Raw genomic sequence first — 144179 nt, 5'->3', positions numbered from 1 at the left:
CAATAATAAAATGGTAATATACAAATCACTTTCACCTTTCACTTTTCTGTTTGCTGATGGCACAGAGTCCACAAAAGGTCCTAAAATAAACTTTTCAAACGTTAAAACCATTGTATGCCATTTTCTAATTTGACCTAAGATAGCCACTTTACAATTCTGGAAACTCTTGAATCCACATGAAAAAGCATGAGAGGGCATGAAAATGCAGAGCTAGTTGCTTACCACAGCAGAATGCCTTCCAGAAAAACGTGAGCAAATTCATAACAGCTTCGTAGAATAATATATCTTGCTCATTTTTCATTTCTGTTTTCTCATTTTCCTAATGCTCCTTTTTAAAAATTAAAGTTGCTCATTGTCAACGTCTACTGCATGGTGATCCATTCCTTTTGTTTGGCCTTGATCTATAATCTAAATATTGTTTGCTGTCTTATGGCTGTTTGAGATGCAGGAAGCTTTCAGACAACATTAATATATTCACTTTCAATTTTATTTTTTTAAATGTTTCATAGGTGATCCATGTTGACATCAGCAATACTTAGAATATTTTTAATACTGAAAAAGATAAATTATTTAATAATGCTAGTACTCCTATCAAGAACCTACAGTCAACAAATTAAAAACAGAAATGCAAAAAAAAAAGGAAACATGGAAGCATAATAGATTAAGGTTATATATATGATACCAACTACACAATCAGCCTGAAGTCAGGAGAAAGATTGGAAAGTTGTACTTCACAGAGTACAGAAAATATCTAAAGGTATTCTTTACCTGTAGGACTTTCCAGGTACAAAACACATTCACCATATACTGCTTCCCCCACACCCCATATCAATAATTTCTTTAATGGTGGCTAATGGCATGAGTACATATCAACTGCATTTCTTTCCTGGACAGTGTACCCTTTCCCACCCTCGCACAATCATTTATCTCTCTCTTCCTCTTCCCTCTCCTTCCCAGTACTGTCCTTTTCCCCTCCCCTCCCTTTTCCCTTCTGTCACTCAATTCCTCTTACTTCTCTATCTCCCTTACTTCTCTTAATTCCCCTTAATTCCCCTTACTTCTTAATTCCCCTTACTTCCCCTTACTCTTAATTCCCCTTACTTCTCTATCGCCCCTTTCCTCTCTCTTTCTTCTCCAATTCACATGTTAAATGTTATTTCTCTAAATTACTATGTTAATTAACATTTCAAAGTTACTATGCATATTTATCTTCCTAATTTATTATTTATCATTTAGTTACATTGTTACAATGTAAAATAAGCAGCTCCTGCCTTATTTCTGTTCAGTTACATGTAAACCGATGTGATATCGCGATCAAATGTCGGTATATAAAAACAAACAAATAAATAAATAAAAATAAAATCTCACCCAACTCTTTCTCATTGGCTCACACTTCCTTCACCCTTACTCACTCCCATTCACTCTTCCCTCTGCATCTCATCTTAACCCTCCCCTTCACATTCTACCCTTAATTTACCCCTTCCCCTCTCCCTCCCTCTCACTTATTCCATCCTCCCCATCCTCTTCATGTTTTCCATTAATCCTTCTATATCCTTTACCATCCCTCTCTATCTCCTGACCCTCACCCATGTCATTCAGTGCTGCTCTCTATAATCCTGGCTTGATGGGTATAAAAGATTAAGCCTTGGTTGCATTTGGAGGCAGGGTAGCTGAGGCAATGGCTATCTTTGGCTTCCCATGGCCATACCAAGATGAAGAGTGCACAATTTGTCTTTGGATTGCAAGGATTAGAGAGCCCCTCCCCAGGGCTGGCTCTAGGCTAATTGATGCCCTGTGCAAAAATTGAAATTAGCGCCCCCTCCTAACCAACAAAAACACCAGCTCTAGAGCAAATGGCGCCTGGGTGAAAATTGTTGATGGTGCCCCTCCCCCCCCCCCCCCCCAATTGATCCTTGCTCCAAGAAGGCAAAGGGCAAGGAAGACAGACTGGAGGTGTGTATGTGGGAGGGGGGAAGAAGGGCAGACACCCACTTTCCTCAGATTAACATTGATTAGCAGCAATGGATACACTCCAAAACAAATTTCAAATTTTGTCTAAATAATCAAGAAGGAGAGCACAGCCCTAGACTATGTATATTTTAGCCTGATATTAACTTTATCTGGCAATTTGGCTGTAACCCGCAAAGGCCAATATACAAAAAATATACAGGGTTTTCATCACAGGAAATTACAATCATGAACAATATAACAACAACCTGTGTGTGTATTTATTCTATGAACATTTATTTAAACAAATTGTATCCAAAAATTCATTTAAAATGTATAATACATACAAAACAGTATGAATTATTCATATAGACTCACACACTCTCCACATTCATACCAATACACATTTATCACATATAAATTACACATCAAAAATATCAAAAATATCAAAAAAATATCAAAAGACATTTTGTTAAACACTCCCCCTTCAATTTTTTGTTGTATTATATATATATGTATCATCCACAGTGGTACCCTCCTTTCAATTTCTCTTCATTTCTTCTTGTTCTGTTTCATTGTAAATACTTCACATTTTCCTCTTCCCTTGGCTGTAAGACATTACAAGAAAAACTTCCAAGGGCTCTATATGCAATAAAGAAAGCCCTAACCGGTTTTAGCCACCGGGTAAAATTTATTTTATAAATCATTTGACAGCATTGCGTCAACAATTTTAGAAAATGGATACAAGATCTTATTCAGATGATATTTAATACCTCATAGATACACAAAATATACCCACAGGTGTCAGTTAACAATTGGAGACAAATACAGAATAAAGAGACCATAACTCATAAATCGAAATATGCAGACAAAAATCTGAATTGGAAATAGCAATAGTGAAGTCATGTTGGGAAACTAACAGGGAATTGTTGAACAGAAGATCGGTATGGACATGAAGAGGTTGTGAGGAGAATAACTAGTAAGTGGTTATGATAGGTTAGAATAATGATATTATAATGCATTAGAGAAGGGTATCATTAATGATTTTTGTATATTATAGGTATAGAGGGTGACATTCAGATATTTGTGAATAGTGGAGATTGCTGTTTTGGAATTTGCCTGTGTAGAAGAAACTGATCAAGGGATTTGAAGGGAATGCTGCAGGAATACATCCTCTGATGAAGCCTGAACGGGGCGAAACAAGGGTCTTTGTTGGGAAGTGGGAAAGTTGATTGGTGGGAAGTGGAAAAGTTGATTGGGATTTTAGGTGATGATTTTAGATATGTATGATGTGTGGATGGTATGATTTATGAATGGGTGAGTATGCATGGATGTGTGGTAATGATTGTTTATGTGGGAATATGATGATATTATGATTACGATGATGTAAAGTTCTGGAATGTACCCTTAACATGTGCATAAGCATTAACCCTGAATGTATATAGTTTAAATAAATATGTGTATATGTATACAATCTGGTTGGTTAAGTGTTATGATATCAAGGTGTTTGGTGGATTCTTAGGGGCAACAGTGATAGTGTCTCCCACGGGAAGGAGCCCCGTAGGGAACTGTAGCACCAGGCTAGACTCTGATGCACAAACACAGAGAATATATATTTATTATGCAGCTTGAATGGTTCACCAGAGGTGGCAGTAGAGAGTGGATAAGATAACAACATCTGTGATCCTCGGCAGAGGAGACCCATCCCACAATGGTGGTATAAGGCCCCGATGCAGATATCCAGTGAGGCACTGTAGGAGAGACAAACTGGCAGATGTTAGAACACACTCCCTTGTAGCTGAGTAGATAGAGTTCCCAATGAGCAGTAGAGAGAGGATAGGTAGCAACAGTCTGTGATCCTCGGCAGTGGAGACCTGTTCCACAATGGTGGTGTAGGGCCTGATGTAGATGAACAGACTGGGAGAAGTTGTACTCACTCTCTGTAGCTGATGGGTAGTGTTCCAACAGGTAGAAGAAATGGTAGCAGGCACCAGGATAGTCACACAAGCCCTCGAGGAGCGAGTACCTGGATACAGGATAGGCACCTGGAAATAAGCAAAGGGCCCCCGAGGAGCGGGTACCCAAGTTAGTAGAACCCCGGAGGGTGTAGATAGCTTCCAGCAGCAGCAGAAGCAGGCAGAGCAGCTTCAGACCAAAACGAATCCAATCCGTTGCTAACTCGGCGAGAGTCAGCAAATGGGCAACTTTTTGTAGTCAGAAGCAGTGACGTCACTCGAGGGGGACGCCCCCGAGGTTCACCCCAACACTGCTACAAAACGTGAGGTATGTGCTCGCACGTGCCCTAGGAGGCCTCAGGTCAACATGGTGGGATGCCGTGCCAAAGCTGCTCCAGGGACGCCGGAGGGTGCGGCAAGGAGATGCTACGGACGCCATTCTCCCGAGGCTGGTGGAAAAGGCTGAAATAGAGGTGAGGCATGTTGGGCGAAGCCGTCTGAGACCGACAGATGCAACATTAAGTTATATATGATAAATAAAAATATGGTGTTTTGAATTTGTTGAATTTGATGTATAAGATATGTGTATGATTAGAGTGATGCTGCCCCTATGTGTATATGCTGTATACTATGATCTGTAGGGGAATGTGATATACTCTCTGAGTTTTGTTTGTATTAACCATCTGCTTATCAGTTGACAGGTAATTTGAAATATTTTAACTCAGGTGGTTCTTTACTTATAAGCACTTAGGGGCTATTTCTGGGCTACTTTTTCTTTTATTGGAACCTCTCTATTGGGATGCTCTGTGGTTTTGATAGGAGCAAGACAGGTTGGCCCTGGGGAGAGTTCCCTTTCTTTTGCACAGGAAAGGGCTCCCTAGAATGGGTTCGCCCCCTAGAGTGGGGTAGTTCCGTTGGCATCTAGTGAGCTCTCGCTGGTCTTTTAAAATCTGGTGGACGTAGCAGATGTACAAATGAGAATTTTGAGTATCCTGTGAAGATACCTCCCTCTGAACCATGCACTGCTGAGCTACTATTGGCTTTCCCCATGTTCTAGTTTAAAAGCTGTTCTCTCTCTTTTTTGAAGGTTAGCACCAGGGGGTCAGTGGTAGAAACAAATTTCCTGTTTTCTCTATATTTTCTGTTGCTACATCTTTGAGTGGTAGTTGGGGACCCCAAGCCTTCTAGTAACCTCTCCGGAAACCATCACTTATGGGTGTTATTTTGTAAAATGATGTTTAATTTCACTGTTTGCAAGATTACTTAGTATCTTTCCTTTACTGATTGCCTTATAACAGTGAATGCATTCTGCAAAATGCTGGTCCTTCCTAACTCTAAAATGCTTCCACAGCTTTGATGTCTTGTGGGTTCTCCTTTCCTTCTCTGGATCCATGGTTGTTGCTGCTGGAGCTGGGGTTGAGGGAGGACCAGGAAGAAAAAGGGCCAGGGTTATATCACACACTTCACTATTTGCTCATTCTGAGGGCCTGGCAGTATCACTTTCTGCATCCTGCAGTTGCTCATTAGAGAATAGCATACTAGTAATTAGACTTTCAAACCCTCCTGAGCTTCTAGAAGTTCTATATTCTCTGAGAATCCCTCATATGGATTATCTGAATCAGTATTTTTTGCAACTGTCTGCTTCAGATACTGCTCAAGAAAAATTGAGGTGTGGAGTGTAGTGGAATTCTATGCTACTTTTGGGTGTTCCACTCCTAGTGCCCATAACCCTCCACTGCTGATGATACAATCCACTGACTCTGCCTTCTTATGCCCCTCCACCATAGGAACATTAATGAAATTGGGAGTGGTCAGCAGATGCTCTTCCAGCTTGAGCTTCTTTTTGCCTGCCCTTATCTGTGGCTTTCCTCTGTTCAAAAAAAATCTCTCTTTGTCCTTGGGTGAAGGAGTACTTCTATTTTCACTGCTATCATCAATAGTGCTAGTGCTAATTAGAGATGTGAATCGTGTGCCCGATCGTCTTAACGATCGGGTTCGGCTAGAGGGGGGAAAAAATCTGATCATGGGTGATGTGGGTGATGTGAATCGGAATTGGTTCCGATTCACATTGTTATTTCTTTTGTAGTGAGGTCCGACCCTTTAAAATTAACCCCTTACCTTCCCCCACCCTCCCGAACCCCCCCCCCAAAAAAACTTTTTACGATTACCTGGTGGTCCAGTGGGGGCGCGGGGACCAATCTCCTGCTCTCGGGCCATCGGCGCTATTTTGGCTGCCACTCAAAAATGGCACCGATGGCCCGATAAAAAAAAACCCCACCCGACCCTTTAAAAACGACCCCTTAGCTTCCCCCACCCTCCCGAGCCCCCCAAAACATACCTGGTGGTCTAGTGGTGGTCCCGGGAGCGATCTCTCGTTCTCAGGCCGTCGGCTGCCACTCATAAAGATGGCGCCGATGGCCCTTTGCCCTTACCATATGACAGGGTATCCGTGCCATTGGCCGGCTCCTGTCACATGGTAGGAGCACTGGATGGCCGGCGCCATCTTTACGATGGCAGCGGCCATCTTTAAATATGGCGGCGGCCATCTTTACGAAGGCGCCGGCCATCTTTAAAGATGGCGCCGGCCAGCCAGTGCTCCTACCATGTGACAGGGGCCGGCCAATGGCACGGATACCCTGTCATGTGGTAAGGGCAAAGGGCCATCGGCGCCATCTTTATGAGTGGCAGCCGACGGCCTGAGAATGGGAGATCGCTCCCGGGACCACCACTAGACCACCAGGTATGTTTTGGGGGGGATCGGGAGGGTGGGGGAAGCTAAGGGGTCATTTTTAAAGGGTCGGGTGGGTTTTTTTTTTATCGGGCCATCGGCTCCATTTTTGAGTGGCAGCCAAATGGCGCCGATGGACTGAGAGCGGGAGATCGGTCCCCGCGCCCCCACTGGACCACCAGGTACTCGTAAAACGTTTAGGGGGGGTTCGGGAGGGTGGGGGAAGGTAAGGGATTCATTTTATAGGGTCGGGGTGGGTTTAGGGGTTTTTTTGGTGTGCTGGTTTTCCCTGCCCTCCCCCCTCCTCCGATTTACGATTTTTCATGATAAATCGGGGGAATTTCTATTGAATCGCGACTCTTAACGATTTTTGATGATTTAAAATATATCTGACGATTGTTTTAAATCGTCAAAAACCGATTCACATCCCTAGTGCTAATCCTATGCCTCTTCAAGGAAAAGCCTTCCCTCTTTCTTTGCCATTGTTGTTTCTACTAGTGCTACCACCCCTCTACCTTTTGCTCCCTGTGGCATGAAGAAACCTGATACCATCACAGTCACAGTGGCTAGGGATTTTTACTGTTACAATAAGGGGCGGATTTTCAGAGCCCTGCTCGCGTAAATCCTCCCAAAACCGGGCGGATTTACGCGAGCAGGGCCCTGCGCTCCGGGAAGCCTATTTTACATAGGCCTACCGGCGCACGCAGAGCCCCGGGACTCGCGTAAGTCCCGGGATTTTCGGAGGGGGCGTGTCGGGGGGCGTGTCGTGGGGCGGGCCCGAACCGCGCAGCGTTTTCGGGGCATGTCGGGAGCGTTCCGGGGGCGTGGCTACGGCCCGGGGCGGCCCGGGGGCGTGGCTGCGCCCTCCGGACCCGCCCTCAGGTCGCGTCCCGGCGCGCAGGAGGCCCGCTGACGCGCGGGGATTTACGCCTCCCTCCGGGAGACGTAAATCCCCCGACAAAGGTAAGGGGGGGGTTTAGACAGGGCCGGGCGGGTGGGTTAGGTAGGGGAAGGGAGGGGAAGGTGAGGGGAGGGCAAAGGAAAGTTCCCTCCGAGGCCGCTCCGATTTCGGAGCGGCCTCGGAGGGAACGGGGGTAGGCTGCGCGGCTCGGCGCGCGCCGGCTATACGAAATCGATAGCCTTGCGCGCGCCGATCCAGGATTTTAGCGGATACGCGCGGCTCCGCGCGTATCTACTAAAATCCAGCGTACTTTTGTTTGCGCCTGGAGCGCAAACAAAAGTAGGCTATTCGCGCTCGTTTTAAAATCTGCCCCTAAGTGCATTGTTATACTGTGTACAACATTGCACCAGTACTACTGTGGAGGCTGGAGACACACAGACAATAGAACAGATAACAAACACACATTCTCTTTTTTAAGAGAACATGCCACACGTTATCTACTTTCTGATAATGACTATGAAAACTTCCTTTTGTCAGGGACAACTGGCGCTTGAACCCACAACACTGAATTTTGTAAGCTAAGAACCTGCAACTGAGCTACAGAGGATGCTGCTAGCCCTTGAGAAAGCCTGAGAATAGATATTCTCTATATCTACGAGAGGTAGACATGCCCTTGCACCTCTCCTTTAGGCCAGCATTGGGTGTAACCTAAATTGTAGGGATGTGCAGAAGGAAAACATTTGTTTCGATTCGGTTTTCATTTCGATGGGACCCAAATTCATTGCATTATTTCCCAACATCTCCCTATCAAACCCTCCATCGCAAACAACCCTGCCTACAACACCCTTCCATCACTGTACCATGCCAGAAACCTCGGGGTTCAGATCGACCAGCAATTGAACCTCAAGAAACACATCAACACAATCCTCAAGGAGGGATTTTACAAACTCAATGTCATAAAAAAACTAAAACCCTTACTGCACCCCGGTGACTTCCGCACCGTCATCCAAGCCACACTCTCTTCTAAATTGGACTATTGCAATTCCCTCTTCCTTGGCCTACCCTACTCCTCCATAAAACCCCTCCAGATGCTGCAAAATGCAGTAGCCAGAAACATCTCCAATGCACGTAAATATGACCATATCACCCCTATCCTCAAGGACCTTCATTGGCTCCCGGTATCATCCCGCATACTCTTCAAGGCCCTTACCATTACCCACAAAGCCAGCTTCACACACAATTCAGACTGGCTTGATGATCCTCTCCGTCCCTCATGCTCTAATCGCCCCACTAGAATCTCCAACAAAGGGACCCTCCATGTGCCATCCCTAAAGAAGGCACACCTCTCATCCACGAGAGAGCGGGCATTTTCCATTGCCGGCCCTACGCACTGGAGCGCACTCCCATCCAACCTCAGGCTAGAATCATGCCCCCTGAAATTCAGATCCCAACTAAAGACTTGGTTATTCAAACAAACTTACCCTCCGAACAATTAAGAGCTCCCATGCCCAATCGCGCCCCATGCTCCACAGTTTTCACCCTATCCTTGTACATAGTTATGTTTCTTAATTTTAACTTAATTTAATTTAATCAATTGCATTTTCTAATTGTTTTAATTGCTTATTTGCATTGCATTTGTTTTTCCCATGTTGCCTTATGTGCCCGTTTTTTGCTCCTTCCATACTTTCTATTGGTTCTATGTACCCCCTTCTCCCCTTCCCTGTTCAATGTATTTTCCATTCTTTTGTTCCACTGTAAACCGATATGATGTTTCATATCGGTTTACAGTTTCGACTAAGTGCATTGTTATACTGTGTACAACATTGCACCAGTACTACTGTGGAGGCTGGAGACACACAGACAATAGAACAGATAACAAACACACATTCTCTTTTTTAAGAGAACATGCCACACGTTATCTACTTTCTGATAATGACTATGAAAACTTCCTTTTGTCAGGGACAACTGGCGCTTGAACCCACAACACTGAATTTTGTAAGCTAAGAACCTGCAACTGAGCTACAGAGGATGCTGCTAGCCCTTGAGAAAGCCTGAGAATAGATATTCTCTATATCTACGAGAGGTAGACATGCCCTTGCACCTCTCCTTTAGGCCAGCATTGGGTGTAACCTAAATTGTAGGGATGTGCAGAAGGAAAACATTTGTTTCGATTCGGTTTTCATTTCGATGGGACCCAAATTCATTGCATTATTTCCCAACATCTCCCTATCAAACCCTCCATCGCAAACAACCCTGCCTACAACACCCTTCCATCACTGTACCATGCCAGAAACCTCGGGGTTCAGATAGTAATATCGGTATAAAATGTTTCTTAAATAAATAAATAAATTGCATTAGTTTCAAAGGTGGAAAAACCAATTTGTTGATTAGTTTTATTCATTTTCCATTTTCCCATTAAAGTCAATGGGGGAAGCATTTGCAGCCTATTTTTGGCTGCAGAATTGGGGTTTTCTTACCATTTCTGATGAAACTTCTGGGGAGTAATCATCAGAATGAGAAAAGAGCTCCAAGGTACTTAGACTGTGGCAAAGTGGCACCAAAGTGGCATGAGTAGCCTAAGGCACTATAAAGGGACAAAGGGGTACTAGGAGTGGCAAGAGTGCTTTAACAGAGGTGCAAAGCAGCAGCAAGAGTGTCAAAAACACACCACAGCTTCAAAAGAGAGCACTGATAACAGTTGCATGAACCCTCAAAGGCAGCACAACAGGCAAAGTGGCAAGACAAGTGGCATCAACATCCTACAGCACAATGAAGGGGGACCATAGCAAGCAGAGTGTCAGAAAAAAACACAAGGCGCCGATAAAGGGACAAAGCAGCAGAAAGACTAACACCAATACACTGAGGAACCATGATAGTGGCAAGAACACCACAAGGAGTACAGTGAGTCGCTTGGTGTATGGCAGCAAGGCAGAGTGGCAAAATGTTGATAGGGCAAGACAGACTGGCAGAGCAGAGGTTGTCTGGTCCCTGTGGTTTTGATAGGGGCAAGACAGGCTGGCAGAGCTGAGGTAATCAGGTCTCTGTCGTTTTGATAGGAGCAAGACATGCTGGCCCTGGGGAGATTTCCCTTTCCTTTGCATAGGAAAGGGCTCCCTAGAATGGGTTCGCCCCTAGAGTGGTGTAGTTCTGTTGGCATCTAGTGAGCTCTCGCTGGTCTTTTAAAATCTGGTGGATGTAGCAGATATACAAATGAGAATTTTGAAGGCCGAGGCAGAGGAGGTTTCCATGTGAACAACCGATCAACATGGGTCAATGGGTGTTAAGAGATAGGGCTCCCCAGAATGGGTTGTTGGCCCCTAGAGTGGAGCATGAGCCTTCAAGCGTAGTGAGTCCTCGTGGAGGAGGTTTCCATGTGAACAGCGGCTCTGGTTCAACATGGGTCAATGGGTACTAAGAGATAGGCTGGCTACACTTGGGGAGAATTCCCTTTCCTTTGCGCAGGAAAGGGCTCCCTGTAATGGGTTGGCCCCTAGAGAGGAGCATGAGCATTCAAGCGTGGCGAGTCGACATGGAGGAGGTTTCCATGTAAACAGTGGTTCAACATGGGTCAGAGGGTGCAAAGAGATAGGCTGGCTACACCCGGGGAGAGTCCCTTTCTTTTGTGCAGGAAAGGGCTCCCTGAAATGGGTTGGCCCCTAGAGTGGAGCACGAGCCTTCAAGCATGTTGGGTCGATGTGGAGGAGGTTTCCATGTGAGTCAACATGCATCAACGGGTGCTAAGAGATAGGCTGGCTACACCCGGGGAGAGTTTCCTTTCCTTTGTGCAGGAAAGGGCTCCCTAGAATGGGTTGGTCCCTAGAGTGTGGTGGTTCCATTGGCGTCTAGTGAATACCCAGAAGCTATTAACTGTAGTTAGGCACTTCAGCTTATGACAAAGGAACTTGAAGAGCTCTCAGAAATAAGAGAACTGCTACTCGAGTCCAAATCTACAATATCAACCTATGTTGATTTTGTATCCTTACAATGTCTTTGTAAACTATGGGAACACAGAGGATGAACTAGAGTTCAACTACCACCAGTTTTCTATAGCACTAGAAACATTAATGTTGGCACCTAAGAAACATCTAGGGAAAATGGCCCATATTATGAAGGTCATGAAAACTATTGAACATATGAAATATTCAAGCTCCAAGCTGGACAGACAGGCACAGCATTAGAAGTCAGGTCCTTGTAGGGACATAAGGCCTGGACGGACAGGCACAGTGTTAGAGGTCAAGCCCTTGTAGGGATGTAAGGCCTGAATGGACAGGCACAGCGTTAGAGGTCAGGCCCTTGTATGGACGGAAGGCCTGGATGGACAGGCACAGCGTTAGAAGTCAAGCCCTTGTAGGGAGGTAAGGCCTGGACAGACAGGCACAGCTTTTGAGGTCAGGCCCTTGTAGGGATGTAAGGCCTGGACAGACAGGCACAGCATTAGAGGTCAAGCCCTTGTAGGGACGTAATGCTTGGATGGATAGGCACAGCGTTTGAGGTCAGGCCCTTGTAGGGACATAAGGCCTGGATGGACAGGCACAACGTTAGAGGTCAAGACCTTCTAGGGATGTAAGGTCTGAATGGACAGGCACAGCATCTGAGATCAAGCCCTTGTAAATACCCAGACGCTATTAACTGTACTTATGCACTTCAATTGATGATAAAGGAACTTGAAGAGCACTCAGAAATTAGAAAACCGCTACTCAAGTCCAAATCTACAATGTCATCCTATGTTGACTTTGTAATGTATACAGTGCTTCTGTAAACTATGGGAACACAGAGGATGAACTAAAGTGCAACTACCACCAGTTTTCTATAGTACTAGAAACATTAATGTTGGCAGCTAATAAAGATTTAGGGAAAATGGCCCATATCATGAAGGTCATGAAAACTATTGAGCATATGAAATATGCAAGCTCCAAACATCTTAAGTCAGCTTTTTATGTTCTTACATTCCAAATGTTGCAAAACAAGAAAAAGAATATTCTGGAAATAAGTAATGCACAAATAAATGAAACTGAAATTAGAAATTCTAGAACTAAACTCAGACAGGCACAACGTTTGAGGTCAGGCCCTTGTAGTGATGTAAGGGCTGGACAGACAGGAACAGCATTTGAGGTCAGGCCCTTGTAGGGACATATGGCCTGGACAGTGGACAGACTGGCACAGCGTTTCAGGTCAGGTACATGTGCTGATATTATTTGGAGCTTAGGAGGCAGTTGGAGCTGCTGCAAAGCTTTCAATTGCTTTTACTCATCTTGCCATTCACAGGGAAAATTTGGAAACCCAAGCAAAGGCATGTTTATTTTCTAAAACACTAACATTTCCATCAACTCTGGTGCCAGCCTTGAGTGGTGAGGGCTCATGATATCCCCTGTCATTGAAAATACATGTTCACTGGGCACACTGGTTGGTGGACATGACAGATATCGCTGAGCCACTTTGGCTACATGTGGCCAGACAATGGACTTGTGTGCCCAATATGCCAGTGGATCTGTCTGCATGTCCTCTGTGGGCTCTGAGAGATACCGTGTCACTGACATTTGTGCTGGAAGGGCTGAGAGTCCTTCATGCCAGCTGATTTCTCTCTAGCCCATTCCAGAACAGATGTTTTTTTATGGGCAACATGGCTTTGGCATACTGAAGTGGAGGAGGAAGTACTAGCTGTCGCTGACAGACTGTTGCTCCTGCTTGGGCTAGCACTACTCTCTGAAGTACCCGCTGTTTCCTCCTCTGCTTCATGCCTAATCTGTCTCTGCCTATGGCACTCCTGTTCACAGACTTTTACTAACAGCAGGTCCTTCACAAATATGAGACAAGCGGACTGTAAGGTGAATTTCCCTTTCAGATGGGAATCACAGACTGTGGCGAGCATGTATGTGTGGTCTTCTGTTAAAGGTCTTAATCTCTCTTGCACGTGCTTCTGCAAAAAGTCCAGACAATGCAGCACCTCTGCTGTCATTCCCTCTTCCTGTTTAAAGCCCTCCAAATTTTCCTCCAGAAAATTAACTATAGGGATGATGTCAGCCAAGGTGGCACTTCTGGAACTCAGCTCCTCTGTGGCATCCTTGAAGGGCTGCAGGATTTTTACCAGCTGACTCATGACTAAGCAATCATGATGCCTAGGGAACTCTGCATACCTATGTCCATTGCCGCAGAAAGTTATTAAAGGGGTGTCTGTTGCTTTACTAACCTCTGCAGCATCATATAGGAGGAATTCCAGTGGGTGCCAATGTCTTGAATGGGACGCTTGTGAGGCATCTCCAAATCAGTCTGCTTTTGCCAGAGAACTTGCCCCGCCTTCACACTTCTGTGGAAGTGTGCTGCTATGTTCCAGCACTTGTGTATTACCATATGCAGGTATTCATTCTCTTGATGATTGGACTCCAACCCCAGAGCTGACTTCACTACCAGGTGCAGAGTGCAAACATCGGATGTTCTGAAAGCCCCCATCGCATATTGCCTTTACCATGTTTGCGTCATTGTCTGTGACAAAGAACCCTACCTAAATATTCCTTTCTCACTGGTGTAGCTGCCAGCCTGCTAGCATCTGTCTTATGCATGCTAGAATATTGGCTGAGGTATGGGCCTCGTTGTCTGGTGGGTGTGCAGTAAAGCCCATCTCCACCCTGATACTTGTTCACTAATAGAGCTGCTGCCTGCCCCTGCCTCAGCCAGGTCCCACCAGTGTGCTGTCAGGGAGAGGTAAGAGTGTACAGCATTCATGGAGATCCAGATATTGCAGGTGAAATGCACACACAGCAGTGCTTGGATGTGACTGCAACACTGGTTGTACAGGCTGGGGATGACCTTTCTGCTAAATGTGGTTCTGGAGGGGACTTTGTAATTTGGAACTAAGACCTTCAGCAAATGCTTGAAACCCACATTCTCCACTATCTGCAAGGGCTGGTCATGAAGGGCAATCATTTCCCCAATGCTTCTGGTTACAACTTTTGAGGCTGCCTGCCTCCTTCCCCGGGATAGCGTTACCGAACACCACCCCATTTCCTCCATGGTGGGTTGTCGCTTCTGACACTTGGCAGGGGGCTGCTGGCCTGCCACCTGACTGCTAGAAGGGCTGAGGATGGTACTGCCACCATCTCCAGATGGCAGAACTGTTGGGTGTTGCTTCTGCATATGATGCATCATGCCAAAATTAGTTAGATGTCCCATTTGCTTGCCTCTGCTAATAGCCCTGGCACAATAATTACACTGAGCAAAACACGGCTCCTCCGTCACTTTAAAGTGGCTCCAGATCACAGATTTCTTTCGTGATCCCTTCTCTATAGCCTTTGGGGTGGATGCTGGCACTGGAGCTGAAATAGTGGATGCACCCTGAGAAGCAATGCCAGGGGCATCAGTCACACTCTGTGCCTGTGCTGACTGCTCTTCCTCCTCCTCATCATCAGTTTCATCTCTCCCCTGCAGCACTGAAGTGGAGGCTAAGACAGAACTAACTAATCCTCCTAAACCTTCTTCAGCTATTATTTCTTCCATTTCTGATGATGAGAATCCCACATAAGATGATTCTTCATTGGAATCAGAAGCAAACATTGCCTGTGCTACATTTTCAATACTAAGTTGAGTCTGCTGTCACACTGCTGCTTTTGGGTCTCATCTTTTGTCTTGCCTGACTCAGCCTCGCCTTCCCTCGCCTCCAAAACTACAGGGTCAGAAACAGGTGGTGGCGATGCATCATCTTTAAATATCATTTTTTTCCGGATGGAACTGTCTGCCCCTCCAGAGATTTTAGATTGGAACAGGTCCCTTTTTAACTTTAATGGGTGACTGGTACTGCCTTTTGAAGTGCCTCCTCTGCCAGTGCCTCCTCTACCAGCCCCAATCTCTCGACCATGTCTAGCTTTCCCTGACATCATGGATTTAATGTCACTGCCTACTAGGGATTTCAATTAAAAGAATTATTTCCAAAATAGGCCTACTGGGGATTTGGCTTCAAAGAGCACCACTGTCCCAATATATGTGAGTCTGAAAAACTGCCCACAGATGCAGTGCCTTGATGTACACTACAACTGGGACATTCAGGTACTATAGATATTTCCCTATCCCCACAGGGCTGACTTTTCTCAGTAGAGTAAGGTAAACAGTGGAGTGCCTCAGGGATCTATACTTGGATCAGTTATTTTTAATATATTTATAAATGATCTGAAAAGGGGAACGACCCAGACCAAAGTTCAATGCTGGAGCCTGGGTCGGAATCTGGGTCCTGACTATTGCACCTCAGTTTCAGCCAGGGCCTGGACCCAAGCCCTATGCCCAGGCCCTATGCCATGGCCGAGCCTTGGTCCCAACGCTGAGGCCTTGGCCTAAACCTAGGCCTGATATTGAGGCCTAGCCTGGATGCTTAGTCACAATGCCAAGGCCTCAGCCTAGGCCAAGGCCCAAGCCAAGGCCTGACACCATGGCCCAGCCCAGAGGCCAGGTCTTGACCCTGACCCAAGCTTGAAGCCATGGCCAGCCTAGAAACCAGGTTCCAATGCCAAGTTCTCAACCCAGACCCAGACCCAGGCCCAATGCTGGGGCCTGACTTAGATTCTAGGTCCCAACATCTGGGCCCATAGTAAGGAGGCCAGGTCCTGATGCCAGAAGTTTGGCCTGGACCCAGGCTCAATGCTGGAGCCTAGCATGAAGGTAGGATCCCGATGCTTTGGCCTCAGCCTTAGGGTCAGGCCCAGGCCTGAAGCCCAGGACTCACAGCTCTGATGATGGTGTTCATAAACTGACGTTGTCTGCTGGGGTCATGCCAGAGTTAATTAACTCAAGTGCATTCACTCCAGCAGATGTCACCAATTTTGATGCACAGAATTGTCTAGAATTGCATCTCAATCGATAAGACCCCAGTCAAAGAAAAAGAAACAAAATCATATCAGTGTACAGGATCCCAAAAGTAGAAAAGAGAAGAAACAAAAGTCTCCATTGAGGCCTAAGTTCTTACAAATAAATTAACAAACTAAGGACAGTGATAAATATCTTCCTCTAGGAAGGGTAACAAAAATTTCATGAAGTAAAATGGTGGACAGAGTTTATATATCAGAGGAACTCACCAACATCCATATTCAGTCACTGTCTGGATAGCAGAGTTAGCTGGATAAGCTTATCTGGCTAATTTTGGAGTTATATTCAAAAGTGCAGCTGCATTATTGAATATATCCAGCTATCTTAAAGTTAGCCTGCTAACTTTATCCTGCTAACTTTGAGACAAATCTTTGGCCCGACAAGATTTAGCCATCTAAGGGATGAATTATAAAAGCACTAGCCGATAAGCCCGTAACAATGGGCTACATTAAAAAAAAATTTTCGGTCCATTTCCTTCCCCCTCATTCTCCCTCCCCCTCCCTCTCCCACCTCCCCCTCACCCTAATTCTCTCGCCCCTCCCCCTCCCCCTCATTCTCCCTTCTACCCCATTCCCCCTCCCCCTCATTCTCCTCTCCCCCTCATTAGCCAGCCCACCTAGCCTACTAATTCGCCAAGTACCCCTCACTCTCACTTACACCTCACCTTTCCCCCCTCCCAGAATTATTCCCTTGTCCCATTCCCCTAATTCTCCTTACACTTATATTCTCCATTTCAACACTCCCACTCACTTCTCATTCTCCCACTCACAAGCCCCCCTCCCCCATCATTCTCCTTCAACCTCTCCCTTACACTTCCCCCTCCCCCATTTTTTTTTCTCCCTCCCACCTCTATTCTCCACTCCCACTCCTTTCACCTCACTCTCTCCCTCCCTCACCACTCCCCTCAGTCACTCCCCTCTCTCAATCCCCTCCTCTCCCAGCTCATTCACAACCCCTTCGGATGGCGTGCGTGCCGCCGCTGCTACGGGTCCTCGCCGCCACCGCCACCGCTGCTATGGGTCCTCACTGCTGCTGCCGCTGCTACGAATGCTCCCAGCACCATTTTTGTCAACAGGCAAACTCTGGCGACATGCCCGCACATGTGCGGTAGAGCTGCTCTCTACTGCATTTGCGGGCCGTCGGTCTGAGCCCATTTATAAGGTAGATTGCCCATGTTAAAAGGCCTATATACATGAGTATATTGGCTGCACTTGATAAACACATATTTTAAAAGCTTCAAGTTATGAGCATAAATGCACATGCATGAGTAAAAATAAAAGGGGCAGAGTTGGGTGTGTGTTGGGACATTCTGGGGGAGGGACAAAATTTGCATGCGTAAATCCCTATTTTAAATCCAGTGGCCATAGCATGCGGTCAGCTGTTAGCCATGCATGTCTACTTCTGCTGTTGATCAAGTGTAAGTTAGCCAGCTAGAATCTAGTTGGATAAGTACCCAAATCTTCATTTAGTTGAATAACTTCTGAGTTATCCGACTAAATGCTTCTGAATATGGACCTCACTATTTGTCTCCCATATAGAGGAGCTAACCACCCACAAATATGTACTATGTCCTCCCAAACATTAATTAGTTTAGACTGAACTGGTAGAGAACCAGGAGGTCTCTAAATTTATTTTGTTTTTCTTAGAATCCACATTTCCAACATGTGTTTAACATGGATTAAAATCAACAATCATAATAATACAAATATTATAAAACAAACATTTAAATCAAAAGAAAAATTACAGTATAAAATTATTTTTAAAAAACCAATATAACAGTTTTACATAATTTATCTACTTAAATGCTTCATTAAAACAAAACTTAAAATAATCTTTCTTAATCTATTTTCTTTAGCTCTGAGAAACAGCTTCAGAAGTATAACCTCTGTCTGGAATCCAACAGAAAAATGACTCTTTAAAAAATGGTGATCGCTCAAAGTTACAATTTGCTTTTGATTTCAAATTTAAAAATGATGAACTCATTGCCAATACATGGAGGTACCAGCTGATATAGGATGGTAAATAAAATGATTGACCTTGATGTCTCCTGCTCCTTCTTTTTCCTGTTCCACTCTAGCTCCATTTGGTCTAGCTTCAGTGGCTTGCCTTGAGTAGAAAAAAAGACCCTATACTTTTACTTGCCCATAGTCTTGAATGAGATCCAAAATAATGCAAACAAAAGTGTTCATTATTTTTGTAGCACTGTCCATTCATTTAAATGAAAAAGGCCTGTTTCATTTTGGATTACCCATTCATTTTAAACGAATACACTATCATATCCTAGTTTCTCTGCTCTCTTCAAGGGTATAAATATTTAGGTCCTTAAGTATCATCTCACAGGGCTTTTGATGTATACCCTGCACCATTTTGGTTGCCCTTTTCTGTATATGTCTGTATGGAGATATAGTCTTCAGGAATCAAACACATTATATTCTAGGTAAAGTATCACCAATGACCTTTGCAGAGTAATTATCACCTCCTTTTTTGTATAGTAGTTTTAATGCCTTTCCCAGTAGCTCTGTATAAAATTTCAAAGCAACACTGCTCAAAGGCAACAAAGTTTCAGCAGAAGTGTTAGAACTTGTTTAAATGAAAGTCAACTATAGCACCCTGTTAATAAAAAGCTTTAGAGAGAATACTTAATTGCCTCACTTAGAGATGTAATCACTCTGTAGCAGGAACTTTTGTTTCATTTAAATTATGTAAATCATTTTTAAAGGATGGGAACCCTGTCTTTTACCCTCTAGCTCTCTTGTGTTCGTGTTTAAATTTATGCAAAGCTAATATAAAAATCTCACATTTACCCTTTAATAAGCAAATCATTCCACCAACAAAACAATCTTGTAATATAACTCTCTTTGTCCATTTTACTGCTTTAGAAATGGCAATAATGGATTGCAGATGAAATTTTTCTATAGCGCTTAAAGAAGTGAGCATTCATGAACACTGTTATTTGTAGTTGCTGTATAGTGTATAATGCTGTGTAAGAAATAAAAATCATAAACCCATGCAGGCTTATGTCCCATCTCAGCAAGCTGAGAAGTCCATGGCGGACGCCTTCCTGTTTTCCTGGTGTTGCCTTGTCTTTGAGAGTCTATTATATTAATTGCTGCCTATTAACAAAGAAAAACACATTACTGAGGTATTAGGCTATGGGAATTCTTTGTCACCTTTTGGGGTTTAATTGACGCTATTCTTAGCAACTTCAATTAAGATATGAAATTAGTTGCATGTCAAATGATGTATGCGAAGATTACAAACTAGATGCTGGTAAAATGCTGTTAAGGTCTATTCAGTCTAAAGAGTATATCTTCCAAAAAAAAAAAAAAAGTGTAGCATTTTTCATTACCTTTCATGCATCAAAATATAAGTACTTGAAGTACTGAGAAGAACTACATCATTAATCTTGTGAGTTTGTTTTGTGGTTTTACATATAAAATAAAGAGATTTGCACATATCAAGCTAGCAGAACATAGTGGATGATCTGATTTGAACAATACTGCTACTGCACCTTTACTGTTTGAATGGCAATAACTCTCCAAGCAATAGAAACAATAAATCACAGAAGAATTTCATTATTCAAAATACAAAAACAGCAAGCAAATCTTTCAAGTCTCCTTAATTGGCTTGTGTGTATCCCAGAAAACATAGGAGCTATTTCTAAAAATTGCATCTTAAATTCTCAGCCATAAAATGATCCTGATAGGGACTAAAATAAGATGAAACCTACATCAAATTTAATACCTCTTTTGATGTTTTGTTCTTAAAGAAATAAATAGCTTATGAAATCAGACGCTGTACATATATCACATGTTATAAAGTAGGTGTGCCCCCTACTGATTATAACCACCTGATAAGCTAAATGAGCACAGAATCAAACATATTACATATTAAATGGACTACATCAACTGAACAAGATAAATCTGATGTAGCAAATGCATTAGGGCCCAGACTAATGTTTTAACTAGTAAACCTGTGTCAGCTTTTAAAGGGATAGCACTCCTGAGCATCAATCTGAAAGACATCTGCCATGTGACTGGGATAAATCATAGTCAGAATCAGGGGCGGATTGGCCTATCGGGGGATTGGGCATCCCCCGGTGGGCCGGTCGTGCTAGTCACATGGTCTGCCGAGCCCAGCTGTGACAGAGCCACGCTCGGCAGACCACGTGGTACCTACTGGGCCGGCCTGGGTGGTGAATCCCCGGGCCAGTGTTCATCGGGAATCCGTTGCTGGTCAGAATATATCTCTTAGTTCCTGGATCAGAAGCATAGACTGAGGCACACATCCTGGGCCCCTGATCTCCCATGATTCATTGGTAAGGATCACAATTGACTGGACCCCACTGAACTGTGAGATATCAGTATCTGGGTCGGGGATGCTGTGGCTGGTCAGGTGCATGAATGTGCATGTTTCTTCCCCCAAACCTTGCAGTTCTGATCAGCAGGAGGAGGAGACCGGTTATACATTGCTGCCACCAAGATTAAACTCTTTCTCCGTACCACACAGTGTCCCATAATATAGTGTGGCCAAAGCTTGCAGTCCAGATCAGTGGTGGGAGGTAAGGGTGTTAAAAGAGAACCAGATAGGACTGGTGCTTCCATTAAGCAAACTAGGCAGATGCCTAAAGTGCCAAAATTTTGAGGGCAGCAAAATCCTATCAGTGTGAAGCATAGGGGAGTGCTGTGATAGATCTAATACTATTAAAGAAGGGAGCACTGTGCTGGAGCCACTGCTGCCTGTAGGAAGGAGCATTGTATTAGAGCCACCACCAATAGGTAAGTTGGGGAGATTTACCTACAGTACTAAATACCCTTGTACTGGCCCTGGAGCCAGAGATACTCTGTCCTTACTAGGATTTCAGGAATCTGTTCTGGCTTGATTCTCTTCTTACCTATCCCACTGCTCTTTTGGTGTATGTTCTGGTGAATCCTCCTCCACTTTTATCTCAATATCAATTGGTGTGCCTCAGAGCTCTGTCTTGAGAACTCTTCTACCTGTTCGTCTGATGCTCTGATCTCCTCTCATGGCTTTCAGTACCATCTTTAGGCTGATATTTCCCAAGTCTGTCTCTATACCAAAAATTTCACCAGTAATACAATCCCAAATCTCTGCCTGCTTGTCTGATATTGCTGCCTGGATAATCCACCACCACTACTTTAAACTTAACATGGATAAGACAGAACTTATCTTCCTCACCTTCCTCCCCTTTTCTCTTTTTCTGTGGATAACACCGTTAACCTCCCATTCTCAATAGACAAGCAGAAAGGTTAGTCACACTTGTGGGTGATTTCAACTGATGGTGCTGAGAACAGAAGTGCATAGCTCTGAAGTAAAACTTTTGTTCTCTACTGAGCATGTGTGGTGTGCTGTACATATCCAGTGGTCATGTGATATTCACTCAGTCTTTTTTCTTCCACGAGCCAAATAGGATGGATGCTGTGGTATTTTGATTACTTTGTCATAAAATTCACTCAAAAAATATAGATGTTTCACTTTTATCCTGTCTGGTTTTTTCAGCTAACTTTCTCTGCAGTGTCCTTTGTGTTGCACCAGGAGGTGGACCCTTGGTCTAGTGCAGGATTGGTAGGCTCCCTGGTCAGACCCAGAGAGCACCTGCCACCAGGAGGTGGAGCACAAGAGGAGACAGAGGCTAGCTGGAGCTGTATTTATTATTTATTTATTTATTTATCTATTTATTTATTTATTGCATTTCTATACTGATATTAGTGGGGACATCATATCGGTTTACATCAAACAACATAACATATAGGATGGAAAATACATAAAACAAGGAGGTGGGGAGGGAGAGATAGGAACTATAAGAACGTAGCTTGAAATACATAGGAATAAGGCTAATCTGAGACATGAGATAGCTAAGATGTTAACATTGAATAAGATATTTGTAAACAATATATTTGTAAAACAATAAACTATGTACAGGGTTTAGGTGTGTTAGAATAGTTCGGAAGTTTCAGGGGGTTTGTATGGAGGGTTCGGGTTTGGTTGCATGGTTCAGGTGCTTGCATGAAGGAAAAGTAGGGTGTTATTGTTGATAGGCTTGTTTGAAAAGCCAGGTTTTTAAGTTGGCTCTGAATTTAGCGGTACATGTCTCAAGTCTGAGATAGGGGGGGTAAGGAATTCCAGAGCGTGGGTCCAGCAATAGATAGGGCTCGTTCCCTTGTGGAGGACAGGTGTGTTTTTTTTAGGGAGGGAACGTGGAGTGTTCCATTATTGGTGGCTCTGGTGGGTTTGTTAGATCGTACAGGGGAGAATGGTTCAACGAGCCAGTTTGAGTTGTGTGTGTGTATAGCTTTGTGGGTAAATGTTAGAGTTTTGTATACAATGCGAGAGGGGATTGGGAGCCAGTGCAAATTCTTGAGGAGGGGCGTAATATGATCATATTTCCGGGCATTAGAGATGGTTCTTACTACTGCATTTTGCAGCATCTGGAGGGGTTTTATTGTTGAGTAGGGGAGGCCAAGGAAGAGGGAGTTGCAGTAGTCCATTTTTGTTGAGAGTGTGGCTTGAATGACGGTGCGGAAATCGCTGGCATGAAGTAAGGGTTTCAGTTTCTTCATGACATTAAGTTTGAAGAAACCTTCCTTGAGGATCAGATTGATATATTTATTTGTTTATTTATTTATTTATTTATTTAAAGGCTTTTATATACCGGAGTTCATGTACTAGTACATACCACTTCGGTTTACACAGAACCAATATTGGAAAATTACATCAAAAAAGTGGGTATAAAATAACAAGGCTAACTTTGTAGGAACTTAGAACTTGAGGTAAAGGAGAGAACAGGACCAAGTGGTAACAGATCAATGTAAATAGCTAAATAATAAATACAAATTCTTACAATGAATACAAATGCTTACAGATTACAGTCTTCAAAATCTAAGTTTACATCTTCAGAATAATGTTTAAATCTACAAGAACTAACAGTTACATCTTCAAGGTTTGTAGACTTCAAAGCTGAGGTTACATCTGACTTAAAAGGTATTGGTGTAGCATGCTGTAAATTTAACGATTGGGAATATGAGACCAAGAAATACAATTAAGAGTTGCGGCATCAGACATCTGGTTAACGTGATTATGAAATGCGTGAATGAGTCTAGTTCTGGGACGTGGCTCTGAGCGAAAACTTTAAGTGAAGGCTTTTGTAAAGAGCCAGGTTTTGAGTTTCTTTTTGAATGTTCGAGTACAGGTTTCAAGACGAATGTCCGTGGGGAGGGCATTCCAATGGAGGGGGCTGGCAGTCGAGAATGCACGTTTCTTGAGTGAGGACTTGGCTGAAGGTACGTGTAAGGTGCCTAAGTAACTGGTTCTGATTGGTCTTGATGATGCATGTGGACGAAGTGGACAGCTTAGATCAAGCGATGTTTGGGAATGGATGGTCTTGTGTGTTATAGTTAGCACTTTGAAAATGATTCTGGATCTGATAGGGAGCCAGTGTAAGTTTTTTAGTATGGGTGTTATGTGTTCACCTCTGCTGGTGTTAGTAAGAATCCTGGCAGCGGAGATCTGCAACATTTGTAGAGGTTTGGTGGTGAAGGCTGGAAGACCTATAAGCAGAGAGTTGCAGTAATCGATTTTAGAAAATAGAATTGTTTGGAGGACTGTTCTAAAGTTCTGAAAATGTAGGAGAGGTTTCAACTTTTTCAGAATGTGTAGTTTGTAATAGCATTCTTTCGTTGTGTTCTTGACAAATTCTTTGAGGTTCAGCCTATTGTCTAAGGTAACCCCAAGGTCTCTTACTTGAGTGGAATTGATCATTGGAGGTGTGGTTAGGTTGTTGGTAGGCTGAAGGTTCTCATCTGGAGTGATCAGCAAAAGTTCCGTTTTTGACGTATTAAGTACTAGGTTAAGGCTAGAGAGGAGTGAGTTTATGGACTGTAGACAATTGTTCCAGAAGTTGATGGTGCTGGAGATGGAGTCAGTGATTGGCAGCAGAATCTGGACATCATCTGCGTATATGAAGTGTGTGACCTTAAGACTTGAGAGTAGGTGACATAAGGGGAGAAGATAGATGTTTAAAAGGGTAGGGGAGAGGGAGGATCCTTGAGGAACTCCGAAAGTGGACTTGACCAGGAGGGAATCCTTGTTGCTGATTCTGACCTTGAATGTCCTATTATGAAGGAAAGATATGTTTTTTTAGGTTCAGTTGTTGATCTTTCTGAACCCCTAGATTTCGTGCATCAGGCTGCCTATTTAAGGTACCATAAGCGGGATCATTTGGGGGGTGAGTGTTGGGAGATGAGGAGTAGTTCGGTTTTTGAGGTATTTAGGGCAAGGTGAAGGTCGGAGAGCAGGGCATTGATGGAAGCAAGACAATTTCTCCAATGGTCCAATGCTTTTGTAAGGGTATCTTGAATGGGTATGATGATTTGTACATCATCAGCGTATAAGAAAAATTTGAGGCCAAGGTTGGATAGGTGTTGGCAGAGGGGGGTAAGGTAAATGTTAAATAGTGTGGAGGAGAGGGAGGATCCCTGGGGGACTCCCTGGGAGAGCGCGTGGTTGATGGATTCTGCGTTGCCTATTTTTACTGAGAAATGTCTATTGGTGAGATATGATGTGAACCAGTGGAGTGTTGTGCCTGTGAGGCCTATATGTGTTAGGTGGGTGAGGAGTTGCTTATGGCTTATGGTGTCAAAGGCCACTAGCAAACCTAGGTACCCCCGGGTTGAGCCCTTGGGTACCCAGGCCGCCTGGTCTTAGGTGGGCCTCGCAGGATCTCCTTGATAAGAAGTTCAGAGGTGTGCCCATCACGATCAAGGGTGCATAGTCGATACTCAAGCCGGAAGTCCTGGGTGCCTGAGAAGGCCAGAAGAGAGTCTCTAAATGTATAGCAAGGACCAAGGCCAGATTCAAGGAATCGTGGTCAACCAATGCAAGAGAGAGCCAGTAATCAGTCCTTGGATAGTCAGGCAAATCAGAGGTCAGTTACCAGTAGTCAGTCCGTGGGTAGTCAGCCAAAGCAGAGGTCAAGTTCCAGGAGGCAGTCAGACGTGGTCGAGTTCAGCAGAGGTCAGTTCCAGGTAGCATGCAGATGTGGTCGGTAATCAGGCAGAAGGTCAGAGGGTCCGGAACCCTCGCTGAACGACCTCCTGCAGTCGATCTCCTGCCGGCGCCATTTTCCATACGGAAAACGATTCGCGGCAGGAAATTGCTCCCGGACCCCCGCTGGACCCCCAGGAACTTTTGGCCAGCTTGGGGAGGCCTCCTGTCCCCCACAAGACTTGCCAAAAGTCCAGCGGGGGTCCGGAACGACCTCCTGCGTCGAATTGTTTTGGTCTATGGCCGCCGCCATTTTGCGACGGCCATTTTGCAAAATGGCGCCGGCTGAAGACTACACGATTCAGCGTGCCGATTTTCCTGCTCTCCCCCTTCCCCCGATTTAGCTACGGACCGCCGCTACGGAGGTAATTTAAGGCATTTGGGGGGGGTTCGGGAGTGTGGGGGATTTAATTTAAAGGGTCGGGGTGGGTTTTAGGGGGTTTTAGTGTGCCGTGTTTTAGTGTGCCGCTGGACCCCCAGGTAATTTAAGGCATTTGGGGGGGGGGGTTCGGGAGGGTGGGGGATTTAATTTAAAGGGTCAGGGGTGGGTTTTAGGGTGTTTAGTGTGCCGGTTTTCCTGCCCTCCCCCTTCCCCCGATTTATGATTTTTTGACGATAAATCGGGGGAATTGGTATTGTATCGTGGCCCTAACGATTTTTGACGATTTAAAATATATCGGACGATATTTTAAATCGTCAAAAAACGATTCACATCCCTAATGGGCATGGCCTCGCCATTTTGGAAATGCACTTGGTACACGCTCGGCCCGGCCACGCACATATCACCCTGTTTTGGCGCATGCCAGGTTTTGAAAATGTACTCGAAAGTCAATTACAATATTGACCTGACCCTGAATTGAATATTATATGCTTACATTTATCATTGACTACTCCTATGAATCTGCAGTTGTAACTTTTCAGCTTTATTGCAACTCCATTGATAAAGAGGCTGAATTGTTTGTTACACTGTTGTATGTTAACTACCTGTTAGGGAGTTGTGAGTTTTGAATCACTGATCTTGCAGGAGGTGGACTTGAGCTCTGTGGGAGAGCTAGTTTGCTAGTGAGAAATTGGGGAAGATGTAGTGCAGTTGCTTTCCCAGGTATTATGGACTGGAATATGTCCAGTCAGGCTCTCATTGGTTAGAAGGTAACCCACCCTATTCACCCAGCTGTTCTTAAATGTCTCATAGGCCCTTATTGCTGATGGGTTTGCATCAGGTTGCGCAATCTCATAGGCCCTTATTATTTAGGTTTGCATCAGGCTTCGCTGAGGCTTTTGTGACCTGAACTGGGTTTCTCTTCTCAGTTTACCTGGTAAGGGGATACTGCATCTGTACTACTCTGTTTGATTCCCTGAAAACTGTAAGTCAGGAAGCACATGTTTTGGTCTTTCATTGATTTTCTGCATTAAAGAACATTAGTGGAAGTACAGCTAATGTATGTTTTGTTAGACTCGGACAGATTTTGCCAGCCCATTTGGAGAAACCTAACGGCCTAAGATTTATTTTTTTCTGGCAGGAGCTGCAAGTTTTTTTTTGTAGATACCCATAGAGAGGGCAAATGTTTAGTCAGTTAGAACTCTGTGGAGCTAGGAGTTTCTTTTCCCTTTCTGTTTTTCTTTCTTTTTTTTTTTTTATGCAGCCAGTCATAATGCTGCTAGAGAGTGGACCACACCCTTAATCAACTGATCTGGAAAACACAGCTCTGGTGCTGTGTAAGGAGGAGACTTTAAAGGCAGTCTTTAATTTTCCTCTTTCTAATTATGACTACAGCAGAGCAGTTTCAATAATTAATGCAAGAAGTATGTACCTCCCAGATACAGGTCAAAGAACTGCTGCAGATGAACCAGTAGTTAAAAGGAGTCTGTTCACAGTCTGATCAGCAACACCAAGAACTGTAGCAGATTAAGCAGCGGTATGAACAACAGTATCAGATCCTTTGCATGGAATACCAAGAACTGCAGCAGAATAACCAACATATAGAAATTATTATATCTAGAACTGGCCCAGCTTCTAACTTGCTGCCCCAGAGTGATTTGAGGGAAATAGGGGTGCTATTGAAGTTTTCTGCACCGATGTGACTTACATTGTTAACTTTACCCAGTGGTCTTTTCTGATGATGCAAAGAAACTGTGTTGGGTAGTGACACTGCTTACAGGGGATGCTCTGAAATGGGACACCAATTGATGGACTAACAACCAAAACCAACATGGGACATGCTTCCTTAAGAGTTTAAGAGAATGTTTTTGACCCCCATCAGAAACATACAGCTGAGAGGGGGTTTCTACAGCTGCATCAAAGAGCAGGTCCGGTCCTATACTATGCTGTCCACTTCCGCAGCTACAAGCAGATGTTGGTTGGAGTGAAGAACTCTTATGGCACCAATTTCATCTTGGGTTAACAGAAGAGATTAAGGGTGAGTTGGCTTGGATTGAACTTCCCTCTTCCTTAGAAGACTTAATCAACACCTGTATTCAAATTGACACCCAGCTAGGGGAGTGGAAACGAGAAAAACAAGGAATTCTGGGCTGGCCATTAGGGATGTGAATCGTTTTTTGACGATTTAAAATATCGTCCGATATATTTTAAATCGTCAAAAATCGTTAGGGTCACGATACAATACCAATTCCCCCGATTTATCGTCAAAAAATCGTAAATCGGGGGAAGGGGGAGGGCAGGAAAACCGGCACACTAAACACCCTAAAACCCACCCCCGACCCTTTAAATTAAGTTCCCCACCCTCCCGAACCCCCCCCCCCCCAAATGCCTTAAATTACCTGGGGGTCCAGCGGCACACTAAAACACGGCACACTAAAACCCCCTAAAACCCACCCCGACCCTTTAAATTAAATCCCCCACCCTCCCGAACCCCCCCCCCAAATGCCTTAAATTACCTCCGTAGGCGGTCCGTAGCTAAATCGGGGGAAGGGGGAGAGCAGGAAAACCGGCACGCTGAATCGTGTAGTCTTCAGCCGGCGCCATTTTGAAAAATGGCTGCCGCAAAATGGCGGCAGCCATAGACCAAAACGATTCGACGCAAGAGGTCGTTCTGGACCCCCGCTGGACTTTTGGCAAGTCTTGTGGGGGTCAGGAGGCCCCCCCAAGCTGGCCAAAAGTTCCTGGGGGTCCAGCGGGGGTCCGGGAGCGATTTCCTGCCGCGAATCGTTTTCCGCTGAACGACCTCCTGCAGTCGATCTCCTGCCGGCGCCATTTTCCGTACGGAAATCGCTCCCGGACCCCCGCTGGACCCCCAGGAACTTTTGGCCAGCTTGGGGGGGCCTCCTGACCCCCACAAGACTTGCCAAAAGTCCAGCGGGGGTCCGGAACGACCTCCTGCGTCGAATCGTTTTGGTCTATGGCCGCCGCCATTTTGCGGTGGCCATTTTGCAAAATGGTGCCGGCTGAAGACTACACGATTCAGCGTGCCGGTTTTCCTGCTCTCCCCCTTCCCCCGATTTAGCTACGGACCGCCGCTACGGAGGTAATTTAAGGCATTTGGGGGGGGTTCGGGAGGGTGGGGGATTTAATTTAAAGGGTCGGGGTGGGTTTTAGGGGGTTTTAGTGTGCCGTGTTTTAGTGTGCCGCTGGACCACCAGGTAATTTAAGGCATTTGGGGGGGGGGGGGTTCGAGAGGGTGGGGGATTTAATTTAAAGGGTCGGGGGTGGGTTTTAGGGGGTTTTAGTGTGCCGGCTCACGATTTTAACGATTTTCACGATACTTTACACACCCAAACGGCAACAATATGATTCCCTCCCCCTCCCAGCCGAAATCGATCGTTAAGACGATCGAGGACATGATTCACATCTCTACTGGCCATGTCTTCTCTCAAGGAATCCTTCTGCAGTTGTCAAAGAACATGATGCCCCAGAACCAAGACAGGTTTGCACGACTCCCTTGCATACCTCAGCCCCTGAGGATGAAAACCACAACCTCACCCCTGCTGTCTGTGATGCGGAGGCTTTGGACATGTTATGGCTCAGTGTCCCCACTAGGAGAATGCCTGAGTAACTGGGGATATATAGAATCAAATATACCCTAGCAACAACGGGGCCAGGGATAGAGTAGAGCAAATCACTGGTGCAGTTCTTGTCCAGGTTACACAGACTAGGGAAAAAGATCGCCTTCAGAAGATCGAGTTAATGAAGCATACTTGAAAGGCTTGTGTTTGAGAAATGGGGACAGTAGTGGTGCCTTTGATTTCATAATTGGATCAATTGGATTCTGTTCTCTCTGTCATAGCCAATTTGGGCAAAACAGTCCAATATATGCAAAACACCTTGTGAGTGGTGACCCAGGTCCTTCAAGGGAGGCTATAATCAGGACAGAAGGAGACTGAACAGAAGCTGGAGTACTCACAGATGATCTTCAGAGCCCAGTGTTCATAGGAGGGGCATTCACAAAACCAATGAATCTGCAGAGCCTATCACTATTAGGAGTGGCTTTCATGAAATGAAGAAAGAAAGAAGAAGAAGAAAGAAAAATCACTGGCAAAAGGCAAGTCATGCTGGAGGGAAATCACCGGCACCAAAGAAGCGGGCTCCATGTATTGAGTCACTATGAGATTCTTCTAATAACCAGTCCCTCAGCAACGAAGAACTGAGGTACATAGAGATGGCATCAGAAGAAGTGCTGAGTCTATTCCGCCACATGCCAACTATGCTAGACAGATAGAGGGACCACCTTCACATCCCAATGGGATGATAAATGATTAAGACTGACTTGAACAAAATGCAAAAAAAGAATTCTTGCTTCTTTTTTTTTTCTTTTCAACCAAAGTGTATGAATGGTGTATGCCTCTTGGAATGGGAAGGCTGCAGATAGTAAAGAGGCTAACATGGTAAAGAGCAGAGATGCTGTAGGAACCAAGAGTGGCCCATAGGGGCCCTAAGGTCCCCCTTTGTGTACTGTGGGTCCCCACAGGTGGGGAGTCTCTGAGAGAAATAGAGCAAGAAAACAAACCATGGAAACCAAAAGTGGTGTGAATAATCTGAAATATATGTATTGTGAGAATGTATGTAAATATGTATATATATATACTGGAGTAACAAATGTATATATACATATGCAAAATATATTGTGCTAAGAGCAATTTTGCCAACAAGAAATATCAGACCCTAATGTTCACTTATAAGAATGAGCACATGTAATATACACACACAATAGAGAATGAGAGAGAAAAACAGCAGGAATAATAATACAAGCAGGTGCTAATCGCAAATCACTTCCTTCAGTAAGCGTCCTCTGACTTTCTGAGCTGTGAAAGCAAACCAGCAATTCTCAGGACGACAAAAGACAGGCTGGGGGCTTCTCTGTCATGCAGCTCTGATCGGGGGTGGAGAGCTGCCAGGAGTTTACCTGCACCCTCCTCAGTCCTTAAATAGCCCTTGATTCAGCAAGTGATGTAAAAACTTGTTTTTCAGGTTTAAACAGTAAACTGCACGGTAACCCCTGTCCAGTGGCAACACATTTCAGAGAAGAAGATGACCAGTAATCAGGGCTGGTGCAAGGGTATTAGGCACCCTAGCTGAACCTCCTGCCTTGCACCCTCCCTCTCAGTCCAGCTCCGACCTCATTCACTCAGACAGGCCCCCTTCTCTTACACACTTAGGTTCCTTGTCTCATTCACACACACACACAGCCTCCCTCCCTCTCTAACACCATTGCTCACTTGTACACACACAATCCCTCTCACTCACACCCAAACAGAGGCACTCCTCATGGCCCACTGAGACTCTGCTTCTCTCGGCCATGAGCAGGATGGATGCTGCTTGCAGCCCATCAAGTCTCTAGTCTTCTCAGCTGTGAGTGGGATGGGCTCCGCTTGCAGCCCCATATGGCTGCTCTTTGCTGCCCCCCCAGGCCACTGCCTAGTTCACCTATTGGGACACACCGGCCCTGCCAGTAATGGAGTCTTTGTTGTTGTTTTAGCCACACTTCCAGAAATTACCATGCTTGCTTTATACATGTGCTCAGTGCCACTGCCTAGGTCTCTATCATTGACAACCTGTGTGTTAGAAAGTGCTTCATGTAAATGCTCCCTTAATACACTTTGGGAGGGGGAGCATGGTGAAGTGCATTGTAGGTTTTGAACTGCTGACCCTCAAGGTGGTAGACTGAAGCTCTGTGGGGAGAGCTATTTTTCCTGTGAGGAATTGGGGAAGCTGTGTTGTTCTAACTTTCTAAAGTAATGTGGGCTGGGCTATGACCATCTAGGTTCTCATTGGTTAGAGGGTAACCCACCCTATTTACCCAGTGTGAAGGGTAGCGATTTGTGAGCCCTATGTGCTGTGGTATAGTTGACACAGCCTCGCAGGTGTACCCGCAAAGCCTGTGCCCGCAGATAGCAAAAGTGCCCTGTAGCGGGACAGTCTGGAGCTTAACCAGTGCCGGTGCAAGGGTCTGCAGCCGATCTAGGTGGCGATGACGAAATGGCATCAAGTGATCTCTCTCTTTATCTCCTCCTGCACCAACCCAAACCCCACAGATCACACACCATGAACCTCAAAAGCTCCATTCACACATCACAACCTTTCCCAGCCTCTCCATCTTCTTTCGCTGCTTTCAAAAATGCCACCCTCATGTCTGACTACAGCACTCTCCCCACTTCCAGTACCCTAGGCGGCTGCCTAGTCTACCTAATGTTCCCACTGGCCCTGAGCCTCACGTATACCAGCTGCCTCCCCCGCAGGTTGAACCCTTGGTTTCTGGTGGCCGGCAGGACTTAGGTGGGTCCCTAGGGTGGTGAAGCAAGTTAGAGTGCAAAGATACACCGGGGTCAGGGCAAGCAGCTGATAAGAATGGCGAGGTCCAGGTGGCAGGCAATCATGGTCAGGTCCAAGCAAGAGATCAGGTTCATGTGGCAGGCAATCATGGTCAGGTCCAAGCAAGAGATCAGGTTCATGTGGCAGGCAATCGTGGTCAGGTCCAAGCAAGAGATCAGGTTCATGTGGCAGGCAATCGTGGTCAGGTCCAAGCAAGAGATCAGGTTCATGTGGCAGGCAATCGTGGTCAGGTCCAAGCAAGAGATCAGGTTCATGTGGCAGGCAATCGTGGTCAGGTCCAAGCAAGAGATCAGGTTCATGTGGCAGGCAATCGTGGTCAGGTCCAAGCAAGAGATCAGGTTCATGTGGCAGGCAATCATGGTCAGGTCCAATCAAGAGATCAGGTTCATGTGGCAGGCAATCATGGCCAGGTCCAAGCAAGAGATCAGGTTCATGTGGCAGGCAATCATGGCCAGGTCGAAGCAAGAGATCAGGTTCATGTGGCAGGCAATCATGGCCAGGTCCAAGCAAGAGATCAGGTTCATGTGGCTGGCAATCATGGTCAGGTCCAAGCAAGAGATCAGGTTCATGTGGCAGGCAATCATGGTCAGATCCAAGCAAGAGATCAGGTTCATGTGGCAGGCAATCATGGTCAGGTCCAAGCAAGAGATCAGGTTCATGTGGCAGGCAATCATGGTCAGATCCAATCAAGAGATCAGGTTCATGTGGCAGGCAATCATGGTCAGGTCCAAGCAAGAGATCAGGTTCATGTGGCAGGCAATCATGGTCAGATCCAAGCAAGAGATCAGGTTCATGTGGCAGGCAATCATGGTCAGGTCCAAGCAAGAGATCAGGTTCATGTGGCAGGCAATCATGGTCAGATCCAAGCAAGAGATCAGGTTCATGTGGCAGGCAATCATGGTCAGGTCCAAGCAAGAGATCAGGTTCATGTGGCAGGCAATCATGGTCAGATCCAAGCAAGAGATCAGGTTCATGTGGCAGGCAATCATGGTCAGGTCCAAGCAAGAGATCAGGTTCATGTGGCAGGCAATCATGGCCAGGTCCAAGCAAGAGATCAGGTTCATGTGGCAGGCAATCATGGTCAGGTCCAAGCAAGAGATCAGGTTAATGTGGCAGGCAATCGTGGTCAGATCCAAGCAAGAGATCAGGTTCATGTGGCAGGCAATCGTGGTCAGGTCCAAGCAAGAGATCAGGTTCATGTGGCAGGCAATCGTGGTCAGGTCCAAGCAAGAGATCAGGTTCATGTGGCAGGCAATCGTGGCCAGGTCCAATCAAGAGATCAGGTTCATGTGGCAGGCAATCATGGTCAGGTCCAAGCAAGAGATCAGGTTCATGTGGCAGGCAATCGTGGTCAGGTCCAAGCAAGAGATCAGGTTCATGTGGCAGGCAATCGTGGTCAGGTCCAAGCAAGAGATCAGGTTCATGTGGCAGGCAATCGTGGTCAGGTCCAAGCAAGAGATCAGGTTCATGTGGCAGGCAATCGTGGTCAGGTCCAAGCAAGAGATCAGGTTCATGTGGCAGGCAATCGTGGTCAGGTCCAATCAAGAGATCAGGTTCATGTGGCAGGCAATCATGGTCAGGTCCAAGCAAGAGATCAGGTTCATGTGGCAGGCAATCATGGTCAGGTCCAAGCAAGAGATCAGGTTCATGTGGCAGGCAATCATGGTCAGGTCCAAGCAAGAGATCAGGTTCATGTGGCAGGCAATCATGGTCAGGTCCAATCAAGAGATCAGGTTCATGTGGCAGGCAATCATGGCCAGGTCCAAGCAAGAGATCAGGTTCATGTGGCAGGCAATCATGGCCAGGTCCAAGCAAGAGATCAGGTTCATGTGGCAGGCAATCATGGTCAGGTCCAAGCAAGAGATCAGGTTCATGTGGCAGGCAATCATGGTCAGATCCAAGCAAGAGATCAGGTTCATGTGGCAGGCAATCATGGTCAGGTCCAAGCAAGAGATCAGGTTCATGTGGCAGGCAATCATGGTCAGGTCCAAGCAAGAGATCAGGTTCATGTGGCAGGCAATCATGGTCAGATCCAAGCAAGAGATCAGGTTCATGTGGCAGGCAATCATGGCCAGGTCCAAGCAAGAGATCAGGTTCATGTGGCAGGCAATCATGGTCAGGTCCAAGCAAGAGATCAGGTTCATGTGGCAGGCAATCATGGTCAGGTCCAAGCAAGAGATCAGGTTCATGTGGCAGGCAATCGTAGTCAGATCCAAGCAAGAGATCAGGTTCATGTGGCAGGCAATCATGGTCAGGTCCAAGCAAGAGATCAGGTTCATGTGGCAGGCAATCATGGTCAGGTCCAAGCAAGAGATCAGGTTCATGTGGCAGGCAATCATGGCCAGGTCCAATCAAGAGATCAGGTTCATGTGGCAGGCAATCATGGTCAGGTCCAAGCAAGAGATCAGGTTCATGTGGCAGGCAATCGTGGTCAGGTCCAAGCAATAGATCAGGTTCATGTGGCAGGCAATCATGGTCAGGTCCAAGCAAGAGATCAGGTTCATGTGGCAGGCAATCATGGTCAGGTCCAATCAAGAGATCAGGTTCATGTGGCAGGCAATCATGGTCAGGTCCAAGCAAGAGATCAGGTTCATGTGGCAGGCAATCATGGTCAGGTCCAAGCAAGAGATCAGGTTCATGTGGCAGGCAATCATGGTCAGGTCCAAGCAAGAGATCAGGTTCATGTGGCAGGCAATCGTAGTCAGATCCAAGCAAAGGGTCAAGATCCAGACAGTCAGGCCAAGGGTGGATGTAGACACCCAGAAAACACTGAACAAGATGGATGGAACAAGGCAAGGCTGGACGAATATGGCAGGACAAGGAAGACCGTAGAAAACAAGGCTGGGCAAGGCAAGGCTGGATTCAGGAACGCAGAACAACAGGAACCATGAACTCCCATGCAACATGCACTGCTATGGCAGGAAATCCATTGCTGAGGCATCTGAGGGGCATCTGCAACAGCTTTAAATACTGGCGGCGGCTGACATCATTACTGGGCACCAGAGTCAAGATTCCCGGCATGTGCAGGTGCACGCCATGCACGCATGCCTAGAGGGAGTCAGTCGAAGCAGGACGATGGCGGGGCCTGGAAGTGAAGAGCGGTGTTCCTGCCTCATGTAGGATCTGGTGATGTTTGGGGTAAATGAGGCAGCTTGCGGGAAGGATCCGCGAGTCATGCTTCGTAACAGTTTTTAATTTATTTTCTTCATTAAAAACATTTACTGGAAGTGCAGATAATGTGCATTTTGTTAGACCCTGACATTACCTACCTCACAATAAAGTAAGCTCCTGGGAAACAGCCTGGCGTGGAAATGAAGGTGTTTGGAAATAGAAGTGTGGACAGGTATTTTTAGCTTTTTTTTCATTATATCATGTTGACATCATGGCTCAAATATAAACAGTGTGGTTTTTCTGCTTTTTTCTATAAGGTACCAACATCGTCCAACTGACTTTGCATAAGGGATAACGAGACCCATGTATAGGGAAACGAGACAGCTAATGCAGTCTGTGACTTGGAGCAAGACAGACTCAAAACACCACATTAAACATCCATTTTTGCTCTATTTGCCTCTATTCAGTCTTCCAGGCAGGCTTTGCTTCAGCTCTGAATAGTTAATATTTTTATTCACTAATCTCCTGAAATAGCTCTTCACCTCAGCCTCCTGCCTAGCTGTAAAATGGGTGAATTATTAGGTTATTTTTCTCAGAAAATATTTACACCACAGTATAATAACTGTTAGATTTTCAGCTGGCATTTGCTGGCCACTGTTTTGTTGTGTCTGAATATCAACTCTTATACCCTAGAAACTAATAACCTGATGGTCTGAAACAATGACATGTCAGCTCCTCACTTAATTGAATATAGATATGTCCTGATGTTCAGTGGAAAGTCATTATTATTTTACATATTAATGGATCCCTGGGCCGACATGGATGTGGGACTGGGCAAATCTAATTTCAGCCATTGACAAAGAGGGCCCCAGCTGTGTTTAGGAATTGGACATCAATGTAAATAGAAGTTGGTCATTTCTAGCCAGGAGTTTAGCTTAAGAAAAGCAAGGGTATTATTTTTGGAACAGAAATAGCTTTTTTTTTTTTTCATTAGATGTATATGCAAATACAAACTTTTATAGTTGAGAAGTAGAATTGTAAAGCATGTACAATACTATATATTATGTTAGTATTTGGTTGTAAAAATTAATTTCCTACCAACAGAACTTTTATTTTATTACAGCAGTACGGTATTACTCATCGGGGCAAGTTCAAACCTACTTAGCTACTGCATTCTATACTTACAGATGTTTCTTGGCAACAGGAAAGCTCAGTTAACGAGTGACTCGGTGGTAGTGCTGCACATTGCCATACAGAAGAACTGGGTTTGATTCTAAGGCCGAGCTCCTGGTCTCTAGCCTGGTTGGGACTGAGAATGCTGCAGAGGCAGTCTCACTCGCTGGTGAAACTTGCTGACCAGGCTTAGGGTCCCTGATAACGAGGCTCTGGAGGGAGCTAAGGTTTGTAACCTCTGGTTAAGGACTATCACTGGGATGGCTGGGCTGATTTGGGAGGGATGTCTAAAATTAAGGAAAATATTCCTGGGTAGTTGAAAATAAAGACTTAAAGGTGAATTTTAAAAGCCCAGTGCACACATCAATTAGGAGATACATGAAGAAGTCAGGCTTACGCGACGACCGCATTTTAAAAAGCACCCATATACACGCGTAAATGCCATGGCGTGCACATCTCAAACATTTCCAAAAAGGGGCGAGGTGTGGGCGTTTTGGGACCTGGACAACAGATGTGTGTGTAAATACTTATGCGCCCCAGTGCGTGCCAGGATCCCCTGCCATGTAACTTTACTTCTGCTATGGATGATGTGTAAGTCATAAAATAAATAAAAGGATTGAGCCATTTCTGAGGGGTCTGAAAGCTCTAGGGTAACTGGGGCTTAGAGGACCTAGCTGTTAACTGGGTGAGCTGGAGGACAAACTGGTAAACTGGGAAAGCTGTGGGCATGTGCCCCTTTTAAAATCCCCCGACTTACTCAGTAGAAGAGGGATTTGCGTGCCCATGTGTGCGCTCACATACAATTTGGCCCACATGTGCACACGGTCAGTCTGTTTTATTACATGCTCACATATATTTATGCAAGTTAAAAAAGAACTGTGTCCCTAGGCACAGGCTGAGACACACTTGCCAATGTGCGCCCGCAGTCCTGTTTGAAAGTTACCGTCCCTGGGTACCATGGCCCAATGGAAATGCAGAGCCATGCATTTGTAGTGCAGAAATCCAAAGGAGCTATACATGATGAGAGGTAAGAGACTGATGTGCATGAACCAGGAGAGAGATCTCAGGGTGATAGCATCTGATGATCTGAAAGCAATGAAGGTAGTGCTTTGGGCCAGAGGGATGCTGGGCTGTATAGAGACGGGCAAAGCCAGCAGGAAAAAGGTAGGTGATAAATCTCCTGTACTGGTCATTACTGAGGCTTCATCTTGATTGATCTTCAGAGTAGCACTGCCACTAAAAAGATGTCTGTTTCATTAGTGGCACACTGCATAGAGAGTGGACATGCTTTCAAGGTCTTTATTTGGTGGTTGTTTTTTTATCAGGTTTATTCATCATGGACAGGAGAGAATATTGCTTGTTCAACAGAGAAGGAACTGTGATGGGTTTTCAGATTGTGAACCATCCAGCAACACAGACTGAATTTTGATATTTATTTATTTAAGAAATTTTTTATACCGGCGTTAGTGGGGACATCACACCAGTTCACATATTAACGAAAGATCGGAAATTACATCATAACAGGAGAAAGTAACTTTGGGGGGGGGGGGGGAACATTAGTGAAGCAAGGAAAGATAGCGAACAAACTGATAAAAAAAACATTAGATAGCAAGTATTTACAAAAATTTACAGTATTGGTGACCTTGTATACATCTGTAATCTCATAAGAGGAATGGGAAGCCATTTTATAATTTTGGTGTGAGCTGTGATGTCATTCCCTCTTTTTGGTGACTATGTGGGAGAATTTCCCCTTCCTATCAGATGGAGAAAGAGTCATTTCAGTGATTGGTTCCCTAAGAATATGTGTACCTCCACCTTAATTTATTCATTGAAAAAATTATGAATTGAAAACATTTTGGAAGGGGAAAGATTTATTTTGGTCATTTGAGAAGCTGATTGATGAATAGTATCATGTGATTCTTAGCTGTAGTCATTTAAACTCTAGGTTAACTTTAAAAGACATGGACGCCCACCAATATACATGTGCGTAATGCTACTCGCAGATCTACCTCAGTATTTTATAACCCAGGTGAATCATATATGCGCAGGTTACAAAATGCATATAATTCTTCCCTGCAACATTCACGCATATGTAAAATATATGCATGAATAGATATTCAAGTTAGCTGGATAAGTTCTAACTTACTCAGCTAAGTGGCAAAGCTTTGCCACCACTTAGCCAGATAAGTCTTAAAAGCGCCACTTATCTGGATAGGTAAGATAGTCAGATAAGTTACAAATAGTGCTACTTATACGGTTAAGTAGCTCTATTTGAGACCTATTCAGCTATCTTATTTTGCTGGATAAGTATCACTATTTGAGATTTATCTGGCTGTCTTACCCCAGATGCATCAAGCTGTGATGTTTTATTGCAGGAAAGGTCTCACTAATGCAGGGTTCCTGCATTTTATTTTTTGGGGGGTGGGGCTTGAATGTAGGGCTTTTGGTGGAGTGAGGGAAGGGGGTATAGGTATTGCCTTTGGGGGCTGGGGGTGGGTGGTATTGGTCTTCACTTTGGGGGGGAACAGGGGTATAGGTCTTGCCTTCAGGGGGGCTAGGGTGGGGTATAGGTCTTGACTTTGGTGGGGCCGGGGGAGGATATTGGTATCAGGGACTGGGGCCACATTTTATTGTGTGCTTTGGGGAGGGGGAAAAGGGGCCAGGGCCATTGCCACGCAGTTCTTTTTTAACTTTTTTGCATTTTGGGGGTATGAGGGCCACCTTGGCTCGTGGCTTCGAGCTGAGACGGGGGTCAGCCCTGACCCCACTCAACCTCCCCGTTTGGCCACAAGTTCTTTTAAAATTTTTCTGCCTCTTTAAATGTATGGCAGGAGCCTTGGGACCTGCATTGGGGTCCTGGACCTCTCGCCGCACATCTAACACATTTCAAATATTTGTAGATATTTTATTGTGGTTAACCACCATCTCAGTCGGCTGCAATAAAATAGCTATATAAAATTGACCAGTAATGACCTTCTTTGCTTCCCTTTGCATTATTCATGCATGCATATCACATGCAAAGAAGGTCATTATAATAGGGGGAAAGTATATGGGCGGGAAGAGGCAAAATATCACATATAACGTGCAATATAACATGCGATAGAGCTCTAATGCAGCTTGATGAATCACCCGGTTAGACAGATAAATAAGACTTTGGAGACTTATCCAGCTAAGAGGCATTGAAATGCTGAATGCATTTTTTTTTCTTTCTATTTTCAAAATATAAGCGTGGAGAGTTTACATGCAAAATGTAAGTAGCACTTAAACCAAGTAAATTGCTTTCTATGTGTTTTAAATCCACAAATTTTCCAACATATGTGCATGACTGAAATTGCCAATTTTACCAATTAATCCACCAGTTTGCCCAGTCCTTCTCCAGGTCATTGAGACCCTCTTGGTTCTTCAATATGAACTCCCCCCAGTTCACTCAGATCTCCTACCAAGTCAGTACTTTACAATAAAGACATTTAATATAATTTATGCCAGATAATGAGCAGGTGTAAATGTATGTGAATAAGATGCCAAGTCTACATGTGTAAGTCTCTTATAAAATAGCAACTTACATGCGTAAATGTTGGCTTTGATCCGGAATACCCCTAGACTGCCCTTCTTTATATGTGTATGTTTACATATGAACCCATATTTATGTGTGTATATTTAAGGAAGATAATATAGCATAAATGCGAGTATATTCTCTTTACACATGTATATGCTCACTTTTATGATTCAAAAGTGAATTTTAAAGATGATACATGTGCCAAAACTAGGCGCACAAGTACTGATATATGAAAATGCTGAATGGTTAAATGCAGTAATAAGATTACACACATGGCAGAGAAATTTAAGATCTGCCAATAAAGGCCTTCTATCTATTCAATCATTGGTATCAGCAAAGTTAACATCTGTAAGGGAAAGAGCTCTGTCATTGGCTGGACCAATAATTTGGAATAGCCTGCCAATAGAATTAAGATTAGAAACCAATGTGGTTCAATTTAAGAAAAAATCAAAACATGGTTATACAAGCAAGCCTTTGGTACAGATAAAACTGAGATATGATAAGTACTTTCAGTAATAATGTGGAGCTAGCACGCAGCATAGTTTTTGAGACTGCTAATGACATGAATGTTTAGATGAATGATTTAAATTTTTGATTTTAAATTATAAATTTTGTTTAATTTTAAGAAAGAAAGATTGATGTTTTTGACTATTGTATTGTCTGTTATCTGTTAGATAATTACAAACATTGTAAACCGTTATGATGGTTGTATCCAAATAGTGGTATATAAAAGCTTTTAGATAAATAAATAAATAAATAAAAGGGGGAAAAGGGGCAGAATATAGTTAGGGCATGGGCGTTCTAGGATGGGGCTAAGAGAGATTTGCGTATGTAGTGTAGGAAATGTGGTGCTCATCCGATACATTTCAGCACAAATTTACTTCTGCTATTGTTGAGGTGTAAGTTTGAATAAAAGTATATATAGCCACATATGAACAACTTGAAGGGTCTGGTAACTTGGGGGGAGTACAGTCTAAAGAACTGAATAAATTTCAGCCTACCTGGAGGATGTAATAGAGCAAATTGACAAACTAAAGAGTAGCAAATCACCTGGACCAGATGGAATACATCTCAGAGTACTGAAAGAACTGAAAATGAAATTGCAGACCTGCTATTAGTAATTTGTAAACTAGCATTACAATTGTCTATGGTACCTGAAGACTGGAAGGTTGCCAATGTAATACCAGATTTTAAAAAGGGAATCAAGGGTGATATAGGAAACTACTGTTCAGTGAGTCTGATATCCTCCGAGGCAAAATGGTAGAAACTATCATAAAGAACAAAATTGCTGAACAAATAGATAGGCATAGTTTAATGGGACAAAGCCAATGTGGAATGAGCCAAGGGAAGTCTTGCCTCACCAATCTGCTACATTTTTTTGAGGATGTAAATAAACGTGGATAAAGGTGAGCCAGTTGATATAGTATATCTGGATTTCCAGAAAGCATCTGACAAAGTCCTTTATGCAAGACTTATTAGAAAATTAAAAAGTCATAGCATAGAGGCAGTGTCCTATCGTAGATTAAGAATTGGTTAAAAGATAGGAAAAATAGAGTAAGGTTAAATGGTAAATTTTCCCAATGGAGAAAGGAGAATAGTGGAATGCCCCAGAGATCTGTTCTGGGATGACTGCTTTTTAATATATTTATAAATGACCTGGAAATAGGAACAACAAGTGAGGTAGTCAAATTTTCTGATGCCACAAAATTATTCAAAGTTGTTAAATCATGAGGATTGTGAGAAATTGCAAGAAGATCTTGCAAAACTGGGAGACTGGGATGGCAAATGAAATTTAATGTGGACTAGGGCAAAGTGATGCACTTAGGAAAGAGTAACCCAAATTATAATTACATAATGCAAGGTTCCACATTAGGAGTCACCATTCAGAAAAAGGATCTAGGATTCATCATTGATAATACATTGAAATCTTCTGCTAAGTGTGCAGCAGCAACTACAAAAACAAATAGAAAGCTAGGGATTATTAGAAAAGGAATGGAGATTAAAACAGAGAATATTATAAACCTTCTGTACCACTCCACAGTGCAACCTCAACTTGAATATTGTGTGGAGTTCTGATTACCACATCTCAAAAAAAATATAGCAGAATTAGAAAAAGTACAGAGAAAAGCGACCAAAATGATAAAGGGGTTGGAATGAGTCTCCTATGAGGAAAGTCTAAAGAGGTTAGGACTCTTCAGCTTGGAGAAGAGATAGCTGAGGGGAGATATAATAGAGGTCTATAAAATAATGAGTGGAATGCAATGAGCAAGAGGTGTGCACATTGTTAAAAAATACTATCCAAGAAGCACAGTACAGATGTATTCCACATATTAAGAAAGGTGGATTGAAGGCAAAATGATTACCGGCATGGTTAAAAGGTGAGGTGAAAGAGGCTATTTTAGCCAAAAGATCTTCATTCAAAAATTGGAAGAAGGATCCAACAGAAGAAAATAGGATAAAGAATAAGCATTGGCAAGTTAAATGTAAGACATTGATAAGACAAGCTAAGAAAGAATTTGAAAAGAAGTTGGCCGTAGAGGCAAAAATCACAGTAAAAACTTTTTAAAATATATCCAGAGCGGAAAGCCTGTGAGTTTTGGATTCATGTACCCTTGAGCCGGCTGGGACAGATGATGACGCACCGTGGGAAGACCCACAGTGGATGTCGAAGCCGGGAGGTGGCACAGGGCAGGAGACCAGAGGAATCTTCACCAATGGAAGCCCGATTTCCACCCAGGAGGAGCCAGTGAGGACCCGGACTGCTTGGACTTACGTGCGGTCTCCTGTGGGCCGGTGTCTGAAGAGGAGTTGCAGAGTATTGAAGAGAGGAGAAGCTGAAACCAGGAGGCCAACTGGAACTTCGCCACTGGAAGCTGCGGTCCCCCCAGGAGGAGCCCGGGAGGACCCGAGCCGCTTGGACTTAGGCGAGGCCTCCTGGATGTGGAGGATGCAGGACACCGAGAGCAAGTAGAAGTCACGGACCAGGGACTAAAGCTGAAGACAGAAGCCAATGGACAAGCCAAAGTCAGAAGCCAGAGGAAGAGCCAAAGTCAGACACCAGTGGACGAACCAAAGTCAGAAGCCAGTGGACAAGCCGAAGTCAGAAGCTGAAGTCAGGAACCAGGAACAGCAACTAGCAACCTGTGAAACAGAGAGAACCAAAATTGCAAGGCCACAAGTGGATCCAGATGCAGGGTTTAAATACCCTGAGAGCATCTGACGTCACTCCAGGCTGTGCTGTTCCTTCCTGCGCTGGCCCCTTTAAATGTAGAGCCCCTGCGTGCACGTGCGTCTAGGGGGCGGGGCCAGCTACAGAGCATCGGCGGCGTCTCCCTCGAGGAGGGAGCGCCACGGGCCGAATCCAGGGAGGCCTGTACAGGCCACAAGGACGCCGCAGTGGCCCGGACCGTCCCCGAGGTAGGTGGCGGGACCGGGGCATGGCCCAGGACCGCAACAGTGAGGGAGTCTGTTGGACTGTTAGATGATTGAGGGGTTAAAGGGGCACTTAGAGAAGATAAAGCCATCATGGAAAGATTAAATGATTTCTTTCCTTCTGTGTTTATTGAAGAGGATGTTGGGCAGCTACCCGTTCCAGAGAAGGTTTTCATGGGTAATGATTCAGATGGATTGAACCAAATCACGGTAAACCTAGAAGATGTGGTAGGCCTGATTGACAAACTGAAGAGTAGTAAACCACATGGACCAGATGGTATACACCCCATGGTTCTGAAGGAACCAAAAAAGGAAATTTCAGATCTATTAGTAAAAAGTTGAAACCTATCATTAAAATCATCCATTGAACCTAAAGACTGGAGGGTGGCTAATGTAACCCCAATATTTAAAAAGGGCTCCAGGGATGATCCAGGAAACCACAAACCAGTTAGCTTGACTTTAGTGCCAGGAAAAATAGTGGAAAGTGTTCTAAAGATCAAAATCACAGAACATATAAAAAGACATGGTTTAATGGAACAAAGGCACACAGCATGGCTTTACCCAAGGCAAGTCTTGCCTCACAAATCTTCACTTTTTTTGAAGGGGTTAATAAACATGTACATAAAGGTGAACCAGTAGATGTAGTATATTTGGATTTTCAGAAGGATTTGACAAAGTTCCTCATGAGAGGCTTCCAGGAAAAGTAAAATGTTATGAGATAGGTGGTGATGCCCTTTCATGGATTACAAACTGGTTAAAAGACAGGAAACAGAGAGTAGGATTAAATGAACAATTTTCTCAGTGGAGGGGGTGGGCAGTGGAGTGCCTCAGGGATCTGTACTGGGACCTGTGCTTTTCAATATATTTATAAATGATCTGGAAAGGAATACGATGAGTGAGGTAATCAAATTTGCAGATGATACAAAATTATTCAGAGTAATTAAATCACAAACGGATTGTGATAAATTGCAGGAGGACCTTGTGAGACTGGAAAATTGGGCATCCAAATGTCAGATGAAATGTAATGTGGATAAGTACAAGGTGCTGCATATAAGGAAAAATAACCCATGCTATAGTTACACAATGTTAGGTCCCATATTAGGAGCTACCACTCAGGAAAGAGATCTAAGCGTCATGGTGGATAATACATTGAAATCGTCGGCTCAGTGTGCTGCAGCAGTCAAAAAAGCAAACAGAATGCTGGGAATTCTTAGAAAGGGAATGGTGAATAAAATGGAAAATGTCATAATGCCTCTGTATCGCTCCATAGTGAGACTGCACCTTGAATACTGTGTACAATTCTGGTCGCCGCATCTCAAAAAAGATATAGTTGCGATGGAGAAGGTACAGAGAAGGGCGACCAAAATGATAAAGAGGATGGAACATCTCCCCTATGAGGAAAGGCTGAAGAGGTTAGGACTGTTCAGCTTGGAGAAGAGACAGCTGAGGGGGGATATGATAGAGGTGTTTAAAATCATGAGAGGCCTAGAACGGGTAAATGTGAATCGGTTATTTACTCTTTTGGATAATAGAAGGACTATGGGGCACTCTATGAAGTTAGCTTGTAGCACATTTAAAACTAATCAGAGAAAGTTCATTTTCACTCAACACGCAATTAAACTCTGGAATTTGTTGCCAGAGGATGTGGTTAGTGCAGTTAGAGTAGCTGGGCTTAAAAAAGGTTTGGATAAGTTCTTGGTGGAGAAGTCCATTACCTGCTATTAATTAAGTTGACTTAGAAAATAGCCACTGCTATTACTAGCATCAGTAGTATGGGATAGATTTAGTTTTTGGGTACTTGCCAGGTACTTGTAGCCTGGATTGGCCACTTTTGGAAACTGGATGTTGGGCTTGATGTTGCGCATCCCAGCCGTTTGCACAGACAATTCCTAGGTCATCAAGACCTCCCTGGTACATAAGAACATAAGGCTTGCCGTACTGAGTTTGACCAAGGTTCATCAACCCCAGTATCCTGATTCCATTCTGCTTACCTCGCGACCGGGCCTGCTCACCTCGCGCGTCCCTCCACAAGCTCCAGGCACACCTCCCTCACTGCTGCAGCCAGCTCACGGCATCCTCTGCTCTGTCCCCGCTCACCTCCATCCTCGCAGGCCTCACAGTGGTGCTCCCGTCGGGGCTCCGCGTCCTTGGCATCCTCAGCCCCAGCCCTAGGTGTGCGCGCGGCCCGCACTCCCTCTTTTAAAGGGCCCAGGGCGAGAAACATGGGCCGGATGCCTCCCGATGACGTCACCTGAACCCAGTACTTAAGACGAGGCCCTTCCCACAGTTCCTCGCCTTGGCAAACGGGTCGTCTCTTATGAGAAGCTAGTTGCCGTCCAGTGTTCCTGCATTTCTGTGTTCCTGTACTTTGTTCCAGTGTTCCTGCGTCTGTGTTCCCGTGGTCTCTCCTGTGTTCCAGCATCTGTTCTTGATTCCTTCTCCGCTTCCCAGGTTGTACCTTCTCTGACTGAGTCACAGTACTGACCTCGGCCTGTCTCTGACCACGCTTGGACTGACTTCTGGTATTGACGTCTGCTCGCCATTGACCACGTTTGGACCGCTGCCTGGAACTGACCTCTGCTCGCCACTGACCAAGTTTGGACTGCTGCCTAGAACTGACCTCTGCTCGCCACTGACCACATCTGGACTGATACCTGGAACTGACCCTTGCTTTGGCTGACCACCCTCAGATGGATACCCTGGCTTTGACCCTTGCACTTCACTGGCAGCAGGCACCCTCTGGGACCTCCCTGAGAGCCGTACCAATCCTGCGCCAGGCCAAGGGTCCACCTCCAGCGCAACACTTGATGGACCCTAGGTCTGACTTAGAATGGCATGCTCTTTTGTTCTTATGAGTAAACGGTAATCAGTTGTTTACTCTTTAAAAAAGTATAAGGACTAGGGGACACACAATGAAGTTACTAGATGATATACTTAAAACTAATAAGAGAAAATATTTTTTTTACCTAACACATAATTAAGCTCTGGAATTCTTTGCCAGAGGATTTGGTGAAAGCTGTTAGTGTAGCTGCATTTTAAAATGGTTTGGATAACTTCCTGGAGGAAAAGACCAAAAATAATTATTAAGGTGCAGTTGCAGAAATCCACTGCTTAATATATCTCTGGGATAAGCAGCATGGAATCAAGATACTGGGCTTGAACCTTGGTCAAACTCAGTATGGCAAGTCTTATGTTCTTATGTACCAGGGAGGTCTTGATGACCTAGGAATTGTCTGGGCAAACTGATGGTCGAATTGGTTAAACTGGTCATTTCCTTCATGCATGTATGTTATAAAATTTACTCACTTATGTGTGCAAATGCTGATAAATCCCTGCTGTACATGAAAATGCTTAATATTAGGAGCACACTTACATGCGTGAAGCTTATTTTATAATATGTGCATGTACTTGCATGCAAGATATAAGATTTTAGCATATGTATCTGCGTCCCCATATTCACATATATATGGATGCCCTTATGCTCGTTTTAAAGTTATTGTCCCTGTGCTTTGAAAATTCACGTATATATCTTTGCAGTATGGAGGACTGTACAGCATTGAAAGAGTAGAACCCCCAAAGCAGGCAAAATATTTGCTGAAATGTAACTGTGTCGAGTGTGGGAATTTTTGGTAGGATTTTGAGCTGCAGTATCTCAAAAAGGATAAATGATGTGTTAGATTTAAAAAAAAAAAAAAAAGAAGAAGAAAAGGATATTATAATGGTGATTTTGTTGCTCAAGCAATTTTCAAAAAATAAAATGGTGTGCTCGGCTATGATTACAAAATAGCAGTTTTCTATGAAAAGGTATTTAAATCCTGAAAGATAAACTATCCTGCAATTAATGAATGCCTGCCTCCATTTTTTAATTTATTCATATTGCATTCAATACAGCTTGTGCGTTTCTGTCACTTATATGTATTTTGAATCCACAGTATCATTACTTAAAATGATTCAGGACATCATCTGATACATCCACCTATGAACAAACTTTCAGATTTGTGGGCTGGGTTATTGACTGTGATCCATTATATTGATTTATTGGCTCATCATAAGTGGGGAGGTGAACTAGAGGAAGAGAACTAATAACTAGCTTGGCAGATCATGCTTGAAGAACAAGAACATTGCAGTAGTACAGAGTGATGATGTCATGAGGAGGAGAGTGATTTATCACATTACCTGGAGCTAGCATTAGAAATGAAACAGGCACTGTGCAAATGAAACTGGATGACTCTCTGTTAACAGGGTAGATGCTTCCAGCAGCCAGAGTATAACTATCTTCTTGGGAGTGACCTGATATATATATAAGATATACAGTGCTGCCTACTAATAACAAAGAAACTTACAGTTTCTGATACTGGCAGTCCTTCACATGGGTCCAGAGAAAGTAACAGATTTCCAGTGACCACAGTATCCTGTGCCGACTTTTAATGGACAAAAATGCAAGTGAGCCTTGTACAAAGGACATATCACCTTCTGAACAGTCTCTGCATTCCATTACTACTATTCTTACATGAAGTGGGGGAAAAAAGACATCCAGTGCTTTTCAATTCATTGTGAGGTCCATATTGAAAAGGATTTGTCTGGATAAGTTGGGACTTAGCTGGACAAATCCAGGAAGTTTATATTTCCTGCTGGCCAAAATGTCCCCAAGTTATCTGGCTAGAGTAATTAGCCAGATAAGATTTGTCCACATAACTTACCGTAGGTGTACTCAGGGATGGTAACTTTCAAAGCGGCACACATTGTGCATGAGTTCATCTGCCCAGGCATGCAGCCATTTTATAATATGCACGCATGTTATATAAAATAGTCTGGCCGCACATACATGTGTGTTCAAATTTAAGTGGGCATGGGCCTGTGCGTGCATATGCTACTTTTACCACATAAGTGGTGGGATTTTAAAAGGGAAGTATGCTGGCACCATTGCCCATTTTAGCAGTTCACTCAGTTAAGGGATAGGACTTCCAAGCACCCTAATTTAGTAGCCTTCCTTCCCCCCGCCCCCCCCCCCCCCCCCCCCCCATCAGCCCTGACCTTTAAAACCCCATTGATCTGCCTAGATTTTTTTTTTGTTTTATTACTTACAATTCATCCATAGCAAAAGTAAATTTAGTGGCAGGGGACCCTGGCATGCCCTTCAGCGCGTAAGTATTTACCTGCTATTTTCATTGTGAAATCCAGGAATTCCCATGCCTTTCCCAGACAATGCCAATGCCCTGCCCCTTTTTTGAGAAAGTCTTTTTGTGCATGTAGCGGGAGATAGGCACGTTCGTGGGCGCCTTTTAAAATCTGCACAGTGTGCACCAGCCCGACTTGGGCGTGAATCTTCAGGTTTTGGCAAGCATTGAGTTTTTAAAATTCACCTTATGCTGTAAAAGCTTTTAAAATTATTTTTCCCATATATAATGAACAAGAAGTTTTTTTTTAATCTTCTTTTAAAATACAATGGGGCAGATCTTAAAACATACGCGTGGGTGTAGATTTGTTCACGCAACCCGCCGCGAACAAATCTACGCACAAGGGGGTGCACACATGTGCACCTTGCGCGCGCCGAGCCCAAGGGGAGCCCCGATGGCTTTCCCCGTTCCCTTCAAGGCCGCTCCGAAATCGGAGCGGCCTTGAAGGGAACTTTTTTTCTGGCCCCTGCCCAGCTTCCCCTCCCTTCCCCTATCTAACCCACCCCCCATCCCTAACTAAATCCCCCCCCCACCTTTGTTGAAAAAGTTACGCCTGCCCAAGGCAGGCGAAACTTGCGCACACCAGCTGGCTGCTGGCGCGCCATTACCCGGACCGGGGGCTGCTTCGGAGGCCTCAGCCACGTCCCCGGAATGCCCCCGGGCCGGCATCACCCCCACGGCCCCGCCCCAGAACACCCCTGAATGCCGCGCTGCCCTCGACACACCCCCCAATTTGCCCCCGACACGCCCACCCCAAGCAAAGCCCCGGGACTTACGCGCATCCCGGGGCTTTGCGCGCGCCGGCGGCCTATGCAACATAGGTACTCCGGCACAGGGCTTTTAAAATTTACCCCTATAATTGCTCCGAGGCTCCTGAAACATTCTGATCTGGTAAAGCACATAGGCAGAAAAACATCCCAACTATCTTATTTATTGAATTCTTCACTGTTGCAATTGTCTAGTTACTAGTACATGAAAGTATCAGAATCTCCTCAATCTTCAACCTACAGATATTTAATGTTTCTTTTATTAATCTTATTATCTTGCTTCAGCTGCTTATCTTCTGTATTCAGACTAGGATGAATGGAATAATGTTCTGCACCAAGAAGAGATGACATACTCACTCAGAGCTTCCCTTATCCAGCTAATGATGCAATCACCTTTTGATCCACACTCTTTTATTCACATTGGGTGGCCCAACCAATGCTACTGACAGACTGTCAAACAATTCAAGGATAATTCATAGTCTTAAATGGGAGCTGTTTACATGGAAATAAATAGTTTCTTAAACAGCTAAGTTTAATTCTGTAAAACTAAACTCTCTTGGAATTATTCTCCTGTACACTGTCTGTAAAGCAAAATTAAGTTAAAGTAATGTCATATCAAGGACCAGCATTAGCAGACAATGTTCAGAGTCCTGTTTTACTGGCTTTAAACATAGCCATATATTGTTTTCCCCCTCTCTTCCTTCCTTGCCCCTCTACACATGAGCATCTGGAGTGGGCATTTGATAAATTGATATACCTGTATTGTTGCACGGTCCAGCCACGTTGGCACTGTGGCCGGACCTGCTCCCCTCGTGTGGCCCTCCATGAGCGCTGGCCTTGCCGCCACCGCTAGCTCCCAGCGTCTGCGGCATCCTGTGGCTTCTCCCGGGTTTTCAAGGCCCTCTACCTCTCCCGGCTCCTCACGCCGAGGCTCGGCGTCCACGCTGGTGTTGAATCCACCCCTAAGTGCTTGTGCGCGGAACTCCCAGCCATTTAAAGGGCCAAGCGCGGGAAACCTCTACAAGGCGCACCATGATGACATCACCTGAGCCCTATATAAAAGGGCTCAGATGATGTTCCAGTGTTCTCTTGTTCCAGTGTCTCGTTGTTCCAACGTCTCCTTGTTCCAGCCTCCCTTCGTGTTCCTGTATCCTTCTCAGGTAGTACCTCTTCAGACTGATCTTTGGTACTTACCTCTGCCTGCCTAACCATTCTCCGGTCTGCCGCCTGGAACTAACCACTGCCTGTCTGACCACTCTCTTGTCTGCCGCCTGGAACCAACCCTCGCTTGCCTTGACTACGCTCAGATTGACTCTGGTATTGACCCCTGCTTTGCTTGAGTACTCTTGGACTGATAGTCTAGCTCTGACCCTTGCGCTTCACTCGGACACTCTCTTCTGGCCTACCGTGACCATCGGACCAACCTGCTGGGGAAACTAACCGCGGCTCCCTCCTGACTAGATCCGCAGGCACTGCCTGTTTCACCCGGTGGACCTTCTTGAACTGCTACCTCTCTGAGGTCTCCGGAGCTTCCAGTCCGTATCTAGCCCATCCACTCTGCATCAGCCGCGCACCCTTGCTCGTGGTGGACACACCCCTCTGCTACCTCTCTGGGAGATCATCTGAGGCCTACCTAAGTACAGGCGGTCCAGGTACCCAAGGGATCAACCTGCAGAAACCCCGGACTGTTATTGGTGACGCTCCAGTTAGCCTCTTTCTCCTCATGTGGTGGCAGGCACTCTCTGGGTCTGACCAGAGGGCCGGACCAATCCTGCACTAGGCCAAGGGTCCACTTCCACCACAACAAGTTGCCAAGGCCATGGACACCCTAGTCTGGTCACTCGTGTCTGAGAAGAACAACAGATCATGGAAGCGTTGGCTTCCTCCGTGGAAAAGCTAGGATCACAATTGTAGGAATCTATCATGGCCAATCCAGGGGCTCTTGCCCACACCTTGCCCTCACAGGCACCGCTGGCCCTCCCAGCTCCACCCTGTTTTAATGGGGATCCGAGCCTTTGTAGTGGCTTCATAAATCAATATTATATGCAGTTCTCGCTGCAACCCTCGCTGTTTCCTGATGAGGCAACAAAAATCACATTCATCCTCTTACGCCTTGAGGGGAAGGCCCTGTCATGGGCTTCCCCACTCTGGGAGTGTTCTGATGCCATCCTTCACCAGCTCCCTCAGTTCATCTCCGTCTTCCGATGTACCTTCGAGGACCCAGGCTGACTGGCGGTCGCTGGCCACCACCTACTCCACCTCCGTCAAGGCTCTCACTTGCTCGCTGAATATACAGTGGAGTTCAGAACACTAACTACTGAGTTAGGCTGGCAAGAAGACTGCCTGCATGCACTCTACCTCGAGGGACTATCTCCTGTCCTTAAGGATGAACTGGCCATCTGCGAGATCCCCGTATCTTTAGAAGACCTGATCTCCCTGGTCGGTAAAATTGACTAGCGCCTTCGACAATGACATCAGGAGGTAAGGGTCTTACGACCTCCTGCCCTACGATCACCCCATTCAGTGAGTCCTTAGTTGAAGACCTTACCAGTGGCTCCTCAGCCTCCCTAGGAGCCCATGCAAATCAATCAAGGCCACCTGACTCCACAGGAACATCGATGCAAGAAAGCAGGCATTTGCTTATATTATGGCTCCCCCAGAAACTCCAAAGCCTGAGCCCGGCGGGGGTCCCGAGCTTGGGCGCTACAGTCTCTGGCCCTCAATTATTTCTTCCTTTCTCCCTCCTTAGGGAGTCTCGTACATTGGCTACCACCACCCTCGTGGACACTTGGGAGAGTGGAAATTTTATTATGGAAGATATTGTCAAGCTTCTCCAGATTCCGGTCCAACCACTAAAGGTACCACTCTGCATTGCCTCAATCCAGAGAGAGCATCTTCCCAGCTGTATCACTCACTGTACCATGACCATTCGCCTCATGGTTGGGACCCTCCATGACGAGGAGATCTCCCTCTTGATTTTGAAACGATCCACACACCCCATGGTCCTTGGACTTCCCTGGCTTCAGCTACATGCATCCCACTTTGACTGGCAATCCCTGCAACTAGCTCAGTGGGACCCTTGATGTCAAACCCACTATTTACAGCAAGTGTCTCCATCTGTGACCATTCCAAACTCTACAACCCTTCTTGGGTTACCTGCCCCATACTCAGAATTCAAAGATGTGTTTTCCAAACAAAATGCTGATATCCTGCCTCCACTCCGAGAGTTTAACTGTCCCATAGAAATTCTACCTGGAACATGCCCCCCAAGGGCAGAACCTATCTCCTTTCACTCCCTGAAACCCAAGCGATGTCAACATACATCAAGGAAAATTTGGCTATAGGATTCATAAGGCCCTCTAATTCCCTGGCAGGAGCTGGGTTCTTCTTCATAAAGAAGAAGGATGGCAGTTTAAGACCATGCATAGACTACAGAGGCTTGAACGTAGTAATTCATAAGGACCGTTACCCACTACCACTTATAAGTGAACTATTTGATCGCTTACAGGGTGCACAAATCTTTACGAAATTGGATCTCCGAGAGGCGTATAACCTAGTACAGATTCAACCGGAAAATATCTGGAAAACCACCTTCAGCACAAGAGATGGTCACTACTAGTATGTACTAATGCCCTTTGAACTTGCAACGCCCCTGCAGTCTTTCAGCGATTAATGAATGAGATCTTCCAGGACCTTTTGTACTTGTTTGTCATAGTATATTTGGACAAGATACTAATATTTTCCAAAGACCTGAGCTCTCATTGTTCCCACGTTCAAACAGTCCTCCAACGCCTCAGAGACCATCATCTATATGCAAAATTAGAGAAGTGCATTTTTTAACAACCCAGTCTGCCATTCTTAGGCTACATCATCTCCAATCGTGGATTCACCATGGACCCCGACAATCTCCAGGGTATTCAAGATTGGCCTCAACCAGTGGGTCTCTACACCCTACAAAGATTCCTTGGATTCACAAATTATTACTGAAACTTCATCGCTAATTACTCCACGTTGGCCACTCCACTCACTGCCATGACTAGGAAAGGATATAACCTTCAAGTGTGGAGCCCCCAAGGCCCAGTCAGCATTCCATGCCTTAAAAGAAGCCTTTTGTACCAGCCCATGCCTACATCATCCAGATCCTAACTGCTCTTTCATCATCGAAGTCGACGCATCTGCCATTGGAGCAGGAGTAGTCTTGAGTCAATACTCCACTAAGAGAACTCTAGTACCATGCTCCTTCTAGTCACATAAATTCTCCTCCACAGAACAAAATTATACGATAGGAGATTGTGAACTTCTAACAGTGAAACTTGCTCTCCAGGAATGGCGTCTCTGGCTGGAAGGGGTGCAACACAAATTCACAATATTTACTGACTACAAGAATCTAGAACACCTAAAGGAGGCCCAGTTACTTAACCCAAGACAAGCCCGCTGGACCCTGTTCTTTGAACACTCCACTTTGAGTTCTACTATCTCCAGGTGGCAAAAGATCTCTGTGCAGATGCGCTCTCTCGCTTCATCGAGCCAGAAGACACACCCGAGACTCCTAGGCACATCATCGATCCAGCTTGCATATCGATTGCAGCCACCACCATGGTACCAGCCAGGAAGACGGTGGTCCCCCGCCATCTCCATGAGTGTGCTCTGGTGGGCTCACAACTCTAAGCTGGCCATTCACCTCAGTCAAGCCGGACTCTCGAGATGCTCTGAAGGCACTATTGGTGGCCTAGTATGATAAAGGATTCCAGTGAATATGTGGACTCCTGTCCAGTTTGTGCGTAGCAAAACCCCCCGACTGGCCGCCCTTGGGGACTTCTCCAACCTCTTCTTACACCCACCGAGCCTTGGTCAAATCTCTCCACTGATTTCATCGTGTACCTGCCTCCTTCAAAAGGAAATACTGTAATCTGGGTCATCATTGACCGCTTTTCAAAAATGGCCCACTTTATCCCGTTACCTGGTCTCCCCTCTGCTCCAGAACTATTTAGACTCTTCTTAACCAATGTATTTTGTTTACATGGACTACCACAAGAAATTGTCTCTGATCGTGGGCCTCAATTTGCCACTAAATATAGGAGGTCCCTTTGTAAAAAGTTTAATATTACGTTAAACTTAGCATCAGCCTACCATCCACAAGCAAATGGCCAAGCCGAAAGGACTAATTGCTTCTTGAAAACGTTCCTGTGATCATATGTCAACGACCAGCAAGATAACTGGGTTGACCTCCTGCCATGGGCATTACTATCCCATAACCCTCATATCGCCTCTGCCACAGATGTTTCACCCTTTGCAGTAGTCTTTGGCCGCCAACCATGTCTACCCCTACTGGTTTGACTCAGTATACCCTCACCAGCAGCCCAGTCTACAGCATACACCGTACATAGGCTCTGGAACCAAGTAAAGGAGAGACTCTGTCAAGCAGCTAATCGGGCAAAACGCTTCACAGACACCCATCGTCGGGCCTCGCCGCTGTTCCAGCCAGGCCAGAAAATCTGGCTCAGTATGAAGCACATCCGATTTCGCTTGCCATCTCAATGGTTAGCCCCCAGATTCATTGGTCCGTTCCCCATCCTTTGATGCATCGGAGCAGTCACCTATCAGCTTCAACTCCTAGCCTCCATGGGAATTCACAACACGTTCCATGTGTCGCTCCTTAAGCCATTGGTCCTGTCCTGTCCTTCCCGAAAGCCTCCTCCTCCTATACAGCATACCGCAGAACTAGAGGATACCTTGATTTCAAGGAGGTTCTAGACACACGATACCATTGAGGCCACTGGGAGTACCTCCTATCATGGGAGGGCTTTGGGCCAGAAGAAAACTCCTGGGCGCCCACTCATCACATTTACGACAAGACTCTTCTACAAGACTTCCATCATGCCCATGCTGAGAAGTCCAAACCGGTAAGGGGGAGGCCTAGAAGGGGGGGTACTGTTGCGCACCCTGGCCGTGGTGCCAACGCGGCCGGACCTGCTCAACTCGTGCGGCCCTCCACGAGCGCTGGCCTTGCCGCTGCCGCTAGCTCCCAGTGTCCACAGCATCCTGCAGCTTCTCCCAGGCCTTCAAGGACCTCTACCTCTCCCGGCTCCTCATGCCAAGGCTCAGCATCCACGCTGGCGTCAGATCAGTCCCTAAGCGCGCGCGCGGGAACTCCCAGCCATTTAAAGGGCCAAGCAAAGGAAACTGCTCCACGGCGGGCCATGATGACATCACTGAGCCCTGTATAAAAGAAAGGGCTCTGTCCCTTGATCCCCGCCTTGTCAATCGGGTCGACACCGTTGGTGTACTAGTTTGCCTCCTCATGTTTCAGTGTTCTGTTGTTCCAGTGTCTCCTTGTTCCAACGTCTCCTTGTTCCAGTGTCTCCTTGTTCCAGTCTCCCTTCGTGTTTCTGTATTCTTCTCAGGTAGTACCTCTTCAGACTGATCTTTATTTTATTTATTTATTTATTTATTTCAAATTTTTATATACCGGCATTCGAGACAGCAGTCACATCATGCTGGTTCACATAAAACAGGGGTGCATAGTAAACATAACTATAACAAGGTGCTGAAAAGGCAGTTACATATAACAGGGTGATAAGAACTTGGATGAGAAGGAAGAGAAAGGATAGGTTATTAATTTACATATGTAAAACAATAGAATGGATAACCAAGGTGTAGTTGGAGATCAGTTGACTATGTTGGCTGATGCAAATCCAACATTACTCTCTGCATAAAAGGTACTCATGCAACTCCAACATTACTCTCTGCATCAATGGCAGGGGGTGGCAGGAAATTGGAATCAAGCAGTTACCAAGGGCCCTCAAGTTGGCAGTTGGTGGAACAGATAAGTATGGGAAAATAAGTGTGAGAGCTTGCTGGGCAGATTGGAAGGGCTATTTGGTCTTTTTTTGCCGTCATTTCTATATTTCTATCTTTTCTATGAGAATAATCGCTCCCCTGTGTGGATTCTCGTGTGTCTTGTGAGGGCACCCTTCTCAGTGAAGCTTTGGTACTGACCTCTGTCTTTGGTACTTTGATCTTTGGTACTGACCTCTGTCTGCCTGACCACTCTCTTGTCTGCCGAATGGATCTGACCCTTGCTTGCCTTGACTACACTCAGATTGATTCTGGTATTGACTCTTGCTTTGGCTGACTACTCTTGGACTGATACTCTGGCTCTGACCCTTGCACTTCACTTGTACACTCTCTTCTAGCCTACCGTGACCATCAGACCAACCTGCTGGGAAACTAACCACAGCTGCCTCCTGATTAGATCTGCAGGCGCTGCCTGCTTCACCCGGTGGACCTTCTTGAACTGCTACCTCCCTGAGGTCTCCGGAGCTTCCAGTCCAGATTTAGTCCATTCACTCTGCTTCAGCCATGCACCCTTGCTCATGGTGGGCACACCCCTCAGCTACCTCTCCGGGAGATCATCTGAGGCCCACCTAAGTCCAGGTGGTCCGGGTACCCAAGGGCTCAACCTGCGGAAACCCCAGACTGTTATTGGTGAAGCTCCAGTTAGCCTCTGTCTTCTCGTGTGCTCCGCCTCCTGGTGGCAGGTGCTCTCTGGGTCCGACCAATCCTACACCAGGCCAAGGGTCCACCTCCAGTGCAACATGTATTTGATACAGTGATTGCGAACCAAAGCTCTGAAGCAGATTAGTTCATAATAAGCAGCAGATTATGAAACAATGAGATAAAGGGTTTTTCCTATTTTGAGGATGATTTTCGAAGTCATTTACCCAGGTAAATTGGCAGCCTGAGAATGATTATCCTTTGCCCAGTTAAAAGTAAGCAGTAGGAAGTGTTCAGATCTTTTCAATTCATTTGAATTTAACTTTTTTTTTTGTTTTCCTTCATTTATTTGAAACAAAAACTTGCTTGATCCCCTGCAAAAATAAAAAAATAAACATCTCTTGGGCCATTCCCCGATTCCTCCAGCCTTCCCCAGACCATCTTATCCCATTGTCTTTAAAGTCCATTTACATTTTTATAGGGCAAGAGCTGGTTGCTGCTACCCCAACTCTGCCACAATTTCAAATGGCAGCAGCAGACTAAAGCTGATGCCATTATTATTATTCTCTTCTGTACCAAATGCTATCACCCACACATAGGCTTTAATAATAAAAAAAAAAATAATAGTAGTAGTGGCATAATTAAAATTAATTAAAATCTATAAATGATAAACAATACAAATATAAATACAAAGATATAAAAATAAAATATTAAAATCTATGTAAATAAAAAAGAAAATAAAAGAAAAATATTTGAAAAGAAATTAATATATAGCTCATTGATATTTCATCGAAAGTTTTAAAATGTACCCATGCAGCTCTAAATTGTAAGTGAGATAATATTCCTAAAGGATCCCATTAATTATCTGAGTTCTAGAAATCAATAGAGTCAATAATGTATATACAGTATATATATCATATAAACTCCCTAAAACTCTTTAAAGGTTTTATTTATTCTGTTTGTCATTCTTGAATGGATTGTAAGCTCTACAGAGCAGGGACTGTATCTTATGGATATTTGTATAGTACTGCATACATACAAAAATAAGTGGTAATAGTAATAAACAATATATGGTACTTTAAAAGAAGATTCTTTCGAAATGAGCCAGCTCTTATGAAAATCGGAGTGGCCTCAGAGGGAAATTTCCTTCCACCTTCCTACCTTCCCTTCCCTTCTCCTACCAAACCTGCCCCCCAGCACTACTTAAACCCCCCCACTAACCTTTGTTCCATAAGTTGCACCTGCCTCTGGGCAGGCATAGGTTGCGCGCGCCAGCCAAATGCCGGCGCACGATCCCCCGGCACAGCCACTGTGCTGGAGGCCTCGGTCCCACCCCTGCCCCACCTCCGGACTGCCCCGCCCATTCCCCACCCCTTTTTTCAAGCCCCGGGACATACGCGCATCGCCAGGCCCATGCAAAATAGGCTCGGCGCGCGCAGGAGCGGGTACTCGTGGATACGCGCATAATTTACGCTCGTAACCCTTTTAAAATCCGCCCCTTAGCACTTAGGTGTTGACTGAGATGGTAGTGGGACCAAAATGTCAGGGGCTCAACCAAATATAAAATTTGAGAGAAGACAACATTCTTTCATCATAAAACCTGTGAAAATATATAAGCAGGCCATATATGTGGTGAACACCTCCTGCATAAATGAATTGTCAGGAGATAGCTGACACACCTTGCAAAAGCTTCCCAGTGTGGTGAGGTGGCTGCAGCAGCATCTGTACTACTTCCTCCACTTTCCAAGTTGTCTATTCATGGACTTGAATTTTTTGAGACTACCTTTCAAAACTATTTGCTGCAGAGCATTTATGTACAGTCTTATAAAATACCGCATAGTTCTGCTCTGAAAGTGTGCGCGACTGTCTCAGTATGTATGAAGATTTCCAAAGCAAGGAGTGCACAAACTGTACTTTCTCTACCTATTTAATCAACATGTATATTTTACATGTGAAAAAAAAAATAACAATGCATTTGTAAAACCCTGGTTTATATGCAGAGGCAGACTGCCTCTGCTTTTTCAAATGGTAAATGCACACAAAAACAAAAATATATGCATACTTTTAATGAGTATAAAATGCAGGCTATTTAGGTGCATATATGCTCATTTTAAAGTCAAATTTCAAAATGATAAATGTAAAAATGAGCATAGATGCATGTAAGTAGCCTTACATATTCTGTATTTTAGAAAAGAAAAAAATACGCACATATACACATGTAAAGAAGGGGTGGTATAGGGGTGGTCTAGGGGTGTTCCCAGGTGGAGCCAATAGTTATGCGAATAAGATGCTATTTTAAAAGACACTTAAACGCGTACATTTTCCAACTTACTTGCACATTTTTACATCTACTATATCTGGTGTAAGTGATATTAAATGTTTTTATTGTGTAGTACTGACTGGGTGGGAGGTCTGGATGAACTAGGGAGAGTTCAGACTGAAGAACTAGAAGGATCTCGATGACCTGAAGAAGGACTGGGCAAACAAGTGAACTAATTGGGAAAACTTGCAATTTCATCAACATGCACATGTAATAAAATACAGCAAATTATGGGTGTAAATCCAGATTTACACGGTTAAGTCCTATTTTACTTTCATATGTAAAATATACACACACATTTTTAAAGTAAACATGTTCAATGAACATAAGGCTTGCTATACTGGGTCAGACCAAGGCAAGTGTCCTTCAAGCTCAGTATACTGTTTCTAACAGTACCAAGCCAGGTCACAAGTACCTGGCAGGATCCCAAGAGGTAGATAGATTCCAAGCTGCTTATCCCAAGAATATTTATTTATTTATTTATTTTATTTAACAGCTTTTCTATACTGACATTAAAATACACATCATATCGGTTTACATTTTAATGTAAAAAGGTGGAAAATTACAATAAACAGGGAAAGGGGGAACGGGGCAACTGATAAATACGAAAGGAAGCACAGAGAGGTGAAATATAGCAAAATGAAAAATTAAAACTAAAGAGAATACAGTATGCAAAATGTAAAACATATATACAAATATACAAGCAGTAGTATGTGGCTACATGGAGCCATCAGAGAGCAATTGAGAGGTGTCATGGAGCGACGGGAGGAGTAAGAGGTGCCGGGAAGGTGTATAGTAGTCAAATGAGGAAAAGTAATCAAGGAAAGCCTGGTGAAAGAGCCAGGTTTTTAGCATTTTTCTGAAAGAGGGCATGGCTCCAAATGAAGGTTAAGGGGTAGAGTGTTCCAGTGCATGGGGCCAGCAATCGACAGGGCGTGGTCCCTGGTGGCTGTCAGATGAGCCTTTTTAAGTGGGGGGACTTGTAAGGTGTATTTGCGGTTCGCTCTGGAGGGGCGGGAAGAATGAGTAAGTTGTAAGGGTTCACTGAGCCACAAGGAGTTATGGTTGTGGATGGCTTTGTGAATGATAGTTAGCGTTTTGAACAGAATGCAGTATGTGATGGGGAGCCAGTGTAGGTCCTTGAAGATGGGGGTTATATGGTCTGATTTACGAGCATTACTTATCATCCTTGCCATTGCATTTTGTAAAATCTGGAGAGGTTTGATGTTAGAGAGAGGAAGGCCCAGGTACAAGGAGTTGCAGTAATCGAGCTTGGAGGTTAAAGTGGCTTGGATGACTGTTTTGAGGTCTTGTGTGTGGAGAAGGGACTTGAGCTTCTTTATGACCATAAGTTTATAGAAACCTCCTTAAATGACAGAGGAAATATGTTTTTTTTAGGTTCAGGTGCGTGTCCACAAAGACTTCTAGGTTCCGTACAGGGTGGTGAGAAGTGAGTGTAGCAATCCTGGGGTCATTAGAAGGGGAGAGTTTGAGGGTCTGTTGGTTATGGATGAGGAGGAGTTCAGTTTTAGTGGAGTTCAGGGCAAGCTGGAGGGAGGTCAGGAGAGTGTTAATGGAGGTGAGGCATTTCTCCCAGAAGTTTAAAGTAGCAGATAGTGATTCTCGGATAGGAATGATGATTTGAACATCATCAACGTAAATGTAGAATTTGAGACCAAGATTTGAAAAATGATGACAGAAGGGGAGGAGGTAAATATTGAATAGAGTGGAGGAGAGGGAAGAACCTTGGGGCACCCCCTTGTGGAAGAGTAAAGGAGGAGGATTCTGAGGAGCTGAGTTTAACGGAGAAACGTCTGTTTGCTAGGTAGGATCTGAACCACAAGAGGGCTGAGCCATTTAAGCAGTGGGTTTCTAATCTGCAACTCTACTTAATAATGGTTAATGGACTTTTCCTTCATGTGGTTTGAATGCATTGCATATATTCATGCATAAGCCTACATATGTGTGTATGTTGCAGACATGTATTTATAACACATGTGTATATCATACATGCATGTTATAAAATATTCTGGTAAATCTATGCACAGCTGCTGTGCATAGTTGTTTGAAAGTTAACTTCCCTCTGCTCTCAATCCCTTTGAAAATGTACTTATTTGGTATCAGTGCAAAAGGACTAGACAAACAGCAGCATGGACAGAACCTTCCAGGTATACCACATGAATGGTGCAGAAGCTGCTTCAAGAAAATCACCAAACCAGAATACAATTTTAAACTGTTAGGTCAAGAGAGAAATGATTTGTATATTGCCCACAGTACTGAAGGAGTGCCTTTATGTGGAGGCACAAGAACTACAGATTTATGCAAAGGAGGATAAGAATAGAAAATATGCACAGAAAATGTATTTATAAAAATGTTTGATAACAAAATAGTAGAAATGAAAAAAACTAAAAATGTTAAAATATGGAAATTAAAAAAATAAATATAAATACATAAAATATATTAAGAAAATAAAAAACACAAATGTATGTTAAAAATGAATCTAAAAAGGTAAGCACTGGCATGAGATCTAAAAATTCCCCTTCAGGGAACTCAGCAGTAATGGTAACACTCATGCAATTAATATACAGTAGTGACCTTAGTGCATGGGCATTAGTTAATGCCCACTTTAACACTCTTTGGGGTAGATTTTAAAAGAAGTGCACGCGCTTCCCGGCTCGCACACATGGTCACGTGCATGTTATAAAATCAGTGGGACACGGGCACATGCATGCCAGATTTTGTAATCCGCGCACATATGTGCGGGCGGTGTGCGCAAGAGAGGGTAGACTTCCGCAATTTTTGTGCGGCGACGCATCCCGGCTTTCCCCACTTCCCTCCCAGTCCGCTCCAATTAAAGAGCAGACTGGGAGGGAACTTCCCTACCCCACTACCTAACCTCCCTTCCCTTTCCCCTCTCCTCTCCTCTCCACCCCTAAACCCGACCTTTTTTCTTTCCTTCTTCTTGTTTTGCAACTTACTTTAGCTCTCGAGCTGAAGTTGAGTGCGGCAGCAGCCGGTCAGCTTGTGAGGCTCTGAGACAGCAAACAATGGTGCTGTCATTTATTTATTTATTTATTTAAAGATTTTTCTATACCGGGGCACGTAAAGAACATCACCTCGGTTTACATATAACATTAATTCAGCATAGCGCTTTACAATATAACATCATAACTGAAAGAATACAAAACAATGTATAACTTTGTATTAGAAGAATAAATATCTAGATATGAGTGTATCTAAGAATAAACTATCATAATCAGAGCACGCCTCCCTGGTCCGCCCCTTGCAGGAAGGCCGGCACTTGTGCATGTACCGGCCTTTACATGCGTGGTCGGGCCTTTTAGAAAATTGGTTTGGCTCGCGCAAGGCCCGGCCACGCACGTGAAGGCCAGATTTTACACATGCAGTCAATTTAAAACCTACCCGTTTTAAGTGCGGGCATTAAAGCTATCACCCATTAGTACATAGAGCCCTCAGAGACGAGATGAGAACTGCGATGTAGTCTTTTCTAGGAACCTAGCACACAGAATTGAAAAAAATGTCAGCACAGTCATACGTAAAATTTATAATTTGCAAGTCTTTCTTCTTCTCTTAAATCTATTCTTTAATACAATTACTATGTTCATAAAAATCTGTCATAATGCCATTTTGCTTAAAATGGTCAGTCTAAGAAAACATGAAAATAAAGCTGCTATGCAATCTGCAGTGCTGCTTAGGAAAGACTTGCTGAGACTCAGCCTTTTCCAATGAATGCTTCCCCAATATGCTGATGCACTTTGGATTCATAAAATGTTTGAATTAGGTCTTCATTTGTCTAGCTTAATTTAAAAATGGTTAATGAAGTGGCAAAACTACCTGAGTATAAACATAAGCCTTCAGTTTCGTTAAAACTCTAAAAAGGTGCAATACCTCATAATAAAACATCAGCAATGTGCTTCCCTCCAGTCTGCTGTTATCCTCAAATGTAATTAGCTCATTCATTATGATAATTATCTTAATGGCATATATTATATATGCTCTGACAGTTCGGTCAAATTGTAAGCAATTGAGCATTTTGCCTCTGTCAGGCAACAAATTTGATATTGTTTTTTTCTATATGCGTTATTTTCATCATATTAGCGACATCTCTTGGGATGCTACTACATAACTTCTTTGCTTATTACCTGCATTGATATAACTGAAATCAATGCCATTCAGCTAACTATGTTAAATTACATCTTTGTGAAGTATGTGATACAGGAAAGAAACAGTTTTCCTGATCTAGTAGCACTACCACAGCTAAATAAAAACAACTTTGCTCTCCAGAGATGTGTTATGTAGATGCTAGAATAAATCATATTGAACAAATGAGATACACTGTAATAAAAACATAATCTTGATTTAAGTTATAATTTGGAAGTTTAATTAATTGGATACAGTCGATATCCTTATGTTATAGCGTGCTGCCTGTTTTCCCCTCCATGACTGAGACATTTTCATTATGTTGTCCAAGTCTCTACTGCCTCTTTTGTTTCTCAATTTTTATTCTCCTCAAGTTTCCCAGTGGTTATTTGCTTTTACTTTATATTATACTCTTCTAGATATTGAAGCATACTAGAAGACTGTCATTTAAGTTGGGTTCAAGCCTCTATTTGCCAATTTTTTATACTTGGGCATTTTTCAATGAGTTATGAATTACCATTGAGAGATTACCTGGGTATTCAAGAAGTATTATGAATTAAAGAGAAACTACATATTTATAGAAAAAAATCCACCAAGAGGGAAGACAGCATTAATGTGAAAATTACATTAAAAAAATGCTTTGTATTGGGAGTGTTTCAAGATGGCTCCTGAACTAGATACTCGTACCTGGGCTCTACCTTAATCCCCTTTCCTTAGCTTCCGATTAAACTTTTTTTTTTACCTTTCAAGCATGGTGAAGAGAAAGGGAGCAGGGCGGCATTTCCCTGAAGAAGGAGGAGGACCACGGCAAACAACTATGCCAGAGTATGTTAGTACCCCTTCAACTTACACCCTGGCGAACAACTATGCCTGGAATAGAGACGTCCACCAGACTGTTGGCGGCAGAGGATTCCCTGGAGCCCCGAGGTGCGTTCGGTCCCATGGCTTCCTGGCAATGCTGTTTGTGCAGAGGGCTTGTCGCTGAACCAGCAAATCGATTTCAGTGTTGATTAACAGCGTTCCTCTTTCACAATCCAGAGGAGGGGTTTCTTGCCCCGAATTATGCCAGGAGTCAGAAGAAAGGCTGGAATCTCTGCTCCATTGACTGGAATTGATCCGCTGCAACTACGGACTGCCATTTCCGATATCCAGGTCTGACCTGCTTTGGTTAAGCCTCCCCATGTGTCTCTTGATGGTCTTTGGCAAGTTATGGCCTTGCGGGATCAGACTGTTTCTTCTTTAGCAGTTCAAGATTCTAGACTGCAGCAATGTGAAGGAAAGATATCTGCTTTGTCCTCTTCTATTAACCAAGTAGAAACTGTGCAATCTCAGATCATTAAAGATTTTATTTCATCTTCTCGCAGAATTGAAAATTTGGAAAATGTTTCTAAAGTCTTGATTCTGCGGGCATTAAACTTTCCGAAAGTTCCACTTACTTCACCATCTGAATTGTTCAAATCCTATCATGAAGGACATTTTAGGCATTCTGAGGAAGCATTACCACCAATTGCAAGATTACATTATCTTTCATCTCCTCGGACATCAACAGATGGGGATGTTTCTCAAAATATATCTGATTTATCTAATTTTCTTGAGAACTCACAAGAGACTATTACTTGGTCTCATTTGCCTTTTTACAAGACAGAAATCATATTCTTCGGTTGTTTCTTCAGCATAAAGGTACCCTTTTTAAGGGCCAAAAGCTGTGAATTTTTCCAGATTTATCCAAAGCAGTGCAGGCCCATAGAAAGAAATGTTTTAGTATGAAACCTGAAGCTTTAGCTTTGGGTGCCACTTGCAATATCAGATTTCCCTGTAAATGTTTAATTTTATTGAATGGTGTTAAATATCTTTTTTTTTTTTATCCTATCCAGCTACAGGGATTTCTGGATGCTAGAGGCAACGTTGCCTCTCAGGTTCCTTAAAATACCTTTTTTGGGGGCACATAGTGCATTTTTTATGAGAGTCTAGTTCAGATGCTTTATTTTTCATTTGTAATTTCAATCTGTTATAATCTGGGCCTTGTCTCAGGCCTTATTTCCTTCTCTCTCATAATAGTGGTCTTTCTGGTGCTAATGTTTTTCTATTTAGTTGATTTTAGTTTACCTGTATTTGGTTTTGCACTTTTGTTTTCTTTTTTTTCAAATACATATTGGTATTTAATGTAATAATTCAAATTAATAAAATGTAAGTTTAAAAAAATGTTTTATTCATATATTGCAAAAATTAAAATAAATGAGCAACACCTGCTATAATCAAAACGGAATACAATAATAACTTCAGGAAATCAAATATAGTTCACTTAATTAATTTACATTGCAGTCAAATATATAACATCACAACATAATCCTGAATTTGTACAATAAATGAATGTAAAGAATGCATAATTGAATCAAAATAACCAGATATTCAAGATGTTAATACATTGAAGATGATGTAGCTATCCAATACTTCATAACATGTAGCTTACTATATATCTGATGGTCATGGACATGAATGAGCCATTATATCCATGTCCAACATCTTGATTACCTGGTTATTTTATCTCTATTATGCATTCTTTATGTCCATTTATTATATAAATACACACACAGTTGTGTGCAAAAGTTTAGGCACTCTGGTTAAACTGCATATTTCAATGAATCTGTAAATGAACAGAAGTTGACATGAATTCTACATGATGCAAAGTTAAACACAAGATCTTACTACAATTAATTGGATATCCTTATTTATGTAAATTTTTATATTCTGCTTTTTGGCATTTTAAAGTGTACATAAAAGCAGATTATATTCAGGTACTAGAGGTATTTCTCTATCCCCACAGGGCTTGTAATCTAATTTTGTGCCTGAGACAATGAAGAGTAAAGTGGCTTGCCCAAGGTGATAAGGAGCAACAGCAGGATTTGAATACTGGTTTCCTGAGGTTGAAGCCCCCTTCTCTAATCACTAGGCTAATCCTCCTTTCCTTATGTTATATAGTTCTGCTTGCTTTCTCCTCTGTACATCAAAACTGTACCATCTGCTCAGCAGGACGTCACTCTGGTGCCATTCTCCAATGAATGGCATCATTGTTTGAAAATCCTGGAAAGAAGATGATGTCAGGGGTTTTCTGCCTCTTTTGGTGCTCTGCTCCCCCTTCATGGTGCCTTGAGCTCTTCATGCCACACTTGGTGCCAATTTGCCCCTCTCATACAGCCTTGAGAGTTCATGCCACTGTAGTTGGTGTCCTTTGCCCACGTTTGAAGCTTTGGGGTGATTTGACCAGTCTTGCTGCTGTTTTGCTCTTCTGATGGTACCTTGAAGAACTCCTGCCACAGCTGATACTATTTTGCCTCATTGTAGGTCCTTGGGCTGATTATGCCACTTTTGGTGGCACATTGACATAGTCTTGATGTGTTGGCATGTCTTCAGCCTTTTGATGATGTCTACCTACCAGTTTCATTAGAAATGATTATAAAATACCAATTTGGGACCCTAATATAGGCTGCATTGCTTACCTCATTAACTAACTATAATGACAAAAAAAATGCATGAATAAAATTAACAAATTAATTTATTTTGTTTGAAACTAATGAAACAAATGGAGGTACACTATGAAACAAATAAATGAAAGGAAACACACATGGTTCCTCTGCATATTCCTAATATATATTTCACCGTTAGGGCATTATCTGTGGACCTAAGCATTCACTCTAGCTTTTCTGAAGGACTTCCAGTCATTTCCTCTTTTTTTGTTCACTACATTGTGCCATGACACACATGTCAGGCAACCTGATTCAGTGTTAAGATCCACAAGAAAGAAGTGACATTCACAGTCCCTCTTTAGTACTTGATTTCTATTCCCTACCTTTTAGGAGTTTCATACAAATTTATTTTATTTTTAGAATTGCTAAGCAAAAAACTTTCATGTGCGGTTACTGTTTTTCTATGTGTTGGTATTCTCATATGATCTCTATCATGTGTTAGCTATCACATGGTTTAATTCTATATCCACCTCTCCCATTTTCTCTCAAGTTTCATCTCCAGGAATTTTCCCATTTCAGCAAAGTCCATATTTTTGAAGTTCAAAACTTGGGTCTTTGTGTGACTTCTCCGTATCCTATTTGCAATATGAAACCATACCGTTTGCTGATCACTGGTGCTAAGGTGGGTCCCCACCTGGACATTTAAGATGCTATCCCCATTTGTGTGCATTATAGTACATAGGTATTTATACCTCTATATGAGGCCCACCTACTACCTCGAGGTAAGGTTTAGGTAGTAGTGTAGGGGTTAGGGGCCACTTTGACATTCAGAGTGAGACATATGAACAGAACAATACACTCTGCTAAAGATTTGATGTCCTTCAGAGTGAGGAAACTCACCCAAAGATGAGATTTGTACAATGTTCTCTCAACCTAGCTTGATGGACTCCCTTAGCCTGGTAAGAAACAAAACACTTGCAAGGAAATTTTTAAACAAATGTTGCAATCCTGCCTAGATTTGAATGCATGGGCTATATTGTTCTTAGTCATCATAACCTCCAGAGAAAGAGAAAAGGGAGGGAAGAAGGGAGATTACTCCCCTGTTAAGATGGTTTTGTTTCTTTTAAATTGTGTTCTAGCATGTTTGTGTAAAGAATAATCATCTTGGTCTGTATGCCATTCAGTGATTTGTTTTCTGTTTATTCTAGCATTACATTCTTTCGCAGTCTGAAAGAGTTATTCCTAGCAAAACTCCCTTTGGCTCCTGTGTTATAATACATTTTCTTTAAAAGCTCCTCATATATTGGTTGCTATGTGTAGCTGTAAACACAGTATTCTACATTTAAAAGCTCATTGCTTATTTTATTTGCTTTACTTGTTTGAGTTTTTTTTTTTTTTGTCTATTCTTAACATCTCCTATTAATTATTCTTTTTGTGTACTATAATGGATCTGTTCAAACTTCACTCTGAATGCCTGATAGGCAGGCCCATTGTGTATGCACATTTTCACTGAAACCTCCTGAACAGAGAAAGGGGAGGGGCAAAGGGCAGATTTCTCACTGTTACTGTGCACAGATTGAGAGAGAGCTTCCTGCTATGACATTCTGTAGCAGTAACTTGGACTCCCAGGGTCAGTATAACATAATGGTCGTAAGCCATTCAGTTATTTGTTTTCTGGTCACTCTTTCATTACATTTTTTACCAGCCAGGAAAAGAGAATTCATCCCACAAAATTCCTATTGCATCTGGGTCATAATCCATTTTCATTAATATAGTTCCTCATAGGGATGTGCATTCGTTTTGAACTTAAATGTAAAACGCTACTTATTTTTTTTTTTAACTTAAAAAAGTGATGAGGCGAAAACGATCGGATTTCCAACTTATTCAACATAGCTATGTTGAATACGTTGGAAATCGCGATTGTTGATCCAAAATAAAAATTTAAACCCCTCACCCTCCTTAATCCCCCATCAAGACTTACCACAACTCCCTGGTGGTCCAGCGAGGAGTCAGGACGCCATTTCTGAACTCCTTTGCGAGGAGCACGTGACATCGGCGCCACGTCGGAGTGACGCGGCGTCACGTGATTCCCCGCGGGTTCGCTCCGGGACCCTCGTTCGACCCAAAAGGAACTTTTGGCCAGCTTGGGGGGGTCAGTAGGCCCCCCCACTCCGGGGGGGGGGGGGGCCTACTGGTGGTCCTGACCCCACTGGACCACCAGGGAGTTTTGGTAAGTCTTGGGGGGGGGGATTAAGGAGGGTGAGGGGTTTAAATTTTTATTTGCACATATGGACATAGACTCAACTTATGGAATTCTCCATATGTCCATATTGACCGCAAATGACCCCCCCTTTCGAGTTATGGACTTATGAACATAAACTTTTGGTCTGCACATCCCTAGTTCCTCATGCATGGCTGTTTTGTGTGGTTATAAATAGGGATGTGCATTTGTTTTAAATGAATAAGTAAATGCAACATAGACCATTTTTAGTTCATTACGAATGCAATGTGTGACATCACCAAACTCTCCCTACAAAACGCTTCTTAAGAGGAGCCACTGATACCTCAGCAACAGGTCCCCTGATGATTTTTGTGCCCCAGTGCATGCTGCTAGTTTATCTCCTTGTTCTTGCCTTGCCATAGCCTTGTCCTTTCCTCATTCTTGCCTTGATCATGCCTTGCTTTGCTTGTGTTATTTTTGTTCCCTTTTCCCTTTGGTTTGACGTCCTGGTTCTGACCCCAGCTAGATTCTGACCTTGCTTCCTCTGCTGCCTGCCCCAACCACTGGCCTGTCTCTCATCTCTGCTGTTCTCTGCCTACCCTGACCATGTTGTGTCCGTCGATTCCTGACACCCTCCCTCTTCGCCCACGGGAAGATTGGCTGCCGCGGCGTTCCTCTGCCAAGGTCCTCCGGCGTCCCCGGACCGGCTCCACGCTGCTAACCGCCATGTTTTCTGGAGGCCTAGGGGCGCGCACGCGGCGCGGCCCCAATTGAAGTACCGGCGATGGCGCGAACCTTGGGGGCGTCCCCCGAAGATGACGTCACCCACGATGGATATTTAAGGTCTTAGAATTTGCTAACACATCGAGATAGCAAGGATATGGATTTGTTCTATCTATGCCACTCTGCCTCCTCGGACTAACGAGGGGTACCCGCTCCTCGGGGGCCTCACTCTCTCTCTTACTTTGTAGATTGCAGTCTGGAACCGGTACTCGCTCCTGGAGGGCCCATGTTCCCGGACTTCTTCGAATTCACTTCTGCCTGGAAGTCAGCACTGCCTACTACATCTGTGAGTTACCATCGCTCTCTCAGAGCTTTCCCTGGAACCAGGTACTCGCTCCTCGAGGGCCTATACATTCCAACTCCTGGGCTTCTATAAGACATTGTGTGAGTCTTACCATCAGGTTCAGTACATGAACTCTGCATACCCTACCTACTCACTATATTTCAGTTTCTCTACAGCTCAGCCTCCAGGGATCACTGTTCCAGCTTCTGAGGGAATACAGCTCAGCCGGGCATTCCAGCTCACTACTGCCACCTCTGGTGATTCAGTATACTGTCTAATAAAAGAACTAGTGTGAGTTTGTCTCCATACCCTGAGCCTGCCGGTGCTCCCTCTCGGGGTCTTCCCCGGAGGCGTGGTCATCTGCCACTGGTCCAAGGATCCACCCACAACTCTCCTAAAGACATCATTGCTATCTCCTCAGCAGACTGTTAACTCCGAACAGAACAGATTGCTAACTCCTCATGGAGAACACATCAGATTGCTTACTCCCATCTGATTGCTCCTCCCATCAGATAGAGGGTTCATAACAGACCATGGCCTGCCTCTTGTTTCTGCTGTCTTCTGCCTGCTTACCCTTCATTTGGACTCAGATTGTCCATTTTCCTGCATTGTTCTAGGGATTCACCTAAGTTCTGCTGGCAGTCAGAATCCAAGGACTCAACCTGGCATCTCTGTCAGCTGTCAGTGCAAGTCAGGTGGGTTCCCTCATTAGGTAGCACCAACCATAGCACAGCACTAAGGGTAGACTCTTCCAGGTCAGTGTTATATAATCAAGTGTAAATAGCCACCTGAAATAGTACCTGACATTTTTTGGGTACTTTCGTATTCATGCAATTTTTAAAAAATGGGCTTCAGGTGTGACTAAGCCTTGGCCAGTCTCATCTCTGAGGCCTACGCCTGAATAGGTGGCCCAGCCTAAGCCCAAGTTGCATTGTTGAGGCTGGGCCTACATCGAGGTCTGACACTGAGGCTGGGACCTGGCATCAGTACTATACCTAGGCCCAGGCCTGATGACAGGTCCCATCACCAAGGACCAGGATCAGGCCTAGACCCAGGCTGACACCGGGATCCAGCCTGAGACCAGGTCCTTTCAGGAAGGACTAGACCTAAGCTTGAAATCAGGGCCCGACCCAAGGCTGCAACCTGTCACTAAGGCCTAGACCTAGGCCCATGCCCAACATCAAAGCTTGGCTGATGGGCAGGTCCTACTGCTCTGGCCCAAGTCTAAACCTAGTCCCAATGCTGGGGATCAGCCTGAGGTTAGGTCCTGTCACCTATGCCTACGCCTCTGCACAGGCCCAAAGGCCCACTATCTTCTTTTTTCTTTCATTGAATGAAAATTATGTCATCCATCCAAAGGATGCACTATAGTGATGCCATTATGGTGCCTTCCTTCCCAGTGTACAGTGCAATTTAATGTACGGCCATTGAGATATGGAACGCAACTGGTCCCAACCCCAATCCCTGTGGTACTCCACTTAACACTGTTCTCTCTTCAGAGTAGATTCCATTTACCATCACACTCTGTCTTCTATCTGTCAACCAGGTTTCTAATCCATGCCACCACCTTAGCACCCACTCCCAAGCTTCTCATTTTGTTCCCAAGTCTTCTATGCGGGACTGTGTCAAAGGCTTGACTAAAATCCAAGTAAATCACATCAAGCACTCTTCCCTGATCCAATTCTCTAGTAACCCAATCAAAGAAATCAATCAGATTCATCTAACAGGACCTACCCTAGGTGAATCCATGCTGACTCGGATTGAGCAAGCCACCATATTGTAGGTAGTTTACTATCCTTTCTTTCAGGAGAGTCTCCATTAATTTTCCCACCACTGAGGTAAGGCTAACTGGCCTGTAATTTCCAGCCTCCTCTTGGCTCCCACTCTTGTGAAGCAGGACCATCACTCTTCTCCAGTCACTCGGCATCACTCTTTTTACCAGCGATCTATTGATCAGGTCACTCAACGGACCCCCCCCCCCCCCCCAGCACATCTCTGAGCTCCCTACGTAACCTCAGATGAATCTTATCAGGCCCCATGACTTTGTCCACTTTCAGTTTTCCAAGCACTTCCCATACATTCCCTTCTGTAAACGGGATTTCATGAAATCCATCCCCATCAACAGCCTTATTAACCAGCAATGGTGCTTCCACAGGGTCTTCCTTAGTGAACACTAAACTAAAGTATTTGTTTAATATTTCTGCCTTTTCATGGTCTCTTTGCACACATTGATCCTTTTCACCTTTCAGTTTCATTATGCCATTTCGGACCTTTCTCCTTTCTCTGATGTACCTGAAAAAAGTTTTGTCACCTCTCTTTACCTCTTTGGCAATCTTTTCTTCTGCTACATATTTTGCTTTCCTGATTACTTTCCTCATCTCTCTCAGTTTAACCAGATATTCTTCCCTGTGTTCCTCTTTTTGGGATCCTTCATATTTCTCAAATGCTCTTCTTTTTATTTTTATTTTATCAGCCACCTCCTTTGAGAACCAGATAGGTTTTCTATTTCTCTTTCTTTTGTTTACTTTTCTAACGTAAAGATTAGTTGCCTTTGTGATTGCTCCTTTTAGTTTGGCCCACAGTTGTTACACCTCTCCCATTTTCTCTCAAGTTTCATCTCCAGGAATTTTCCCAGTTCAGCAATGTCCGAATTTTTGAAGTTCAAAACTTGGGTCTTTGCGTGATTTCTCTGTATCCTATTTGCAATATGAAACCATACCGTTTGATGATCACTGGTGCAAAGGTAGGCCCCCACCTGGACATTTGAGATGCTATCCCCATTTGTGAGCATTACATCGAGAATAGCTCCCTCCCTCAAGGGTTCCATTACCATTTGTTTGAACAAAGCCCCTTGCAGGCATCCACTATCTCTCTATTTCTGTTAGATTCTGCAGAAGGGATCCTCCAGTCTACATCTGGCAGATTAAAATCTCAAAAAATCAATACATCTCCCTTCCTTCCCACCCTTTGTATGTCTTCAATCAGCTCTCTGTCTAGTTCTTCCATTTGAGTTGGAGGCCTGTAAACCACTCCGGTAAAAATGGATGCAGCATCTTCTTTTTTTAGGATGGCCCATAATGCTTTTTTTCTACTCCCTATTCCTTGCCGTTCAATTGCTTGGATATTGTTTTTGACATAAAGAGCTGCTACTCCTCCCCCTTTTCTGTCCTCTCTGTCCTTCCTTAACAAGTTATAGCCCGGTATGGCTGTATCCCAATCATGAGATTCTGTGAACCATGTCTCCATAACAGCAATAACATCCAAGTCTGCCTCCACCATTAAGGCTTGCAAGTTTGGGATTTTATTGCCCAGACTATGAGTATTTGTGCTCATAGCTCTCCAGTTTCTCTCGTTCTATTTACTGCTTCTCTTGGACTTGTTTTTTGCCTTATTCAGCTGACTTTTATTATCCCCTTCAGCCTTCTCCTTTGTTTTTGGGGGGTGATGCACCACTGTCCTCCTGTCACTCCCATCATTTAGTTTAAATGCCTTATGGCATAGGATTTGAATTTATCCCTTAGTATCCTTTTTCCTGACACAAACAAATGTAAACCTTCTTTGACATAGAGACCTTTTCTATTACATAAATTGCCCCAGCCTCCAATATATCCAAAACTTTGTTCCTTGTACCAAGTTTTGAGCCATGTATTGAATTTATGTATATTGCTTAGTCTCTCTTTCCCCTTTCCATGAACAGGTAAGACTTCTGAATAGGCAATAGTCTTCACCATGTGACTAATTTGCTTCGCCAGAGATTGGAAGTCTCTCTGTACTACTTGGATGTTGTTTCTAGCAAGGTCATTGGTTCCCAGATGGATGACAATATCAACTTCATAGTCCTTGCCTTCTTCTTTGATCACATTGACTATATGAGTAGCGTTTCTACCAGCCAAAGATACTGGAAAGCTTTTAACTATAATGTTCCCCTTGACAAGAGTTCCCAAATTAGTGCCTCTGATGGTTGAGTCTCCCAATACAATGAGCTTGGTGTGATGGTTATTGTTTGTATTCTGGAATGTTTGTGGGCACTGGGTTTCTTCCTTTTTGTCAAATGTCTCTTCAATCTCCATCACTTTAGCTTCTTCATTATGTAGTTCAGAGAAGGCATTTTGTATTTGTGTCATTTGAGAGGACGTGTGAATCCTCATCGCAGGTCTTACTCTACCAGAGCCCATAGTAATCCATTTGTTCCTGGGTTGTTGTATGCTACTTATAAGTGTGTGTGTGTGGGGGGGGGGGGGGGGCATGTGGGCTTCACACTTGTGAAGGATGAGTGTCCTACAAAACAAATGAACAAACTGAAACACAATTTTTGACTCTTCACACCCCTACATGTATTTAAAAACTCAAGGCTTGTTTTATTCACTTTATTTGTTTGAATTTCTAGCCCCCCTGATATTAATCATTCTTTTTGTGTACTACAAAGGATTTGCTGAAACTTCACTCTGAATGTCACACAGGCATGCACATTTTTCACTGAAGTGTTCTGATCAGAGGGAGTGCTTTTTGTCACTGTGTACAGAGTAAGCGAGCTTCTTGCTATGTCACAGATCACCCTGTATGTCATGGTTAAAAGGTGAGGTGAAAGAGACTATTTTAGCCAAAAAAACATCCTTCAAAAATTGGAAGAAGGATCCATCTGAAGAAAATAGGATAAAACATAAGTATTGTCAAGTTAAGTGTAAAACATTAATAAGACAGGTGAAGAGAGAATTTGAAATGAAGTTGGCCATAGAGGCAAAAACGCATAATAAAAACTTTTTAAAATATATCCGAAGCAAGAAACCAGTGAGGGAGTCGGTTAGACCATTAGATGACCGAGGGATTAAAGGGGCTATTAGGGAAGATAAGCCATTGCAGAAAGACTAAATGAATTCTTTGTTTCCATGTTTACTAATGAGGATTTTGGGGAGATACCAGTTCCGGAGATGGTTTTCAGGGGTGATGAGTCAGATGAACTGAACGAAATCACTGTGAACCTGGAAGATATAGTAGGCCAGATTGACAAACTAAAGAGTAGCAAATCACTTGGACCAGATGGTATGCATCCTAGGGTACTGAAAGAACTCAAAAATGAAATTTCTGATCTATTAGTTAAAATTTGTAACCTATCATTAAAATCATCCATTGTAACTGCAGACTGGAGGGTGGCTAATAGGGATGTGCAGCAGGGATGGATACGTTTGATTCGGAATTCGTATTCGTCGGGACCCAAATACGTTACATCCATTTTTGGGGACCCCGATTCTTCCATTAGTTATGTATGGTATTTGTTTCCCATTAAAGTTAAAAAAAAAAAACCCATCCCAACCCTTTAAATTTAATTAACTACAATCCCCCACCCTCCTGACCCCCCCGCAAGACTTGCCAAAAGTCCCTGGTGGTCCAGCGGGGGTCCTGGAGCATTCTCCTGCACTCGGGCCATCGGCTGCCAGTATTCATAATGGTGCCGATAGCCTTTGCCCTTACTATGTCACAGGGGCTACCGGTGCCATTGGTCAGCCTCTGTCACATGGTAGGAGCACAAGATGGCGCCGGCCATCCATTGCTCCTACCATGTGACAGGGACAAGCATGAAGGAAAGCCAAAAACAGATTGGACTGGGCTGGGCAAGACAGGCTGAACAAGGCAGGACAGGCTGGACAAGGCAGGGCAGACTGGGCAAGGAAGGCTGGAACCAAAGCAGGGTCAGGAACCAAAGCAAGATCAGGAACCAAAGCAGGAGTAACACACAGTGCAACCAAACAGGAAGACATGTTGCTGAGGTAATCCTATGAAGCGTGGCTGGGCCTTTTATACCCAGTCGCATGATGTAATCGCTGTGCAACAGCAGTAGATTTCCCGCCATGAGGTCTTCAAAAGTTGCCATACCATGTGCAAGTGTGCCTAGGGAAGCACAGGGAGCAGCATTGCTGATGGCATCATGGCGTCATTCCTGCCTTTTTGGAGGCCATCAGCATTCTGGGGTGAGTGCTGCCAGTCAGGGTTGACTCCACAACCAGCAAAAATTACACATTGCAAGCATTTAAGTCCCACTTCAGTAATAATAACAGCACTGATAAGCAGAAGAAATACACTCGAGGCCAACTTGGCTTCCAATATTACTTTTACTGAGATGTTATGAAATGATGAAAATATTTTTACAGCTATTTGATTCACTTATTGATGGTACAAGTTCTTCTAAATAAATTAGTGATTTCTTAAAGTCTTGTTTAAAGTTTAAGATGGTAAACTGAATTGATTCAGTCTTTAATTGATGTTTCTCCCATCCCACTGGCATAGAGCAAGTTTAAAGCTTCCTTCTCAATGTAGGTGAAAAAGATGAAACCCAATTTTAAATATCTCTTCAAATACACAGTCAGTTATCTCCTATCTCCTCATAATTCTCTTACACTCTTCATATATCCACACGTGTTCAATGGCACACATTGAACTCCTCTCCTCCCAAAATATCCAACAGATTCAAATGAATCTGAATGGGGTTCATGGTGACTCCTTGATTCTCCCATCTCACCTTCTCTCCTCAGGTCAGCTGAAAGTCATCCCTATGCAAAGATCTCAATGATCTCAGACTCCTCTTCAATGAAGGAAACCTCTCTCATTGATGTTAGAGCAGAAAAAAAAAGAAATTAACTGAATCCCTAGTTAATGGACACTCAGAATTTAAATAAATCAGCATAAATAATATAAAAAGGATAGGGATGGTGGAAATAAACTCCTATATCCAAAATAAAAGTTTCAATGGAGGCATTAAGACTTAAGTAAAAAGAGAAATCAGAGGACAGCCATGACATGCTGACCCTGAGAAAGGGAAACCAAAAATCCACACTAGAAAATAGTGGTCTGACTTTATATACCAGAGGAACTTACCAAATGCTCTCTCCCACATGGGGGAGCTATACACCCACACTGTTATATTGCTTCCTCCCATAAAAGTCATAGTTTAACCCTGTACTGAAAGAGAACTAAAGGGGCTCTACCCTACAACAAGGGGACACTCCATGAAACTAACAATCAACAGATTCAAAACAAATCATAGAAAGTAATTTTTCACTCGGCGCACAATCAAGCTGTGAAATCTTTTGCCAGAGGACATGGCCAAGGTGTCTAGTATAGCAAGGTTTCAAAAAGATGTGGACAAGTTCTTGGAGGAAAAGTTCATGTAACACTAATAGCTAGGTAAATTAAGGAAAGATATTGTGCTCCCTGGGAGTGCGTAACAAGCATAGATCAACTTTTTGGGATCTGTGACATGGACTGACCACTGTCAGAGACAGGATGCTGGGCTCGATGGACATAGGTCTGACCACTACAGTATTTGTTATGTTCTTAAAAGAAATCCATATTGCAGAGGTAAAAGTAATCATTGAAGTGGATGGCTGGGCTGAAGTAGGATATTTCCCCTTATCATTCACCATAGGAAAAATAATTCAAATTCAGTTGTCACCTCAGTTATAATGACACAAATGTGCTTCATTACCAGACACTTTGTGAAGTAATACAAAACCCTGCAAAAATGTAACTCAGAACCCATATAGCAAGCCTGCCATACAAAAACAGTATTAACCCCCAGAACCCAAACAGCAACAAATCCTACCCATGAAAAGACAGCATTGCAAATATTTCACTAAGCCATAAAACACCAATATATTTTCTGCTAGGAATATAGAACAAGTTGGACTGCTACAGATCCCTACATATAACCTACATACTAGCTGAATACCTTACCTTAGTCAACATGCAGAACATAGTCCCTCACCAAATACAGAATAAATGACCCTAAATTAAGAACAGAAATATGCAGACAAAAACTGAATTCTTCTTTGCTCTTCTTTCTACTCCAGCATCATTGGGGGGGCAAACAGGAGAAGGAAGGAATGGATTAGGGAGCAGAATGGCTATTCTTTTCTCTGCAGTGTGCTATTCTCTGCTGCCCGAGATGGCCACTGTCAGTAGAGTCATAGGGGTCCTAAGTCCTGGGGAAATTCTGTGCTACTGCGGAGCACAGAATTTGGCAGAATCCCCCACCCCCACCCCAAATGCAGAAAATAGCAGAGGAGACCCCGGCATGCCATGAGCGGAGTGCACAAAGATGACAGTCCTGGCACGCCATTCGCGGTGAAGATGAAAGCCCTCCCCCCCCTCCCCGAGTGCCGCGAATGGAGTGTGCTCCCGCTTGTGCAAAGATAAAGGCCCCGGTGAGAGTGAATGCATGTGTGGTGAGAGGAGAGGGAGAGGGCTGTGAGAAGGGAAGAGTGTGAGAGAGGATAGGGGAGGGGGTGTGGGGGAGGGGGCTGTGAGAGAGGGGAGAGGGAGGGGGAGTGGTTGGGGGAGGGGTGTGAGAGAGCAGGAGAGGGGTGTGAGAGAGGGCGAGGGAAGTTGTGAGAGAGAAGGGAGGGTGAGAGAGAGAGCAGGGGGGGTAAGAGAGCAGGGGGGTAAGAGAGCAGAGAGTAAGCAGGTGGGTGTGAGAGAGAGCATGGAAGGTGAAGAGAGTGGGGGGATGCTTGAGTGTGGGTTTCAGAGAGAGGGAGGGAGCCTATATGAGGAGATTGTGAAGGGAGTGTGTATTGTGTGAGAGATTGGGAACTTGTGTGTATGAAAAAGGGATTGTGTGTATGTGAGGGTGCAAGCTTTGTGTGAAGGGATTGTGTATGTGTGAGACGGAGCCTGTATGAAGGGGTGCGTGAGAGAGAAGACATAGGTCGCCTGTGTGAGGATGTATGTGTGTGAGAGAAAGGGAGCTTGTGTGGGTATGTAGCAAGAGAGAGGGCCCTGTATGATGGGATATGTGTGTGGTGTGCGAGAGAGTGAGGAGCCTGTATGAGGGTATGTTAATGTATGTTTCTGTATTAATATAAATGTAATTACTTAAGACTGAATCGCAATAAATTACCAAATTATGGCTTAAATGCCCTCATGCCTTAATATTAACTTACAACAACAACCCTTGTGAGGACCTATCTGACTTCTATTATAAAGTACAAAAACTTTTTTATTTAGAATTTTATATCGGGAATTAGTTTTTTATAGGGTATTAGGTTGAGTCCCCTGCAGAAGGCGTGATCGGATGCCGAAACATTGCCAATGTTGGGAGTTTTACAACAGGAGCAACTCAGCGGGCAGTAGTAAAAAAGAAGAAGACAATAAATAACGGTTTGATTGTCAGCAAGAAATTAAGATAGGTTCACTGATAAAGTTGTTTTGATATGGTTTTCACTTTTTGGGAAAGTAGGCTTCACAATAAGCAAAAAAAGAAAAAAATATTCTTTTTAAAAAATGGGAAGAAATAAATGATGTGACATCCAGTGCTTATACATGAAACTGGTTGAAGCCCATTGCGGGCAAGAGCCTGAAGACTGTATCAAGTAGAGCACTTTCAATTCTGATACTAATTCCCTATATACAATTCTAAATAAAAAAGGTTTTGTACTTTATAATAAAAGTCAGATAGGTTCCCACAAGGGTTGTTGTTGGAAATTACTTAAAGACTTGTCATGTAAATTGTGTTAGAGCAATATAAAGTTTGCAGAATTTTGCGGTTTTGTGCGCAGAATTCCCCCAGGAGTAAGGGGTAGAGCCCTGTGTGCTCATGAAGGGGCTCCTGCTATGCAGAGCCGGGGCAGCTGCCTCTATGGTCCATAGGTAAAAGCGATCCTTTCTATCTCTGAGTTTAGTGAAGATTCTCTCTATTCCATTTTTTTTTTTTTTTATCTGTAGGGTTGCTTCTGCAGTTCATAGTTTCTGATTCTCCTTCCATACCACTTTTGTCATCTTTCACAATTTGTTCTGCAGCTTGTGAGAAGACAATGTGCAATCCCAACAGAAGGCTGAAGGGTGGGTGCATTTTGCTGTGCTGCTCCCTCCTTTTTTTATTGCAGTTGCTCTTCCTAGCATGTACTTAGCAAACTATCAATCTTTTTATCATGTGGATATTTTGATTCTCAAGGATGAAGCTCAGCAAGAGGCAGAGCTTCATCACAGCCCCCCTCTCCTTTCCTCTACCCCCTCAATTATTTGGGGTTTTTATTTTTGTTTTCTGACCAAGTGAGCTGTAATCTTAGTTTGCATAAAAAATTACAAATTACAAATAATTCTAATCTAAATATACAATATTACTTAAATGAATGGAAGTGGTATCTCTCTGTTGGGGACATGCTGTTGCTGCTCTGGCTGTCAGGAGTTGTCATTTGCCATCAAACTTTTATGATCGGCGGTCTGCGGGATACACCTGTAAACTGCCACACTCACCTCACCATTGGGCCTTCTGGGTTGGCTTCCAATGAGGCGCAGACCCTCCTGCATGGTGAAATGCCGCACTCCTGCATGTGAAATGCCGCCAACTCTCCATGAAGTAGGATGCCACCAAGGTTTTCTGGTCCCGCTCCTCCTAAGGTGCACATGCGCCTGGTGTCAATATATTTATAGGCCCGTGGCAGGAAATGGCTCAAAGAATCTCCTGATAATATCATGTATTCAGGCCTCTAAAAGGCCTTTGTTGACACTTTTTCAGTGCCTCAGCAACAGGTTCCACTACCCTGGTGTAGAGCATGTTGCTACAGCATCTTGTCTTTATCCCAGTCTTGTCTTCAGCCCCAGTCTTGTTTCAGCATCTTGTCTTCTGGTCCTCTGCATTGTCTTCTGTTCCTGTCCAGTCTTTTGATCCTGCATTGTCTTCTGTTCCTGTCCAGTCTTCTGTGTTCCTTGCCTTCTGTGCTTCTCCTTGCCTGACCTGACATACCTGCCCATTCTCTCATCCCTTTGGACGGATACCTAGATTGACCTCAGCTTGACCCCGAGTACGCTTGCAACCGACCATTGCCTGCTCCTGGATACGTTTGACCACCACCTGCCTCCAACCATTGCCCAGGCCTTGGACTCATCTGACTTTCACCTACCTACAACCCTTCTATTTAAGGACTTCCACGTCTGTCATCAGCAGAGACACCACCTAATACCTATTGGCCTCAGCACCCAAAGGCTCAATCCAAGGAGAACGAGGGCTGGTATAGGTGAAGCTCCAGCTGGAACTCTACTTCATCCAGGTCTGCCTGCTGATGGTAGGAACCTGCAGGTTGCAGCAATTCTGCCTCAGCCCAAAGATCCACAAACACAACACCAACACAGAGAGATACCCAGGACCATGGGAATAGAGACAGACAGAAGCCACCCAGGCAGATCTGATGGTTTTGTTCTACATGCCCAGAGGGGAGAGGATGAAACTGCAGGAGTAAAATGGTTCCGCATGGCAGAGATGTGATGGAGGTCAAACTGGGAATGAGAACATATACATCCTCTTGAGAATTTCACTGGGCATTAGCTAGTTACAACATATTAGTGTTAAGACTTGTATTTCCTTATTGAAGAAATTGCATTTTTACTTTGCACAGTATATCAAATGATCAGGTTTATATAATTAGCAGGAGATAAAAGGAAGGGGCAGTCAGCTAGGAAACAGGAAATAATATTTCACATTCTGCCTTTTGACACTTACTGTAACCTCAAGAAAGATCTCCTACTATCTCCCTTACCCGCTTGAAATTGTGAACTCTATTGGGCAGGGATCCATTGTATTTATGTTACTGTTTATTGTTTTTGATTTATGATCTGCCTTTCTGCAGGCAAGGCTCAAGGTGAGAAACAATGAACCAAATAAAATATATACAAGTGTACAACACAATAAAACAAATAAAAACAATACAATTTTGTTACAGGATGTCATACAGATGCCTACGTAAATAAAAGCCTTGAATGTTTGTCTAAGATTGCCTACCTATATTACTTTTTCTTGGCTGTGCCACAGTTTTGTCAATTGGTTCCAAATATTATAATACAACTGGTAAGCTAGACGTGAGAGGTGTCATTTAAAAAGGACCTCTCAGCACATGTTGTCCATTCTTTCTAGATTTCTTTATTTATATTTCTTTTTGTTTATTCTTCAAGGACTTTAACTCATTTTTCAATGCCAAAGAAGGGAATAACATCTATTCATTCCTAGGTCTTGCAGCACCTCTTGGCTAGATTTCTTTTGTCTTGCTCTGTGCTGAATTTCCATTTTATGCTGTTTTCAATTTTACCTTGATCTTATTAGTTATGTACAAGAACAGATGCACAGAACATTTCATAGTTTCATACTTTTGCAGATTTCTTTTAAAGCAAGATTTCATCACATCTTGCCATTGACAAATTGCACTGTACTTTTACTTGGGAAACTAGCTTCCTGAGGTTTAACAAAGACACTGGCAGTGGCGGAGTAGCCTAGTGGTTAGAGCAGCACACTTCAAACCAGTGATACCTGGTTTTACATCCCTCTGCTGTCCCCTGTGACCTTGGGCAAGTCATGTTACCTCAGGTACAAGCTTTGATTGTAAGTCCCTTGGGGATAGGGAAATACCTACAGTACCTGAATGTAATCCATTTTGAAGTGCCAAAAAGCAGAATATAAAACAGATAAATAAATAAATCTATCCATCCATCTCAGAAGTGCACCAGAGCAGTAGTGACTGATGTGAGCTCTGGAACTGAGCTTCTGACCTCAGCCGTTTCTACAGTAACTGTGAAACGTATTGTGCTTTCTATTCTCAAATTCCCACTGGAAGCCAATTAAATTAAAAGGCTATTCATTTCATTATATCTGTCTCCAAGCTGCTTATGTAAAAATGCAAACTACCGCTATTGAGAGAATTTGCTTCATCAGAATAACTGGGATTTCTACATGCTAACTTCCTGCCACAATATAGCCACTGCATTGCTTGTCATTCAAGCATTACTTTTCATTACCGTCCCATAGAAAATACTCTTTGAACATCTTTTTAAAGGAGTTACAGTGTTTTTTTATTCTCTAAATATATTTGATTATCTATCCCCTTTCCCCCAGGGTTGTAAAAGCCTCTTCTAATTTTAAAGATAATTGAAATGGGAAACTGAGCTTTCCAGAAGGGGATACAACTATTGGTTGTTTTTTTCCTTGGTTGTTTTTTTTTGGTTTTTTTTGGCAATATCAATTATTTGAATGTAGGACAACCACTGAACTAAAGCAGTGATATTTTCAGCTAGTATGCTCCATTGTTTAAGTAGTACAAGAGTAGAACCTTAAGTCCAATAAAATAAAATCATGAAGCTTTCAGTTTTCACAATTAGCTATTAGTTTTTCTGTATACCTGACATAGCTAAGTATGATTAATCATTATAGTTCACCATTTTCAGAAAATAGAGCTATTAATCATACCTGAAAACATCTTTCAGTTGAAGGCAAATGCCTAATGTAAAGCATTATCTCCATTAGCTACATCAGTTGAGGAAGTTGATAGACTAAGGTGCAATAGTATGGGCTATTGTCACATGTTCATTAACATACAATAAAGGTTCATGTTAATTGCAAGCAAATTCATTTTTAGTTACATATTACATGTTAAATTTTTCATGTCTGCACATTTAAAATTTTTTTTTTAAAAAACCCTCACTAAGATGTAGTCAAGTTTCTTGCGATCATGAATGAATCATGGCTGCAATGAAATTTTGTATTTTTTTTTTTTTTTGCTTATGTATGCAGTTCATTACCAGGTTTTGCATAGACGTTGCAGTGACCATCACAATAGCTAAATAATACAAAAAAAGGCAAATGCTGCACACTAAATTTCACAAACAGAGCCGAAAATATTTGCCATTTTTTTAACATATCAAAACTTTTGCAAAGTGCAATGTACCTTACTACATCAGCCTCATGATTTGTACTTTGGCGGGCGGATTTTAAAAGCCTTGCTCGCGTAAATCCACCCGGATTTACGCGAGCAGGGCCTTGTGCGCCGGCAGCCTATTTTCCATAGGCTGCCGGCGCGCGCAGAGCCCCGGGACACGCGTAGGTCCCGGGGTTTTTGGAAGGGAGTGTGTCGGGGGGCGGGACCCGATGATGCTGTGTTTCGGGGCGGGGCGCGGCATTTCGGGGGCGAGACCGGGGGCATGGCGCCGGACTGGGAGCATGGTCCAGGCCTCCGGACCAGCCCCCGGGTCGGAGGACGGCGCGCCAGCAGTCCGCTGGCGCGCGTAGATTTACGTCTGCTTCTCGCAGGCGTAAATCTACGGACAAAGGTAAGGGGGGGGTTTAGATAGGGCCGGGGGGGGGGTGGATTAGGTAGAGGAAGGGAGGGGAAGGTGAGGGGTGGGCGAAAGAGAGTTCCCTCCGAGGCCGCTCCGATTTCGGAGCGGCCTCGGAGGGAACGGAGGCAGGCTGCGTGGCTCGGCGCGTGCCGGCTGCCCAAAATCGGCAGCCTTGCGCGCGCCGATCCAGGATTTTAGAGGATACACGTGGCTATGCGCGTATCTTATAAAATCCAGTGTACTTTTGTTTGCGCCTGCTGCGCAAACAAAAGTACGCGATTGCGCTGTTTTTAAAAATTTATCCCTGGGAGAATAGTCCCAATTAAATCATCACCCATAGATAAGATCAGTTAGAGTCCTTTTTCTTTCTGTTTTGTGGAGATTCCATTTTTGAAAAAAATCTCTTTCTACTTAGTCACTCCCACCATTACCAATCTTGAAATAAAATGGGAAGCTACAGTGCTTATACTTGTGAATTACTCAAAGAGACATCATATGGATTCAAGTGAAGCATAAATAAAGCATCTACAATTGAAAAATAGGCTCAGAGAAGGGGATGTGACCATGAGGGAGTGACACTTTTTATTAAAAAAAAAAAAAAAAAGCATAAGAAAATAATAGTACAAAACCAAAAGAAGACCTAGGAATAAGATCAAAAGAGAAAACAGTGAAGACAAAAACAGGACATTTGATACTTTGAATATTCTGGCAAGAATGCTGCTTTAATATATATATATATATATATATAAAAAAAAAAAAGATTCATTACAATATTGTTGCTTGGCCAAAAAGTAAGTCTCTTATATTTGAATTTGGCAGCAACAACACATTAAAAGTCCATGGAATATAACAACAATGATATATATTCTAAAGAATGAAGAATCTGTGAAAAATGGCATTCATCACAACAGTGCAAGTAATCAGGGTCATTTTTCAAAACGCAATGGGCCATTATTGTGTGCGTTAGGGCCTTATTGCGTGTGATACTGCCTAACACACATGATAACAATCTCATCGCGACATTAAAATTAAAATGAGGGCAAGGACTATATCATACAATATGGAGGGAGTCAGCCAAAAAGTTTTAAGTTATCTGTAAACCGACACGATATGCAAACGCTTGTCGGTATATAAAAACCTATAAATAAATAAATAAAATAAATATCATCTCTCACCTGCTGTCTTTGGGCTGAACCTACTTCTTCTGCAACTACATACAGAGGCCCACCTAAGTCCAGCCGGCCCCAGCACCCAAAGGCTCAACCCGCAGAGAACGAGGGCTGGTATAGGTGAAGCCTGTTACTTTGTGCAGGGAAAGTTTCTAGGGAAATTTACACACATACTTTAAAAAATTGAAAAGTATGTGCATTAATTAGTGTCTATAGTGTTTTTTATGTAGGTACTCATTGGCTGTATGGGGGTATATTATGTCATAGAACTTACATAAACAATATTGTAAAAGCAAAACTTTATTAAATGTTGCTAATATATGGATAATGAATCAGCAAAAATAAGTAATATAAAAAATGAATACAGTAAGCCTTACATAAATCAATACAGGTAAATGGGATCATATTAATACAGACAGAAATAAACATAAGATATTATACTAAGGATACTTCCCTCATAAGTCTTCATTCTACAAGCAGTGTCCTTGAAAACCTGAAAGACTGCGAGCGGGGGGACCCCAAAAAGAACCAGCTGTTTCACTCTTTGCTATTTTTGGATCATCCATAGAAATTTGGCAAATGCAATTCCTTATATATCTTATTTTTCTGACTTAACTTAGCCTTAGGTATTCAACAAAAGATTTACAACCAGCTTGTTAGGAATGTTTTTCAGTACTAGTCTCTGATCTTCCCCACCCTTATTTCTTACCAAAACAAGTTGTTAAGAGATACCAGATGTCTTTTGATGTTATCTTAACTCATTATCAGCTCATTGGTACCAGGGAATCTCAGAAATGAAGGGGGAACAAAGACAGTGATAGTGTCATACCTTTATTTTATTTATTTATACATTTTACATACCTTTGTTCCATATAAAGATCACAACGGTTTACAAAAGTAACATTCAATGACAAATAATGACCATTTACAGAGGTAGAATTCATAAACAGGAATTAATATCTATCAAATGAATTGTTCTAACACATATTAGTTAAAGATCTGAGACATAAGGCAAGAAGTACAGGAAGACAAAATAATATAACAAATTTCACATAATAGTCAGTACATTGTATTGAGATTCTTACATTCTCTCATTTAATTTTATTCCTCATGCTTCAATTTCTATCTCTTGTCCTTCTTGTTATTGTAGTTCTCTACATTCTGATGTTTTAAGTTATGTTATATGCATTTTTGAATAGCCATTTTTTTTAGGTCACATTTAAATCTTTTTCTATTTGGTATCAAACATAAAGGGGGTCATTTATCAAAATGTGCTAAGGCATCTTCGCATGCAAAAAGCCCTGTTAACGCATGCAATAGCACCATATCATATGGTGCGATGCAAATTTGAAAAACAGGAGGAGTTAGGGGCAGGGTTTGCCAGTCTGTGAAGTGCTATTGCACAGACTTAACTACACCTTTTTCAGTATCATTAAGCCATGTGATAGCTTTATTGCATTTCATGATGTCTCCTGAAAGGTGTGTTTTATTAGAGAGAGAGAGAGAGAGAGAGAGAGAGAGAGAGAGAGAGAGAGAGAGAGAGAGAGAGAGAGAGAGAGAGAGAGAGAGAGAGAGAGAGAGCACCTATCCATAATGTTGGATCCCTAGATAAGTATTTGTATCCCTATGGTAGGCCCACCTAGTAACTCGAGGTGAGGTTTAGGTATGAGTGTAGGGGGTTAGGGGCCACTTTGACATTCAACGTGAGACGTACGAACAGAACAGTGGTCTCTTGTGAAGATTTGATGACCTTCGGATTGAGGAAACTCACCCGAAGATGAGTCGCCCGTATGACATAGTGAGGGCAAAGGTAACGCCGGCGCCATTTTGAAGATTGGCAATACGGCCCACATGCAGGAGGTCGCTCACGGACCCCCGCTGGACTTTTGGCAAGTCTTGTGGGAGTCAGGCCGGCGCCATTTTGCTTTACTTTTGGCAAGTCTTGTGGGGGTCAGGAGGCCCCCCCAAGCTGGCCAAAAGTCCCTGGGGGTCCAGCGGGGGTCCGGGAACGACCTCCTGCACTCGAATCGTGTTGCCGGCCATATTGCAAAATGGCGCCGGCCGTACGGCAACACGATTCGAGTGCAGGAGGTCGTTCCCGGACCCCCGCTGGACTTTTGGCAAGTCTTGTGGGGGTCAGGAGGCCCCCCCAAGCTGGCCAAAAGTCCCTGGGGGTCCAGCAGAGGTCTGGGAGCGATCTCCTACACTCGTGACGTCGGGGACAGGAAGCAAAATGGCGCCGGCGCTACCTTTGCCCTGTCATATGACAGGGCAAAGGTAGCGCCGGTGCCATTTCTATCAACGCACCCGTGGCCCGAGAGTGGGAAGATCACAACGGGACCCCCCCACTGGACCCCAGGTAATTTAAGACATTTTGGGGGGGTTCGGGAGGGTGGGGGATTTATTTTAAAGGTCGGAATGGGTTTTAGGGATGTTTTAGTGTGCTGGTTTTCCCGCCCTCCCCCGATTTACGATTTACACGATATTTAAAAAAACAAAACCGCGACTATCCGATTCCCTCCCCCCCCCAGCCGAAATCGATCGTTAAGACGATCGATCACACGATTCACATCTCTAGTACCTAGTATATGAACTGAAATCTTGTGTTTGCCAAATATGAATTATAGGGAACTCATTTTGTTGTTTTTCCTTTTCACTATCATATCTGTTACAGTTTGAAGCAGAACATTAAATTGCAGGCTACAGAGAACTTTAGTGATTTGACCTTTTGAACTTCTTATTGAGAAATATTGTGTTTCGTTCTCTGTGAAATGTATTCTGTGGCAATGATGATCACTCATATCAAGTTATTATGAACAACAGAAGTTAAATCAGGCTTACTGAAAGCAATAAGCAATTCTGCATTTCAACAGCAACAAAATTGGGGTCACTGCTGCTGCAAAATTGTAATTATTTTATTTTTCTTATCAGGGACTTTATTTTTAATGTCCTGACAGTTTAATTTTTTTAAAAACATTTCTTTAAGAGGATGATAAAATCTTGCACAATTGTACCCGTGCTTAGCTGCAAAGAGGGGAATGCACTAAAGAGCCCTAAAAATGCTCATTTAATTTTCATACGTTAACATGGCAGCAGCATACAAACGTTTTCAGCAGTAATTAACATGGAATGCATTGTGTACATTGTGCATGTGATATTTATCTCATACTATAAATGTTTTGCACATTAGTTAATGATCTCACGTTTCTGAGCACAGAGGTTTTAGCACATTAGGGCACCTTATTTTTCTCGCCCTTCACATGTTAAATAATGAATTTTTGCATTCTTTATTGCAGACTTTGGCTGTGGGGCATATTCAGTGTTCTGCTTTCTATACCTGCCACATGTCGGTACTGTGAGACAGGTGAAGTATTGGACTCAGGTGTGGAGGTTAGTCTTTTATAGATCAGGAGAAGAGTCCTTAGTTGTGTTATTAAAATTTCTGATTGTGCTTGTTCTTTATTTTTTTTTCTTGTCTTTCCTTCATCTTTTGTTTATCTTTGTGAGTAAAAGGATGTGTGCCTGTTTTTGTCATGTATGTCTTTCTGTGTCTTTCTTTCTAGAATGTGTTACAGTGGGATGCTTCTGGAAGGCTTGTGAGAGGATGGAGGGTGAGAAAGTTGTGCATGGGCATGAAAGGAGTGTTCATAGGGTGTAAAGGGATAGGCCAAGAATGACTGAGGAGGATCAGGTGAGAGATGAAGAGCTGGAGAGGGAGAAGTGGGAATACTAGGAAGCATGTGGAGAAGTAGTGAGGAGCAGGGAGGAGGGTAGCAATAGTAGGGGAGGGGGAAGATAGGTGGCAATAAGCAGAAGATGGAGGGGTAGAGTTAACAGGATGGGCAAAGTTAGAAAAAGAATAGGGACTGAGCCAGAGGACAGAGGTGGAAGAGAGAAGAAAGGGAGGGGAGCATGGAGCAGGTAGAAGTGGCTCACTCCCTTCACACTCAGTTCTGGATTTACTAATAGCGGACATGCACTCTCGTCCCCTGCTAATCCACACTGAAAATCAGGATGACCACAAATCAAAAGTTCTCAGGTATGAGGATGTTCTTCCCCTGACTTCCTAAGAGCAATCACTGGAACCACAACCACAGCAGCCGAGATTTACAGAGACAGGCATGCTGATGAAGTACTTAGTGGTAGGACAGATTACAGTCACCCAAACCCTGATGAGGAAGTCCCGCCACATCAACTACCTGTATCATGTCCTGGTCCATATCAATTGAAAGATGGAGCAGCAATCCATGGTCATGATGCAGTGACTCAATGACTGATAGCCATCATCCAGGACCTACACATCACTTTTCTCCAGGGTATCCAGAAATTGAACAAGATCCAAGCAAGCCCTACCCATATATCAACCACCACCACCACCACTGTAGCCTCTCATGGAAACCCCTTCTGAGGATAGAGGCGGTTGAGGCAGATTAGGTAAGGACTTATCCATGCACACACTAGGCCAAAGAAGTGCATGACTGAGGGTACCAGATGGATGTCTGCCTGTCTGCCTGCTGGCCCTGCCTGAAGGGCCAGATGGATGCCTTCCTGTCTTCTGGACCCTATCTGAAGACCCTGCAAAAGAGGGTTATCTGCCCTAGAAAGGCACATCCCACAGATGATGACAATGACAGCTGTAAAAAGGAAAGCAATGCTGTGTGTGGGCCTAGGAACTATCATTTTCTTCTTGTCTGTTTTTGCCTGTGAGCCCTAAATGATGTTGACAATAAGAAGTATCTGCTTGAAAAAGCATTCTTCTGTCATGTGTTTTGGAGAATATGGACTATTTTTCCCCTTAAGTAGAACTGACCTGTGTTCCTGCAACTGTCTTCATTCATCCCTTGCTCTCCCAAACCTGTGTTCAAACTGCTGCATGTCCTGTGTCTGTCATAGGCAGGCAAGCTTGCAAACACCATGTGGAGGGAAGGAAGGAATGTTGATTTATATGGCTCTCAAAAAGGGATTTTGCAAAGAGGCTTTTAGGTTTCATGACCAGACTTCTATGTCTCTGTGTACATCCAATCATCAGGAAAGTATGAGCTTCCTGAGGCCCCTGTCCCCAATTATTGTTTAGGAAGTTGGCATTATAACTTGCCCTACTCTCTACTCCTAACACTTATTCATGGAAACTGAGGCAGGGTTACTGTCCTGAGCAGGCTCCAAAGACTCTCTAACCCTACCCCATTCTCCAGACAATCTTGTGCTGCAATTGGCAAGAGTCACATCCAGGACTGTGCCTCTGTTTTAAGTATGGGTACTGCAAGGAAAGCCAAGTGAGGGATGCACGTTAATCTGAGCCTTGATATAGCCAGGCTTGATATAGTCAGGCTTGCCCTTTCCCCCGACCTTATGCTGGCACTCATACCATCTGACAGAGCTTCCAAATACTCCTGCCAATGGTAGGAAAATCTCAGCTCTTCAACACCTCCTACTTTCAGATTGTCTATCCCAGGCCTTTCTGGTTTGCATAGTTCCTACTTCTCCAAAAATGCAATCGAATGGAAGTGCCTGAATGCTATGGCTTTAGCGACCCATAACAGGTCCCCCCTAATTGACTGAGTCAGTCCAGGTTTTGTTCCATTGCATGCATGGATTTGCAGTTTTGCTTTCCTTAGAGAAATCAGTGGGAATATCAGAACTAGAATTATATGCATGCAATGGAGCACCAGATCAGCCTGTCCAATTCACTTGGGATGAGTAGGCAACTCTAATTTAGTGGAAGGGCCCAGAGTGAGGTATGTACTCTGGATAAGCAATGAGTGTGCAGTATAGATGGCCCTGTAGGGATGTGAATCGTTTTAGGACGATTAAAATTATCGTCCGATAATTTTAATATCGTCTTAAACCGTTATGGAACACAATACAATACAGATTCTAACGATTTATCGTTATAAATCGTTAGAATCGTGAGCCGGCACACTAAAACCCCCTAAAACCCACCCCCGACCCTTTAAATTAAATCCCCCACCCTCCCGACCCCCCCCCCCCCAATAACTTAAATAACCTGCGGGTCCAGCGGCGGTCCGGAACGGCAGCGGTCCGGAACGGGCTCCTGCTCCTGAATCTTGTCGTCTTCAGCCGGCGCCATTTTCCAAAATGGCACCGAAAAATGGCGGCGGCCATAGACGAAAAAGATTGGACGGCAGGAGGTCCTTCCGGACCCCCGCTGGACTTTTTGGCAAGTCTCGTGGGGGTCAGGAGGCCCCCCACAAGCTGGCCAAAAGTTCCTGGAGGTCCAGCGGGGGTCAGGGAGCGATTTCCCGCCGCGAATCGTTTTCGTACGGAAAATGGCGCCGGCAGGAGATCGACTGCAGGAGGTCGTTCAGCGAGGGTTCCGGCGCCTCGCTGAACGACCTCCTGCAGTCGATCTCCTGCCGGCGCCATTTTCCGTACGAAAACGATTCGCGGCGGGAAATCGCTCCCTGACCCCCGCTGGACCTCCAGGAACTTTTGGCCAGCTTGTGGGGGGCCTCCTGACCCCCACGAGACTTGCCAAAAGTCCAGCGGGGGTCCGGAAGGACCTCCTGCCGTCCAATCTTTTTCGTCTATGGCCGCCGCCATTTTTCGGCGCCATTTTGGAAAATGGCGCCGGCTGAAGACGACAAGATTCAGGAGCAGGAGCCCGTTCCGGACCGCTGCCGTTCCGGACCGCCGCTGGACCCGCAGGTTATTTAAGTTATTTGGGGGGGGGTTCGGGAGGGTGGGGGATTTAATTTAAAGGGTCGGGGGTGGGTTTTAGGGGGTTTTAATGTGCCGGTTTTTCGATTTTTTGATTTTTAACGATTTTTAACGATTTTTCACGATATTTTACCCCCCCAAACGGCAACAATACGATTCCCTCCCCCTCCCAGCCGAAATCGATCGTTAAGACGATCGAGGACACGATTCACATCCCTACTGTCTATACCCATAGAACATATACTGACCAGGCTACATTGAGCTACCAGAGATCTTGAAAATAGCAAGCAAAACACTTGTTTCCTAGGATTCTGACCTGCATGGATCACTTTTGCTTTCTGTGGGTTGTTCAATGTGAAACTTTGGTGCCCTACATGCTGCCTGCATCCTATATGCTGTCAATTGTGGATGTTTATAGGTAGGTCTGTGCAGAGTAGCTGGCAGGACCTTTAGCTAAGTGTTAGATGTGGAGGTTTCTGCTAAGCCCTCATCACAAGAACAATATGTTCTCTTACACTGGGGTCTCAGCTTCTCCCCCCCCCCCCCCCTCAAAAATGTATAAAGTTTCTTCCCCTTCCACCAACCAAAGATGCCTTGGCACTGTGGCTCTTTCTCAGTCAACCCCACTTCAAACTCCTCTCTCAGCCTCCTCCCAGGCTCATCTTACTTGCTTCAGGTTTTCTGTCACCTCACTTCTTTGTCTCTCCTCTTTTCCTCCTATCCCTTTATTCACCTTTCCTGGCTCCAGGTGGACAGGGGAGGCTAGAATGAAAGGTCTGGAGAGAGATGGGCAAGCAATGGGAAGAATGGGAGGGAGCAAAAATGAACTCTTGCAGCATTTTGTGAACCCCAGAAACAAATCACAGAGTTGCCGGCTATGGGCAGCATTCCAATTATTCTCAAAGAGATCATACATCCCCTTTACCATATCCCCAGTATTACCTTTAGGCTGGGCTACTGACTTTTTAAGAGTCCTGAAGAGAGCAAAGTCATCCTGCAAAGCAAATAATAACTAGTTTTTCTTTGAAAATGACAACAAGGTACCTGCCTACTTTTTATCTGCTATATCTGAGAGCCAACTACAAGCTCAAAAACACTTGTGTACATGTGAAAATGAAATATATTAAATGTATGCATTGATTTTCCCTCTTCCAATCAAAACACGCTTCCCTGAATTTTTTCAGTGGCTAAATACTATGTTGTGTGTTGGGTGTTGGGGAAGACTATAGTGATATATGCCAAGATAGTGAGACAGACAGTGAAATGCTAAAAGAAATTAGGGAAGCTAACCAAATTGGTAGTGCGGTAATAATGGGAGATTTCAATTACCCCAATATTGACGGGCTAAATGTATCATCGGGTCATGCTAGAGAGATAAAGTTCCTGGATGGAATAAATGACAGTTTTATGGATCAACTGGTTCAGGAACCAATGAGAAAGGGAGCAATTTTAGATCTAATTCTCAGTGGAGCACAGGATTTGGTGAGAGAGGTAATGGTGGTAGGGCCCGTGACAATAGTGATCATAATATGATCAAATTTCAATTAATGGCTGGAAGGGGGACAGTAAGCAAATCCACGGCTCTTGTGCTAAACTTTCAAAAGGGAAACTTTGATAAAATGAGAAAAATAGCTAGAAAAAAACTGAAAGGAGCAGCTACAAAGGTAAAAAGTGTGCAAGAGGCGTGGTCATTGTTAAAAAATACCACCCTAGAAGCTCAGTCCAGATATATTCCACACATTAAGAAAGGTGGAAGGAAGGCAAAACGATTACCGGCATGGTTAAAAGTTGAGGTGAAAGAAGCTATCTTAACCAAAAGATCTTCATTCAAAAATTGGAAGAAGATCCAACAGAAGAAAATAGGATAATGCATAAGCGTTGGCAAGTTAAATGTAAGACATTGATAAGACAGGCTAAGAGAGAATTTGAAAAGAAGTTGGCCGTAGAAGTAAAAACTCACAGTAAAAACATTTTTAAATATATCCAGCACAGAAAGCCTGTGAGAAAGTCAGTTGGATCGTTAGATGATCGAGGGGTTGAAGGGGCACTTAGAGAAGATAAGACCATCATGGAAAGATTAAACAATTTCTTTGCTTCAGTGATTACTGAAGAGGATGTTGGGGAGATACCCATACTGGAGAAGGTTTTCATGGGTAATGCTTCAGATGGACTGAACCAAATCCTGGTGAACCTAGAAGATGTGGTAAGCCTGATTGACAAACTGAAGGATAGTAAATCACCTGGACCGGATGGTATACACCCCAGGGTTCTGAAGGAACTAAAAAATGAAATTTCAGACCTATTAGTAAAAATGTGTAACCTATCATTAAAATCATCCATTGTACCTGAAGACTAGAGGTGGCTAATGTAACCCCAATATTTAAAAAGGGCTCCAGGGGTGATCCGGGAAACTACAGACCAGTTAGCCTGACTTCAGTGCCAGAAAAAATAGTGGAAAGTGTTCTAAATATCAAAATCACAGAACATATAGAAAGACATGGTTTAATGGAACAAAGTCAGCATGGCTTTACCCAAGGCAAGTCTTCCCTCACAAATCTGCTTCACGGTTTTGAAGGAGTTAATAAACATGTAGATAAAGATGAACTGGTAGATGTAGTGTATTTGGATTTTCAGAAGGCATTTGACAAAGTTCCTCATGAGAGGCTTCTAGGAAAAGTAAAAAGTCATGGGATAGGTGGCGATGTCCTTTCATGGATTACAAACTGGCTAAAAGACAGGAAATAGATTAGAGAGTAGGATTAAATGGACAATTTTCTCAGTGGAACGGGCAGTGGAGTGCCTCAGGGATCTGTATTAGGATCCATACTTTTCAATATATTTATAAATGATCTGGAAAGAAATACGACGAGTGAGGGAATCAAATTTGCAGATGATACAAAATTATTCAAAGTAGTTAAATCACAAGCAGATTGTGATAAATTGCAGGAAGGCCTTGTGAGACTGGAAAATTGGGCATCCAAATGGCAGATGAAATTTAATGTGGATAAGTGCAAGGTGATGCATATAGGAAAAAAATAACCCATGCTATAGTTTTACATAATGTTAGGTTCCATATTAGGTGCTACAACCCAAGAAAGAGATCTAGGTGTCATAGTGGATAACACATTGAAATCATTGGTTCAGTGTGCTGCGGCAGTCAAAAAAGCAAACAGATTGTTTGGAATTATTAGAAAGGGAATGGTGAATAAAACGATAAATGTCATAATGCCTCTGTATCGCTCCATGGTGAGACCGCACCTTGAATACTGTGTACAATTCTGGTCGCCACATCTCAAAAAACATATAGTTGCGATGCAGAATGTACAGAGAAGAGCGACCAAAATGATAAAAGGGTAGAACAGCTCCCCTATGAGGAAAGACTAAAGAGGTTAGGACTGTTCAGCTTGGAGAAGAGACAGCTGAGGAGGGATATGAATAGAGGTGTTTAAAATCATGAGAGGTCTAGAACAGGTAAATGAGAATTGGCTATTTACCAATTCACATGAAGTTAGCATGTGGCACTCCGTTAAGTTAGCATGTGGCACATTTAAAACTAATCGGAGAAAGTTATTTTTCACTCAACACACAATTAAACTCTGGAATTTGTTGCCAGGGGATGTGGTTAGTGCAGTTAGTGTAGCTGGGTTTAAAAAAGGATTGGATAAGTTCTTGGAGGAGAAGTCCAATACCTGCTATTAATTAAGTTGACTTAGAAAATAGCCACTGCTATTACTAGCAACAGTAGCATGGAATTTATTTATTTATTTATTTATTTATTTAGCATTTGTTTATATACCGAGGTACAGCTGACAATGCCTTCACTCCAGTTTACATTATAACGAACCAGATACATTTGAATTAATAACATTAAAACAGAGATTGAAAACAGAACATTAACTTAATAACAGTTAATAAGTACATTGAACATTAGATAAGAATGAATGCAACGCTTGAGGTTGACGGTTGAAGCCGTTAATGAGAAGGAAGGTTTCTGCAAGTCGGGGCGAGTGTCAGAGGGATTGCTGGAATAAAAAGGAGCAAGAGGTGGATATGAAAAGGATTTATGCTCTGTTATCATTGGGTGAACAGTCATTGTAAGACTGTGAGAGTAGCCATTCTTTAAGTTCTTTTTTAAAAGATTTAAGATTTTCTTGTGAATTGAGGTGTAGAGGTAATGAGTTCCATAATTTTGGGCCGACTATAGAGATGGCTCTATTTCTGGTGGAGGAAAGTTTAGCTTGTGGTAATGAAGGGACATCCAGTTGAATTTTATATGTAGATCTTGTTGTACGTGATGATTTATGCAGATGTACAATAATGTCCAGGGCAGTGAAGTCTGCTTTGTGAATTGACTTGTGTAGAATTGTGATGACTTTGTACTCTATTCTTTTTTTAACAGGTAGCCAATGTAAGTTGTGGAGTACTGGGGATATATGGTCGGATTTTCTTTTACCAGTCAGGACTCTGGCAGCTGCATTTTGGAGTAACTGCAGTGGTCTTAAGGTTGCATTGGGAAGGCCAATTAGAAGGGAGTTGCAGTAGTCTATACTGGAGAAGATGAGGGTTTGAAGAACGGTTCTGAAATCCCGGGGGTGAAGCAGCGGTTTTAGGTGTTTGAGTATTTGAATTTTGAAGAAGCCTTCTCTTGTTTTTGTTGCGATATGTTTTTTAAGATTTAGCTCATTATCTAGCCAGAAACCCAGATCTTTAACGTTGTCTTTGAGTTGAATTTGAATGTTGTCAAATTGGAAGGGAGGAGTGTATGTTATACCAGAGTTTTTTCTTGTAATTAGTATACATTCTGTTTTGCTCATATTTAGGCATAATTTTAGGTTGTTTAGCAGATTTCGTATTGCTTCAAGGTGTGAGGCTGCTTTTGACATTGATTCTTCTAAAGACGAAGTAATGGGAATGAGAAGTTGTATGTCATCAGCATACATGTAGAAAATAATGTTAAGGCTAGTTAAAAGATGGCATAAAGGAAGAAGGTAGATATTAAAGAGAATGGGTGACAAAGCCGACCCTTGAGGAACTCCAGTATCCAGAGGGATGGCCTCGGATGAAAAGCTGTTGTAGGATACTTTGAAAAATCTGTTTTTAAGGAAAGAGGAAAACCAGTTAAGGGTTTTTCCAGCGAGTCCGATGGATTCCAGACTAAGAATAAGCCTTTTGTGGTCCACTGTGTCAAAGGCTGCTGACAAATCGAGGAGGATCAGAAGGTGATCTAGTTTGTTATCGAGGCCTCTTAATAAGGTGTCAGAAAGATTGAGTAGTAGGGTTTCTGTACTGAGGTTTTTTCTAAAGCCGTGTTGTGTGGGAAATAGAATTTTGTGGTCATCCAGGTGTTCGTTTAGTTGTTTCAGAACCGCCTTTTCTGTTAATTTAGCAAAGAGGGGAAGGTTTGAAATTGGGCGGTAGTTGTTTAAATCTTCTGGGTTGAGGTTTTTTTTCTTAAGTAGTGGCGTGATTGTAGCAATTTTTAGTTTGGTAGGAAGCTCACCCTCAATAAGAGATTTGTTGATGATTGCTGCTATTGTTGGGGCTATAGGATGAGCGATTTCCTTTAGAGCTCGAGTTGGGATGGTGTCCATGTCATGATGTGCAGGGTTTATTTTTTTCAACATTTTCTCTGTTTCCAAGTTGGAGATAGGATTGAATTCAAGCCAAGGACTTATATTTAATAAAGGATGCTTTTCTATGATTGATGGAGTGTTGAAGGCATCAGTAATTTTTGAAATTTTGTTCTTAAAGAAGATAGCTAAGTCTTGGCTTAAATTTTTTGTTGCGGTGGTATTGTGATTGTTGTTATCGGCGATGAGGTTGTTTACTATGTTGAACAGTGATTTAGATTTGTTGGCGGAGTTATTTATTTTTTTACTGTAGTAATCGTGTTTCGTGTTCTGGATGGTTTTTTTGTAGGCGGCTAGATGTGTGCGGTATTTCTGCTGTAATACTGGCTGCTTGTTTTTTTGCCACTCTTTTTCAATTTTCCTGAGAGCCGTTTTCATATTTTTAAGAGTGGTGTTAAACCAGGGGTTTTGTTGTTCTCTTTTGTTCCTTAGACGTTTGAATTTCTCTGGGTTAATGTTGTTGGCGGTTTCTTCAGTAATTTGAAACCAGGATTGGATGGCGTTGTTTATGTTAGAGAGGTCGAGATTAGAAAGCTGATAACCCAGTTCTTGCAAGAGAATATCAGATTGAAATGGAGGTCGGTATTTGAAGAAATTTTGTGTATCCTTTGAGTAGGTTGAATTGTTGAAATTTATTTGAGTCTTGCATAGTAGAAGATGGTGGTCAGACCATGGAACTGGACTATGGGAGACTGTGGTATTAGAGAAGCAGTTATTAGTAAAAATTAGGTCTAATGTATGACCTGCTTTGTGAGTGGGGTTATGCACTTGAAGGAAGCAATTTAAGCTTGAAAGCATGTCAATAAGGGTTTGGCAATTTAGAGATCTTGGGTTGACATCTATATGAAGGTTGAAGTCACCAAGAATGATTGTAGGTTTTTTCAAATTAATATAGGTAGAAAGGAACTCGAGCAGCGGAGAGATGTTGCTATCGAGAAGCTTAGGTGGGCAGTAGACAAGGCAGATTTGTAAATTTGGTGAGTCGAAGAGTGCAACTTCGAATTGTTTTGGGAGATTATGTGGGATCATTTTCAATGAAAAATGTTTTTTGATAAGTAGGAGAAGGCCGCCTCCTCTTCGGTAATTACGAGGGATTGAGAAAGTATCATAGGCATTGTTGTCAAATTGGTTCAGAATGACTTGATCGGTGTTTTTGAACCAGGATTCTGTAATGGCGATGAAGTCAGGGTTTTTTTCTTGTAATATGTCTGATATTAACATGCATTTTTTGGTTAGTGATTGAGCATTAATGAGAAGAAAGGTGAGGCAAAGTAAGTTTTTGTTATTTTTCATAAGTGGGATGTTTATAAGGTGTTTGTGACTATTGTGACTATTGTGGTGATGAGGGTTAGGTGGTTTCTCCATCTTACGAGTACTTGTGCTAGATGATTAGTGAACTCTGTATTGAATGCTGGAAGCTGAATAAGGTTGACTGAAGTCAGGTAGAGGAGTGCAGGGTGCTGGTTGAGGTTGATTGAAGGTCAGGCTGAGGAGTGCTGGATGCTGGTTGAGGTTGAATGAAGGTCAGGCTGAGGAGTGCTGGGTACTGGTTGAGGTTGATTGAAGGTCAGGCTGAGGAGTGCTGGATGCTGGTTGAGGTTGAATGAAGGTCAGGCTGGGAGGTGCTGTGTGTTGGTTGAGGATGACTGAGGTCTGGATGAGGAGTGCTGGATGATGTTTTAGTTGCTGTGTTGAACCGGATGATGCATGTCGGATGCAGCTTGGAGTGTATGATGAGTGTTGGATGCAGCTTGTTGGTATGCATGAGGTGAGGGAGGGATTCTGGAAGAGATGTTTTGAGGTCCTGTGAGACGAATGTTGTGTGTTGGTTGAGAGCGGAGTTGAAAGTTGAAAGGTTGGAATGCTGGTAACTGCAGAGAGCTGGGATAATGATGTCTGTTGCTGATTGAGAGATGTGTGGTGGTTGCCTGCTAATTTACATGCTGACTGAATGGTAAAAGCATAGGTGTAAGCCCAGGTATAATAAGGTGTTGGGATGTTTTTCTGAGCTGCGCTGAGAGATGAGTTACAGGTGCATTAAGGCTTGTAGGCTTGTTTCAAACTAAATACATAAATTCCGGATCAGCCCACACTGTAAGGGGCTGCCCTGCAGGGCTGCACGAAGGGGCGCACAAAGGGGCAGGCCCCTTTGTCGCGCTCCTTCGGCGCGTGGCGCCGAGAGGATCTGCAATTTAAAGTTCGGTAGGGCCTATTGTGATAGGCTGCAGCTGGCTAGGTGGGCGGGACTCGGTGGGTCTCGGCGCGGTTGTTTTCTTTTTCAGCGTTTTTTTATGTTTTTTAGTGGCTCTGCTATCGGCGCTGATAGACTTAGTATTTGCGAACTTGCCAGGTTCTTATGGCCTGGATTGGCCACTGTTGGAGACAGGATGCTGGGCTTGATAGACCCTTGGTCTGACCTAGTATGGCATGTTCTTATGTTCTTATGATCCTTTCTGCCCAGGGCAATTTACTAACACTGGAATCCAGGTACTTAACTCTATGGATAGGCACATGATCTTTTGAAAAATTGAGCTTCTAATGCATTTGTGTTTGGTTCTTCCCCATAATCTTTTTGGGGGCAAGTTTTTAACATCACAAATAAGTTATTTGACAAATATTTAGTGCAAGGACATTTTGCTGGAAAATTTATGTGTGGAAGTTTGAATTTTCAAATATATACATGTTTGTCCAAATCCCTTCCCAACTCTGCCCTCAGGAATACTTCCACCGCTCAGTCTGGATAAACTTAAGCATGAAAAGGACATGCACGTGCATATGTTTATCCACAAATTATATGGCTAATTTAAAAATAAAACATTTCTGCAGATAAAACTCGTATTTTTGCTCACTGAAATGATTTGAAAATGACCCTCTCTGGGTGCGCTTTTGTCCTTAAATCCAACAGTCTTTATAGTTAATGGTCATGCCTTTGTCCCTTAAATCTGTCTCATTAGGCTTATCCCCTCGCAAGCAATTTAGGTATGCTCATGTTTTACAGTTTTATTTGGGAAAATTTCCTGAATCTCTCTCTGAACTTGAAAATAAAATCACCATTATTAACAGAGGAAGAAAGAATGGCACAAATGATAGCATAATTAGGCTCTAGGAGAAGGTACAGATAGAAGGACTTCTGCTGATATGATTGCCATATTTGGGATTTTGGAAGGAATTTTGTTTTCAGCTGTGAGGCTGAATACTTTACCAGCATAAAATGCCTTTTATTTTCCTTCCTAAAGATAAATATAAGGCAATCAAAAGATGGTTGGATTCAGTGGTCCTCTGCTTGTCTCTCAACCTGATTGTGGAATATATTTTCCCAATCCTTTTGAAATTGCTCCAGCCCCTGAATCCTGTTGGACATGCTTTTCCAAAAGCGGCAAGAAGTCACTTAAACCCACAGGGGTGGATTTAAAATGCCCTGCTCGCATAATCCAAGCGGATTTACGCGAGCAGGGCCCTCGCGCGCCGGCGCGCCTATTTTTCATAGGCCGCCGGCGCGCACAGAGCCCCGGGACGCGCGTAAGTCCCGGGGTTTTTTAAAAGGGGCGGGAGGGGGCGTGTTGGGGTGTGGCCGAACGACACGGCGTTTCGGGGGCGTGACGCGGTGTTTTGGGGGCGGCGACACGGGCGTGGTTTCGGCCCGGGGGCATTCTGGGAGCGTGGCCGTGGCCTCCGGACCAGCCCCCGGGACCAGAACACGGACGGGGCAGCTGGCCGACGCGCGCAGATTTACTTCTGCTTTTCGCAGGCGTAAATCGTGCGATAAAGGTAAGGGGGGGTTTAGATAGGGCCGGGGGGGGTGGGTTAGGTAGGGGAAGGGAGGGGAAGGTGGGGGGAGGGAACAGGCAGCGCGCGCTGGGCTCGGCGCGCGCAGGTTGCACAAATGTGCACCCCCTTGCGCGCGCCGACCCTGGATTTTATAAGATACACGCGGCTACGCGCGTATCTTATAAAATCCAGCGTACTTTTGTTTGCGCCTGGTGCGCAAACAAAAGTACGCGATCGAGCACTTTTTTAAAATCTACCCGACAGTGCAGCACATTATGGAAAAAGAAGATCAAGGTAAAATCAAAACAGTGTGAGACAAAAGAGTCCAGGAATGAGGAGGGACAAAAAATGAATCTGTTGCGTGTGCCGGCCATGGCAGGCCCGTGGCCAGGCCCTCTTACCCTCTGCTGCCTAACCCAGCATCTGGCTCCACTTCCCTTGCAGCTGTAGGCCACCGGATCCGTCCCGGGCTGTCCCTGGTGTTCCTGGTTCTACGATGGACTCCCGTGCTCTGTGGCGGGCCTCTCCACGTGGTCCATGGAGAGATGCTGCCATCCAGAGCCGTGCCCCTCCCTAGGCACGTGCGCATCTCTGCTTCCTTTAAAGGGCCCGAGGCGGGAACTTGGCCGCGGCCCCGGATGATGACGTCGCTGAAGCTCCGGTATATAAGGCTGGGCTCAGCTCCTGTTAGTCGCCTTTGCAACAGGTCTCCAAGCCGGTCGTGTACTTCGTTGCCTCCTGGTGTTTCCTTTGAGTTCCTGGTTCCTGATCCCTGTGAGTTCCTGTTTCTGGTTTGTCTTCTTCGTTCTTGTGTTCCTGTTACCTAGTTTTCCTTCGGACTGATCTCCTGGACCTGACCACTGCTTTGCCTGACTACACTATTAATCTACTTCTGGACCCGACCACTGCTTTGCCTGACTACGCTATTGATCTTCTCCTGGACCTGACCACTGCTTTGCCTGACCACCCTACTGATCTTCTCCAAGCTCAGACCTCTGCTTAGCCTGATTACGCTACTGATCATCTCCTAGTCCAGACCTCTGCTTCACCTGACCATGCTATTGATTCTCTCCTGGACTTGACTTCAGCCTTGCCTTGCCACTGCTCCTTGATTGCCATCTGCCCTGACTTCAGCTTTTTCTACGACGCCTCTATTGTCTTTGTCTTGGACTTGTCCTCTCAGGCTTCGGCCTGTTCTTGCTCAGGCGCCCCCTGTCAGACTTTGGTTCCTATTGGTGCCCGGGTCTCTGGGACTCCGCCTTGTCCAGTACAGACTCTTCAGTTTCATAGTTGCTGCCTCTGGGCTGACCTCTCCATCTTCTCTTGACGACTACATACGGAGGCCCACCTAAATCCAGCCGGCCCCGGTACCCAAAGGCTCAACCTTCGGAGAATGAGGGCTGGTATTGGCGAAGCTCCAACTGGCCTCCATCAGTCATCCAACTCTGCCTGCCAACGGTGGGGACCCATAGGATCCCTCCTACGGGTAGCGTCAACCCCACCTCGGCCCAAGGGTCCACCTCCTGTGCAACAGAATCATGTTTCATGCATGGAAATGCACATTCTTAAAGACAGATTTTGAGGCTCTTACACTAAAGTGAACATTTTTGCACACATTATCACATTTTTCATTTGTTATTTTTCTGCATGTGTAAATTAATGCCACTGAAATATAGAATGCAAGGTTTTACTAGATTAAATTTCACCAAACAGGTAACTATACCTCATAGACTTCTACTGATATGTTTGCCATATTAGGGGATTTGGAGGAAATTTCATTTTCAGCTGTGAGGAGGAGTAGTCTAGTTGTTAGAGCAGTGGACTATGAAGTGGGGAGACCAGTGTTTAAATCCCACTGCTGCTCTTTGTGACCTTGGCTAAGTCACTTTACTCTCCATTGCCTCAGGTACAAACTTAGGGGTCATTCATCAAAATGTGTTAGGGCCATGATGAATTGCAAGATGTGTATGCAAACTTTGTCTACAAAATCATGAAAGAACTTGAACAACTTAATGTAAATTGGTTATTTCCTCTCTCAGATAAAAGAAAGACCAGGTTGCAGTCCATGAAGTTAGCAAGTAGCTCATTCAAAACAAATTGAAGAATATTCTTTAACACTCTGCACATAGTTAAGCTCTGAAATTCATTACCAGAGGATGTGGTTACAGCAGTTAGCATAACTGGGTTTAAAAAAGGTTTGGATAAGTTCCTAAACTGCTATGATGGTAATTAATAAGCAGTAGTAGCTTGTGATCTATCTAATGTTTGGGTACTTGCCAGGTTCTTATGGCCTGGATTGGCCACTGTTGGAAACAGGATACTGGGCTTGATGGACCCTTGGTCTGAACCAGTATGGCATATCTTGTATTCTTATAGAAGGTTTTGGGTTTTGATTTTTTTTTTTTTTTGCAATATTTGGCACACCAAGCAAATTCTACACATAGTTTAACTACACATTAGTAATTAATGAGCAGCTTTGCATGATTTTCCATTGCAGCAGTTCATTAACTATTAATCTGAAAAAAAAAATGCAAACAGAAAACTATGCATTAAATTTTATTTTTTGCAAATGAGAAAAACTTCACAAAATGGCCTTGTGTGCTAGTACAACAAATAGTGCATACTATTGCAAATAACACACATGAATTTACATTTCTGCTTGCAAAGCCATTTCCGTAGTTTTGCTCACTTTAGTATATTGCGCTCTTTGTTTGTTTTCTTCTCTTGTTAACCTTATCATCTGCCACAGCTTTCAAAATAAAAGAATTGTGCTTTGATCCTGTTTCTGTGCTGCAGTGGAAAATGCCTTCTTCTTGCTTTGATTTGCCTGAGATGTCTCCATGATGCTCCACAGGTGTTCCATGCGGTTCTTAAGTATGGGCATTGCATGGATAATGCTTCTACACCTCAAAATCATTTCTACATATTCCTTTAATCTGAATTATTTTTAACATACTTTGCCTATACTCCCTTTCTATCCTTATTAGTGACTTCTTGTCCCTTCCTACATCTCATCATCCATGTCTTCCATCCATCTGTCTTCGCCATCTTTGTCTTTCTTCTTCATGCTGCCACAGGTCTCCTATATTTCTATGATCTTAATATAGTGATATCTGGAATTCTATTGTGGTTAAAATGCAATAAAATTCCCCATCATAATTCTACAAAAATTCACAAGCTAACAGTATTTTGACCAAACCAAAACAAACTTGTATTCCCATGTAGGTTCAGAGTTACCCATTTTATTCTATGTTGGGTTTAATCAAATTTGCATTTATCCATCCAGGTTTTGACCACGGTTGTTGTATTTAATTTTTCTGGTCACCTAGAGCTAGCATTCAAAAACACTTAGACAATTTCCTCCCTCCGTTATACATAATTTCTTTCTTACTCCTCACAGCAAGCCAGCTGTATTGTTCAGTAATCTTGCTAAATAATACACTTTTTACTTCCAATTATACAACCGCTGCAAGGCATTTCAGTCAGCAGGAATGCCATCCAGGAGATTCATGAAGGTAAAAACTCATAAACAGCAGCAGTTTTCTACACCAAAGGATTTTTTATTGGAGATGCATTTTGAGGATCTGAAAGGCTTGATTTATTGAACTGTAGGACACTGTGAAAACACTGTAAAGCTTCTAAAATGAAAGAAATATTTAAGCTACCTCACAAACATCATCTATAGGATGTATCTGTACTACATAGGTGCGGGCTAATTACTGATTAAAGACATAGTAAAGAGATATATTTTAAAACTACACCAAGTATTTTTAAGGTTTCCTAAAATTAATTAAAATATTAAAATGATTTATTAGAAATTAATTTTGTGTCTGAAAAGATATGAATATACTTTAAAAAAAAATGTCTGAATCATTGGGCTGATTTTTTCTAATGAGTCTTGCTGGTGACCTTGAACGGGCAGTCTCTCGTGCATACTATAGCTGGTTATTAATAATTTCTCCAGTTGCAAGTTACAGCAGAATGATATATTCTGTTTCATAGCTCTCCACTGCCGTTCTTTGGCTGCAGTATCTGAAAACCAAGCAGATTGGCAAGCAGTTAACAAGCCTTGGAAGCTCAGAACTGACACCTTTCCCCAAGATTAAATGACATATTTTCCAAGAGAGAAAACTGACTTCAAAGAGTCCTGTTTCAGCTGAAAAGAAACAAATTGTTTCCCCCGATGATTCTTCTTGAGGGAATAGTGAAGAACAGAACCATGATATTTGCATTTATTCTTCTTTAAACATTGCATTTAATATTCCCTTCCTATTAAACAGAGCAACTTTAAAAAAAACCATGTTTGCCTGGAGGGGGACACTTGCCTACTACAGTTATTCTTCAGCAAGTTGCTCATTATTGAAAGAGAACTACTAATGCCATCCCCTCCGCCTGTAATCAAAAGGGCTATGGAAGGAAGTGGAATTATAACTAAGCAATTAAATTAAATCTTTTTTTTTTATCTTGAAGAATTTATATAAGGGTTTTGTATACAATCCACCATTATCAAGAGACCAATTTTGTTATTGGTGATGTCATGGATGGCACACATAATGCTTCACTGCAGTATAAGCCTATTAAAATAGTAGTTCAATTTTCCTTCTTGATCATGTTGAGCTCAAGACACCCCAAGACCTTTGGGTCTTTACTAGGTGATCAACAGGTAATTATTGGGTTTCCCCAAATATCTAAGGTCTTGAAATAAGATTTTAAACTATCTGTGCTTTTTGAAAACACCTAAAAATGTATTTGCAATAGCGTGAGAAAAGATATTCAGATCACACAAAATGTAGAGCCTGACTATACAATATTGGGATCAACTTCACATACAAAAGGGTTGTTCACCCATCTAGAACCATGACTTTTATTTGCCTTCATGAGGTCTCTATTCTAGATGCAACAGAATTTGAAAATAATGTGACATTAATGGTGAATTTCTGTGACAAATAATCTAAAATCAATAGGTCATTCATAATAAAATTGCTGTAAGATAATGAATTCCTGTGAGGAAAAATCAGTATTTTTTATAACTAATTTTTGAGAATGAAAACTCCAGATTTTGCTTTCAATAAGATACATTTTTTTAGTGTTCCACATCACTGATGACACATTTCTTTTCTTCCTCCAGATTTCCAGCAGAGAATTTCCCCAGAAAGAAAGAAAATATCCTAAAATACATTCTGACCTTATAATTATACTATAAACTAACTAGTTCTAAACTTTATCATAATTCTAAAAACACATAAACTCTCCAGGAGAATGTCTGTATTGATACAATCAAATCACAAAATACAATTGGCAGGATATTTCTCTTGCTAGTTAGTAGGCCTGGATTTCCCAGTAGGCACACTAGACCTGTGTCTAGGGTGGCACAATTTTGGGAGCAGCAAAGTTCCTGCCCTCTTCCTCCCAGACTTCTAATCTTGCCACCCTTCTTCCCCTTTAACCTAACCCAATTCCTTCTTGCTCCCCCTTTCCTTTACTGCAAAGCAAGTGGAGATCCCCAGGCTCTGCCAGTGGAAGAAAAGAGGACCAGGACCAAATTTAAGAGACTGGCAGGAATCTCCAGATTCCACCAACAAAAGAAGAAAGGAGAAACCAGGAGTAAAGCTGTAAGGATGGTGAGGATCCCCTGGTCCCACTGGAAAAAGGGGAGGAGCCAAAACTGAAGCTGTGAGGCTGGTGGAGATTCCTAGGTCCTGCCGACAGAAAAAGAGAATAGGAGCTGTGAGGCCCGTAAGGATCTCTAGGCTTCACTAATGGAAGAAAGAGGGGATCTGGGTCAAAGCTGTGAGACTGACAGGAATCCCCAGGTCCTTCCAGCAGAAGAAGGAAGAGGGCCAGGACTGGAGCTGTGAAGCTGACAGTACTTCCCAGGCCACAACGGTGGAAGAAAGGAGGGCTGTAACCAGAGCTGCAAGATCTATGGCGTTTTCCCAGCCCTGCTAATGGAAGAAGACAGGAGAGCCATGACCAAAGCTGACAGAGAAAAATAAGGTAGGTGTGGAAGAGGGGGACACTGAAATGAGGAAGGGTGAGATTAAGGTCAAAAGGAGGTGAATGAGGACAAAGGGAGAGTGTCAGAGACAAAACGGGAGAGTTGAGTCCAAAGTGGGGAGCAGTTGCTGGGAGAGGGATTGAGGTCAATGGGGGGGAAGTCAGAGGTCAGCTGGGATGGGGTGCAGCTGGCAACACTAGTGCCTGCAAAATCAGATATCCATTCCTGTTACTCAGGAGTCCATGTCTTATCTACCACCTTCTTGGAAGATTCTGGAAAAAGACATGAGAAGAAGTCTTTGAACTTCTTGGTAGCAAAGAAAGACATGTAAGGCTCCGTTATGCAGCTCCACTTTGCTGATTAAGGGGGTCATTTTCAAAAGCGATAGCACGCGAAAAGTCCGGTTTCGCGTGCGATCACTAAATGGGGGTGGAGTCAGCCCCGGAAGAGGAGGAGGCAGGGCGGCACCGGCGCCGACTCTGTGGAGACATCGCTGGTGGCGAAAGGTAAGGACCCTTATCACCGCCAGTTTCGCGCCAAATAACTACACCTTTTATGGTGTAGTTATTTGATACGAAAGACGGCAGCCAGCGCACCACAGTGGTGCGACGGCTGCCTGCTTTGGCAGGCCCGCCCCCCATTACCGCCGGATTCTCTAAAGTCTGCGACCTTAGAGAATCCAGGCCTAAGTTAGGACTTATCCGGCTAACTGCACCAGTTGAATGTTGAGGCATGTTCGGTGACTACCACTTAGCCAGCTAACAGGCCAATGCAATAATCTTGGAGCTAATAAAATTTGTGCTGGTTTCTAGCGCACATTTTTAATGCCAAGATTTTTTTTTAACTCCCGATGCAGAAAGCTAATGATACTTGATATAAATATCACACAATATATAGTTCACAGTTATTACTGCTACTGAACGCACCTTGCTGCATCGACCAGTAAGTTTTATCCAGCTAAAAATTTAGCTGGCTAAGTAAGGGGTTGGACAGTGGTGTTCTGGGGCAGGGACACTTATCTGACTAACTTAGCCAGATAAATGCCAATATTCAGCACTATTCAGCTGTCCTAAAGTTAGCTGGATAAATTTATCTGGCTAACTATAAGATAGCCAAATATATTCAGTGGTGGGACCATACATCTGAATATCTTGGCCAAGTTAGTCAGATAAGTTTAACTGACTAATGTGTGCAGCCAAATAGCAGCTGTATATTGGTCCCATAAGATTTAATTATTATTTGTGCCTGAATGAAAGGATGAGTTACCTCATCAAGATTTCATGAGTTGAAAAAGAAGAAAAGTCATATCTAATAGTTATTTTGATAATTTTATTGAACTGTGGACAAGTAGTATAATGCAACATCTGCATTGAATTATACTCTGCATTCAGCAAGCAGACATGTTCATGGATCTTAACTATTGTAAAGGTTAATAGAATAGATCAAGAAGATATTCTGGCTCCTCTCTATCCAGGCATCTTCTACATACAGTAGACAAAAATATCTAACTTCTGAAATTTGAAGCCTAACCTCACAGGCATGGCAGGGTCTCCCTTCAGAGGGAGGGAGGGTTGTTTCTATTAGTTATAGTAGAGCCTAAATCAGTCTTTGTGGGGCAGCTGTGTATTGACAGGGGATTTTCAAAGCCTGGTGCATGGAAATCCTGGCAGATATGCATGTGGATCGGCCGAGCACGCACCAAGCACATTTTCAAAATGGCCCAGCCATGCACATATCTGCGGTACACACAGAAGAGCCAGGGTTTTGAAAAGGGGCGGGGTCTGAGTGGGGGCAAAGGTAGGACAGTGGCCAGCTGGGACAGCACCATTTTATGCTGTCCCAGTGAAGCACACACTGGCAGCCAGCAGGCGTGCACAACTTACTTCTGCTGAAAGGAGCAGGTAAGTTTTGTAACAAAAAATAATAGAATAGTTCGGTTGGATTTAGGGATCAGGGGGAAGAAGGGAAAAGGGAAGAAGGTGAGTTATGGGGATAAGGATCTGGGCAAAGGCCCGATCGTGTCGCTGTGCATGAGTTAAATAATCCCAACCCCCATGCCCGCCGATACAAAATTGGACGTACATGTGCGCATGGAGCCACACACACACACGGACGCATGCATGCATGTTTTAAAATTTATCCCTGAGATTTTTATGGTCCTTCCTTTAAATATATTGCAGCCCAGGAGTACCTGTGGCCTGGATTACCCCAAGACTTCCAGTTTTATCCAGGGAAGTTATGCTGTGAGCCCTTCTATACTCTTAAGGCCTGATTTTTAAACCCCCTGTGCGTAAAAAACGGGGGTTATGCATGTGGCTGGGCCTTCTGTGCACTGCGCGCATTTTAGAAGAGGCCCAGCCACACGTGTAACCCTGTTACGCACACAAGAGCCAGACCTCTATCAAGGGGTGGTCCCAGGGGTGGGGAGAGGTGGTCCAGGGGCAGGGAGGGGAGGAGCTGGAGGCCATTGGTTCAGCGGCCATTTGCCGTTGTGCCGGGGGATCGCGCACCGGCAGCTTGCAGGCGTAAGTTCAGAAATAAAGAAATCTACTAAAGGTAGGGCCTTCAAAGGGGTCGAGGAGGAGAGGGGAAGAGGGAGGGAGGGTAGGTGGGGGGGAGGAAAGTTCCTTCCCAATCCGCTTCTTAATTGGATGGACTGGAAGGGAACTGGCGGAGGCCCTATCTCATCACCATACATAATCTGGCCAAATCTCCCCCCCCCCCCCCCCCCGTGCGCGATGGCCCGTATTTTATAACATGCGCGTGCATGTTATAAAATCGCACGTTTATGTGTGCACGCCGGGTAGCACGGGCATATGGAGGCGCGTGTGTATTTTTTAAAAATATATCCTTTAGGAAATAAGCATCCAGGAAGGCCATCCTAGAGGCATTGCCATATTTGAGGGGCAATCCCAGAAATTTAGGTCTAAGGGAAGGACTCCAGTGACAACCTGATCAAATGTTTAATTTACAAAACAAAGGAATACTTTCATTTTTTTTGTCTTCTTAAGAAAAAAATGTTTCTTATAGTGTATATTATTTTTCATGCTGAAAGGACTTGGCTTACATGATGCATGGTTCTGAAGTCCAAAAATCAGACAATTCTGTTGCCTTATTTACAGTTTTCTAATTTGGAAAACCTGAATGCAAGCCAGTACCTGCGGAGTCCTGCTGCATGGCCTATTTGGAAAACAGGGCTTGTAGATTTCTCTTGCAAGCTAAGAGAACGCCATGATCTCTCTAACTGAGCCACGGCTTTCTCTCTTGCCACCCGGTTGCTGCTGGCCTCTTCCCTCTTCAGCTGGGGTGTTCGAAGAGCCTCAGACTTTCACCGCTTTTGATTTGAAAACAACTATATTCTCTACAGGTTCTGATACCTTTCTGGGGGAGGCTATGATAAGATTATTGTTGACCATAAGATGTCGACAAGCTTTTGAGATCACATAGACCCACCCCACCCCACCCCCACGCATCTGTGGGATTTCAATAGCTCATGTACATCATTGGCACTGGATAAACCCTGTGCTGATACAATGAATCTCCTTTTCAACAGGATCAATACAGCTATTGGAGCTCTGCCTTGAAAGAATAAAAGGACTGTGCACTACCACATCATTCTGTTTTCTGTTATCTGTGAGGGAGCCAGCATGCAAGATGTTCTCTCTTCACTGCCAGGAGCATTGGTGCTGTACCTTGGGCTTAAGGCAGTACTGCTGCTGAGCCTCCAAGGCTGCTGTGACGACTTTTTTTTTTTTTTTTTCCTTTTCAGAGTGTAAAGGAACATGTTTCGGTTATTGCTGCTGTGGTCTGGTCCTTCCCTGATGAAGAAACCAATAAAAGAAAACTGGATTACTGCAGGGGGAGGTGGTGGTAGTGGGATAGGAAATGTTTTCTTTTTAAGGGTGAGTTTGTATTTTAATCTGTGTTTATTTCTTATGGAGCCCCCTCACACACACAAACACACACACACACACACACACACGCACACACACACACACACACCCTTCAAGAAGGTCACCTTCGAGGCACTGCCAATCACTGTGCAGTATTGGGGACAAATATTTCTGTGATGCGATGGACTTTACCTGTAGGGCCCCAAAAGTGATAATTGTTAAAATAAATAAATAAAGCAGTCCTCATATCAAGTGCTGTGCTCCAAACTAAAAATGTAATTTGCTGAATAAAAAAATAAAGCATTTCAGCATATACAAGAATAAAACAGTCTGAAGTACAGAAGGCAGAAAAATAGTATTGTCACGCTGGTTCTTGCCACCGTAGCAGATACAAAAAATAGACTTGATACACTCCCAACAAGACAAAAATAAGTCCTCAGTTCAGTGGAGTATTGAGGCAAGTCTTTGGGGATCCCTCCTAGTTCTCCCTCTGAGGCACTTAGAATCCAGGAAAATTCTTTTCTCCCACAGAAGAATGCTAGCACTCCACCCGATGAGTCTTTCAACTCCTTGGCAAGGCCTTTCCTTCTTCCTTCCCCCACGGAATACAGGAACCTTGCTTGGAGCTAGATACCACATGATTTCCCAATGGAAAATGTGTCATTTTCGTGGACACTAGGTGTCAGTATAGTTAATGCAGCTATTGGGACTTGTTGGTTGGGAAACGTTAAGTGAGCCATTTTGTGAGTCTGCAGTTTCAGTTATAATATAACCTTTTTTTTTTTTTAAATTCTTTATTTATCATATTTTAAACAATATACAAATAAAACATTTGTATTAGAAATTTCAGAGAAATTTAGGAAATGAAAATAATAATAATTTTCCAACATATAATAGAAATAACATAATATCATATCAATTCTCTTAATACTTAGGAAATATTGGAGAGAAAGGAAATATACAAGGAGTACACACGACATCTATCACAAATTTATGCCCAACTCCACACCTAATTTACTATTGTCCCAACATTCTCATCCTCCTCGGGTGGTCTCCTACCAGACAGAAAAGCCCTCAATTGATCTGGTAAAAAGAAAATATATATATTCCTGGCCAGTTTGATAATGCACTTGCAGGGGTACCTCAATTTGAAGCTAGCCCCCAGTGCTATAGTCTCAGGTCTCATCTGCAGGAAATCTTTTCTACGCTGCTGAGTAGATTTTGCCAAATCCGGGTATACACGAATGAGTCCACTGCAGAATAATGTGGAAATATTTTTAAAGTAATTCTTCATTATTTTAGAGACATCACTTTCTTCAAAAAAAGAAACAAAAAGAACCGCACAGTCCATTATTTCTATATTAAGTTATAATATAACCTTAACCGTATCATGGACCAGTCAAAATTCAAATATGGGTAGATTTTTTTTTTTTTTTTTAATTTTTATCAGTTTAAACAAAATTTACAAAGGATTATCACTTTGTACAGAAACATAGGAAAACAAAGCTATCTCCATTTTTACAACTTTACAGTTACATTGAGAAGAATAACATTTTCAATATCTTGACCTCAAATATAAAACAGAGGGTGTACAGCCAGAAAAAGAAGGAGATATTCTTAGGAAAATCTTACTTAAAGAGAAAGCTTAACGGTCAATAACAACTATTCTTCCTTTTCTATGACTCTGCATTTGCAGCATCCTGAACTGGGGGATTATAAGGCAATCTTTTCCTATTCTCTAATAATTCTTTCATTTGTTCAGGTACAAAGAAAACGTAAGTAACATTGTCTAGCTTTAATATACATCGACAAGGATACCTGAGTACAAAGCTTGCCCCCATCAAGCGGGCTTTCTGTCTCATTGACAGGAACCCTCGCCTTCTCTCCTGGGTAGCCTGTGCCAAATCAGGGAAGACTTGCACCGATTTACCCATGAATTCTGCTCTCATATTAGAAAAATAATTCCTCATAATCAGACTGAGGTCTTGAGAATAAATAAAAGAAACTAAGAGAGTAGATCTCTCTATTACTTCTGGCATAGAAGTCTCCAGAAAAGTTGTTAAGTTAGCAAGATCAAGCTCTGGAGCAGCTTCTTCTCCTCTAGGCCTTACATGAGGCATGAAATACACCTTGTTCAAAGCTGGAATATTTTCAGGTGCTATCTTCAGAATTTCCACCATGTATTTCCTCAAAGTTACTCTCGGTTGTTCGCCCATAACCTTTGGGAAATTTATAAACCTAAGGTTTAAATTCCTTGATTTATTTTCAAGCTGTTCCAATTTCCTGTTAATGGCGATATGATCTTTCAACATAGCTGCTTGCATTTCCTGAGACTTCTTTACTTGCTCTTCCAGCCTCATAATCTTTTGTTGATGTTCTAAATGTTTTGCATTGTATTCTTGGGCAAAACCTCCAATTTTCTGGGTCACATTCGATTGTTGTTGAGCTACTTTATATAGTGCCATCCCCATTTTGGTTATCAGCTCCCAGTGAGCTTCCATGGATACTACCTCAGGTTTAGGGAACAAAGCATTTCCTGCTTCGGGCTCAAACTTAAAGAAATCTTCGCCATTAAAGGCATTCATTGTGGGAACAAAGTCCAAATTCAAGCTTGCCCCCTGCATCCCTGCCGTCCCTTCTCCTGTCTCCTCCAGGCCTGCATTTTCTCTCCCAATCCCCGCGGTGGTTCCTGCCGCTATACCTGTCTCCCCAGTAGGGATCGGTAAGGCACTCACCGGGCTCGAGGAGTCTCTGGGGACCGGCACTGGAGGCGTCCTGGGGTCTGGAGGGCTCAGTGTAGTTTCTCCAGGGTCAGCCGCGGCTCCTCCCGTGGCTACCTCCGCGGAGCATGGCACCTCCAATTTTGAATAGTTTGCAGTCAGCTCCGCTATCGTACGCTGTCCGGGCGGCAGGGGTAGCGCTGCAGGATACACGCGAACCCGACCTTTCCTTTTCGGGGGCATTTTCGAATATTCTCCAATAAAGAAACAAGCAGAATGTAGAAATCCGGAGAGCGTCTGAGCAGAGCTGCTACACCGCCGCCATCTTGGCCACACGATGGGTAGATTTTAAAAGACCAGTGCGCGCGGTTCCTGGAGCGCGCACATGGACACAGCTATTTTATAACATGCGCACGTCGGCATGTGCATATTGTAAAATGCAATTCCCGTCGGATTTTAATGTCCGTGCACGAGGGGGGGGGGGGAGATTTTAAAAGAATCGCACAGCGACACGATCGGGCCTTTGCCCAGTTCCCTCCCAGTCTGCTCCAATAAAGGAGCGGACTGGGAGGGAACTTCCCTAACCCTAACCTTATCCTTCCTCCCCCTTCCCCTTTCCTCCCCGACCCCTAAACCTACCTTAGCTATCTCCAATTTCTTTGTTTTTATACTTACTGCTCCTCTGGAGCAGAAGTAAACTCCTTGCACCTGCTGGCTGCCAGCATGCGCTTCCCCCAGCCTGTCCCTTTCCTCAGGCCCGGCACTTCTGCGTGTATCGGGAGTTACGCGCGTGGCTGGGCCCTTTCTAAAATGCACTAGGTGCACACAGGGCCCGGCCACGCGTGTAACCCCTGGTATTTGTGCGCGCTGGCCTTACAAAAATGACTTGATAGTGTTTATTAAACTCATTTACAACAAACCGCTGGACCTCTATATCATAACATATATTTCTTTAAATATCTAAATTCTATCCTAATGTTATCACACCCTGCCCCATTTCAATAAAATCTAGAAAAGAAGGAAGAAAAGTAAACAGAAAAAGGACAAAAGAATCGTAAAAATACACGTCACAGTATCACTTGTTACAGAAAATTAATATTGCATCAAAAAACAATCATTTCCTTACAAATGTCCCATTGTAAAATTCTCGAGCAGGAGTACCCAATATCTCCGGTTTCATCAATGGCAAGAATACTTTATAAAATCCATCGTAACCCTCCAGTCAATGTAAGCCAATCATCAGTTATGTCATTTATTACTGCCTGTCCATCAGAGGATTAAATTCTTATAGTTACTCACTTGTATTTATATCAGTTCCGGTCAAAACAGTGGCAGCTGTTTATATCTTGGCTTGTACTTACCTTGGCTGGTACTTAAATCCACTGTGCTTGCTTGACTGCCAACCTCTGAAATAAATATTATCCTCGAGTCTCGAAGTCTCCAATGGAACCAATCATAATGCAAGCCTCGACAGTTTAAAAGGGCAGGTAAGGCACAGCTAATGCGCGCTGACATCATCAAGTTGGACGCTGAAAACGCTTTGAGTAAGTAATGTGGTAGGTAAATTCTCTGCTAAAAAACTGTAATAGAGCATGGGTTGTAAAAGGGTTATGTTTTAATTTTTAGAATGCTGATACTATTCCCCTGATGCAGGCAGTTATTTTGCTGAAACACTGCAGCACCGGGTCTGGATTAAGCACAAGTAAACATAGTAGAGATGAGCAGAGGTCATAGAGCTGACGGGATTGAATCCCTTTGGAGTCTCGAGTTGAGCACAAGCGACACAGCAGTGACGAGCAGATGCCACAGCGCTGACTGGATCAAACTCCATTGCAGTCTTTGGCGGTTTTTGTATAAAGCAGTTTATCAGTTATAATATGACCAACTGAGTAAATGTGTCTCTTGAGTGCGCAGTAACAATTTATATCTCACAGCCTAAACAATATTATATATTGTTATATATATCTCACATGCTAAACAAGCAAAACAATATATGGTGTCAGAAGCTAGAGGAGTTTGCAGGCCATAGACTTGTAAAGCACACACAGATAGCCCACAGCATTTCCAACTGATATTGGAGTTTAAAGGCAATCAGCTATCCAACATGGACTAGAACAGCATCACCCTTCTATAGGAATGGAAACAGTTTAAACAACAAACAACATGCTAATTTAATTTCCCAAGGACCTCTCACGCCAAAGAAAGAGAAATATACAGGACTAGTGCTAGCTTTTTTGCTGACCTGTGTGAACAGTTACTCAGTGCTTCCTCTCTCCACCATTCTTTGTGTGAGTGTGTGTGTGTGTGTGTGTGTGTGTGTGCAGGGGGGGGGGTGTTACATGTAATTTTTGTTTTTCCAGTTACTAATACACAATGGAAACAGTTTCAGTCTTTCTATCTCACAATCACACACACACTCAGTCTCACAATCTCTCAGTCTCACTTTCGCTCAGTCTCATCTCACCCTCTCTCACACTCTCAGTCAGTCTCAGTCTCTGTCCCAGGCCTCCCTACCCCACTGAAAATAAACAGCTCCCTCCGGTGATTCAAACTTTTAATACTGACACACACACACACACACACAGCATTTCAAAAGACATCTTATCCGCAGGTTCAAAATGCTTAAATGAGGCAGCAGCAATCCTCAGGTTCTCCTGCCAGACCTGCAGGAATGGAAAAATGGCGCTGGCTGACCCTATAATCAGCACCATTTTGTTACACAGAAGGAGCTCCATAAAACAATGTGGTGCCGGTCAGAGGGCCAGCTGGCATCATTTTTGCATACCAACAGGTAGGGCAGGAATATCTGGTGTATTGCTCTTGCACCATTTAGGCATTTTTGATTCATAGTTAAGATAAGATGGGTTCAGGGTAGAGGGGTGACTGAAGGCCCAGTGCAAGGATATTAGGCACCCTAGACAAAAAACACATGGCCCTTCCCCATGGCCATCATACATAATTAAAATTATGAATTTACAATACATGTTACATAAAAAAAGGGCAAGCAAAATAACTGCCTGCCTACAGTCTTGAGGTCAAAATATCACTTACAGCAATATGTAATGCTGTGGTGCCAACTAGAAAATCCTGTGGATTTACGTGCGAAACCTTTTGAAAATCCGGAGCTAAGTGCGCACCAATGAACTGTGACACAATTTTGGTAAATTTCACTAGTGCAACACTCATGGACATACAAGAGGTCAAAATCATTGAGTTAAAAAAATTAAAGATAAAAGCTGTTAATACTTACCTGGAGAATTCCAGAATTGCTTGAAGAGCCTGTAATAAGTCAACACAAAAATTCAGATTTCTTGAATTAAAGTTGAAATTCAGCATTTGTTCTCATTAAGAAGTAACTAACTGAGAAAATACTTATCTGATAGTATCTTGATAAGAAGTAATCCTTGTACAGGAACTGGTTTCTATTCAAAATTGTGTTAAGAATTAGAGTGAGAGTCACATATGGGAAATTGTTTTTGTGCACCAGAAGTATGTTCAATAATTACACTTGTTTCTAGAGGTGACGAACCTAGAAAATTATCTATTTGCCAGCAAAATAAAATCCTGTACTTTAATTATAAAAGTGCCTCTCAAATCATTTTTCTATTTTGATTTATTTTCTGGTATGCAAACTATCTCTATACCATCTTGAAAAGCAGAAACCCCAATAGCCTTACCATCTGGCTACACACGTGGCAGTGCCCGAGATAGTTTGGTGCCCAAGGGTGTTTACACAGGATATAATTGAACCAATAGAACAATTTGTGACAGACCTAAAACTGTTAGCTGGTAATGACATGATCCATGACAGAATTTTATTTGGCACAAATTCTCCAACGGTGCAAAAGAAATTGATAAATCAACATATTGATCTCAATCTAAACAAAGCATTTTACATTGCAAGAACTCATGAAATAGCACAAGCCCAGTTAAGGTTAATGACTACATCAATGTGCATAAAGTAGGTAAAGCACACACAGCCCTAAGGCAAATACAATACTACAAAGACACAGTTAAGATAAAAATCTAAAAAAAAAATGTGTGGCAGGTGTGGAAGCTAAGATGCATAGTAAAAATGCCCTGCAAATGGACAGATGTGTCATCAATGTGAAAGGAAGACTCTTGCAGAACAAACGGTGTGCAGGATATCAATGTAGATGCACAAGAGGACTTGGGTCATATCAGTAGAAATGACTAGGGGTGTGCATTCGGATTGACCGCATTAGTAAAACGCAACTCATATTTTTTTTTTTACTTAAAAAATTGATTCGACATAAACGATCGGATTTCCCACATATCGAACATAGATATGTTCGATATGTGGGAAATCGCGATTGTTGAGCCAAAATAAAATATAAACCCCCTCACCCTCCTTAATCCCCCCCCCCCCGACTTACCACAACTCCCTGGTGATGGAGCGAGGAGTGAGGACGCCATTTCTGCAATCCTTGGCGAGAAGCATGTGACGTCGGCGGCACGTCGAGTGACGCCGGCGTCACGTGATTCCCGGCTCGTTCGCGCCGGACGGCTCGTTCGGCCCAAAAAGAACTTTTGGCCAGCTTGGGGGGGCCTCCTGACCCCCCCAAGCTGGCCAAAAGTTCTTTTTGGGCCGAACGAGCCATCCGGCGCGAACGAGCCGGGAATCACGTGGCGCCGCGTCACTCAGACGCGACGTCACGTGATTCCCGGCAAGTTCGCGCCGGATGGCTCGTTCAGCCCAAAAAAAAAATTTTTGGCCAGCTTGAGGGGGTCAGGAGGCCCCCCCAAGCTGGCCAAAAGTTCTTTTTGGGCCGAACGAGCCGTCCGGCGCGAACTTGCCGGGAATCACGTGACGTCGCGTCTGAGTGACGCGGCGCCACGTGATTCCCGGCTCGTTCGCGCCGGACGGCTCGTTCGGCCCAAAAAGAACTTTTGGCCAGCTTGGGGGGGTCAGGAGGCCCCCCCAAGCTGGCCAAAAGTTCTTTTTGGGCCGAACGAGCCGTCCGGCTGCGAACGAGCCGGGAATCACGTGACGCCGCGTCACTCGACGTGCCACCGACGTCACATGCTTCTCGCCAAGGATTGCAGAAATGACGTCCTCACTCCTCGCTCGATCACCAGGGAGTTGTGGTAAGTCTGGGGCGGGGATTAAGGAGGGTGAGGGGGTTTAATTTTTTTTTTTGCACATATGTACATATACCCAACTCATTGGATTTTTTTTATGTCCATATTGGCCGCAAGTGGGACCCCCTTTCGGACATAAAAAATATGAACATAAAATTTTGCTCTGCACATCCCTAGAAATGACTACTAGCAGACCCTCTTAACTTTGTAAATGCTATTAAAATGGAGCAGCCTGCCCAAGTATTTGCAGATGCAACAGTGGGAAAAATCCGAGGCAAATAAAGTTAAAGTTGGATATAGGGGTACAAGCAAATGTGGTTACCTTTAAATATAGTTCAGCATAAAAAGTTTTTGGTAGTAATCTAGTGATTAGAGCAGCAGGCTGCAACCCAGAGAAGCCAGGATTCAAATCCTGCTGCTACTCCTGGTCTCCTTGAGAAATTCACTTCACTTTCCATTGCCTTACGTATAAACTTAAAGGGTCATTTATGTAGCCACGATAGTTTATCACAGGAGGTGCAAACCATCGCAGGGTCCGGAGATATTTTGCCCCTACCTGACAAAATATTGTGGCATGATTTTTTTATCATGGGAGAAGCCCGCAATAAAAATTTGAGGCACAAAACGGGGCCTATGTGTGCGATAGCTGCCCACCTCAGCCGGAGCCACCATCGTGATAAAGGGCCCAAGGCCCTCAATCAACCCCCTCCCCACGAAATTATTCAAATCTCTTCCTTGGGGTTTTTGACATCCCTGTGCCCCCCCCCCCCCCCCCCGCCCCCATTACCTTCTGATGCTCAATGACTTCCAAAAGTTTTTTTTAAAAACCTCAATATTTGCATAGCAACACCCCGCTCCTACCCTATCCTCTTTCCTTGCACACAAATCACCCCCATCTCATCCAACCTCTTCCCCTTTGACATATTCTCACCCCAATATTTGCCTCCCAACCCTTGTCCCCTTGCCATATATCATAATCCCCAGGGTCTAGTAGCCTTTCTCTCTCTTACCCATACAAAAATAAGACCCTTGGGGCTAGATTTTAAAAGCCCTGCACGCGTAAATCCTCCCGGATTTACGCGCGCAGGGCACTCGCGTGCCGGCGCGCCTATTTTGCATAGGCTGCTGGCGCGCGCAAAGCCCCGGGACGTGTGTAAGTCCTGGGGCTTCGTAAAAGGGGCGGGAGGGGGCATGTCCGGGGGCGTGTCTGGGGTCAGGGGGCAGTCCGGGGTGGGTCCGGGGGCGTGTCGACGGTTCGGGGGCAGGCCTGGAGGGCGGTCCCGAGTCCCCCGGCACTGCGGCCTGTGCCGGGGGATGCGAGGCAGCACGCGCAAGTTACGCCTGCTTCAAGCAGGCGTAACTTGCCCAACAAAGGTAGGGGGGGAATTTAGGTAGGGCCGGGGGGTGGGTTAGGTAGGGGAAGGGAGGGGAAGGTGGGGGACGCAGAAGGAAAGTTCCCTCCGAGGCCGCTCCGATTTCGGAACGGCCTCAGAGGGAACGGAGGCAGGCTGCGCGGCTCGGCGCACGCAGGCTGGCGATTTTGCGCAGCCTTGCGCATGCCGACCCTGGATTTTATAAGATACGCGCGGCTACGCGCGTATCTTATAAAATCCGGCGTACTTTTGATAGGGAAATGACTGACTGGCCAAAATGTGATAGGGGAACTGGCCAGTCGGTGCCATTTTTCAAAATGGCATCAGCCAGGCCCAGAGCCAGAAGGTACTCTGGGCCCCCACTGATCACCAATAATAACAATTTGAAGTACGGGGAGTTTGGGGGTTGGGATTGGGTCTGGTGGCCCACCCTAGACCTCAGGCTCTTATTTTTGGCTGGGTGGGGGGAGGAAGGGGTCACTAGACCCATGGGATTATGATTTAATGCAAAGGAGGTGAAGTGGTGTGGGCAGAGGTTGGGGTGAGAGTATGTCAAAGGGAGGGTTGGGTGAGATAGGGTGATTTGTATGCGAGGAAAGGGGATAGGGTAGGAGGCTGGATGTCTCCGTGCTATCATCGCCGCTTTCGATACAGTAAATCATAACATCCTCATCAACACTCTCATCAGCATAGGAATCACAGGTACCGCTCTTTCTTGGATAAAGTCCTTCCTCCAAAACCGAACTTACACAGTCCTCACCGACAATTTTACATCCCCCCCTGTTAATCTCGACTGTGGCGTTCCCCAAGGATCCTCCCTTTCTTCCACCCTTTTTAACATCTACATGCTCCCCCTCACAAACCTCCTCTCCAACCTTGGTATTACACACTTCATCTATGCCGATGATGTGCAAATCCTCATACCCTTCACAAATTCTGTACTCACTGCTCTTCAAAAATGGAACACCATTCTCACCTCCATAAACCAACTCCTCACTGACATGCACCTAGCCCTTAATCCGCAAAAAACGGAACTCCTCCTCATCTCCTCAAAACAAGCTTCCATACCCTTTCCCTCCACCCTCCACCCCCCCAACTTTCTCTCTGACACAAGAAACCTGGGGGTTATTCTCGATAACCAACTAACCTTCAAACCATACATCAAATCTATCCTTAGCAGCTGTTACTTCAAACTACAAACCCTCAAAAAACTCAAACCTCTTCTCTACTTCTCTGATTTCCGCACAGTACTTCAATCTATAATTTTCTCAAAAATTGATTACTGTAATGCACTCCTACTTGGTCTCCCTGCTACCCACATCAAACCTCTACAACTCCTTCAAAACGCCACTGCACGCATCCTAACCAATGCCAATAAGAAAGACCATATTACTCCCACCCTCATTAATCTCCATTGGCTTCCCATTCACTCACGAATTATTTACAAGACCCTTACCCTCATCCACAAAAGTATTACTAACGAACATTACAATTGGCTAAACCCACCTTTCCTCCCTCGTACCTCCACAAGACCTACCCGCTCCTCTCTCCGTGGTACCCTCATTCCTCCTTCCATAAAATCCACAAGACTCATCTCCACCACCAATAGGGCCCTCTCCCTCGCAGGCCCTTCCCTCTGGAACTCCATGCCTCCTGACCTACGTACCGAAACCTCCACACCCACATTCAAAAAGAAACTCAAAACCTGGCTCTTCCTCCAAGCTTACCCCCAATCATCTTCATCTCTCACTAACACCCTAACCGGATCACCACCTCTCACCAGTACTCCCCCTCAGGACCTACACCCGACACCCACCCCCTCCAAGGACCCTCAAACCTAAACAAAAAAAAAAAAAAAAAAAACAAACCTTGTATATAACCTATGTATATATTAATTGTCCCTTGAACCCCTGTACATATCTTTTCCTTCAGTTTTCCTTTTTCACCCCTCCCCCCCTCCTTTTTGTCCCGTATATCCCTACCCTTTCCTCCCCTACTTATTTATCTAGTTAATTGCCATGTTACTGCATTATGTTAAAAACTGTTCCTTGTAAAGGCCTTGCCTATATATTACTTGTTATAAGTTATCTGTAAACCGGCACGATGTGCAAACGGTTGTCGGTATATAAAATCAAATAAAATAAATAAATAAAATAAAAAAATTAAGCTTTTTAAAATACTTGTCACAACTCTATTGGAAGGTGGCAGGGGTCTCAAGAGACTCTCGGGGAGGTATTTGGAAAATTCCAAGGGGGTCGGGGGGATTGTAGTTTGGGTCAATTAGCTTTTAAAGAGACAGCATGGGGGCATTGGGATGCACATTACCATCCTGATGCCTCCTCATTTTTTCATGCACCTCTTCAAAATGTGATAAAATAACAGGGCTAACTTTTTTTTTAAGTCAGCCACATTATTTATTTGCATAGGATCGATTATGAGCTGCTTTGCCTTTCTTAGGTTAATTTATGCATGCAAATACATGCAAAGCAGCTCATTTCAAATTGTGCCATATCTGTTGGGGATCCGTAGGAGGGAACGCTAGGGGGCGATCCCGGGGAGAGGTGTGCCCTTGGGCCCTGACAAACCAGGAGAGGCGCTCCAAGGAAGCGCCGAGGCAAGTGAGAAAGTCCCGTCTGGGCTAGGACCGGAAGCCCAGGCCTCCACTGACCTGCACAGCCTTGGTGAGGCCAACCTCGCAAGGTTGGTCTCTGAGTGGTCCTCTGACCACTCCAAGCCCTTTTGGACCTGCCACTGGGAACAGCAAAGGCAGCAGGCCGGACAGGAGACAAGGGCAGATGAAGCCTTTAGTGAAGGAGGCTCAGATGAGGAACTTGGTATGAAGACTCAGACGAGGAACTTGGAATGAAGACTCAGAAGAGGAACTTGGAATGAAGACTCAGACGTGGAGACTTGGAAGGTAGACTCATGGAGACTTCAAACATAGACTCAGGCATGGAGACTTGGAAGGTAGACTCAGATGTGGAACAAAGTCCCTCAGGCGCCCTACACAGCCCAGCAGGGCTGGTCACGGACCACACTGGAGACTCAGATGAGGAACAATGAATGAAGACACAGACGAGGACGAGCAAGGCCCCTCAGGCACCCTAAACAGCCCGTGGGCTGGTCACGGACCACATTGTCCCCTACGCGCCCTACACAGCCGGACAGCTGGTCATGGACCACGAAGGGAGAGGGGTAAGCTCAGGACGTCTCATAGCTCAGGAACGAAGTGACCCCTTGGATCCTCTGGAGTCGGAACAGGATACAGACTCAGGATAAAAACTTGGAACTTGAAAATCGAAACTCGGAATTAAAAGCAAGGAACCTCCAGAGGCACGGGTTATTCAGGACCTAGAGCATCAGGACTTGGAACTTCAGGACTTGGCTCACGGAACATCAGGGACATCAGGACTGGAACATGGAACATCAGCAGAGACCAGGACATGGAACAAGAGAACAAAGACAAGGACAACGAGGAACAGAATGCCTTGAAGAAGAGGAGGAGGAGGATGTAACCAGAAGCTCCTGGACCGGAGAGCTGGAACAGGATCCAGGAGCAGTCCAACTCCTGAACTGACTCCTTGCGAAGGCAACAAGTGAATGCAGCCTGAGCCCTTTTGTAGGAGTCCACAGGTGGGGCCTGGGGCTTATCCGGCCGCGGGCCCTTTAAATCTGGCAGAAAGATGCAGCAGCGCCCCTTAGGCAGAGGGACAGGATCATGGACAGAGGCAACCTGCTGCTGAGAGGAGCAGGAACAGGAAGCAGGCCTCAGCGCAGGCCCCTACGAGGGAGGCAGTTTCCCTGCTGCACGAGGAGGATCGAGGGTGGCTCCAGTCGCTGAAGAGCAGGCTTCCTGGCTTGCCGGGAGGTAGCATTGGTGGCGACTGCAGCAAGATGGCGGCCTCTGAGCCGCGAGAAGCTCAGCAGCACTCTGCCGCGGTGCGGCCTCCAAGCCGCGTAGGAAGTCTGGGGCGGCACCAGGAAAGAGGTAAGAGGCCTCCCTTGGCTCCAGCCACGGGAGGAATCGCAACAATATTACGCAATAGTAACATGGTAAACGGCCTTTAAGGTACGTTAAACGTTGTTTAATCTGCGATATCACCTTATTTTGGCCTAATAAATCTATCTGTTAGATTGTGAGCTCTCTGGGGACAGGAAAATATATACAGTACCTAAATGTAATCCACTTTGAAGTGCCTGAAAGGTGGAATATAAATCAAATAAAGATGGATATGGAAGGGATCAGCTGGATGTAAAAGGTATATGTATTGTTTACAGTACATAAAAATGTAGTAAACAAAGCCTGGGACTCAAAGTTTGTCTGGACTTAAAACTAGTACAGTTGGTTTTGTTTGTGAACAACGATCAAAACATAAAATCTTCTGAGAGTGACCACTCTGATAACATAGATTGAATAGTTGAGAGTGTGTGTGTGTGTGGGGGGGGGTTTTGAGAGGTTGGTAGGGTGGTTGGGAGGCTTCATATTTTTATTTTTTTATTTTATTATGATATGTGTTGATTTTTGTAGATTGTGAGGCCCATATTTAAATACTTAGAAAATGGATAACCTATACTGCTAAAGTGAGCCAGATAAGTTATCTGGGACATTCAGTGGGATGTTTATCCCACTGAATATCCCTGATTAAAGTTATCCAAATAACTTTAGCCATATAACTTTACACCTAACCAGCTATTATTGAATATCACCACTTACGTGTAAAGTAATCTGGCGATGGTTAGCTGGATAACTTCAGCTTTAACTGTTTGTCGCCCACCCCCTTGGTCCAGACTATGAATAACCCCTATTATTTGGGGTGGGGGATGCCACATGAGAAATTATATTTACTAATATGATTTATCTTCAGGTTCATAGCCTGGGTGGGGGATGAAAGCAGAATTCTGTGCCTTTCCCAAACAAACTCTCACGTGTGGCAGCACAGTCCAGATAAAATCATCACACCAGAATAAAACAGCAGTTAACCCTATTACTAATATTATGTAAATAGACAGTCAGTCCAACCAGAACACTAAATGGGAAAAGTACAGTATTGAAGTATAATAAAAACTGGCAGTTTTCTTATTTTAAATCAAGCAATGTAAAAATAACCCTGGATATGACTATTAGCCAGGACAACCAACATAATCAAACGGATAGTAAAAAAAAACAAAACAAGGAACGCTAATAGAGAAAAGTTGGGGGAAAAACAGTGAAGTACACAACTATCAGAAATGGTCTTTACCCCTGAGTACTCAAAAAGGGGGAGGCACAGATCCACCCCAATTTCACCAGCTCGTAATGGGTGCACCCCGTCCCAAACACAAAATTGTGTGGAAAAAAAAACAATCAAGAAAATGAAGGAATCCCTCTTGATAGTTAAAGCTGGCTAAATGAGAAACCAAATAGATGCGCGCTGCAGTGTGTGGAAGGTCTCTCTCTTCTCGGGAGCTTCCCCAAATGCTTTACTTAGGACTAAACAGAAAACGGGCCTGGTTTCAGTCTATGGACCCAAAAAACAAGAAGGGAGGCGATCTATGAAAGCCATTACGGTGTGAACAAAAGAGATAGATGCCGAATGTCCTTTAAAAGTTTTTATTACAGTGGAGACGTGTAAAAATGCCCGACTCTGGCCGAGTTTCGCCACTCCTCAAGTGGCCGCCTCATGGGCTTGCTGTTAAGAATTCAAAAATAAATTGTTCGCACATCAGTCTAATATGAAGAGCATTAATGGTTGATGAAACATCCACAGTAGGTGCGTATCATTTACGCCCTGTACGGATGTACTGTCTCCACTCTTACAGATAGAATTCTATCTCTCTGGTTTCAGTCTATTACAGGAAGGCAGCAGTCCATCAGATTTTCTTTCCCTGCCCTATTTCATGTGGCTGTGGCTGAAAGGCTGAAACAGTTAACATGAGATACTGAATTTGTGACAAAAGCAAGGGAAATACACCTTCTCCTTCCTCTGCTGTGCAAAGTTTATATTACTTAACTCAGTCTATTTGGAGGGCAATCCAGCCATTGTCCTGAGCCTGGATAGGAAGTCTCTCAGCTTCTGGTTCACATCCCTTGTTGGGATTTTACATGTACAGTAGTTTGCCTATGAAGCAAGAACAGATGTCTGTACTTTGTTTCTTCAGAGTGAAGACTTCTATATCTCCCTCTTGATAATTAGCTCTCCATGAGAAGAACTGATTACAGGGCTGCCAGATGCACTCCTCTTTTCCTGGCTCCTGGCTCCTGGCTCCAACTCCTGGCCATCCCCACCCCTCACACACAGACATAGCCAGCTAAATTTGCCTTTTCTACCTTAAATGGTCTACAAGCATTCCTTTGGCTTCTTCCTTTGCTGGTTATATAGTGCTGTTCCCTGGGCAGGCTAAACAGTACAACTCTTTTTCCAGCTTGTTAACGCTGTGAGTGATGGATGCTAGTTCTTGCAGAAAATTGTCATATTTTTATATTGCTTTACCTTGGCTGTGGAGGCTTGCAATCTCTGCAGGGTTGAAAACCCCTTTTTGACAGGTCAAAAACTCATCACTCAGATACAGATTCAGATCAGTCCACATTGTAAGGCTTCAACACATGATAAACCATGAAACCTGGATTACAGTAGCTTGCCACATGGTTATATTCAAAACAAACCAGAGCTTAACTGTGCTTTGAGTGAAAAATAATTTTCTTTGATTTGTTTTAAATGTGCTACTTTCTAACTTCATGGAGTGCCCCCTAATCCTTCTATTTTCCAAAAAAGTAAATAACCAATTCACATTTACCTGATCTAGACCTCTCATGACTTTATATACTTCTATTATATCCCCGCCCCCCCCCAGCTGTCTCTTTTCCAAGCTGAACAGCCCTAACCTCTTTAGCCTTTGCTCAAAGGGGAGCCATTCCACCCCATTTATCATTTTGGTCACCCTTCTCTGTACCTTCTCCAGTTTGCCCTGAATACTAGAGATGTGCAGTCATTTGCAACAAAAAAGGAAATAAAGATGATATTTCCTATTTCATTGCATTTTGGAAACAAAAAAAAATGGGAAAACTATGATATTTTGTGTGGTTTTGTTCTAGTGGGTTTATTTTTGGTTTTTTTTAGGGAGGTGGTTAAAAAATGCACCTAAAAAAACAAACAAACCCCAAAACCCACCCCAACCCTTCCCATTTATTTAAATATAAAACTCCTTCCAATGTCACCAAGACTCACCCAAAGTCTGTGGTGGTCGAATGGGGAGCCCAGGAGCGATCTCCCACTTCCAGGCCAGCGGCTCCCATTAATCAAAATGGTGCCGGTGGCCCTTTGCCCTTAACATGTGACAGGGGCTACCAGTGCCATAGGGCAGCCCCTGTCACATGGGAGGGCAATGAATGATCGGTGCTGTTTTGAAAAATGGTGTGGGCTGTCCATTACCCCTATCATGTGACAAGGTCTGCCCTATGGCACTGGTAGCCCTTGTCATGTTAAGGGCAAAGGGCTACCGGCACCATTTTGATTAATGGCAGCCACTGGCCTGAAAGCGGGAGATCGTTCATGGGCTCCCCCCTGGACCACCACAAACTTTGGGTGAGCCTGGGTGGCGTCAGGAGGGTGGGAGGACTTTATATTTAAATAATTAACAAGGGTTGGTACGGGTTTTGGGGTGTTTTTATTTTTTAATACGAAACTTTTACAACAAAGAACCGCTGATCCAGGGGTGGACCTGAAATGGTTCATCCCCAATCCAAAAATGAAAATAACACGAAAAAAAAACTATGCACATCTCTATTGCATAGAGTCTAGCTTCTTGTGATTTACAGTTCAGTTTCTGCCTGCATTTTTCTTTTATCTTCTATGGTCTCTTTATTCTGTATTTGGTGACAGTTTGTCTGCGTTCTGCATGTGTGACTCTAGTCAGGTTTTCTGCTAGCGGGTAGTTTCTGTGTAGGGATTTACAAGTGCCTGGCTTGTTCTGTTTTCCTAATAGGAGGTGTATTGGTGTTTAGGACCTGGAGTAATATTTATAATGTTGCTTTTTCATAGGTAGGATTGTTACATGTTGAGTGCTGGCAGTTAAAGATTTGCAAGGCTTACTATATTGTAATTGTAATTCAGTTTTTTCATGGCTGTCTGTGGGCCAAGTCCACCCAATGCACTTTATGATTGACCTAATACATTATGGGATCCAAGTGTCTTTTTTGCAGTGCATGTAAATATAATACATACGTGTTGAAGTGACATTTTTACTTCAGACAATTGAAAGTCCCTTTATCATATAAAATCTTCCATTTAAGGTTGGGGAAGCAGTCAATAAAAAATTTTAAAATGGAAAAAAAAATGCATCATTTTTAATTGTGTGAGGAGGGAAGGGAAGGGGAGACAAAAGGCTGAACGTTTCCGCCAAGAATGTCTAATACCTTTGCACTGCCCCTAAGAGAGCGCACCAAGCACAGACTTTCAACATTCACCAGTCTCCCACATCCCCAGGGGATGAATGATAAAGGGGATGGAATAGGGTCCCCAGGAGTGTGGCAGTTGCCAGTTTCCTAGAAATATTATCACTGACACTGTATCTGTCCATCCCCTAGGAATCCTAACCCCTGACCCCCCACCCTTCTGCAGCAATGCAAATCTCCAAAAGGGCCACTCCCAAGGGGGGAATCCCCCCACCGGCCCTCTTGGTGATTTCACATGCGTTGCACCTTAGGGGTAGGGGTTGTAATTTAATTTCTTGTCTCAGGCAGCAGATTGCCTTGAACCATTCCGTTCCAGTAAATCTGAACCAGCCTTCACTGTCCAAACTGAACACAAACACATGATACAGACACTAGTAAAATGGCTTGAAGGCAATCCCCAGAAAACAAAATAGCTCCTCCTGTATCTAGGAATCTCCAGTGAACCAGTTCAAAACTGGCCCATATGCCTAACATTCAATTTTCTGTTTATCCAAAGGAAATAGTCACAATTTGGACAATCAATCTTACAGCATGCACGAGTTATCTATTCCATTTATTAGCTCATAGAAACTCAGAAGTCAGCAAATAAGGACCACTTTATCCAACCAATCTGCCATTTGTACCTGCCTTCTGTGCTGTCACAGGTTTTAATTGATTATGGGGTTCTACCTTCCTCTAAGGTCTCTTTGTATCTGTCTCATGTTGCGTACTTAAATTCTACCACCTTGGACTCCTATCACTTCAAGTGGAAGACTGTTGCAGGTCTGTCACCCAAAGTGAAAAAGTATTGTTTTCTCTTTTCTTTACATCCTTTCTCCCCTTTAGTTTCATCATTCTATGCAAACTGCTATATGTTGGTATTTTAATGAAGAATACTAGATAATTGAATATTTGTATCATATCTTCTCATTTTTTTCATCTAGACTTATAGTGCCTAGAACTTATTTGCTGAGTCAGAAATGGTTTTGATGCTGAAGCAAAGACAAATGCTATTTTTTGAAATCCAAAGTTATTACATGCTTTTAGCATATGATATCGTCCACACTCTTGTTATGGATACATTAAATATAAAAGGGGAAAAAAGCATTCTATTATAATCTTTAAGCTGCAGACTGAACTTTGTGTGATCTTTTGTCTTATCAAATGTATCTCAAAATAAAGCAAGTACCAAGGAAACAGCCAGTCATTGTGTGGAAAGTCAGTTAATGGTGGAGGCAGACTTGGACACTGAGGCTATTTCAGAGACATAGTTCAATGAGTCTCATGATTGGGATATGGCCATCCCTGGCTATAACTTGTTAAGGAGGGACAGAAAGGGACAGAAAAGGGGGAGGAGTAGCTTTTTATGTCAAAACAATATCCAAACAACTGAAATGCAAGGGACGTGTGATAGGGATGAAGCATTATGGGCTGGCCTAAAAAAAGAAGATGGTGCTTCCATTTATACTGGTATGGCCTACAGGTCTCTGACTCAAACAGAAGAACTAGACAGTGATCTGGTCAAAGACATTCAATAGGTGGGAAAGAAAGGAGAAGTGCTGCTCATTGGAGATTTTGATCTGCCAGATGTGGATTGAAGGATTCCTACTGCAGATTTGCAAGAAGTAGAAAGATAGTGGATGCACTTCAATTGGCCCTGCTAAAACAAATGGCAATGGAACCCATGATAGAGGGAGTGATACTTGACCTAGTGCTCACAAAAGGAAATAAAGTCTCTAATGCCCAGGTAGGTGCTCACCTGAGCACCAGTGAACAATCAGGCAGCTTATTTCAAGATTACAGCCAAAACAGAGAAAGGTCACCTGAGGATCCAAATTTTGAATTTAAAAAATACAGACTGTGTCAAATTGGGGACGTACCTGGAGGAAGAAAACTGGAAGAAACTGTAGCTGAACTCTGCTACAGTATCACTCATAGAGAGACTGTTTTAACTCTCTTTGTCTGAATCTGGGTCTGTTAGATAGAAAGTGCCTTCACAAAGACTGCAATAGGTCTGTGCCAGTTACCAGCACAGGTACAGCCAGCTACTTTGTGGATTAATTAATTTTGTTACTGCATTTAAATTACTAGTGCATTCACTGCACTTCTGTTTTATCTGTAGTGCTCACACACATAGTACAGCATTATACCATTCTTTGCTTTTTCTGTGTGTGTGTCTGCATGCACTGTAGTCAGCAGAGCAAAATACTAAAATAGTTGTTCTATTGTAGTGTAATCTTTCTGTATATTGTTCAACTTTACACACAGAAGGATCACTATAGTAGTTAGTCACACTAATGTCATCTGTGTGTCCCACAACAATCCACCAAATTTTCAGAAATAAAGATTGATGACATCTTTTGTCCAGCACTGCAGCAGATTACAAACAAAATCTGTCATTTCAGGCAAAGGACATGGGAAGCCCACAGTTGTTGGAAGGGGATTTGCTAGATAGGCAACAGTGAATCCCACAACTAAAATAAAGAGGGAATTTTTCAAATCCCAAACATCAGCAGGAGAGACAGGCATGTCAAGCTGCAATAAGTTGAGATTTGGGGAGGATATGCCAGTTGTTCCATCAGTGTCTCAGCCAGATCCTACTATCTCAGAGGAAAGGGAAAGGGAAGGCATTACTAGTAGCAGCAGAGTACAACCACTAGTGTCTTTAGAAGTACAAGTACAAGAGGTGAAACCTAACCAGCAGCACAAACCCTTGGTGCAGCAGAGGCTATAAGATCGGTTTTGTCATCTTCTTTTGATTCAGAGCTTGATAAATCTCCCTTCAAAGGATTTCCTGAAGCAAAGATGGAAGAAGCATTAGGTGAAGACCCTGTATTAGGAGGTTTAGTCAGTACTGTGCTATCTTCCACTTCACTCACAAAAGAGAGAGAGGCAGGAGGACGTTAAAGAGGGAGAGCAGGCTACACTGACAGTGCAGGAACAGAGGATGAGTGAATATTCTGTTACAGTCCCCCAGGCTCCATCTGTGACCACTCCCACTTCACTACCAGCAGCATCATCCACCCCAAAGGATGCAGAGAGGCAAGGATCACAAAAGAAATCTGTGATCTGGAGCCATTTTCAAATAAGGCAGAACCCATACTTTGTACATTGTAAATATTGTGCAAAGGACATCAACTGAGGGAAGTAACTGGGTCACTTAAACCATTATGGAATGGAACATCACTTGAAGAAACAGCATCCCCTTCAATATGCACCTGGGGATGGTAGTAGTAGTAGTCAGTGGGCCTCTTCTCAAGACAGAGGACACTAGTCTTTGAAAAGGGGATGAGTATTTTTCAAGCTCCTTCCAAGACTTTGGCTCTTTCTACCAGTCAGGTGGAAGGCTGGCAGCAGCAGTTCCCAACTATAGCTAAGAAGTGACAGCCAACAATGGAGGAAATGGGGAGGTGTTCGGTGGCATTTTAATGGGAAAAGAGGCAGGCAGTATCCAAAGTGGTGACAAGGACTATTGGTGAGATGATTGCTTTAGATGATCGGCCCCTGCAGGTCATTGAAAACATGGGTCTCAAGTGTTTGCTGTAGCTTCTAGCACTAAATAATAAAGTGCCCTTCAGGACCACTTTCAGCAGAAAGATCATCCCCAATTTTAACAAACATTGTCGAGTGCAGGTGCTGCTGGTGAAGGCATAGGGCAACAGTGTGCATTTCATTGCAATTACTGACATCAGCTTGGGATCTACTTGGTGTTTGGGTACTTGCCAGGTACTTATAGCCTGGATTGGCCACTATTGGAAACAGGATGCTGGCCTTGATGGATCCTTGGTCTGACCCAGTATGGCAATTTCTTATATTCTTATGTCTTATGACATATGGATATCCACAAACGCCTCACACTCCTCCCTCTCTCTGATAGTATACTGGTGGGACCTGGCCAAGATAGGGGCAGGCAGCAGCTCCACAGGGGCTGGAGCAACAGGACACAGGTGGGCTTTGCTGCACACTCGCCTGTTATGACCTTAGTGGAAATGTGGACTCTTGGCCTGTGCTGGGATTGATGTTCCCTGGGAGGAAGACCTGCTGCAGGTTCCCAGCGACAGGAGGCGAAGCTGACGGAAGGCAGGGGCCAGCTGGAGCTTCACCAATACCAATCCTGTTCCCCTTGGTTTGAGTCTTTGGGTGCCGGGACCGCCTGGGCTTAGGAGGGCCCCTGTGGAGATGCGGAAGCAGAGGATGCAAGATCCAATCCAGTGGTCTGTGGCAGGCAGCAATCAGGTAACATGAGTCTGGTCCAATGGTCGGTGGCAGGCGGAAATCAGGCAACGTGAGGTTCAGTCCAAAGGTAAAACCAAGGAAATTCATCCGAAGGAAGAGGAGGAAGCTGGGGTCTGGATCAGGTGAAGGGAGGCAAAGGCAGGAACAGGAACAGGCGGGCGAAGATAGAAGCAGGAAGCGAGAGCAAGATCCAAAGCTGGAGCAGCAGGAAGCACCAAGAGACCTGTTGCCAAGTCTTCTGGCAAAGGTATTGCTGGGAATTAAATAGGCCAGCTCCCGACGTAAACGGGAGAGGTCCACAGCATCTCCCAGCTGCGGGCCCTTTAAATCCGCACGGGCCATGCATGCACGCGTCTAGGGGGCAGGGCCGACGAGGCCGACGTCAGCGGTGTCCCAGCCTGCAGCAGGAGTGGAGCAGGCCCCGGCGGCGCGGAGAGAGCGTCGGCCCTGCCGGGGGCTTGCCCATGCTGCCGCCGAAGAAGCCGGAGCGGAGTGAGGAGACGTCCGGACGCTGGTAGGCCTAACATCGCCAGATGAACAGTTCCCAAAACTCTGACAATATGTTAGCAGTGATTTGAAAAATGTTTGAGGGTTGGCAGAAGTATCAGAGAGCCAGAAGTCTCAACTCAGATTTCCTTATCACCAACAATTGCTCTAATATGATCAAGGCAGTATCTGATGGTGGATATCAGGGTATACAATGCTTCTCTCACACCCTGCACCTAGAAGTGAAGGAGGCCCTGGGACTGGGGTCCAGGGATCCAGAGCATGTGTACCCGCACGACTTACTAGAGAAGTGTAGAAAAATAGCTGAACACTTCCACTGAAGCATGAAGGTGGTTGCCTTCTCCATTAAAAGCAGGAGGAATTAGAGATGCCTCACAAGCATCTCATTATAGATGTGGGTACCCGCTGGAATTCAACCTACATAATGCTGCAGGGGCTGTTGGCACAACAGACACCCCTTCAAGATCTGTCCTGGGAAATGGAAATAGGTGTGCAGGCTCCCCTAGGGCATCATGACTGGTCAGTCATGAGACAGTTTGTGAAAATCCTGAAGCCCTTTAACGATGCCTCAGAGGAGCTGAGTGCTACAAGCTCCAGTTTGGGAGATGTCAACCCAATAATAAACATCCTGTTTGAAAAGTAAGGCTTTCAACAGGAAGAAGGAATGATATGTGAGGTGCTGCACTATTTGTTGTACTTGGAAAAGCAAGTGACAGAGAGACTAGGACCTCTGACCAGAAACCCCCATACATGCTCTCTACATTATGTGATCCACATGTGAAAGGGAGACTTGCACAGGAGATGAACAATCTGATACATATGAAGAGCATGCTGACCGAGGAGGTCTGTCAACTACAGTGCCAGAAGTTGAGCCAGAGAAGGGATGTAGCACAAAAGGAAATATCATCATTGTCAAGGTCAGACAGTAGTGCAAGTCAGAGCAGTATCCTGACATCACCACCTAGCACAACCTTTACAGGAAAACGGAAACAACCCTCACTTCTGTCCCACGTGATTGTTAAAGCAGCTGGGAAGAAAGATTAATGTGCAATACCACCAAAGGAGATGGCAGCTCAAATCTCAGTGACACACTATCTCACTGAGACCATCAAGGACATGGAGGCAGATGTGCTGGCAAATTGGTCTCACAAGTCAAGCATCTTGCCAGACCTAGTGAGAGTAGCTCAACACTATCTCTCATGTCCACCAATGAGTGTCCCAAGCAAAAGAGTGTTTGAAATGACAGGAGACATCATAAGCCCTCATCACTCCAGGCTGTCATCACACTTGATGGAGAAGATAATGTTCCTTAAAATTAATCTGTCTTTGCTTGGCTTTCCAGATATGTCATGTGAGTGGTAAGATGAATGAAAGGACTGTGAAGGTCCTGTAACTGATGGCTGCTCTTACTTTCTGCATGCCTTGCCTCAATAAAGCAATGGGGCCTATATCCAGCATCCAGCAACATCCAGTGACTGTGATTGATTAAGTGCATCTGCATGCTCTGTCACACTTCACCAGCCTCATTGATGCTGCTGTCCAGGCCCGAGATGCCAGATCAAGGGCTGGAAAGGTTTGTAATGCTGAGTCCTGGTGTGTCCCCAACACCGCCAGTTGGGCCACACTTCAATAACCACACTGCTGCTGCCTCCAGGGTCCAAAAAGACAATCCAAGGGCCACAACATACCGATGCTGAGTCCTGCTGTGTTCCCAACTCCGCCAGTTGGGCCACACTACAACAACTAAACTGCTGCTACCGCCATGGCCCAAAAAGCCAGTACAAAGGACACAAAACTCCTGCTGTGTCCCCAATACCGTCAGTTGGGTCACACTACAACCACCACACTGCTGCTCCTGTCCAAGCCTGAGATGCAAGATCGAGGGCTGGAAAAAAGGCAATGGTGAGTCCTGCTGTATCCCCAACACTGCCAGTTGGGCCACACTTCAACCACCATGCTGCTGTTCCTAAATAGGCCTAAGATTAAAGATCAAGGGCTGGAAGAGAGCAATGCCGAGTCCTGCTGTATCTCCAACACCATTAGTGGGGCCACACTTCAACAACCATTCTGCTTCTGCTGCCTCCACAGTCCAAAAAGCCAGTCCAAGCACCACAAAACATTAATGCTGAGTCCTGCTGTGTCCCCAATACCGTCAGTTGGGCTACACTACAACTATCACACTGCTGCTCCTGTTCAGGCCTGAGATTAAATCTGGAGAGCTAGAAGAGATTCAATGCTGAGTCCTGCTTGTCCCCAACAATGCAAACTGGGCCACACTACAACAACCATTACCAATGATGCCTCTCACTTACAGCTACAGCAGGAGGTGTTCTAACCATTACCTCTCACTTACATCAGCTACAGCATACCATGTTCCAACCATTAAAATGAGGCCTGTCACTTACAGCAGCTACGGCATGTCATATTCCAACCATTAACACTGAGGCCTTTCACTTTCAACTAATGCATGCCATTATCCAATCATTAACAATGAAGCCTATCATTTATAGGTATGGATTGCCTTGTTCCAACCATTACCACTGAGGCCCTAGCCATAGATTGCATTACAAACTTACTAAAACACTCCTCAGGATTTTAAGACCATTCTTCATCTATCGTATTCACCTTCTTGCCATTTCTTGCTCTTGCCATGGTTATCCATTCTTTTGTACACTTGTGGCACCGCTTCATGAACCATAACTGATTTCATGACCCACTAAAAGTTCCTCTGTACTTCTCATTTAGGTACCTACCTACTACCTAGTTATGATGTGAGTGGCTTACTCTGTGACACAAACATATCGTACTGGACTGGTGGATTAGACAGGTGCAGCCATACTGCGACAGGAAGAGTCAACCACTCCCTCCATAAGATACATTTAAAAACCCGCATGCGGGCATCCATGTGTGCGCGATTCCCAGCACGTACACATGGACATGCCAATTTTATAACATGCGTGCATCAATATGCACGTTTTAAAATCTGCTACCCGTTCGCCCGCAAGTGCCGACACACACATAAGGGGGCTAAATTTTCTAAGAAGCATGTTGCGACGCAATAGGACCTTTCCCCAGTTCCGAAACCACCTAGCTAACCTGCTTCCCTTTTCCCCAATCCTCCCCGACCCCTAAAACCCTGATAGCTACCCTTTTTTTTGTTTCAATACTTACCTGCCCTCTGGAGCTGTAGTGGGTTGCATGAGCTGCCAGCTGCTAGCGCTCGCTTCAGCAGGACAGTGCCTAATGGTGTTGTCCTGGCCCACCCATGCTCCTGCCTGCCCCTTTTTTCTGAGCGGGTCTTCGGCGCGTACCAAGAGATATGCACATGGCGATGGCACTTTGAAAATATGCATGTATATCCTGGTTTTAATGCACACTGGCCTTTTAAAATTAGGCTGTATGGTTGTCTATGTGCTCCAATAGCATGGCATGGCATGCTATTGGAGCACATAGACATAGCATTAAGGCAGAGTGGCATGGGACATACCAGTCCCATGCCACTCTGCCTTAATGCCATGCCCCTCATCCTATACCTTCAGATCCTTGTGCCACTCAGCCTTGCTGCCATGCATAGATTCTATACCTTTATATTCTTAACTTCTTTCTGCCTGTATCTTCCTGGCATACTCCAGCTCTTACACTTTGAGGACTTCTTGCTATTGCCAATCTGGGGTGCTGCTGCTGTGCACCTTTCCCATGCTTTTTAATTCTTTACCTTGATACCACTCTTTCTGATTCTTGGTCCCTTTATCTGTAACTTGATATTTTTTCTGCACATTTTCTGCTTCATTCCCCCTTCATGTTGCCTTAGGGTCCTGATGTCACTCTCGTGATACCATCAACTGTTCATGACACTTTTGCTGGGCAGCCATCCTCTTTCTAAACCTAGAGGTGTTCTTCCTCTTCTTACTGCTTCTTTGCTTCACTTACATTGCATTAGAGAATTCTTGCCAATCCTGAAAGTCTCATACACCTTTGTAGAGCCTTAGGTTACTTTATGCCACTTTTTTTGATGACACTTTGCCATTTTCTAAAGTACCATTCAGCCCTTTCCTCTTTTTGATGATTTCTTCTGCCAAGTTTCATTACAATTGATATAAAATTCACTATTCTAGAGCCTATTATAGACTGTAATAATTCTTCCATATGTTTTAATGGAAAACAAATGGAACTAATGAAACGAATAAATGAAAAAATAAAAATTCATACTGAAACTAATGAAAGGAATATGGGTCCCAACTAAACGAATGAACAAACCAAACTGAATTTCTTTTATTCTACACATCCCTAAAAATTAATGGAGGCTCTGCTGAAGAAAAGGACAGTAAACAATCTATAAATCAGTGGATTCACCAGGGGATGGTCCTCTCGTACAAATCTGATTGCTTTTTTGGATTGGATGACTAGAGAACTTGAAGTGATTTACTTGAATTTCTGCAGAGCTTTTGATATGCTCCCACATAGGAGGCTCATGAATAAAATGAGAGGCTTAGAAGTGGGCCCTGAGGTGGTGGAGTGGATTACAAACTGGTTGACTAACAGGAAACAGCATACAATAGTAAATGGAACTTACTCTGAAGAGGGAACAGTGTTTATAGTGCCTTAAGGATTGGTTTAGGGTCCTGATCTGTTCAATATCTTTGTGAGTGACATTGCAGAGGAGACAGAAGGTAAAGTTTGTCTTTTTGCAGATGATACTAAGATCTGCAACAGAGTGGACACGCCTGAAGGAGTAGAGAGAATGAAAATCGATTTAAGAAAGCTTGAAGAGTGGTTGAAGATTTGGCAGCTGGGATTTAATGCCAAGAAGTGCAGAGTCATGCATTTGGGGTGCAGTAATTCAAAAGAACTATATGCAATAGAGGGCAAAAGACTAATGTGCACATCCCGGGAGAGGGACCTTGGGATAATAATGTCTGGTGATTTCAAGGCAGCAAAGCAATGTGACAAGGTATTAGCTAAAGCCAAAAGATGCTGGGCTGCACAGAGAGGAATAACCAGGTAAAAAATAAAAAGGATGTGATAATGGTCTTGTACAGGTCCTTGCTGAAGCCTTACCTAGAGTACTGTGCTCAGCTCTGGAGATTGTATCTGAAAAAGGATAGAGGCAGGATGGAAGCAATCCAGAGAAAAGTGACCAAAATGGTGTGTGATCTCTATCAGAATATTTTTGTGGAGAAGCTGAAGGATCTAAATATGTATACTCTGCAAGAGAGGAGATGCAGGGGATATATGAAACAGACTTGAAAGGTATTAATGATGTACAAACTCCAAACCGTTTCCGTTGGAAAGAAAACTGTAGAACTAAAGGTCATGAAAAGAAACTCCAGGGGGAAGACTCAGAACCAACATCAGGAAATATTTATTCACGGAGAGAACGGTAGATGTCTGGAATGCCCTCCCAAAAGAGGATGAAAACAGTAAATTAATTCAAAAGGGCATGGGATAAACAATGCGGATCCCTAGAGGCTAAAGGTTGGAAATGAAAAAAGGGGTACATAAATGTTACCTGCATGGGGCAGCAGTTACTATCCTTAAAAAAAGACATGGAGATAATATGAATGGAGCGACTGTTACTATCATAAGTAACTTGCTGGGCAGTCTGGATGTACCATTTGTAATTTATTTGCTGTCATTACTGTTTCTATGCTTTAGATAAAGCTTCAGTGTTCACAGCACTGTTTCCATTTGTTCTAGATTTTGTGTAAACCGCAAATATTTGTGTTAGAATGTCAGAACCCAAGCCAGCCTGGATTAAACACAGCTATATCTTTAAAATCAGCATGATCTCCTTTGTGCTTAAAAAGTGATAGTTAGATGTCATCAGCAAAAATTATCACATAGCTGTTTAATCTTTCCTATAGATCATTGATTGAAACATTAAATAGCAGTAGTCCAAGCATAAATCACGGTAAGACCTCAGTTCCTCCACCTGATTTTTAAATAGCATTATGACCTGCTGGTGCATTATCCATTTATAAATCATCTATAAATTCTATATTTTGTAATCTGAAAATCAGTCTGTCAGGGGGAACTACACTTAAAGGTGAATTTTAAAAGCCCAGAGAGTGAATCAATTAGGGAATGCGTGAAGACGTTGGGCTCGAGCACGCTAACCGTATTTTAAAAAGCACCCAAATACACACGTAAAACCCGGAGCATGCACATCTGAAAAGTTTCCAAAAAAGGGCGAGCATGGTCTGAGAGAGGCATGGGCATTTTGGGGCCTGGTCAAGAGATGTGCGCATAAATACTTAGGCGCCCTTGCGTGAGTGGGGTCTCCTGCAGCATAACTTTACTTCTGCTATGTATGACTTGTAAGTTATAAAATAAAAAGATCAAGCCATTTCTGTGAAGTTTACAGAGTCTGGGGAAACTGGGGGGGAGTGTAGGCTATCAAATCAGGGGGAGTTGGAGGACTTAGCTGTTAACCGGGTGAAGTGGTGAACAACTGGTAAACTGGCAATGGTGGTGTGGTTACCTGCTCCTTTTAAAATCCCCCGACTTACATGGTAGAAGCGGGATTTGCATACTCGTGCTTGCTCCCATTTAAAATTTGGTTCACATGTGCATGCGGCCAGGCTATTTTATAACATGCGCTCATATACGTGTGCAAGTTATAAAATATCCCAAAAAGTACCCACACAAAATAAAAAGATAAACTTCAAGGAATATTTATATCAATTTATGATGATTTTAACATGTAATTACTGTTTGTGTGAATGGAGGAAAAAGACTTCAGAAACCAACAGGGCAACAAGTTCCCTCAGCGGTTGGGCTTCTTAATCATAAGTCGAAAAACCTCTATTAAAATGTGACCATGTATCCTCAAAAAAAGAGTGTAAAAAAGTGCTGAAATAAACGTAACCTATAAAGATCCATATCTCCATGATTATGGCAGAATTCCACAAGTGAATTTCCATATAACTCCGATGATGGCCAGCGTTTTGCCAAGAATAGGCTGTGTTGGGAAGCTTTTAAATTGTTGCTTAAATAAGCACAATTGTGTAGGCCCAGGATCTTGAAGTTCTACTGCTCAAACAACAACACTTATTGAATGTGACCCATTTGCCTACTAAAGCATTTTGAAAAAGATGGCAGAGCAGAAGCTAATGCACATTTATATATTTATATTATTTATTTAAACTTTTTTCTATACCGACGTTCATGAAAAGACATATCACATCGATTTACATAGAACCAAGGTTAGAATTACATCGAACACGGGTTACTTCGAACAAGGGTTACATCAAACAAGGGATAGTCATGAATAGGTAGAAGGGGTTAAAAACCACCTCTTAATCAATAACCATTGAATAACTGTAGAAATAACAATAATAACTGTAGAAGGAACATAAGCAAGTGAATGAGGAGAAGAGCTACATATGAAAAACTTAAACGGTTCGGTAGATATGATGCCAAATACCCTAATGAAGAAAAATGCTAAAGATCAATTAGACTTGGTGCTGGAGAGGATGAGAAAGGGAGTAGGGGGAAGGTGTTGAAGGGATACAAGAAGTTAAGGAACAATTAAACATGATGCTTAAAATCAATACTATGACATGAAGCTGAAGATCAATGTAGAATGGTGCTAGGGAATAATTCAATATTCTGGAAAGGACCGGGCAGCTGCTAGAGTCGGTAGCTAGGGAATCTTGGAACGTTCAGGCAAGTGTCAGGCGACAACTAGGGTCAAAGAGAGAGCATCAGTTCCTTAGGGAAACGCTTGTTTGAAAAGCCACGTCTTAAGCTTTTTCTTGAAAGTCAGCGGGCAGGGTTCCTGGCGAAGATCTGGGGGAAGAGCGTTCCATTGGGCAGGACCAGCTGTGGAGAATGCATGTTTCCTTAGAGAGTGCTTGGCGGGAGGAGTATGCAGGGTACCTTAGTATGCTGTTCTGATTGGTCTGGAGGACGTATGATGCCGAAGTGGGATATTTAGCTCAAGTGAGGTCTGATTGTGAATGGTCTTGTGTATCATAGTTAGGACTTTGTGAAGGATTCTGAATTTAATGGGGAGCCAGTGTAAATTCTTAAGAATGGGGGTAACATGCTCTCCTCTGCTGATATTGGTCAGGATCCTTGTGGCGGTGTTCTGTAGCATCTGTAGTGGTCTGGTGGTATTAGCGGGGAGGCCGAGGAGGAGGGAGTTGCAATAGTCGATTTTTGAGAATATGATGGCTTGGAGTACCGTGTGGAAGTCGTGTAGGTGGAGGAGGGGTTTCAGCTTTTTTAGGATTTGTAGTTTGTAGAAACATTCTTTTGTGGTGTTGTTGACAAATTTTTTTAGGTTCAGACGGTTTACCAGAATTACGCCAAGGTCTCTCACATGGGTGATGGAGGTCATTTGGCTCCAGGGGAGGTTGTTGACCGCTAGGTCATTGTCATCCTGTGTGATAAGAAGGAGCTCAGTTTTGGCTGTGTTGAGTACTAAGTTGAGGCTGACGAGGAGGAGGTTGATAGACTGCAGGCAACTGTTCCATAAGGTGAGGGTTTTGGAGATAGATTCAGTGACTGGAATGAGAATCTGCCCGTCGTCAGCATAAATGAAATGAGTTACCTTTAGATTAGCGAGGAGTTGGCAGAGGGGGAGGGGATAAATGTTAAAGAGAGTAGGGGAGAGAGAAGATCTTTGTAGGACTCCAAGTGTTGACCTGACGGGGTGAGATTCTTTGTTACTTATTCTGACCTTGAAGTTCGTATTGCAGAGGAATGACTTGAACCAGCTGAGGGCTGTTCCTGAGATGCCGATGTCTGAAAGACGGTTGATGAGAATGGAATGATTCACGGTGTCGAAAGCAGCTGAAATATCGAACAGTGCCAGAAGATAAGGTTGTCTTTTTTCAAGGCCCATGAGGATGCTGTCTGTGAGCGAGATTAGGAGGGATTCAGTATTAAGTGATTTACGGAATCCAAACTGAGCAGGGGCGAGTATCTTGTGTTCATCTAGGTATTCTGAGAGTTGGTTGTTGACAATTTTCTCCATGAGTTTAGCGATAAATGGAAGGTTGGCGATGGGGCGAAAGTTAGAGGGGTCAGATGGATTCAGGTTGGGTTTCTTTAATAATGGTTTGAGGGTGGCAAGTTTCAGAGAATCCGGTACTAATCCTTGTGATAGGGAGCAGTTAATAATTTCTGCGAGTTGCTTAGAGATTGTTTTTGGGATGGTGAGCAATAGTTTTGAGGGGATAGGATCCATCAGATGAGAAGAGGGTTTCTTCTTCTTGAGGATGGTTTTGATTTCGAGGGATGAAGTGTGTTCGAATGACTCAAAATTTGCTTTCTGGCAGTTGGTGGAGGTGTAAGGGGGTGGAGGCTGGATATTTGCAGAGACGAGCGGGGCTATGAGCTTGGAGATTTTTTTCTCAAAGAATATAGCAAGTTCTGAAGACTTGAATTGGGCTTGGTTGTCGGGGATGGCAGGGGGGGCAGGTTTCGTAAGTTCTGAGACGTAAGAGAACAAGGCCTTAGCGTCAAAGAAGAAGTTGTGGATTTTGCAGGCGTAGAAATCTCTCTTTATGCAGAGGATGATGTTCCTGTATCTGTGCATGTAAGTTTGTAAACAGACAATGAAGCTGTGGTGGGTTCCTTGCACCATATGTGTTCTATGTGTCTTAGTTTTTGTTTGAGTTTTTTCAGTTCAGGTGTGAACTGGGGGTTTTTGTTCTTGAGGGCGGGGTTTAACTCTTTCGTCGTCAGGGGGCATATTTTATCTGCTACAGTGTTAGTAATGTTGAACCAGGAGGCAAGGGTCGAGTCTGCATCAGAAAGATCAAGGTTAACTAGTTCCGTCGAGAGATGGGAACTGAGGTCGTCCATGGAGCAGGGTTTCCTGAAGTGAATTGTTGTTTTGGGGAGAGGGGGACTGGATTCTCCGTAACCAAGAGGTCTGTGGTGATCATCCAATGGTCGGACCACGGGATTGGGGAGCATAGGGGCGGGGAAGTATGGGTGAGGCCTGAATTTATGAAGATGAGATCCAAGGTATGACCAGCTTTGTGCATGGGACTGTTGATGATTTGTTTGAAACCCATAACCTTGAAGGCAGATAGCAGAGCTTCGCAATTGGAGGAATGAGGAGTTGAGTTGACATGGAGGTTGAAGTCTCCCATGATGATGGCTGGGGCATCAGTGTTGATGTGTTTAGCGATGAGTTCAATGAGGGGAGATGGATCTGAATCTAGGAGCCCCAGTGGGGCGTAGATTAGACAGATTTGTAGTTGTTTTGAATTGAAGAGAGCGATTTCGAGTCTGGAGGCTGGTTTTATATTCTGAGGAGTTAATCTTAGCTCTTTTTTTGCTGCTAAAAGAAGGCCACCGTCTCTTTTTTTAAGTCTAGGAATTGAGAAAAGATCATAAAGCTGTAGAGGTAGTTGGTTGGTTAAGGCTATGTCTGTGGGTTTCAGCCAGATTTCTGTGATTGCACAGATGTC

Source organism: Rhinatrema bivittatum, chromosome 3 (genome assembly GCF_901001135.1).
Source record: "Rhinatrema bivittatum chromosome 3, aRhiBiv1.1, whole genome shotgun sequence".
NCBI lineage: Eukaryota > Metazoa > Chordata > Amphibia > Gymnophiona > Rhinatrematidae > Rhinatrema > Rhinatrema bivittatum.
Note: the sequence above shows the minus strand (reverse complement) of the source record.